This window comes from Glycine soja, chromosome 2 (assembly GCF_004193775.1).
Source record: "Glycine soja cultivar W05 chromosome 2, ASM419377v2, whole genome shotgun sequence".
NCBI classification, from domain to species: Eukaryota; Viridiplantae; Streptophyta; class Magnoliopsida; order Fabales; family Fabaceae; genus Glycine; species Glycine soja.
This window is the reverse complement of record NC_041003.1, coordinates 41,596,616-41,740,794: the sequence shown is the minus strand read 5'-3', so window position 1 is coordinate 41,740,794 and position 144,179 is coordinate 41,596,616. Positions and strand designations below refer to the sequence as shown.

The 144,179-nt window shown below is 31.2% G+C and overlaps 9 protein-coding genes, 3 long non-coding RNA genes and 1 other non-coding gene across 21 annotated transcripts; 5 read left to right on the top strand and 8 right to left on the bottom strand.

Annotated features, from left to right (window-relative positions):
• Nucleotides 1-3,701: 3,701 nt before the first annotated feature.
• On the bottom strand, nucleotides 3,702-10,644 carry LOC114395102 (protein DMR6-LIKE OXYGENASE 1-like). Its single transcript, XM_028356806.1, has 4 exons — nucleotides 10,308-10,644; nucleotides 9,909-10,144; nucleotides 4,877-5,204; nucleotides 3,702-4,161 (listed from the first exon to the last, which is right to left on the bottom strand). Exons 1-4 carry the CDS (start codon nucleotides 10,521-10,523, stop codon nucleotides 3,919-3,921), a joined length of 1,023 nt encoding a protein of 340 aa, XP_028212607.1. The 5' UTR covers nucleotides 10,524-10,644; the 3' UTR covers nucleotides 3,702-3,918.
• A 10,835-nt stretch (nucleotides 10,645-21,479) lies between these two features.
• LOC114395093 (RING-H2 finger protein ATL11-like) lies at nucleotides 21,480-23,380 on the bottom strand. The gene has a single exon (XM_028356797.1). It carries the CDS (start codon nucleotides 22,822-22,824, stop codon nucleotides 21,700-21,702), a length of 1,125 nt encoding a protein of 374 aa, XP_028212598.1. The 5' UTR covers nucleotides 22,825-23,380; the 3' UTR covers nucleotides 21,480-21,699.
• A 13,185-nt stretch (nucleotides 23,381-36,565) lies between these two features.
• LOC114395083 (RING-H2 finger protein ATL34-like) lies at nucleotides 36,566-38,335 on the bottom strand. The gene has a single exon (XM_028356784.1). The coding sequence runs from the start codon at nucleotides 37,988-37,990 to the stop codon at nucleotides 36,830-36,832; it is 1,161 nt and encodes a 386-aa protein (XP_028212585.1). The 5' UTR covers nucleotides 37,991-38,335; the 3' UTR covers nucleotides 36,566-36,829.
• A 20,376-nt stretch (nucleotides 38,336-58,711) lies between these two features.
• On the top strand, nucleotides 58,712-62,238 carry LOC114395072 (transcription factor bHLH94-like). Its single transcript, XM_028356776.1, has 3 exons — nucleotides 58,712-59,809; nucleotides 60,344-60,778; nucleotides 61,651-62,238. The coding sequence occupies exons 1-3, from the start codon at nucleotides 59,300-59,302 to the stop codon at nucleotides 61,744-61,746; spliced, it is 1,041 nt and encodes a 346-aa protein (XP_028212577.1). The 5' UTR covers nucleotides 58,712-59,299; the 3' UTR covers nucleotides 61,747-62,238.
• Nucleotides 62,239-70,906: 8,668 nt separating this feature from the next.
• On the bottom strand, nucleotides 70,907-72,519 carry LOC114395067 (RING-H2 finger protein ATL54-like). The gene has a single exon (XM_028356764.1). The coding sequence runs from the start codon at nucleotides 72,443-72,445 to the stop codon at nucleotides 71,300-71,302; it is 1,146 nt and encodes a 381-aa protein (XP_028212565.1). The 5' UTR covers nucleotides 72,446-72,519; the 3' UTR covers nucleotides 70,907-71,299.
• Nucleotides 72,520-77,516: 4,997 nt separating this feature from the next.
• Nucleotides 77,517-79,247, top strand: LOC114395058. The gene is made up of 5 exons (XM_028356751.1): nucleotides 77,517-77,763; nucleotides 77,881-77,952; nucleotides 78,070-78,152; nucleotides 78,261-78,460; nucleotides 78,963-79,247. Exons 1-5 carry the CDS (start codon nucleotides 77,576-77,578, stop codon nucleotides 79,062-79,064), a joined length of 645 nt encoding a protein of 214 aa, XP_028212552.1. The 5' UTR covers nucleotides 77,517-77,575; the 3' UTR covers nucleotides 79,065-79,247.
• A 6,112-nt stretch (nucleotides 79,248-85,359) lies between these two features.
• On the top strand, nucleotides 85,360-86,935 carry LOC114376366. The gene is made up of 4 exons (XM_028334462.1): nucleotides 85,360-85,686; nucleotides 85,796-85,864; nucleotides 86,536-86,627; nucleotides 86,718-86,935. Exons 1-4 carry the CDS (start codon nucleotides 85,463-85,465, stop codon nucleotides 86,933-86,935), a joined length of 603 nt encoding a protein of 200 aa, XP_028190263.1. The 5' UTR covers nucleotides 85,360-85,462.
• A 5,266-nt stretch (nucleotides 86,936-92,201) lies between these two features.
• LOC114395042 lies at nucleotides 92,202-101,273 on the top strand. Of its 2 annotated transcripts, XM_028356732.1 has the most exons (5): nucleotides 92,203-92,436; nucleotides 92,588-92,656; nucleotides 98,579-98,661; nucleotides 98,749-98,948; nucleotides 101,060-101,273. In XM_028356732.1, exons 1-5 carry the CDS (start codon nucleotides 92,222-92,224, stop codon nucleotides 101,162-101,164), a joined length of 672 nt encoding a protein of 223 aa, XP_028212533.1. In that variant the 5' UTR covers nucleotides 92,203-92,221; the 3' UTR covers nucleotides 101,165-101,273. The 2 variants fall into 2 exon arrangements, with proteins under 2 accessions (XP_028212540.1, XP_028212533.1); XM_028356739.1 differs by lacking the exon at nucleotides 92,588-92,656 and having other exon boundaries at nucleotides 92,202-92,436.
• Nucleotides 101,274-102,971: 1,698 nt separating this feature from the next.
• On the bottom strand, nucleotides 102,972-104,921 carry LOC114395031. Its single transcript, XR_003662930.1, has 4 exons — nucleotides 104,876-104,921; nucleotides 103,862-103,965; nucleotides 103,366-103,415; nucleotides 102,972-103,267 (listed from the first exon to the last, which is right to left on the bottom strand). It is a non-coding gene; the product is annotated as an uncharacterized LOC114395031 (long non-coding RNA).
• Nucleotides 104,922-105,193: 272 nt separating this feature from the next.
• LOC114395037 lies at nucleotides 105,194-105,922 on the bottom strand. Its single transcript, XR_003662940.1, has 3 exons — nucleotides 105,853-105,922; nucleotides 105,356-105,412; nucleotides 105,194-105,228 (listed from the first exon to the last, which is right to left on the bottom strand). It is a non-coding gene; the product is annotated as an uncharacterized LOC114395037 (long non-coding RNA).
• A 478-nt stretch (nucleotides 105,923-106,400) lies between these two features.
• Nucleotides 106,401-126,551, bottom strand: LOC114395007. Of its 7 annotated transcripts, XR_003662923.1 has the most exons (14): nucleotides 126,212-126,551; nucleotides 124,633-124,754; nucleotides 124,211-124,349; nucleotides 124,054-124,111; nucleotides 123,284-123,372; nucleotides 123,084-123,139; nucleotides 113,163-113,259; nucleotides 112,284-112,343; nucleotides 111,896-112,105; nucleotides 111,725-111,804; nucleotides 111,528-111,629; nucleotides 110,926-111,136; nucleotides 107,056-107,139; nucleotides 106,401-106,446 (listed from the first exon to the last, which is right to left on the bottom strand). It is a non-coding gene; the product is annotated as an uncharacterized LOC114395007 (long non-coding RNA). The 7 variants fall into 7 exon arrangements; XR_003662916.1 differs by having other exon boundaries at nucleotides 123,084-123,372; XR_003662919.1 differs by having other exon boundaries at nucleotides 110,926-111,022; nucleotides 123,084-123,372.
• Nucleotides 126,552-127,416: 865 nt separating this feature from the next.
• LOC114394994 lies at nucleotides 127,417-136,044 on the top strand. 2 transcript variants are annotated; one of them, XM_028356679.1, is made up of 6 exons: nucleotides 127,417-127,847; nucleotides 128,079-128,318; nucleotides 129,243-129,403; nucleotides 129,535-129,640; nucleotides 129,726-129,848; nucleotides 135,675-136,044. In XM_028356679.1, the coding sequence occupies exons 1-6, from the start codon at nucleotides 127,656-127,658 to the stop codon at nucleotides 135,804-135,806; spliced, it is 954 nt and encodes a 317-aa protein (XP_028212480.1). In that variant the 5' UTR covers nucleotides 127,417-127,655; the 3' UTR covers nucleotides 135,807-136,044. The 2 variants fall into 2 exon arrangements, with proteins under 2 accessions (XP_028212480.1, XP_028212488.1); XM_028356687.1 differs by having other exon boundaries at nucleotides 127,719-127,851.
• Nucleotides 136,045-136,323: 279 nt separating this feature from the next.
• TRNAK-UUU lies at nucleotides 136,324-136,395 on the bottom strand. The gene has a single exon. It is a non-coding gene; the product is annotated as a tRNA-Lys (tRNA).
• Between the last annotated feature and the right edge of the window lie 7,784 nt (nucleotides 136,396-144,179).

Sequence of the window (144,179 nt, the reverse complement as noted above, 5' to 3'; positions counted from 1 at the left end):
AACCAAAAATTGGTGATTGACAAAGAAAAATGAATGATGAGATGAATTCATTGAAGTGCATGCAAGATTAACAGTTAAAAAACCTTGAAGAGATCCAAAACTTCCTAGTGGAGATTAGAGATAGTTCAAAAATAGTCTAGAGGTAAATGTTTCACATACTTTGAAAATCCAGTTAAGGTATACAAAGAAGGAAAACAATTAAGAGGAGAAGAAAGTTACTTACCTTGAAGAACGCTGCACAGGCCTTGCCAAGTATTTGCACAACTTTGACATGAATTTGAGGGTTGTGTGAAGTGAGGAGGGACTAGAGAAATCCAAATAAGAAAGCAAAACTAGTCAAACACATCTTAACTTGAATGAATATGATCAATGTTCTAACCTAACAAAGGAATCTATTGTTAGTTCTCATTCAATACTCCTCGTAGAAAACAAGATTACAAAAAGGATTGATAAATAATTCAAGCATCTTGTCATTTTTATCCTTGAAAGTAGAGTTATTAATTATTATAAATTGACATTAAAAAATAAAAGCTATATATGATTGGTTGGTATAGGACTTACATACAACATTACTATTTTCTAATGGCTTTGTAGCCTAATTAATCCCAATCCTACTATTAGGATGTTGCCGAAGATTGATATAAACAATTGAAAAATTGCTTTAAGCCAGTGAACACAAAGACTTAAGTTTTTTTATTTTACATAGGAAAAAATACTAAAAAACTACATAATAAATTCATTCCAGTGATATAAACAAGCTCATTAGAGGATTAAACCTTTGCAAAATGGTAAAGGCTCTAAACAGAAGTTAATTAAGTACAATCAAATAAAATTGAAAAGTATTAAAGAAAAAATGAGAATATATATATATATATATATATATATATATATATATATATATATATATATATATATATATATATATATATATATTATATAACAACACTAGTTACTAATGAAAATTTGTTAATTATAAATACATTTTCTTAATTTTGTTAAATTGTAAGGATCAATTAAAATTTTCATAAAACTAGTATTATGATGACTCACTTGAGATTCATGACACACGTAAATTAATATATGTCTAAAAATATAATAGTAGTGAGGTTGAACAAAGCCAAAAAATAATGGATGTATCACATGATGTCAAATAATTCCAAAACAACAAAACTAACTAATGGAAAAGATTAACTATCAAATAGAAGCCACAGTCATGGCTTAACTACTTAGCATAAACAAAAACTATGTAAGGCTTAAATTAAGTAAGCATAAGCTAATTCAAGCTTAACTACTTGGTTAAAGCATACTCATCAAGAATGATTGGAAAGAGAAATCTTGAGCACTCGGCACTTGAGCAAACACAAACTATGTTTAATCATTTTGACAAAATAAAAAACCATAGCAAATAAGCTTAACCAAATTTGGAAAATGAGCACGCAGACATGTGTTAGAACCAACTTTGAACAAGTTAATTACCTAACTGAATCAACAATGATAGAGAAATCCAACAAATCTCTAATTTGAAAAGAAAAGGACACTTTCTAAAGCATATATGAGGCCCCCAAACACAAAACTGAAGCAACTAGCAAAACTTAATAATGACTTATTCTCTGTATTGAAATAACTTTGCCATTTTAGATATCATAATTGAAAAGGAAAGAAAGTACCATCAATTGGTAAACCTGTCCTGTGAAGAACAGGGTTAGTCTTCAAATATCCTGAGAAGACAACATTGATACTGCAAAATAAGTTGAACAATGTCTTTCGACTGCGTCCACAACAGCTTTTGCTCTTTTGCCTGTTATTTCAATTTATTATGTTGCATTATAGTTGTCGTCCCAACTAAGCATAAGGGATATTTTTTAATAAAAAATTGTTATGAAATGTGATGTACAAGAATTTCTTGATAGGTGCAGCCTCCATCAAGTTGTAGTATCAATTTATGGAAGCAGCGGCTTCAAAATTTGGATAAAACAATTTCCCGCATAACTTCTTTAGGTGCTGCATAGAAAGGAAACCACCAGGAATTAATGAGATCACTGGCTTTCCACCAAATTTAGATAGTCTTTTTTAGTTTTAAACCTATTTTTAAGTTATTCTATTTACTTAAGTTTAATGTTTTTTACTCTCAATTTTTTTATGTAAAGTTTGTATGTAATGTCTAAAAGATGATATTGTAATCCATCTAAATCAACTAAACTAGCTAAAACAATAGGTGCATAATATCCACAGGATCATAGGAATATCAGTTCACCTTTCTAAATATGAATATTGGGAGGTTTGTGGTGTAATCTTGTGCGCAGCAGCACGAAACGTGGGGGAGGGGGATGCACCAGAAAGATCAGTAGACCCATCTCTTGACTCTTGTACATTCGCTTGTATCTCTATTATGAGAACTACTTGACATAGCATGTGCCAAGGGGTTTATTTTTATTAATTGATTAAATTATACAGGTCCTTTATCTTATTTTCAAAATATATTTATCGGAAGAATCAAATTGATTTAAATTTAGGTTAAATTAATTCTTTATTCTAATTTATTATTTAGATTCAATTTGATTTTTTAATTTTTAAAATTGATTTAATTTGATCTTTTAATTTTTTTTTTGTGGTGGTTTAAAATCATTTAGCATGATTTTAAACTATTACAAAATATAATTTATTACAATTTAGACTCAATGATTAAATTAAATTAATTTAAAAAATTAAATAATTAAATTGAATCGATTTAAAAAATTAAAGAATCATATTGAAAAATTAAAGAACCAAATTGAATCTAAAAAAATTAGAGGATTAAAAACTAATTTAACTTAAATTGTAAAAAAATCTATAATATATGTCAATTATGATTTTACACCGTCAAATTTGATTTTTAACATGAAAAATTGAAAATACTTGAGATCATTAATTAAAATAAAATAATTTTGTACCAATTAATTTACATGTCCAATGAAATTTTTTATAGTTTTAATATATATATATATATATATATATATAAATTAATAATTAAATTAAAAATATCTTTTAAAACAAATGGTAAAACTTGACCTATTAGATTCATCTAATCCAAAATGAATAAAAGTCCCAAAAGTTACCAAAACCAAAGTGACTGAATCCAAAATTGTGGATTCAGTCAATTTTGATGCAACTTGAGGCAACTAAAAATTGAATAACAGTTGTAGCATAGCCGTCCACTGCAACTGACAACTGATTGCTAGAAGCTGCATTGTAAAATGCATGGTGCTCCACCAACATAATTGACACAAATTAAATGTAGACGAGGATGCATCAATGTGGATGTATAGAAACACATACAAATAACCACATTTTGGAAGCACGTTTTGACCTGCCATTATTCACGTCCTGGATGTGAAAATTGTAAAAGCTACAATTAATAGCGTTTAATTATATATATTCAATTAGTGGGATGCGAAAGCTTGCAAATCTATTTCCAAACACGCTATAAGATAAGAGTATAGATGGAGGTGCTTGCAAGATTGCAATTAATTTTTTTGATACATCGATATTGCCATTTTAAAAGTATGTAAAATAATTCCTTGTAAATCATGTATAGTTAATCGGAACAACTACTCTATTCAAACTTTAAATACTAGGAAAAAATTTATCGTTTATATTGATCTTACAAAGTCGAATAGAATTACTTCCCCTGTGTTCTTAAAAAAAAAACATTTTATTTTTTAAATTAACGTAAACTCCATGACCATTAATTTATTTTCATGAAGTTAATTATTAATTTTCCAAGGCAGATTTGTGCATGCATTTAAAAATTTTCAATTACACATGCGGAAATTACGTTCCAAGTACATCAATATTCAAGCTGAAATTAAATTACATATGAAACACAAGCATGGTTCAGAATTCAGATACAAGAAATGCATGGAGCTTAATTAATTTGATTCAAATGCGAATACGATCCAAGCACGACTTTCCGTCGAGTTCATGGTTTTGCTGAAGCTCGATGTAATCACTGTATTTGATGGCACGGTATGAAGCAGTATTATCATCGCCAACAAGCTCTGGTGCGGGCCCCACAATGGTGTCAAGCTTGGGTCCGTGTGCTGTACCAACGGAAATCCTAGTGGCTTTCGTGTTCGCTACAGCTCGATGAACAACACTCTTGTATTTCCCATTGGTCAGTATCTGAGATAAATATTACAGAATGAATATTCCGATTTGTCTACAAGAAATTTTTACAGCAGACATGACTTTTTAATCCCAAAAATAGTTTTATGATATTTTTTTTGGAAGGCATATATGAACTTGTGATTTATTTATTTACTTAATTACACCTTTAGTTTTGGAAATTTTATCAAAAATGTTAATATGACGATGTAAAAGAGTGTTACGTCAACGTGAATGTATTGACGTGATAATAAAATAGAATATCATTGTCACATTAACATTTTGTTCAATTTTATATTAAATGTTAAGTTAATAGATAAACAGAAATTAAAAGATGAAATTCGTTTGAAAAAAGTAGGAGGATTAAAAGTGTAATTAAATAACTATTGTTCTATATGTTTAAAGACTAGTAGCCATGTTTATATTTTCTGGATATTAATGTATGATTTATGTAGTATTAGTATTTTCTATTTTAAAATTTGGAATAGTTACACTCTAGATGATAAAATATAATTATATCTATCAACTAAAATATCAATAATTAAAAGAGAGTTATTATGGTACCCTTAGAAATCTAAAGATTTTGATACTAGGCCAATAGTTGAATTAGTTTGAGTAAACCAAAAGAGAGATAGTGACCCAGAGAGTTTCTCAGTGACATTACCAACTCTTAAATTTCTTAGGGTAGCATAATAGTAAATTGCATGCAATTCAAGAGTGATTTTTGTTTTACCTCCATGTGATCCCCAGTGTTGATGAGAAAGGAGTTGGGTAAGGGGTGGACAGGAATCCACTTGCCATTATGTTGAATTTGAAGCCCTCCAAGCTCGTTTTGCATTAGGAGGGTCAGAAGCCCATGGTCTGTGTGTGCAGGAAGGCCCATAACAAGCTCAGGGTTAGGACATGGTGGGTAACAGTTGATAACCAGCAACTGGGATCCCAAGTCTAGATTCATCCTTTTATGTATGAAGTTTTCTTCAAGCCCTAAGCTTAGAGATATTCCTTCTAGCAACTCTTCAACCAGTTCCCTGCCCTTGGTAATGTATTCCTCTAAAGTTTGGCTGCAAATTAAGAATAAACGAGTAAAACAATGAATAAAACGATAAATCTATTTTTCTTATGGTTTGGCGGTTAATTTTCATGTATGGCAAACACTAGGGTCTAGGGACAAGTTGTATGGTTTTCTTTTGATGAAGAATATTGCGAATTTGTTCAAAATTTGAAAAAGTTGATGTATTTAAATGAAGTTTTGTACCAAGGATTTTTTTTATGATCTTGAAATTTCTATAACGAATTTAAATAATAAAGTTCTACTAATAGTTTCTTCAATCATATTTTTAACCAAAGCATTTCAGGAATAATACGAAAAACTACTATTATATTTGAATAGATAAAAAGAGATAAAGATGAAATGAAATAAAATAAAATAGTATAAAATATAATGAAATAAAATTTACATTCTATTGTTTGGATAAGTTATGATGGAATAATTTTTTTTCCATCATACTCTTCTTGAATTAGATAAGAATGAAGACATAATAGAATAGGTTACACTATTAATTTTCATTATATTTTTCTCAGCTTATGAATCTAAACAATAGAACATAATATACCATTATTATATTTTATTTTCCCCTTTCATTTTTTTTTTGCCTTTTCCATAGGCATTATTCAAAGACAATCGGAAATTCAAACTTTAGTTCGTCATATTGCAAGAGATTATATGTAAATAATTATTTTAAAAAAAACTTAATCAAACAAACTTTAACACCTTTTTGAAAAACAATAAAATTTACATACTTATAATGAATGACATTGCTAAAAGAGTATAAATTCATATTTGTAAAAAGTTATTTATTTTGTCCAACTATTTTTTTATTTATTTTACCATGATATTAGTACAAATTTTCTCCTATCGAAAGTAGCGATCTTCGTCGGAAATTAGAAATTTGGTAGCCGATTCATTTTGATTTTTTTCTTTTTGTAAAAAATCTCAAGAAATTAAAAAGTAACTATCTTTTCTAAAATAAATTAATCTAAACATCCACTAGAGTGTTAATTTAAGTTTGAAAGGAGGTAATTTGTTCATAGAAAAAGATACCTAAGATCCATCTTATGATTTATAAGTTGTCTTGTAAGGGCCACTAGCTAATTAGAGATGGGTGAAGGATAGAATGATAAATATATAAGATGGCCATGGAGATCATTTGTAAGGATCAAACCTCAGTTTGTTGTTACATTAAACTCATACCAATTTTCTTGAATGTATAACTATACAAGAGTAAAGAGCCACTCAAAAAGGGTTTTTTTTTATTATAACTATTTATTTGTTTTTTTATTTTATTTTGCATAAATAGTTTTGCGGCTGCTTACAGATTGTTTTTTTTTCAACACTTAACAGTACGTAGGAATTTTAGTTTTTTAAATTAAGTCAATTAGTTAAGCGCTGAGGCATAAATTGTGATATATATAGATTTAATTTTTCACAGCAAGTACTATTGCTCTCTCTTCCTCCCATTGCAAGGTTACCATGAAGCTCCCTTAGAGAATTCAGATCTCTCTAGCAACATTCATCTCCATTCTTAACTATCCGTAATTTTTTTCCTCTCTTATTAATTGTGTAATAAAAAATTCAACAATTAGATGTTAGTAACTGGATGGAATCACGTATAATGAAACCCAAACATCTGATGCCATCATTAGTAGGGGAAAACCCTAGTGACCAAACAAAAGTAATAAATTAGAGTTCGTTTATTTCAATTAATATTTGGTACAAAAATACAGTTTTGTTTTGATTTTTTTATAAAATTTATTAAAAGCTACATTTTTTTAATTATTTTACAAAGTTATATTAATATTTGATTAATTTCCAAAGAAATTTATACTTGTAGCTTCCTTTTAAAAACAATCTTTTAATAATTTCAACTAAAAAAATTAACTTCATTAAAAAAATTTAACTACTAAATTATTTTTACACAATTTTAAAATTACCTTTTATAAAATCTTAAAGCATTAGATCTACCCCTGTACTACAAATTAGAGTACACGTACAATTTTAGGGAGTGAGACTCGCTCTTCTCACCTTCTCAAATAGATACTTATAATATTCTTTTTCTTATTTCTTTTGAGGTGCACTTCACATCCTTCACGACTAGTCAAAGTATTTCTCTTTCAACCATTTCAAATTACCCTCATTTAATCATTATCTGAAGAATATCTGATTTTCTTAATAACTTATCCTTATGAAGTTACCAACTTTGTTTTATATCTAAATTGCATTTCAATAGTATTTTAAAGAAATTATTGATAATTAAGATTCATACTAAATAAATATTTTATTGTTTCAAAAACATTATTTATTATAAACTTTATTTTATAAAAAATAAACATTTATCTTATCATCCGTGAAAATAGTAGTTTTCTTTTATCATAAGTTTTTTTTTAGAGGGCTCTTTTATCATAACATCAACCTATTAAAAAGGTAAACACAAACATTTTTACGCATGCATGAACTGTTAACTAAATCTAAAAATGCTATTAAACCATAAAAGAAGAAAGCAAAACTGTAATTTTTGGAAAACGCTAAAAAAATGTTAACCATATAATAATAATAATAATACCAATAATATTAATTTTTTTCATACTATCCTTAATAAAAAATTATTATATATGATAATTTTATTGACTTTTATAATAATCATTTTAAAAATAATATCAATGAATATTCCTATTGATTGACTGTGAAATTTTTTTCCTAATTTACTAAACTTTAAAATAATTGTATCTTAATGCAAAATATTAATAATAAATTATTCTAGTATTAATTATTATTAGAAGTTATCCAACAGTGAGTAAAATCTAAAACAATTTTTTGAAGAAAAAATACTTTAGATGAGATATTGTATATGTTGTACCTTTTTGCTAACATATATAATCATTTTATTAATATATGTGACTTTTTTACTTTATAAAAACTAATAATAAACATTTTTTATAGGTCTAAAACATTAGTTTTAGTTAGTTTATTCTTGATTCTGCTTGACTACTACACCCTCAGGAACATGGAAGCTGTTGCAGAGGATCTGAATCTCAATATTTTAAACTGCAAAAGACCTCAATCCAAAAATAGATTTTTTTTTCTTTAATAAACTCAAAAAATAGAAAAAGAATAGGGTGCCCTAATATAATATGAGTTGGCCCATCGCACACATCCTTGTCTCCCATTAAGGTTAAGGAATTCTCCTCCCCTAATAGTGCTGAACTAAGTGGTGCATGCCGGACATGTATTCGGGACCATTTCTTAAGGATTAGAGCTATCATCAGTGTTGTCTAAATTCCAATATATTTTCCATTGTTTAAATTAAAATTTAACTGCAGACAGCGACGCAACATGCCACAAAACTTTTAAAATGTCTTTTTTTGGAGTGTTGCCATTTCCACTAAAGCTGGTTCGCCAATGGAAAGTTGCTAGAGAGGAGGTGAGGTCATTATTATCATGTGGGTGCAGCTTCGTCATTTTCACTACCCAACAACAAGAGAGAGAAATATATGTTTGGTCATCATGTAGACCATGGAAAAATTTTAAGATTAGGATCATCATCTAGCGTGATGTGTAAAAGATGATGTATAAGTATACAAAAGTGAAATGTCGTCTCACCTGCTTCATAAATTCCTTATCGGGAGATGAGGGTATTTTTTCCCTTTTCTTTTCTGAATTTCAGATTAGAACAATGTGTAAAACTCAACTAAAGGTTGGTCCAATAACGAAAGATCAATATATAGAGTAATTTGCTAGAGATCTCAAGTTTTAATTATACACAAAAAAAATGCAAATTTAGCATAAAATAAACTGGAAAGAGAAGTGTTCTTTAACATATTTTTCTATTGATTAAAATTTATTCAAAAAACTATAAAATTAGGAGAAAGATTCATTAAATTTATGACAAGTGATATTTACCAAATTTTTCATTTTTAAAATAAATTTAAACTAACCGTAGAAAATGTATTTAAAAGAATGTAGTATATGTATAGTAAGGCAAGATAAATATTTATCCAGAGCCAAAGAGTGCAAGAAGCACTATGTTTTGGTAGGAAGATTAAGGTATAGGTCGTCGGAGAGTAGTCATGGTTCTTTCTTGCCGTCGACTATTTTTTTTGGGTCTGATTATACATTAAGGTAGAGCATATGTTGGGGTTTTTATTATACTAAAATTTCAACAACCCACCAAAGAAAAGAAAAGAAACCCCGTCTACATTAGATTAAAACAACAAAAAAGAAATAAAGTCGCCCAAAATACTAATAACATGTGAAACTCAAGGTTTTAAATTGTAAAACTGCAATTCTGCAAAGTTTCTCAATATTTTTTTTTTTACATTATATAGAATTGCAAACAAATATTTGCAAACACTATGTGATTAAAATCCTCAAAACTTTGATGTTATGATTGTAAATTGCAATTATAAAGTTTTGGACTATATAACTTATTAAAATCTTCTAAAAAAACTTATTAAAATCTAGGTGATACTCATATAAGCTAGCTCTCACTTATATATAAGTTAATTAAGCTTTATTTGGGACAACACCGGCCAGCTACACGGCTCAAAAGGTTGAAAAATAATAATGAATTATTATTGATATACACTCACTTTTTATTTTATTTAATTTTTATGGTACTTTTCTCTTTCTCTTTCTATTTTCCAAGAATGATATAGGACAAAGTATAAAAAAAAAAAAAAAAAAAAAGAGAGAGTGAGGTGAATGGTACCTAAAACCAGGAGGCTTGGAAGGAGCATTAAAGTGAGGGTGAACATGACATTTGAGATAATCTCTCCAGAAAAGGGTCTTGTCCACCGTGACATTGAAGCTTGTCCCATATCTTATTGGATCAAATAGGTTCCTTCCTGCGTGCTCCATTTTTTCTTTCTCAGTCAGATCAAAAAAGCCCTGGCTTGTCCTAATCACCTCATCCCTTAGTATCTCCGACACACCGTGATTGATTAGCTACATAAAGTATACTCCCAAATTAACGAGACAACAAAACTTACATACATGCATGAGGAAGGAATTAAACTCCAATATGCACCTGGAGATCGAAGTTGACGAAAGTATATAATAAAAAACAAAAATGCATAATATAAAGTTTGAGGTTAAATAATATTTATACCATAAAGAAACCCCAATCGCGGCAAGCATCTCCTAGTTGTTTGATTGCCTTGGAGCGTACACTGGGATTAGAAGAGGTGAGTTGGGAAAAATCAATGGTTGGAATATTATCTGTTTCATAATTCAATATAGAATCTTCGGGATTTTCAAGGCAAATGTAGTTGGAGGGAACAGAACTCAGACACTTAGATTCAACTAACTCCTTAACGCTAGACATCTTTGAATATTTTTCTCTGGAGGTGGTTCTATTCTTTCTGGGTTTGGGTGGCAGAACTGATCGAGCAAGTTGATTAAAACATATAACTTTGTATGTATATGCTATGCAGCCGATTTTAGTATGGTGCGCGGGGCCATATATAGACAAAGAAAAGGAGCTTTATTAATTAGTAATTATATATGAAATAGATTCACATTTATCTTATGGTGCCCGTGGCTGTATATGCTATGTAGTCAAAGAAAATGAACTTTAATACTAAGTTAATTAAATACATGTGGGGTAAATTAATTCGTAAGTGGGCATGGTCTATGTCAAATAAAATTTTCAAGGTATTGGGACCTTGTAAGTCGTAACGATTTCAAAGACTGAGACTTCTCACATAAAGAAGAATCTTCATGATAAAAAGACATGCACTGGTAGGATTTTTTAAGTGACCGGTGAGAAATATTTATTAATTTTATTGATGATTAACTTTTAAATTTGAGCTTAAACCCAATTTTGAAAATTAAATGGATGGATGCAAGATTGAATGATAAGGTAGCTATATAATTATGAAAGTTAAAAGTTTATTTAATAAATATAAAGAGTTATATATATATATATATATATATACTAACAATATGAAACAGTTAGTTATATCCTGACTATTTAAATTATTTAAGATGATTATTTTTAAAATTAACAAATTTAACATACATGATAAATTATAATTAGATGATTATATAAAAAAATGTACAATGTAAACGTATAATCATTTTCCTCATATATAAATATCATTTTTAAAATGATTCAAGAAGATATAATAGAAGATGTATTTATACAGTATATAATAGAAAATGTATTTACAAATGACAAATTAAACTTTTTTTTTAAAAAACCAGAGATTATAAATGTAAATCATTAATTTCCCATGTTACTGGGGACATAAATTAACTTATAATAAAGACTGGCGCGCATCTACTTTAACCATAATTTTTTACACACTAATTGAGTTTATTTTAGGGTTTTTATATTGAGTTGAATTTGTTTAGGTTATGAATAAATATAATAGAGTAAAGTATTATTCTATTGAACCAACTATTAGGGGTGCAAATGTGTTAAATCAAGTCGAACATTAACAATTTAGGTTTAATTTGAAAAAAAATTCATGGCTCAAGCTTCACTCATTTCACTAAATAATGAGTCCAACTAAAAGCTTGAGCTTTGCTTATTAAAAAAAAACTTGAGCTTAACTTGTTTAATTAGTCGATTTATAACTTTTTTAGTTTTTATTTTGTTAAGAACATTCTTAATGTTTTTAACCAATTTAGTATTTAACAAAACATTTAATAATATATAATAATCTACTAAAAATATGTATTAAACAAATAATATAATATTATATTTATATAAACGTGTTACTTATGAGCTATTAATGTCAAATTTCCAAAACTCCAACTTAACTTCTTTTCCAAAACCCAAACTTAACTTCTCTACCAATGGGCTATACCACCATGGATAGGTTTGGGAAACTAGCCTGTCATGGGTGGGAAATCAAGTTTCGGTCGAAGGTAGATGTCAAGGAGTCAGAGTAGAGATGGGGTGGCAAAATTTGCTCCACTCTTAGTCTTTTCCCATCTTGTTGTCAAGCCTACCTAAAAAGCTGATTGATGCATGTTTTTTTTCTATTATTGAACAAGCAACATATTAATCAATTTAGTTAGTATTACCTTTATTTAATATAAATAAATAAATTGTCAGTATAAACATTACAAATCTAATTCATTATTACATATGAACTTTAGTAATATTATTTTGTCTAACATTTAATAAAAATTTACTAAAGATTACATATATATGATAGTACGTACATAATATATATATATATATATATATATATATATATATATATATATATATTGTTAAATTTAGGGTTAACGTACAGGAGTTTGTATTATGATTAAAGATTTTTACTATGCCAATTAGTTAAAAAAAATTGTAGGCTGAATTTTTAAAGTAATTATCATATAAGTAAGTAAAAAATTATCATACATAATAATTATGTAATAAGATATAATAGTATAAATTTTTTTATAATATAAATACATTCTAATTAATATTGGTAATTCTATTTTGTATTTATATTATCTACATGAAAGACAATAATTAATAATGTTGAAAAATATTTTTTTTACATTATTAAATATGCCACTACATATAAAAGTACTACTATAATTTAATGATACATAATAAGCGGTGAAAAGTCACGCATATCTACCGACAAAGCACGTAACAATTTCAAACATAATGATATCTCATTGTGTGGTGCTCTATTATCCAATAATGGTACCTTAACGACGTATATGCTGCTAAAAAAATAGTCACACAAAGAATCACACTCATAAACACTTTAGAAATTAAAATATTGTTTCTAGATATGATTATTTTTTTAAAAAAATTAATTTTGCATTAATTTAATTGATATTTTTTGCCCTTTCGTTATGATTAATACTTTTTTTACTCAAACTTCATATCTCAATAATATAAATGTTACAATTAAATATTTTCAGCTTTATTTTGCAATAAATATTAAATTCTTAATTTTTATTCACATGAAAAAAATATAATTAGAAAAAAAAGCTCACTAAAGATGATTAATAAATTTTTTTATAAAGATAGTGATTATCAAAAAAACTAATAGATATTTACACTAATAACATGTTATATCAATAAAGAAAATATTTATTTTTTATTCACGTGATTAAGAATTTGGAGGAGATTTTTGAGATATTGAACGATTTGAAAGGTTCATAAATGTGAAATTTAAGAGCATTTTATAGAAAACGAACTGAAGTTAGAATATTTATTTTATCCGTAGAAATTATATATGGTACTAGGATATTTATAATACTTACACACTTTGTTTAACTAACCAAATTAAATTCATCGTTAATTGAAATTAGAAGAAGAAAGATTTTTTTTTTCTTTTAAATAAAATATAACGTTTTGATCGTTATGTTTGGAGTAAAAGATAGATTGGAATGCTTTAATTTTAAGAATTTGAGAGTGTTAAGAAAGGTAAAACATAGAAAACATGACTATAACCATTTAAAAAATCAAGTAATAAAAATTTGAGAAAAAAAAAAGGAATCAAAATATAAATTACTCACAACAGGAAAATTAAAAGCACATTTAAACTATTTTATCAAGAGAAATAATAAATGGCATTGTGTTAAAATAATAATAGAAGAAAATAAGGTTATATTCTTTCAGTTAAAAATTTAATAATTTATAATTTTTAAAAAAATCTCAAATAATAATTGTTTTGACTCATACAATAAACTATTTAAGATTTTAAAGTCATTGTGTAATGATCGTATAGGGTTAATAATATCAATAATGTATTGAACGGTAATTTAATTTAAAAATAAAAAGCATATATTTTATAAATTAACGATATATTAAATGATATGATAATATATAAAATTTCTAAATTATATATTATTGAGTATTTAAAATTTATAAAAAAATTACGGAGCATTAGTAACAGGTGGAAAAATAAACAGTATTCAAATATCAAAATCGATGCATTTTTGTACTATGCAACATCTATTGTGGCGAGAATACATGTATAGACACTTTACCTTCTTAATTTTTTTTTATTCATAAGAATTAAATATGGTATCAATTTTTTTTTTAATATTCACTTGCTCAATCAATTAAATTTATACTCCTTTAATATTTTATCCTCTTAATTACCATATAGTAATAGAGATGTTTTTTTTTTTTTTGGGATTCTTGTCCCAGTTTTTACAGCTGCCTTTTGTAAAGGATAGAATTGCTCTCCCTACTATATTTTTGATTCAGTTAGAGTGTGATCTTCTTGTTTTCATGGGTTTGGTTTATGTCCTCATGCTTTGCTAAGCTTTTTTTTCTCCTTTTTATTAATATTTTCAGGGTGTGTTGGTTTGAATAGTTGGTTGCTGAAGTGCCAACTTAGTTGGAATGTGAGTCCTTGGTGGTCCCTCTCTTTTGGCTTAAAAGAATAAATAATTAATTGAACTCTTATTTTTAATAAATATTCAATAACTTATTTTTTTATTAATAACATCTTAATCAATTAGTTTGGGTTTTAGTCACATTTTAAACTTTTCACTTCCCAAGTGTATTTTACTTGCTCCCACGAGTCCAAATCGATTGGGTACTCAATAACTCGTTTTAAATACTGATAGTCTGAAACATTATGAAAGTTAATAACACGTGTTTGTCATGCATTTGATTTAGATGTGTCTCCTTTTCTCACATACAAAAAAGGCTGTTGATTGATTATTGTAGGGGTGTTGTGTTGGGTTTATCCGACTGTTACCTTTGTAGTGATTTGTCCTGGACCTTTTTTGTTGTGTTTTTTTAGAGTATTTTAAAAGATTTGAATTTGGCATGTTTACCGGATGACATATTTAATATTTCAGATTTTCCTTTATCTTTATTTCGAAAATAAAATTTCTGGTTTATTTAAACAGACTAATTACCTCAATTAGTTTCTCTGTTTTATTCCAACTACTTCAATTAGTTTTTTTCTGTTTTTATTTAAAATGATCTAATTACCTCAATTATTTTGTTATAATTTTTATACTTTCCTTATTCTATAAACATCGCCCTCTGCCTTTTGTCCGTTTTTATTCCCTATTCATATTAAGGATTTGTTAAATATGGAGGATTTATGCTTTATGCGGATAAATTCTCAAGGACGTATATCTAACACATATCTCAGGCTAATGTCATTATACGTCACTCAGTCCTATGAATCAGAAATTGAGTTGAAATTTATGTTTATCAAACATTATATGTTGGTGAGATTGTGGTTGGTGATTGAGGCTTCTTAGAACAACATTTTTTTACCTCAAACAAAAAGGTCAACAATCAACTACCAAGTTTTCGGCTGTTTCTAAAATATTATGTGCCCATGGCCCATCAATTTTTTTTTTTTTTTGTTTCCATGCAAGCGATGTTAGAACAAATCTCTTTTAACCTGTGATATTACAAACTACAAAGAAACACAGGTTATTAATAAAATGCGGAAATTACATATCAAAACATACCTCCAGCCATTGCTATGAAGAGTTTCTTGTTTTGGTTCTTCCAAGCTCTCTCTCTTCCACTCTCTAGATGGTGTATAAGACTGAATTCGAAGGGATGAGCTTAGGGACCAAATTCATGTGCTTATATAGGCATTCTACCATCAAGAATGCATTTATCAGCCATTACCACTCATTATTGGCTGTTACAATTCTTTATTGGCCATTATCATCCATTAACAACCATTCAAAATGGCTTTCAAAACTGATGAGCGTTACAAAATTTCAAAATGTTATGACCATGAATTATTACAAGCGAAGGAAACAAAACCAAACATTTTTATTTTGAAGAGTTATAACAACATATTTTTAAAAGAGGTGTTAGAGAGTAAGCTATTAGTATTTTAAGTTTACTTTATTAATTTGATTTGAAAATTCAGATAGAATGAAAAGAAAATTAAGAGTAAGCTTGATAATAATTTTCGAACTAGTCTAGCCATCTACAGGCTAGGATTAGCCCATGGCTTTTTACGTAAAATTTCATTTATTTCTTAATAACATAAATGCTATATAATTCAACGTCCATATTCTTACAAAACTATAAAATTCAAATATTAGACAATTTAGAATACTTTAATTTCTCTTCTCTATAGAAATAACATAAATGTTATACATAACGTCCATGTTTTACGAAAGTACAAAATTTAAATAATAAAACTTTATTTGCTCTTCTCTTAAAATTATTAGTTTAAAAATTCTTTTATATGGATTAATTATTTTGTGTTGCTAGAATTTATATTTTGATGTATTCCATTTTAATGAGAGAGAATTGTATTAAAGAATGTAGATTTTTAACTCAAAAAATTTAAACTTGAATATATTTTGTTCATACAAATATAGCACAATTTTTGTTTTTATTTTGTATAATTTTGTTTTTGTTTTTGATGCTGCCATCAATCAACTATCTCACAGAAGTGCTACTACAAGACATCTTTTTTACATGAGTTATTGTTAAGGTCTTATTTTGATTATTGAACAAATGTAAATTCAATGTAGAGAGTGAGACTTTTCTACATCGAATTTAGGATTGGTGGAAGATATGTTTAAATTTTTTGTGGGAGTGTTTCAAAAATATGTTTGAGTGTAAAATTAATTTGGGATCATGTTTAGTTTTTTTTAATCCGTAAATGTTAGGCCATGCTTAATTACCCTCCAAAATAATGTTTAAATCTAAGTATTTTCTAGAAACTCAATTTTGGAGAAGTAAAACTTAAAGTATTTTTACAAACTTAATTTATAAACTTTATTCTAAATATGCAGGTATTTTCTAAATTAATGTTATAATCGATATAAAAACTCATTTTCTATATATTAATGCCTTAACCAATGTAAAAAGTAATCACTTTTTATATAGGTTAAAATCAAGAACTGATATCTTTTTGCATAGTCAAGTACGTAGTATGTTATTGTGGAAACAATGCTTTTCAAGTTTATTTTGATGATGTCAAAGACTTAAGTCAAGAATCAAGAGCTAAGCAAGTTTCAAGAATTAAAGAGTCGTTCAATCAAGAATCAAGATTCAAGTGAAGATTCAAGAGAAGACTCAAGATATGCAGGAACTTCAAGAAAAACATCAAGATAAGTATAAAAAGATTTTTTTTCAAAAGAAAAGATTGAATAACACAATTTGTCCAAAAGAATTTTTCAAAGAAAAATCTTTTTCCAAGAGTTTTATTCTCTGTTAATTGATTACCAGAAGACAGTAATCGATTACCAGAAGCCCAAACAGTTTTATAACTGTTTTACAAAGTAGTAATCGATTACCATGAGCATGTAATTGATTACCGATGTTTTTAAATGTTGGATTTCAAATTTCAAGAGTCACAACTTGTGATAAAACATTTTCAAACTTATGTAATTGATTACACAACATTTGTAATCGATTATCAATGTTTCTAAACGTTTTGATTTTTAAATTTAAACATGAAGAGTCACATCTGTTGATGTGTAATCGATTACCAGTGACTTATTTTAAAAATTAAATTATCAAAAGTCATAATTCTTAAAGTGACTAGTCTCTGAAGATTTTTTTAAAAGTCACAACTTTTAAAGTGACTAGTTTTCAAAAAGAGTCACAAATTTTAAAGTGACTAGTTTTCAAGAGAGTCACAACTTTTAAAATGACTAGTTTTGAAAAAATTGCCAAGAGTCACAACTTTTAACTTGTTTTTTCAAGAGCTATCAAATGACTATAAATATGTGACCATGACACAAATTTCAAGTGACTGATTTCATTCAATTATTCTCAACATCTTTCTAAGAGTTTTTGTTCAATACTTGCTTTGTCAAGAAAAATTCATTGGACAAAAACTTGTGCTTATTCTATCCTTCTGTTTTTCTCTTCTTCTTCATTCTTTTTCCCTTTTGCCAAAAGAATTCAAAGAACTAACCGTCTGAGAATTCTTTTGATTCTTTCCTTCTCCCTCCTGCCAAAAGAATTCAAAGAATTAACCGTCTGAGAATTATTTTGATTCCCCAAATAAAGAATTCAAAGAACTAACCATCTGAGAATTCTTTGCCCAAACACTGAATTCAAAGAACTAACTGTCTAAGAATTATGTGTAAGAAGCGGGTAGCTTCTTGGTTGTAATAGTGAACACAAGGAAGGGTACATCCTTTGTGGTTCGCTTCAAGTAGAGGGTACATATACTTGGTTGTTCAAAGAGAATAAGGGAGGGTACATCCCTTGTGGATCTTTGCTTGTAAAGGATTTTACAAGGTTATTGGAAATCTCAAGAACCGTGGGTTGTTTGGGGACTGGACGTAGACACGGGTTGTGGCCGAACCAATATAAATCTTGTATTTGTTTTCTTCTTCCATACACTCTTTACTTTTCTGTTGTGCACTTTTTATTTCTGCTTTACTTTTGTCTAAGTTATTGTTTCCATTCTTTACTTTCTCATAACTTAGTAGTAAAGTCTAATTGAATCTAGTAATATTAATAAGGATAAATTTTAATTAGTCAATACACATTAATAATTAATTTAACCCTCCCCTTCTTAATTATTCCGAGACCACTTGATCCAACAGTTACTGTACTTTAATGAATAGCTGACACTTGTTAGTAGGGGTGGAAATGAGCCGAGCAGCTTGTCGAGGGCTTTTGGCTCAGCCTATGTAAGGCTCGGCTCGGCTTGGCTTGTTTACTATAAAAGTCAAGCTCAAACTTTTTAAAAAGCCTTTTTAGATAAAAAGGCCAAGCTCAAACTATAAAAAAAGTTTATTAAGCTTGACAAGCCGGCTTGTTTAACTAATAATAATAATAATAATAATAATAATAACTTTATTTTATCAAATCTTATCTTATCCAAATTTTATTCTATCTAGATTTTATTTTATCCAGATTTTATTCCATCTAGATTTTATTTCGTTCAAATTTTATTTCATCCAATCTTATTTTATCTTGTCCAAATTTTATTTTATTTCGTTTATGAGCTTGGACTTAAATTAGATTTGTGAGCTTTGGGGCTGAGAACCTATATAACAGCACCAAGGTTTTAGTTTAGGGAGTTTTTTTTCGAATAGGAGAATAATTCTAGGATTTTAGAATTCTAGTTTTTATTACTGTTCATCCACACTATTCACGTAGAATAAAATTCGTTTTCTACAATTTCGTTTTGGCTTCAATCTACAGTTTCGTTTTTACTGATTAATGGAAGACTAAGTCTCCAACATTGTTTTCTCTTGAGGATCAAACACAGCTCTATTTGAGATTTTGTTATTACTATTGAATACTGATCAGTTTTTCCTCTTCACCAATTACTTTGTATTTGTAGTTATTAATCCATGCATGCTTAGTGCTTGATTAATTGTCTCTGCGCTTAATTTACGTTCATGCTTAATGACCAGTTTCATTCATGATTAATTGGTGTATGTGTTGTTTAATCACATAATGACAGCCTTATGTTAATTTTCGCTTAGTAATTTAATTTAGGGTTGGATTAAGTGGTTGAACTAATTAAGGATAAATTCTAGTAACCTAGGATAAGAGACTTGCTTGTGAATCAAGGGGAAACATGTTTTAATTCTGTTATTTTCTAATTCAAATTTGCTTGCTGTTTAATTTACAAAAACAAACAACCCCCGAATTCGTTACTGTTCTATTACTATCTGTTATGATCGTTGGGAGACGACCTAGGATCACTTCCTAGATACTGCATTTTTAATGTTTATTTGATTCGGGTACGGCCTCGATCAATAGTATATAAGATATGGCTTGAGTAGACTAAGATGAAATTATTGTAGATATATTTTTTTTAAAAATATTTAATATAATTATATATTCAAAAAATTGGATTAAAAATTGTTAATTTAACTAATAATAATTTTTGTTTGGCTATATTAGTGTAAATCATCTCTAATCCATACATTTTTTAATATTATGTTCTTTTTATTTTCTTTTGATATACTTTGTGCTTTAACGACTTGAATTCAATATGATTTTGTTTATAAATTATTTTTGGATTTATACATTACTTATACGAAATTTTATAAGTTTCTTTTTTTAGTTAGTATTTCACTAGGTTTTAAAATAATTAATTAATCAAAAATGTCTTTAAGTAAGCTTTTAAATAGGTTAGTGAGTCAAGCCAAACTTTTATGTAAGCGGAGCCGAGCCTTAAAAAAAAAGCCTATGACAGGTAATGAGCATCAAGCCGAACTCAAGCCTAGTAAAGTTTGGCTTGACTTGACTCATTTCCACCCCTACTTGTTAGCTGTGTTCACTAGTAAGGACCAATACTATTAAAATCCATCACTCGTATGTAGACCCAATATTATGTAAGGATCAAGAATTTCTTTATTTAATTTGTTAATTTTTTTATCAGTAAGAAATATTAAACCTGTCACTTTTTTCTTATTTTTTTTCTTTCTTTTAACCCTTTACCGACGCTTATGGCATTGATAAACATTGGATCTAATATGTCCTGTAATTCATTAACAAGAAACAATGAAGATTATAAGATTCACCACACCTCTCACATGTCATCATGTATGAAACACCACTATAATTTGAGTAAGAACTATAAATAGGCCACACACACCTTAGGTATGTTAACTAATTTCACACTCTTAACCTCCATTTGCAAATATTTACTTGAGCCTTAAAGTTTTTGCATGTACAACATCAAAGTTTAAATTGCGGGTACCCCATCGAAGTTTGACTCATGCATGCCATTGAAAATTTTGCTTGAATTTCTATCTCTTAGACTAATGCTAAACAAAACATACATTTTACAAATTACATGTTTTTTTTTTCATTAATCGAGAACAAAAACTTTAAAGAAAAATATGTTAATCTATAAATTATAGAAGGAAATATTTCCATCATAAGAGAGATAAAAAATAATTAGTGAAATATTGATATATAGATTATACGATGCACATTTACATTATAATTTTTTTAAAAATTTACTGATAAATAAATAAATTAAGACCCGATTTTGAAATTAAATATTTCAATCTACATAAATAACAATTTTTGTATAAACATTTTTTAACCTTAAAATTATAGCAATAAATATTTACATTACATAAAAAAAACTGTTCAAATAAACCATTTTTATCTACATTTTAAAAAAAATATTATTTTTATATACATATGATTGTAAGAAATATCTCCAATTGCTCGCTAGATTAATTTTCTTCCAAGAGATTTGAATTCACTTAATAGTCCCCTTTCAACTGTGTTTTCTCTATACATAAAAATCAAGATTTAAACTTCTAACTTATTACTTAAAGAACCGAAACTTATCATCGCCCGAATCAACCACATGTTTATTGCTATTACTTCTTTTCACCTTAGAATATATATATATATATATATAAAGTATCCATAAAAATTCCCATATTTTTAAAATTAAGCACTTAAAGTTTACCATGAGTGATTTTACATTGTCTTTTTCTATCATAGGACAAAATACCCATGTTATCAATTAACGAATACAGATTATATAAAATCCAAATCCAAAAATTAAACTGAAATACTATGAACATGGAGTTTGTATATATATAAAATGATAATAAGAAACCCAAATGATTTGTCCACATCAAACCTCGTATCCTCAATCCTTGGAAAACAAACGATCAGAGGAACGTTCTCCCACGTCAACTTCATCCTTCACCCTCGTAGGCTTAGGTGACTTCACCGAACCAGTCCTACCCCAAAACGGTGGGGTCCACATGAACCCCCACCGGTCCAACCGGCCCTCCCCACCGAACCGCTCGTACCGCCCCACACTCCTCGTCCGGTAACCCCTCCTCCCACTGCTCTGCCGCTGCCACGTCACCCCACAACTCTTCGTCCGGTTCAGCGTCGCCGATCTCACGAGCCGGTCCTTCACCTCCTCCGGTAACCGCAGTGTGAACCGCTCGCAATCATCACCCGGTCGAACCAGCGAGTGACCCGTCGAGAGAGATCGCGGAAACAGTCTCGCATTTCCAATCCCGGTCGATTTAGACCGAACCGGTCGAGCCCGGTTAAGATCATCTAAAACACGTGGCGGCTCCGTAACAATTCTGTTTTGTTCACCTTCATGCTCTTCTTCCACCCGGTTGATGTCATTGGGCCCAATGGGCCGGGCCGGATCTGGAACATGAATCTCAACAGAAGAAGGCGCGTCCTCGGGCTTTGGAGCGAGGTTGGCGCGGCAAACGGGACAAGTAGAGTGGTTCACCAGCCACGCGTCGATGCAATCGGGGTGGAACACGTGGCAGCACTTGGGAATCAAACGCAGCGTTTCGTCATCGAGGAACTCGTTGAGGCACACGGCGCATTCCAGCGTCGTCACCCTTCCGATCTTCAGCGCCTTAACCTCGGAGTACACGAAGGTCGGGAACGTGTCCACCACCGCCGCGTCGAGGCCGCGGGGCTGCCGGCGCTCCATCCCGGCGGCGATCTCCACGGCGAGGTCGAGCCTCCCTCTGATCCTCCGCTCCGCGCATTGGCGCGTGTATATAGAAACAAATCCCAATGCAAAAAAAACAACTACCAGGATGACCAAAACCGCAGCCATGGTCTTGTCGAACCTTAACCTCGTGAAAGGATCCGACGATGGCGGTGGCGGTGGCGGCGAGTTTTGTAACTGAGCCGTGATGGACGGCACGAGAAGAATAAGAAGAAGAAAACAAACATGATCATGATCCAAATTCATCAACAGTGGTGCACGGCAATCCGTGTGGATGCCCATAACCGATGGTTTTTTGTTTTTTTTTTGCTGCAAAAGCAAGTGAAGGGAAATGTTTAGCGCATGAGAAAACCTAATTAATACCCACCGTACGTGTCAGTGATTGCACCGTGTAAGATGGAAATTTGGGAATGTTAATGATTTTGTATTGGTAATAACAATAACAATAACATAACATAGAATTGTTGAGCACTTTTTGATGGGGATGTTTGGAAGGAGAGAGAGAGAGACACAAAAGAAGAGATAATGATAAGGGTGTTAGGGTTAAGGGTATTGGCTTTTGATGGAGTCGTGGAGTTTACTCTGTGTGAGAAGGCACGATAGGTAGGGTAAACTTTAAATGATTGGGTTTTGGGTTTTGACTTCTTGAATCTTTGATGGTCCCGCAAACGTTAATTTTACAAGTTTTCCAGCTACCTGTATGATAGCATCGATCAATTCTCTATAGTCTAAAGTCTAAAGTCTAGATCCCCATCTATGGTGCCACTGCAAGTGGAAACGGGGCTAGGAAGGGTTTAAATTGTTAATTGTTTGTGTTTTCGTGAGTTTAGTTGCAATATTCGCTGTAATGAATTGAACAATGACCTTGTTTTTCTCTTTTACGAAGATTGTATAATGACCTTATTTGTTGCGTACGATAATATACATTTGCGTCTCTATGAATCTTCGTCATTCTTTCTTGTTTCTCTCGTGATGGACTATTTCGTCGCCGATGCTTTGAGAAATCAGTATTTGGATTTTTTTAATTTGTTGAAGACTCATTTGTATGCTCATTTTACAACTTTTTTTTTATACGTGTAAAAACGGTAAGCTAACTATTTTTTATGAATATAAATAAGAGAACTTAGTTTTTCTCCATGATCAGTAGTATAATTTTCTTATACTATTATCCGTTTAACTAATCATAAATCATTTTAAATGTAATTTTTTAAATAATTATTATAAAAAATTGACAAACTTATTATACACAGTCACATTATATTATCATTGCATTTTAATTAAATTTTACATGGAAAATAAAAATATAAATACTTTAAATAATTTTAAATTGTTGAAAACTATAAAACATATAAAATTTAAAACGTATTTATGGGAAGAAATTATTGCCCACTACCTGATATCAATCCTAGAATTATATACAACCTTTGTACTTATAGAATAATATACGTAGCAGTATTATAATCTAGAGACAGAATTTTGCGGCTTATAATAAGGTTATCAAGTGATCAAGATTAGTTGAATGCCTAATTAATATAGTGTTAGGACAACGGTGATCCTAAGCATAAAATTAGAGAACTTAAGAATATGATTTCCTATAGTTAATTATATTATTATACAACTACAGATCTGCAACGGTGATATAATTTTAAATATGTCCATTAATATATACGTGTTTAATATTTATTTATTTATTAAAACTTAACCTTATACTACAATACGTTTCTTTTTTGGTTGAGATTTGTTGTAGCTTTTAGAAAACTCCAAAGGATTCTTTCCCTAAATATGTTAGAAGTTCAAAATCATGTCAAAATGCAGGTTTAAAAAATATTCTAACGAAAACAAACTAAAATTAATAGTTTTAACATATATAGAATTTATTTTTGGTGAACTCGGCTATACCACCAGAAGTTAGAAACTACTCTATCCTTAAACAAATTTAAGCCTTTAAGGGATTGATTTCTTCCCAAATTGATTGATTCATGTATTTTTCATTCATTTTAAATTTTCTTCCTTAATTATGATCTTCATTTTGTAATAGCTTCCTATAATTTTTTTTGGTAGAGTCAATAATTTGTTTTGCAAAATACAATCTTGCTTGAGTTGGACTAAAATTATGCAACCATGACTTCTTCAAATATTTAGTGTCCCGGCATACTAAAGACTTAAAGTTAATATCACTGATTAATTAAGTTAAAATAATTTATTGTCAGTTTATTTACCTATATGTTAGGTATAGGTTCCCATAGTTTTTTTAACATTAAAGCTTCATGCCTCGAATCCTAATATTAATTTAATAGGTTACGTAATATGTTAGTGGATAATATGGAGCATTTATTTTTAGCGGATACATAATTCTTTAAAAATGTGTGTGGGGATAAAAAAAATAGCGATAATTTAGAGGTCATTTTTTTAAGAATTTAGTAGTCATCTACTCATCCGGTTAATAACATCTTCTTACTTTTAAAATTAAAAATAAAAATCTGCCGACTGCAATTTTTATAATGTTGTTATGTGTTCTTATTATATGATTTGTGTGACCATATATAGAATGTCCAGCAAGGACCTTGAACCTTAAAAAATGGCACCTGCGTACATAACCAAAGCATATATATCGGTATATCCTATCACTAGCCCCCACCCCTAATTTCCTGGCTCAGATTATTATTACTTTATTTACTTCTAAATGATAAGCTAGCAAAGACAAAATAAAGAAAAAGTCAAAGCAAGCAATCATTATATCAATTTTAAACTACATAACTTGTATTAGGTCGAGGGTTAGTCTTCGTGTACCATAATTTTTAAATCGGTCACCTGTCATCGAATATTTTCTCTAAATAAAGAAAGGGTTTGGGATTCTAGCTAATAAAAGGGAGTAATACTTCAATAAGAAAATGTTAAAAGCTTTTGTTATTTGGTACGAAATAGTTTGTACCAAAGCTGTTATAAATGTCTCAAGTAATCAAGGTTTAATTAACGAGTAAATACATAAGGCCTAAAAAAAATACATAATTTCAATAAAAAAAATACATAACTAATAAATTATGAATTTTTTCCCCATAAGAAAACGCATCTGTATTATTTTTTTACAAATGCTAATTAAGGACACTCATTCTAATATTAGTTGTTAAACATTCTAATATTACATAATCTCAGTCTCAACCTAACTCAACCCAACAATAACCCAATCCATTTTTTAGCATGTTGAGAGCCGTGCGTTGTTGGGTTGACCCATTTTACTATCCTATTGCAAATAGATTGAGTATTTTTTTTTCTTAAAAAAAAAAACTCTTTATAAGAAGAGCAATTCCTATCAATCTTTAGTTTGCGTGGGATTTTTCAAGTTATTTGTGAGTAATTTATAGGAATCTTTTATGCAGTTTTCCCCTTTTAATTCATATGCTTCCATGCTTTAGAAAGTACGTATAAAAAACACACCAAGTGTTTTCTTTAACCAAGGGTTTGTTACTTTGGTCTTTTCAACTGAAACCCAGTAGTCTGCAATATTAGTGCCCAGTACTCAACAATCACATTGATTAATTATGCATGTAAGTATGATTCTATTGGGCTATAGTATTCTATTGGATCGATCTTATTTGAAATTTCTTATATATGCATAATGATCGAATGCTTTTAACTTCTGCTCAAAGTTTTTTCGACATGTTAAACTTATGACTTAAATTAGTTAATTTGACTAACTTAACCAAATTACCTATATATGCAAGGAATGATATATAAGGTTGATCTGGTGATTGGTGAACGATAAAAAAAAAAGGAAAAAAGATAAGTTTAAATCATTCAACTCATATTTTTAATAAAACTAACAAATTAATATTTATGAATAAAAAAAGAAAAAAAATTATGCAAGGGTTGGATTGGTTCATGCCGTCAAAGAATGTTAGCCTTTTTATTTAAAAAAAAATGTGGACAATATGATTTGTTCTAGTCTTAATTAACTCGTGAAAAGTGGGGTAAATTTCCCACTTAAAGGAATACTATGGAATAATCTGAAATAAGCACCACATTTTGGCGCAAGGAAACAGAGAAATTTAATTGCAATTTATTTCGAAAATTCCACATCTACATGATTGATTGGGCCATCACACGGGTCAGTTTATCCCTATTTATAGTTTTATAATACGATTAGCTCAATTAGAATGATGTTATGATGGAGATTAGGATAGAACATTAAGTAAGTTACTCAACACTCATCGTATAAATTAAGATAAAAATGATTGATTGGTATGCACATTGAAAACTTGAAATATATCTGTGGGCGATGGCATGAGACGAGGAGCACCTGTTCACCTAAACGTGGGTCGCATCTCATGTGTGTTCTGTCGATTTGTTTAATTTGTAATATAAAATTACAAATTTTTAAAACAATAAACTGTGAATCCTCGATCTGAATTGTGGTCGAATACCAATCTTTATCTTTGTAAGATGGATATTAAAAGATACATGTTTTGTTATTTTAGCACAGCTAAAGTATGATCAATTTACTTATGATTATGGATTTTTTTACTGCACTTTAAGATTACGGATTTAATTACCAGAAATATAAGATTGATATTGCATTAATTATAGTTGGTTAAATTTTGAATCTTACTTTTTTTTAATTTATTTTTTTATGTATAACTTATGTAATTTTTCACTTACATGTATAGATTTGATTATGTTACTGTTATCTTATTCAATATGAGGTTAATACAAAATTAAATTATATACAATAAAAGAATAAAAGTGCGCTTACAATATATCAAAATTAGCTCTTATCTTTATCATTATATAATTAAATGACAAAAGATCGATCAAAAGAAAATCTAAAATTTATAGGTATGTTTTAAGTGTTCTCATTGGCCATTCGGCATGTAGTATATAATATAGATTAAAAAAAATCTCATTAGAGGTTATAATCAGAGATTCAGAGGCGTGCTGAGTCTTTTAATTTTCGTGAGTCTTAAAATTATTTTTATCGTATAGTGATTAATTTTACTTAAACATTCTTAATCGACAATAAATCCAATCCATTTAAGTTATTCTCACTAGTTATGATTTTAATTTATTAATTTTTATTTTAAAAATACCCTATCTCTAAATTAATAATTATTTGACATTGCTAACATTATTTCAAAAGCAAAATATATGCGTTTGAAAAAGAATAAAGTTTTTTTTTGAAGAATAAAGTTTATGAAATTAATATATCAATTGATGTATTATTATTTTTTATTTATATAATCACTATTAGAAATTTTCATATTAGTAATGGTTAAAAGTAAATAAATTAAATAAGCTAGTATAAAACAAGGTAGAAATTTAACTAGTCAATAATATAATATAGATAAGGAAAGGTGGCAGAGCCTCCTAATTATATTATATTATATTATATTAGAAATAAAAAGACAATTAAAGAAATACACAGTTAAGATTAAGCGGTAAGTGAAAGGAAAGATCGATTTAGATGAATAGAGGAAAAAAAAATAATAATAATAGAAGAACCTTTTAAATTTTCTGGATATTAAGTCGACTACTAAAGATTACTAACAGTCCACACTCTTTGGGTCTTACGAAGATCTTATTTTCCTCTAAGTATCAGCCTAACTGTAAAGGACTTCCATCGTTTTCAAAAACAGATATCAAGAGCACATCTTGTAGGCATACAAATTCCAGGTTTTCTTAAAAAAAATAAGCAAAAATAAAGTAAATGTCTGGGTTCTAAATTATATTTTCATTTTTTAAATGAAGATAACTAAGGTCCCTTAAGGATGACTTCGAAAAATTTAGCCGATCATAGTAGTTAACATACTTACAGTTAGAAGGAAGAACAAATGGGGAAGAGGAAGGGGGGGGGGGGGGAGAGATCCGAAGAACATTGGATATTATTGCTCGCAACAAACTATTACAAACATTTTTCTTCTTTTTCTCTCACTATCTTTTTAGTGTCTGTGTGTGTTTACAATTGAGCTTCAAGGCTCCTTTTATAGAGAAAGATGAAGCAATCAAACAAAAGACCCCTTCAGTCAAGAATAGTAAAATTACTATTCCTTTACTTTGTCATAGGGCCTGGTGATTCTGTTTCATCAATCTTGAGACCTTTATAAGATTCAGGAAACAAAACTAATGATTTTGTTTCATCAATCTTGAAATTAATTTCTAAAGTATTTTTGAAGTTGATTTCTTTTTCATAAAAGTCATGTAAATCAATCTTCTCAAGTAAATCCTCAATACTATCAATATTTGAATTTTCTTTATCTATTGATGAGAATAATTTTTGTATGAAAATATATTCATCGTCTTCCTCAGTGTCATTTGGATCTGTTTCATTATTTATGAAACTTTGTCCTTGACACTTCTTGTCTTCTTCCCATTTTTAAATTACTTTAAGGAGTTTTTGGGAAAGGAAAGTTTTTCTTTTCTAAAAAAGAGTTTTTAGTTTCTTTGAGTTCCTCGTAGGGAATATATGATTCAAAATATGAGCAATGCCATAAATTCATCATAAACATGCTAGAGGGTTCCATCTCCTCTTCCGGAGGATTTTGTATGTCTTCATAATTAGTAAACCTTACTGAAAGACTATTTTTTCTATTTGTTATTATAGTTGATCCAGGAGTGGTTATTGCACTCCTAGAGGATCCAGCATCGATATGTGTTTGCCATTGATTATTCTGATTTCTGGAGGAATCAAAGATTTCGGGTGGCAAAAATTGAATTCCATCTGATGATAAGGCTGCCATTAGTGGATTAGTGTTTATCCTATATCTAGGGGATGCTTGATCACTTATTATGCTTATGAAGGTGATATCTAAGTGTAAGTTATGTCCCACAAAGTTTCTTCCAAAACCTATTTTCTAGACTTCTAAGTTTATGTTTTGTATGAAATAACTAAGATTCATTGTGTAATTAGGGGCAATATACATCAGGGAGACTGTTTGATTTAAATCTACTGTATTTCTATCATCCCTATTATGACCTAAGAATTGTTATCTCTCCCACAAAGGATCTTGTTAAGAAGTTGTACTAAGAAGTTGTTGTCTAGTTTGTCCAGTTTGTTCTGAGATTAGTCTGATAATCTCGTGTCTCCCATCAGGAAGATGAAAGTCATCAATTCTTTTATATCTGTATAAACTAGTTCTATAAGAACTTAGCCAATTTAGATTATATAATTGTCTAGGATTGAATGAGTCTATCATAGAATTTGACCCAATATCAATATTTGATTCTATGTCTACTATTTGTTCCAATTGTCTGGTTCGGGAGTTTCTTCTTCTGAAGAACCTATCCAGGATTCTAAGATGTTGGTTTATAGATTCGGTCACAGGATTGCGTCCTGAGATTGTTTGTGAGGTACATGTGAAGGGTATAGTTCTCATTTTCTTGGTTTTGCTTAAACATATTTATTTGAGGATTGGCTAGTGTTCTTTCTTAAAGATAGTTTAGAAAGTTGTGTTATGATTTTGTCGAGTTCGTTTGAAGAAAAACGAATTTGTTGGTCTTTGGATTTAAAAATTTCCAAAATATCGTTGACTTTGTTTTCTAAAGTTTGGACTTTGTTAAATAGCAAATTTTGTGTTTTTTTAGACTTTCTAATTGTTCAGATAAGTCTTTAAAGGATTTGGTTGAAGAATAAAGTTTATGAAATTAATATATCAATTGATGTAGTATTATTTTTTATTTATATAATCACTATTAGAAAATTTCATATTAGTAATGTCTAAAAGTTATCATTGATTATGTAAAGTCATCGTTAACATTTACTTTAAAGTTGATATAATGTGTTTGCATAGACTAAAAGTTATTGGCATTTGTTAGTGACAATGTAGTCAACACACAATAAAATTGTGAGAATTCCTATAGGATTAGTGTAGTATGTGGAAAATAATTTATTTAGTAAAAAATTTGTATTTGATATTTTTTGTATTTATAGAAATAGTTTTTAATTCAATGAGTTGAAAAACACTTGGGAATCATAATCTCGGATGATCATGATGAGGATAAGAAAAAGAAGATAAAAATGCGAGCACAAAACAAAAAGAACATCGTCAATTGTTTTGTATCTCTCTTTCCCCAAACCCACTCTACCACCCGTCCATTCTACTGTCACTATTAGACAATAAACTTTTCACATCAATTTTTTTTTACTTTTAATATCGATTTTTAACCAATGTTAACATCACTAATATTAACGAATTCAATAAAAACTAACATGCAATACACAATATCAATTTTTTTACAAAAATCGATGTCGTATAATAAGTAATAAACTAAAAAATGTAAAATATGCAAAAAAAAACATCGATTTTTTTAAAAAGTGATGTTATGGTGCATAAATAAACATCAATTTTTAGAAAAATTGATATTGTTGTATACCTGACAACATCAATTTTCCTAAAAACTAATGTTGTCATGTGCAACACAACATCAATTTTTAGAAAAATCAATGTTACGGTGCACTCACAACATCGGTTTTTAGGAAAATCGATGTTGTTAGGTGTATTACAACATCAGTTTTGCTAAAAACCGATGTTGTGAGTGCACCACAACATCGTTTTTTTAGAAAAACTGATGTTGTGTTGCACATGACAACATCGATTTTTGATAACTGCTAAATAATTGTATTTTGATAGTAGAAAATTAGTCAAATATTGGCCAGAAATTAATTATTTAGTAGTTATTTGTGATTAAAAGTTAGAAAATTAATTAAATTGAATTTTTGGGTACAAATATAAAAATTGGAGGTGTAACAAGCAAAAATGGCAGAAAAATTGAAGAAAAGAAGAAAATTTGAAGAAGGCCTAACCCAATAGGCGCGTTCAGCACGCGTCACAGGCTAAGTGGGCTAGGAAGTACACGCGCTAAGCCCGGGGTGTCGCGCTAAGCGCGCCTACGAAGGCCCAAAGTCCACTTCAACAGTTATAAATAGAGAGCCAGTCCAAGGGACAGAGAGATGACCACAGAACCCCCTCTCCTAGGGGTTTCATTTACTCCCTTTCTTTTTTTCACCCCCTTCTCATTGTAAAGCCCTCATGATCATGAGTGGCTAATCCCCTAGCTAGGGCTTGGCAGGCCTAAAAAGCCAATGATGTATGGAGCATTTCAAGAGTTATCAATAAAAAGGGAAATTCCCTCCAGGTTCTTTATTTATTTACCATTCTTTCTTTTTACATCCTGTATCTCTGAACTTGCTTTCTGTTAGGGTTTAGTCCACTCGGAAGAGGGTAAAGCCTAATTAGGGGTAAGGAATGAATACTTGAATCTGTTTTAAGGGTTAGACCACTCGGGAGAGGGTAACGCTTAAGAGAACACTAAAAGGAGGAAATTATCGGGTTATCTTTTAGAGGGTTTTTCTTCCAGTATCTTTTATCTGCTTTTCTTTCTTTCTTATTCTGCATCTCGGACTTTGTTTTCTATTAGTCTTTAGGCCACTCGGGAGAGGGTAAAGCCTAATTAGGGATAAGGAATGAATGCGTGAATCGGTTTTAAGGGTTAGACCACTCGGGAGAGGATAACGCTTAATAGAACAATTAAAGAAAGAAATCATTGGGTTAGCATGACTTAATGCCTCAATGCCCTTGCTTTAGCAAACATCTAGGATGTAATCTTAAAGCATCTTAGTTATTGAGTCTTCACAAAGGGCATTTGGAAGATAGGTAATTAAGGTAGGCTTGTCATCATGAGGCATCAGGGGCAAGTAGATGGATAGATGTGGGGCAGAATTAGTTCACTGGTATTGATAACAGATAAATCCAGAATCCATATATCTAGGTTAATTAGACTTGTCAGATTTTAGCGATTTTAATATATAGATTTTATTCCCTATTTTTATTGTTGGTCTTTCTTAGAAGCAGTTATTCCTTATTTTACTGTCGGGTTTTAGGAGTAAGCAATTAGATTTAGTAGATTTAGATTTTATTTATTTGAATTTCGTAGAAGTAGATATCTTTATCATATCGCAATTTAAATATTTTATCTTCTATTTTGATCTTTCAATCTTTTATCTTTTCTTTTATCTTTTAATTTTATCTTTAAATATCTTTTCTTTTCTTTTCTCTTCTAAGTTTATCTTTAAATATCTTATCTTACCTTTTCTTTATCTTCTGTCTTCCTTTATCTTTTATTTTAAATTCTTATCTCTTGCTTTTAAATTGGGTTTGCATTAATCTAAGTACAAACAAAGTCCATGTGGATTCGACACTCGGAGTTCCGAGAACTTTACTACTTGTGACCATTTGGTACACTTGCCAAAGAGCTAACAATTTTTCAAAAAATCGATGTTGTTTTTTGCATTTTTTTCTAATATCTTGTTTGTTTTTTTAATATTACCCAAACCTGAAAGTTTAAAAAAACCAATCCAGGCAGTTTCACAGTACAGTACAAATTTTTATATCACTATTCAATAATTACTATCAATTATAAGAAATAGTTAAAGAAAACAATAATGTTAATACATAAAATCATCTACCATAACCAAATCTAATTAAACATAACTATTTACAATCGTAAAATTTCTTAAACACCTAGTGTTTCATTTTTAACTTTGACATAAAATCTTTCCCACCGAATGTGAATTGACTTTAATATCTTTAGTTCCAATGGTGTTGGATTAGTAAAATACTACATGATATAATAAAATATAACTTAATCAATATAAATAATAACAAGTATAACAAATGAAATTGGTTTTGAAGTAAACAATTATCATTTCTCAATTATTCTTGAAACCTCCTAGGAGTATCGTTGACATCCAATGCATCACATAATAATCGGACTCAGTGCTTCCTCTTTGCTTATTATACTAAATTGAATAAGATATTCAAAGTTAACTGAAAATTAGAATACACAGTAATAAAATGTAATTTTAAGACATCAATTATTGTTTAAATGACTTACTTTAATTGCAATTTCTTTAGTAGTAGCCTTGGATTTTCCTTGAATGTCATTAAATCCCTTCAAAGTAATGGTTCAGAGAAACATGCATGCATATTGTGCAATTTTAGAATATTGATGTCAAATACTAATGATAAAGTAAATGTCTTACAAAATACAACTAACCTTTCAATAATTTCTTTCAAGTAGTTGGAAGCTTATTATGCAATGAATAGAACTAGACGAAAACACTGTCCTTGGGACATATAACGACCAGTTGTCAATGTGCACTGCATTGGAGAATATTGAGTTATTATAATGCATAAATTATTTAAATTGATTTGTTCAGTTTTACTTACCCATTCAAGTAGGCTCCTAGGTAAACATCTTTATGTGAATTTTGCATTCATTTCTTAATATAATCATCTGATTCAAATTGTGATTGTCTAGATCTTTGTATGGACTGTGGCTCGAGAAATCCAAACACAGAAGCATTCCCCGCTTGCATACTTATCCTAGTCATATGACCATTGTTGTTAAAATAAAGTAAATTATGCATCAATTTAAAACAATCAGTTAAGTAATGGACAATAATGTAAAATGACTTACAAAATCTATATTTGTATAACAGAGATCCTGAGACATTGACCATCGAGTGCTAATTCAAAAAGATCTTCATGCTTTATGTACAAGAGGAAGTTATCATTATACACCCCAACACAGTTGCATCCCACGACACTTGTAAAGGCTTGAGGAAAAGATGTGGGATCGTCAATGTCATCTGGTACAGTGGTTCATCATCAAGTTCTGGCCTATCTACAAGTTTCATCGGTCCCTCAGCTCCTTGATTTTCCTACACAGTTAATAAACATAAGTCAATGACAATCAACACTTTATTTGTAACAAATCTTTTTTTTAATAATAACAAACACTACAAAAGGCAATACATGTTTTGAAAAAAGCTGTACAAGATGTGTCAGCCAAGCAAGGAAGATGTTAAGGATCTACCCCACTAACTGAACCTCTTGAATGGGTATAGGGACACAAGCATCAACATCTTGAACTTCATCAACATCGACCTTCACTTGATCATTGGTCAAAGGGACATTGCGGATGATTGTCGACCCCTCATAAACTCTTCCAAGGGCAACCGGGCTAGAAGGATTTTCATCAACATACAACCCATATTTCATTGAGTCACCCGTGTTTGGGTCCTACCTCGAGGGATCGACATAGCTTCCCTTTATGCTGACACGGGAAGCAGAAGGATTAACCTCAGGCTTAGGAGGCAGTGCGAGTCCCTGTGATTGCATCTGGGACTAAATTTTACTGAAGGACAACATTAGTTGTCGAGTCACTTTTTCAATGACCGACTCCACTAGCTAGTCCTTGATTTTTTGTGTCAGTTGCTTCAGGTCTGCGGGGGTCATGGACGTAGAGGTGCAGAAGCTCTTTGGAGCCGGTCTAAAGTATTATTTGATTGTAACATCGGCTCTAGCAACACAAACATTTGCACAACAGAGATGCTGAGACATTGACCAATGTGTGTTATCTCAAAGAGATCTTCATGCTTTATGTACAAGGAGAAGTTATCATTATACACCCCAACACAATTGCATCCCACGACACTTGTAAAGGCCTAAGGAAAAGTTGCGGGATCATCAACGTCATCTAGTACAAGGGATCATCATCAAGTTCTGGCCTATCTACAAGTTTCGTCGATTCCTCAGCTCCTTGATTTTCCTACACAGTTAATAAAAATAAGTCAATGACAGTTAACACTTTATTTATAACAAATCTTTTTTTAATAGTAACAAACACAACAAAAGGCAATACATGTTTTGAAAAAGGTTGTACAAGATGTGTCAACCAAGCAAGGAAGATGTTAAGGATCTACCCCACTAATTGAACCTCTTGAATGGGTATAAGGACGCAAGCATCAACATCTTGAATTTCCTCAACATCGACCTTTACTTGATCATTGGGCAAAGGGACGTTGTGGATGATTGTCGACCCCTCATGAACTCTTCCAAGGGCAACCAGGCTAGAAGGATTGTCATCAATATACAACTCATATTTCTTTGAGTCACCTGTGTTTGGTTCCTACCTCGAGGGATCGACACAGCTTCCCTTTGTGCTGACACAGGAAGCAGAAGGATCAACCTTAGGCTTAGGAGGCAGTGCAAGTCTCTATGATTGCATCTGGGACTACATTTGACTGAAGGACAACATTAGTTGTTGAGTCACTTTTTCAATGACCGACTCCTCCAGTTGGTCCTTGATTTTTTGTGTCAGTTGCTTCAGGTCTTCGGGAGTCATGGACGTAGATGTGCAGGAGCTCTTTGGAGCCGGTTTAAAGTATTGTTTGATCGTGATACCGACTCTAGCAACACAGACATTTGTACAACAAAGATGTTGAGACATTGACCACTGTGTGCTATCTCAAAAAGAACTTCATGTTTTATGTACAAGGAGAAGTTATCATTATACACCCCAACACAGTTACATCCCACGACACCTACAAAGGCTTAAGGAAAAGCTGCGGGATCGTCATCAAGTTCTGACCTATCCTAAAGAAAAGCATCAATGGATAGCTCTCCTTTTATTAGTTATGAAATTCGAGCTTCAACACTTGTAATAAGTTGATCATTACTTTAATTTCCAAAAGCAGGCTTGCTTGACGCCAATATGAAGATAATAGGGTTAGGAATTTCGCTCAGTTGACGTTCTTAATTAATGGGTGGAAAGGGAATAAGCTCAAGACTCAAGAGAATACTATATAGTACCATCCATCAATGTCATCTCCAAAATTGTTGCTGGTGAAAACCCGAAAAACAAGGTTATATATTACCATATATATAGTAAAGAAAATAATTGGGTGGATATGGACTATTTCAGGGGCAAGTTGTTTGATATTAATTTGATCAATTAAAACAAACATTTTCTATTGTTGTAAAACTAATTAACAGAGTAATGATACACACAATAACAAATTCTTAACAGTTTCTAAAACTCATTTTTTTTCTTCATATATCTCTCTTCATTACATCACCTATTTTATCTCGTATTTTTCGCTTACTCTTTTATTATATGAGCTAGTGTAGAAAAAAACATAGGTAAGAGTAACATTATTCAAACTAATATATTTCTACTACACATGATATAAACATATATGATATATCTATTACACAAATAATAAAAACTACGGCTGATAATCTAGATATAAGTATACAGATAATAAACATAACAATTATTGCCTGGCTATTATTCTCTACTCATCAAACACATGCCGGAATAATCATCAAATTCTCCAACTTTTAAGTTTTTTGGGTATGAAACTAGGATTATCTTCAACACGAGATATTTTTGTTGTGGTCAAGTCGAATAAGACCAGCGGAAAAGAAGTGAGAGTATAATCACTTAGGAGCTACCCAAGAGGCAAGAATTCAGAGGATTTCTCATCAGCATTATTATTATCCAACACCAGACCCGAACGCTGTGATTTTCTCGTTGATCTATTATTATTCCAACCGTTCCTAATGAGACTCGGTGGAGTCAAAGTGAAACCCCACCGTTCATCATCACCACCACCAAATCTCTCGTACTGTACACACCCTCTCCCCGCGCTTCTCGTCGTCCTATACCCCCACGTGCCACTGCTCATCCTCGTAAAGCACACGCAGCTATTCGCACGCTGCAGCATCATCTGGCTCCGTACCTCCTCGGGTAACCTTAGCGTAAACCTCTCATAATTCTCTCCAGCGGCATTATGCGCCAATTGCATTTGCCCCAACGAGTTTGATCTCGAAAACAAAAGCGAAGACAAGAACCCCGTCGACCTCGACCTCGATGGACGGCTCTGATGATTCAACGAGCGAATCCTCCGAAGCAAATCCACCTTCGGTGATTCCACGTCATTACCTCTCTTATGTTCCTCACCAACAACAACAGTCTCGTATTCATATTCATGTTCGTGTTCATCGGGTATCTGAATTGACAGGATTGAAGGGATATTCGTGTTGATGTTTACGTCTTCTGGTTGTGGAACGAGGTTGGCGCGACACACCGGGCACGTGGAGTGAGAACCTAACCACTCATCAATGCAATAGCGGTGGTACACGTGGCAGCATTTGGGGATCATGCGGAGGGTCTCGTCGTCTTCGAACTCGTTCAAGCAAACCGCGCATGCAAGCGTGTCTTTTCCGATTTTCAGACCCTTCACGTCGCCGTAGAGGAAACTTGGGAACGTTTCTATTGTGGCTTGGTTGAGGCCATTGGATTCAGCTTGCGACGGGTTACCGGCTGCGCCGGTGGGGTCCGCGCGGTCGAGGATGCCACGTGTCGGGGCCTGCCGGTCGTAGCACTTGCGGGAGTAAATGGAGAGGAAGACTAAGATGAGAAACATGATGGCCAAAATGGCCATGATTGTGACCATGGATTTGTTGCTGTCGGGTTGCACCGGCGGGGTTACCGGTTGACCGGTTACTGCCGGTGAGACGTGAATGAGAAGGTGCAATAGAGCCAGCCATGCATGGCCTTGGTCGAAACTGTGGAGTTTGATAAGAGGACTCTCCTTATGCATGTTCATTTTTTATTTTTTTATATTTACGGGTCATATTCTTGCATGCATGTAATAACTAATTCCTTCAAGTTAAAAGATGAAAGTTGTGGCAACACCACCACCAAAGTGCTCGATTGTAACAAAGGGAGGGAATTAATTAAGCAGAGTTTGTGAGATATTATAATTGATTTATATTGCATGTGTTTTTGTTTTGATCTATTGAGCTCTTGGAGCATCAAGAAAGAAAGAAACAAAGAAGGAAGGGAAGAAATGTGTAGTAGAGTGTATGGATATTATAATTGTATTTGTGTATTTGATGGGTGGTTTTCGTAGAAAACTTGGGCTTTAGCCAAACGACTACTGGAAAGCGTGTAAATTTGGAATATGGAACTTATGTATTATTATTTTAGAAGTTAATTTTTCATGAGTTTGGGAAGCCAACGAGATTTGGCTCCTTTGTGTTGTGCATGGCCAAAGGATAATGATGTTACTTGTTTGTGTGGTGAAATATTAGTGGTACGTAGCTAACGCAAAGGGCAAGCATAGAACACGCCAAAACGATAATGCTAACGCAATAGATTTTGTTCTTTGTTTTTTTTTTTTTTCTGTCTGGTTTGTTGTTTGTTTTCTGTCTTTTTTGTTTTTTGTTTTTACATCAAGGATATATCACAATCGCCAATAGAAAAAAGAACATTTTTCAAGACGTAATCATTGTTGAAATAGGTTTATTTTTCTTTATAAAATCTTTTCCATGTATGAAAGCACACTTGAAAAGTCATTTATCTACCAAACGAGAAAGCTAATATTTGTCATGTATATGACCGGTTACCACGTATTTGCTCGAGGCATACTTATAGACTTTCATGGCAAGCTTTTAAGATTAATATTTGTCATGTTTTCTCTGAGACAAAAAGCCAATCTTCACTTAATTTATTTACCAAAAAAAAAAAAGCATCCTCACTTAATTTGATAATCGAGTTATTGTATTGTATCATTTTGCCGAGGAGAAAATCAGATAGGACGGGCCTTTTTAGGTCCAAATAGGATATTTTTAAGGATAGATAATTTTGATATTATCTTTTTAACATTAGTTTTATTTTATATATTTTTTAAATATTATATTATGTCACTTGTATGTTGATATTATTTGCAATTTCCTATTTAATAGAGCATGCTGTACAAGAAATTATCAAAATGAAGAAATCATAATTTTATCTTGTTTATCTTTTTATAGTTTTTTTTCTAGTCTTTTGTGGTGTTTTCTTAGGAATAGAATTAAGTAGTGTAGCTCAAGGTTGGGCGTTTCCTAAAAAACACCATAAAATACTAGAGAAAAGTTATAGAAATATAAACAAGATAAAATTATGTTTTCTTCATTTTGATAATTTTTTGCATGGTACATATCTTATTACATAGGAAATTATCAAGAATATCAACCATACAAATAACATAATCTAATATTTTACAAAATATAAAATAAAACTAAATATTAAAAGAATAATATCAAAATTATCTATTCTTAAAAACATGATATTTGAGTCTGGAAAGACCCATCCTATCATAATCCCTCCGCTTTAACTATCCTCCCCTTTGTTATCCACTCTTGCGTACTCTTTCTCAATTACGTACTCTCTCTTGGTAGTTTAGAAAAACATTACCAATGTATATAGATTTCAAGTTATATATATATATATAAGTTAGACATTGTTCTTAAAGAAGAACACGTTCATCGAAGATTCACAATGGTTATTTAATATTCGCATCTTGTAGTTTGCCAAATATGGTATAACCATTAGAGGGGTCACTGGTTTTAAGGAACATTTGTCATGCAATATTTAAATGGGTATCTCTTATACCCTTTTTGGTTATATAAAAATATTTTTGCAGACCAAAAAAAAAACAATGTTCAGTGCGATTCTAAGAGTCTAGTGAGTTCCAATAACATGCAACCTAATGTGTAAGAGTTGATGAATCCTATTTAACGAGTGTATATATCCTCCTTTGTTTAACCCTTCTAATTGTCTTTTTCGGGTTGGTGTGAATGGTGTCTTATAGGATTTAGAAACTGCTGCGTTGTTCTCAAGGATCAATGGGTTGATATATCAAATATTCCTCATGTTTTAACACCTCTCCCAGCCACTATTGTGCAGGCATTAATTTCATAATCATATGTCATGATATTGGCTCTGCAAATATGCAGACTAGCCTAAGGCCTCATTAAGAAGAAGTTAACTCCTTTTATAACCGAGAAGAGAAGAAAAAGTTTCTTGCAAAGGATCTATAGCCAATAGATACTAGAGAAAAAAATACTCAAGATTTTTTTTTCTTTATAGGTGATAGTTTATGCATGTTACCTTTCAGATAATTTTAAACAAAGGGGGGGGGGGGGAATAAGACACGAGAATGTAAAAGTACTATAAGACATTACATTGCCATGGTGAATAATGTATATGCTCTGAATTATGTCTGATCTGAATTGTTTGATAATCTAATTTATTTATACATGCTCTTATATGATGATCTGATAATGTAATAATTTGTTTTATCTATGTTTATTCTAACATGAGTACATGACCAAGTGTGGACACACATATAACCTAAAAAAATAGTAGTATATTTGTTCTTACCAGTTTTAATTGTCCGAGATACTCCTTGAATCCCTGGGTCAATACGGTACAATATTGTATATCTTTTAATTAATCATTATTTATATATATTTATATTTTAATTAAATTTATTATTTTTATTTAAAAATACAGTCAGATTAAAAATATAAAATATATATTTATCCACGATATAACTCCCGATAATTTTTTTTAGTCATTACCTCCTTTACTAATGATTTATTCAGAGCCATAGTTTGCTTTACACTTTTACTCATGGCATTGGTTGTCGGTAATAATTAATTTTCTTACAACAAAAATTAATCTTAGATATTAACTCATAAAATAACTTATAGAGTTGTTTTAAAATATATCTTACAAATGAATCTAATTTCCGTTTATGTTTGGATATGTATTTTGTTTTATGTAGTAAATGACATATTTGACTTTTAAAGAAGTGGGGGTAGTAGTACTACTAGTCATTAATAGCAAAAGTAGGAGAAACAATTGCCAAGGAGATATCCTTAATTAGTAGACAGTATGTTGGGGACTGCTAAATGCATTCAGCAGTTTTGTTGGTACACCCAGTGTAACAAGGAAAATTAAAGTAAGAATTGAGCATGTGACTTTTGCGTTGTTAACACAACATTCTAACCAACTGAGCTAATAGACCAATTGTATTATAAAATAATTAATGTTGTTATATATAATACTAAAATTTATAATATATATTAAATGCACATGTAAATTTACATAATAAATTTTGTTATAATTAATTTTTATCCAATAATTAATTTGTTTACATATATAAATTATAAATAAAAATCATAGGTTTAATAAAAATTTACATATGTCAAAAAATACCAAATTTAGTTAATTATGAATTGTTGTAATAAACATCTAAATACATCATTCAATTAAATATCATATTTGTTTAATTTTCAATCAATGTAATAAACATCCAAATATATCATTCAATTAAATATCAAATTTATTTAAGTATTAATTATTGTAATAAACATCTAAATACAACATCTAATTAAATATCAATTTTTTTAAATTTTGTAAATAAAATAATGTATAAAAAAATTATAATTTAAAAAAAATTCAAAATATTTGGATTGACAATCCGTATGGTTCATACATTGAAGTTTGGTAGTTTTTCATCGCCGGAGAAGAAGAAATGAGTATTAAAAAAAATTCAAAATATTTGGATTGCCAGTCCGTATGTTTTGAATTTTTTTTTAATTATAATTTTTTTATACATTATTTTATTTACAAAATTTGATATTTAAATGGATGTTTTTATTACAACAATTAATAGTTAAATAAATTTAATATTTAATTGAATGATGTATTTGGATGTTTACTACAGTGATTGAAAATTATGTAAAAAAATATCAAATTATGTAAATTTTTATTAAACCTATGATTTTTATTTACAATTTATATATGTAAACAAATTAATTATTAGATAAAAATTAATTATCACAAAATTTATTATATAAATTTACATGTATATTAAATATACATTAGAAATTTTAATATTATATATAACGATATTAATTTTTCTATAACATAATTGGTTTATTAGCTCAATTGATTAGAGTGTTATGCTAATAACGCGAAAGTTATAGGTTCAATTCCTGCTTGGATCATTAATTTAAAAATTATATTTTTGAAAAAAAAAATTCTATACAGATTGCTAATATGTAAGCCTCATACAAAAGGGCAAAACTGACATTTCCCTGTTATGCTGGGTGTACCACAAAATTGTTGGGTGCGTGTAGCAGTTCCCGAATATGTTACGAAACAAAGCTGCTAGGGCTGGCCCAGTTAATGTGGGCTAATATATTTTTGAGCTGGGTTGAGCTAGGCTAAATTAATTTTGGAGTTGAATAGAGATTTACTAACTTATCCTAGTCGTTCATATATATATATATATATATATATATATATATATAGGAAAACGTGTCAATTCTTAGGCTCACTTTTTTATATATATAAAAAAGAAATAAACTTTTTAGCTTTAATTCTATGGATAAAAAAAAGAATTACACATTCACACTTTCCATTTTTTTAAGTCTGAATTCAAGATTTTTACTCTCGTTTCATCCCAAACCCACTAGTCCAAATAAAAAAAAAATAAGTAACTTAAATGAAAAAAAAATCATTATAAAAATGAGGGGCCACAATTAGGCAAATTCAAATTTATGTCGGGTTAAGTCAATTAAATTGGATTAACATTTTAAACTCAATTCTAATTTATAATACGTTAAATCATGGCCAATTCATTTTGACAACCTCATTAATTCTACTTTAAAAACACAGTATAAAAAAAATAATACACTTGAATAATTTGACTCCTGATAATACAATAAGTCAATAAATTATAATGTCACTATCACATTATCAGTTAACTCCTTAATAATACTGTAACTCAATAAATTATCAATGTGATTATTACATTATCATTTTAATGTTGTTATTTGATAACATAGACTAAAACAAAAGTACATCTTAAAAGAACTAAAATTTTAAAATAAACTTTAAAAAGCTAAAATAAGAAATTTTCCTACCTTAGAGGGGGAAAATCTTTTATATATATATATATATATATATATAAAGAATAAAAAAAAATATTACTGTCAAAAAGAACATCAAACATGCGTAAATTTTTTATTATATATGCGGTATTCTAAAATTTATGTGGTGTATATCTTTTATATAATATGGGCAGGGTTACGTGGATTAAACTTTGATTGTAATGAGTTCTACATGTAAATTTTCTCACCATACACGGCTTATGACGGCTACACGCTATAAGTTTACAAAGCACCAGCTGGAACCTAGGGGTAAATTATTGAATTTCGTAGATTCAACTATATATAGCCATATGTGTAGATTTCTAGATTCTAATATAAACCCTAGACTCATATTCTTATTGTTTCCGGTTGCTTAACGACATCAACTACAACATAATTAAATACTACATATAGCATGATTATGAGTTAGGGTAATTAATGCAAGTTTGAAAATCGCATGTAGGCATAGCAGAGAAAGTGAGAGGAAATAGCTGTCGTCTGAGGGAAGGGCAGAGGGAATCATGCAGAAGCAAAAGACACGTCAGGGAAAACAAGAGATACCATTGAGTCAGGCTTTGAGCCAAAGTATATGAGAGATGAACTTACTACGTATCACTGGTAACATTTTTTTATGAAATTATTAGATTTAAAAAACATAACTAATGATGATAGAAGATTACTTTAAAATGTATATATTAGTCAATATTACAAGCATTTATTAATATTTACATTCTTATTCTTATTTTTAGTATGACTATATCAATAAATTATATCATTATGTATGGTAAGATATCTTCTCATTATAGCTTGTTAAGATAATATGTTAAAAAAATAAGAATAAGTAAATTATTAATATATATTATATTTATATAAGTGAAAATAATTTATTTAATAAAAGAATTTATATTTATGTAAAATTTCTTAAGTTAATACATCATAAATAAAATCATTTTATTAAATCAATAACAATCACATATCGCAAATCAAATTAGTCTTTTATCAAGAAAAATACGTTTCATCCGTATTCTTTAATATAGGAATATATATATATATATATCCGACCAGATGTGAAGCACCTGGAATCTCCTTTTTAAGTATGTGGCACTGCAAGGGGTTGGGTTATTAATCATATCGCTGAAATGGTAGTTTCGATATGATTTTTAGCCATGTGGCTAACACTTTGTTTCCGTGGCATTGTCGTGGAATGAGGTTGACTGCCAGAATAATAGGAACTCTGTGTGAGGAGTATTATTTTTCGACAATAGTAAATCAATTAATAACGCGCAATTTTTGAAAGAGACATTTTCATTTATAAACCTTTTTTTTTCCTTTTGTGGTAACCTCTTGTACAAGGTGACATGACATCGTGCTTGGAAACACTGATTTTTTGTTGATTTAAAATATTTAATTTCAGTCTTGAGAGAAAAGAAAAGGGAGTGAAGTGGTTGGAAAAGAATATATAATAAAATGTAGTATAACATTTACTAGTATATTTTACTTCTTACACATAAAAATTACTCATTTTATTTCTTATGAATAAAGTTGTACGTATATTACTTATAATATTTTCTATAAGTTCTATTATTAATATTTTAATTCAACTTAATTAAGTAATTATTATCTTTGACGAAATAGTTTTCAAAGTCCATTAAATAAATATAATTATTCATTTTTTCAACCAATTAGGTTTTATACGTCACTTCTCTTTTAATGATGCCAAGCCAATCTAAAATAAGTTAAACAACTAGCATTGAGAATCTTAAATTTTTATAGTTAAATGGATGTTGTATATGTACAAAAGGCTACTAGTATGCACGGTTGATAAGTTTAGAGAATTTCATTGATGATCATTCAAATATATAAATTATTCGCATAACAAAAGAAATATTCCTTTAATTTAATAAAAAAATCACTTTTTATTCAACATTGCTTAATTTTTGTTTTTAAAAGTGAGAAACTATCATTTTAAAAAAATATTACTTATAGTACCATTTCAAAAAACACTAAAAATTATTAAATAAAACTTATTTATCAAATAATTAAATAAATTTTTTAACTAATAAAAAAATAACTAAAATATATTATCAAACACACTTCTTCACTGTTATCCTCTTAAGAGGACAGATAAAGGAAAATATAAGTAGTAAAAAAAATTCAATGGGATTGTTCCGCTTTTAATTTCTGTTTCATTATGAATTCTCCTCGCACTTTTCATACCCTCATTCGATATTTTGGAGTAAGGTACTTCCCAAGTTTATTTCTGTCGTGAAAAGGAACTTATGGCTGCTCTTAAGTTCATACCCTTATATCTACTTCATTTTAATTTTAATTATTTGAACAAAATTAATAAAAACGAGAAACATGAATAAGCTATGGATGCTCTTAAGATTCTATATCTACTTCATTTTAATTATTTAAAAAAATTAATAAAAGACGAAAAACATGATTTATTGAATACTTTCTTTTTTATATGTACAGATCGAGAAGATCAAATGATGATATGAATATTCTCACAGATGAGGAAGGGGTTTTTATTCCCTCATCAGTACAAAGAAATTTTTATTCCCAACACTAATTTGTGGAATTATGGTTAGATACAAAATCCTCGTTAATAGCAACAGAACATCACTTTGTGACAAGTTTGAGACGGAATTATTCTGTCATAATGATAGATAAAATTTGCCGTCACTGATACTTAGCAACGCCTGGTGCAGTATTGATTTTTTTGTCCGTTACAAATTCCGTCGCTAATATATTTTGTGACAGATTTTAACATATTTAGCAAGAGACATCATCCCTCTCTATTATTTTTTAAGTAGTTTAAAGCCAAAGGAATTGCTTATTCCAATGCAATATTTAACATTTTTATTATTCAATCAATTTGTTTTTTTCTAGATCAGAAATATTCTTTATTAAAGATAATCATATTTAAATTAGATAAGATTATTATGAATGATAAAAAAATTTCTTTGAATATCTAATGCAATTATATACATAGAATTCAAACTTTCCATTCAATAGTTTTATATAGAATATACAAGTTTTATCAATTAGATTGTAAAATTATTTATGATGTTGATGTTTATTTGTGACAAATCTTGTTTATATTGAACAATAATAAGAATAGGTCTAATAATTTTTATTTCCTTATAGTTAAAAGATTATATCATGTTAGTCTGGATGTACATCAACAAAATAGAAATTGATTTTGAATTGATGCAAATTTATATATATATATATATATATATATATATATATATATATATATATATATATAACTGTATAATATAATGATTAAGAATTTTTAATTTAATTGTAAATTTTGTGATAAAATTATTAATTAAAACATTAATTAATAACGTTAGCAAAATTTTGACGTACACCCATATAAGGCTACATTTCTTTCTACTAAATTATTAGTAAAATTAATAATATTGGCTAAATTTCTTAATTTTTATAAATTAGTTAAAAGGATCGTGTATTCCTTTGTCCTAAGTTCCATGTATTAAACGAATTGAATTTGTCATTTCTGTAATTTTCATGTACCAAGCATAATTTACTAATGTGTCTATCTTTATTTTTGATACTTTACTAATATGTCTATCTTCTCCTAGCCATATGAGTCGGAGAATATCAATTATTGCTTCAGCCTTTATCTATACTATATACATAAAGATATGTCAATAATGGTGGACACACATGTTAAACGATTTGTGTTATTTAATCGAGTTGTTGAGAATTCGAATCTTAATTGAGTTTTATGTATAAAATAAATTTATTAGAAGAATAAAATTTATCTTATGTGTGTTTATGATTTTTAATAAAAATTAATCATGATATTCTGATGAGGTTATTTTTAACTAATACCGTGATGAGAAGAAAAATAATATATACACAGGACAAAAAATACTAGGAATAAATTTGGGATTATAAAATATTAAACTGAAAAAGGAGCTGGCAAAATGTCATGTAAGTGTAACCAACGTGACCTTTAAATAATTAATTAAAGTTTAATAACCAAGGCAGACAAAGCAACAGCTTGTGATAGCCAAACTTGAAACAATGGAAACAAAGTGGGATGGTGGCAATGGCTATGGTGTGCGGTGATATAGAAGAACCCTGAACCCTGTTCAGGCTTGATAATCTGTGCAGCAAACGCCAACGTATAAAACAATTCTCAGGTTCCCAGAATTTTATGAGGTCCCTTTCTTCTGAATTTTTCTTGAAGTCAATAAGTCTATGAGTTGAGATTGTAGCTAATTAATAAAACCAAATCTCTGACCAAATCAAGTTGCTTACAACATTATTGTCAAATGGCCGGTAATATTAATTATATGTGCCTTGTGCCCGGATGCCTCGGTTGGAGTTGATGGTAGCGTGTTTTGTGGTTGAAAACACATGCAGTTTTAGCGATTAAGAACATAATGACTTGTTAATTGCACAAAAATCTGGATTACTCGTGTTTTCATTGGGGACAGTCGTGTGTCTCAGAAAGGGACAAATATCTTAGATGTGATAGATTAGGAACGACGCGTCTACGCGTTTTATTTCTACATCAATAAGATGTTAAGTAATACTACAACTTGCTATACTAATTTCAAATGTGTCCCACATTAATATGACGATATAGACTAGAATATATGCATGATTAAGATATGAAAGCATAGTTTTATGCACGTAATGTGTGGTTTAGAGAAGAAAATGAGAAAGACAATAGAAAGATGATTTTTAGGCTTAACTATTTCCATTTTTTGGCAAATTTTATGCTAAAAAAATTAACTTGATGTAATTTATTTCTAAACTTTTTTAAAAATCTTGTAAATTTAAGTACACTATATTGATATAAAAATCTGTTGATATAGAATAATCATCCACATTGATTCTTTTTTTTAATCAATGCAAAATTTAATATCATATTTCAGTTCAAATAATAACTAATGTAGAATTGTTTTTACTCTTACAATTCCAAACTCTTTTCGGCTCTGGTTGTTAGAATTTGTGGTCTTATTTTCTTTGTCTCACATTCTTTGGTTTGTAAAAATTTGTGTCTCATTAGTGTTATATATAGAGACACCTTGTAAGCTTTTATATGCGTAAGTAATAAAAAGTTATCTTAGTGTAGCCGTGGACGTAGGCACATACATTGTGTGCTGAACCACGTTAAACTTTGTGTTTTCTCTCTTCTCCTTATTCTTTTCTCTTTTTATTGCTCTATACTAACAATTGGTATCAAGAGCTTTTGGTTACTCCACGGGATTTCCTTAGTTTAAAGGAATTAGTGGGAGTCTTTTCAGTTTAGGGGAGGCAGTGGGAGCAATGGCATTAGAAGAGGAGAAGGTGAAGATCGAGAAGTTTGATGGCAGAGATTTCATCTTTTGGAAGATGCAGATAGAGGATTATCTATATCAGAAGAAGCTTTATCAGCCCTTATCAGGGGTTAAGCCTGACGACATGAAGCAAGAAGAATGGAACTTGCTAGATCGACGGGCTCTTGGCATGATCAGATTGACATTAGTCAAGAACGTCGCGTTCAACATTGTAAACGAGAAGACTACTGTAGGCTTACTGAATGCATTATCAGATATGTATGAGAAGTCATCGGCAGCCAACAAAGTATACTTGATTCGTCAGTTGTTCAACCTCAAGATGGGAGAAGGTATCTCTGTAACTGATCATATTAATGAATTTAATACTATTCTTGCCTAGTTGGAATCAATGCAGATTAAATTTGAGGATGAGGTGACGACATTGATTCTATTGTCATCACTACCGGATAGTTGGACTGCAGCTGTTACTGTAGTTAGTAGTTCTATAAGGGAGAACACATTAAAGCTTAGTGACATCCGTGACTTGATCTTTAGCGAAGATGTTCGCAAGAGAGATTCAGGAGAATCTTCCATTCATGTTTCCAATTCAGCATTGAATATTGAAGGCAGGAGAAGGATTACCCAAAAGGGTCAGAATGGTCGAGGCAGATCAAAGTCTAGAGGAAAAGGTCATAAAAAATTTCAAAGTAACATTACTTGCTGGAATTGTGACAAGAGAGGTCACTTTAGCGATCAGTGCAAGGCACCAAAGAAGAACAAGTCTCACAAAAACAAGAAGCGCGATGATGATGAATCCGCTAATGCAGCAATTGATGAATTTGATGATGCATTAATTTGCAGTTTGGATAATCCTGTTGATTCATGGATCATGGACTCAGGTGCATCGTTCCACACCACTCCTTGTAAAAATTTATTGTCTAACTATATTTCTGGAAGATTTGGGAAAGTTTACCTTGCAGATGGAAAATCTCTTGACATTGTCAGAAAAGGTGATATCAACATCAAGACCTCTAGTGGATCCCTATGGACATTGCACAATGTCAGACATATTCCTGCCTTAAAGATAAATTTAATATCTATAGGGCAGTTGGATGATGAGGGGCATCACACCACTTTTGGAGATGGAGCTTGCAAGGTAACAAAAGGCAATCTCGTTGTGGCTTGTGGAAAGAAGCGATGATCTCTTTACATGATTACAGATGAGGATATGGTAGCTGAGGCTGTCAATAATTCAACCATGTGGCATCAAAGACTTGGACACATGAGTTGAAAAGGAATGAAGCTTATGGCGACAAAAGGTAAGCTATCAAGCTTAAAGCATGTTGATGTTGGTGTTTGTGAACATTGTATCTTTGGAAAGCAGAAAAAAGTTAGCCTCTCAAGGGCAGGGAAGACTCCTAAAGTTGAAAAGCAAGAATTGGTGCACACAGATGTTTGGGGGCCAGCCCCAGTGAAATCTATTGGAAACTCACGCTATTATGTCACTTTTATCGACGACTCTACCAGTAAGGTATGGGTTTATTTTCTTAAAAATAAATCGATGTGTTTTCTGTGTTTAAAAGGTAGAAAACAGAAGTTGAAAATCAGACAGGTCTAAAGGTTAAAAGTCTGAAATCTGACAATGACGGAGAGTATGATAGACAGGAGTCTAAAGACTTCTGTTCAGAACATGGGATCAGAATGATCAAGACAATACCAGGAACACCTGAGCAAAATGGTGTTGCAGAAAGGATGAATAGAACCTTGAACGGGAGAGCAAGGTGTATGCGGATCCAATTTGGCTTGCCTAGAGCATTTTGGGCAGAAGCAATAAACACAACAACATATCTCATCAATAGAGGACCATCAATTTTTTTGAATTATTAGTTGCCCGAAGAAGTATGGTCTGGAAACGAGGTAAAACTTTCACATTTGAAATTTTTTGGTTGTGTTTCATATATACTGACAGACTCTAATAGTAGAGATGAATTGGATTCGATGGCAAGGAAATGTTATTTTATTGGTTATGAATCTGACATGTATGGCTACAAGTTTTGGGATGACCAAACCAAGAAAGTTATCAAAAGCAAGAATGTTACTTTTAATGAGAACTTAATTTATAAAGACAAATTTTCTGCAGAATCTACATGTGCAGGTAAACTGTCAGAAATTTCTAAGAAAGCAATACTTGAAGAAATTTCAGAAACTGATGTAGCCAACAGAAACTAGAGTACAAGTGTAGAGGTTGAGTCAGAACCAAAACCAGAACCATCAACTCCTCCAAGAAAATCTAGCAGAATTTCAGTACCACCAAATAGGTATTCCCCTTCATTGCATTATTTGTTGTTAACTGATGCTGGTGAGCCAAAATGTTTCAGTGAGGCTACGCAGGGGAATGACTTTATTGAGTGGGAGCTAGCAATGAAAGATGAGATGACATCCCTTCAGAAGAATAAGACGTGGTCTCTAACTAAATTACCAAAAGGAAAGAAAGCGTTATAGAATAGGTGGGTCTATAGGCTAAAGGAAGAATCTAACGGTAGAAGAAGATACAAGGTGAGACTTGTGGTGAAAGGGTTTCAGCAGAAACAAGGAATTGATTTCACAGAGATCTTCTCTCCAGTTGTAAAGATGACTACCATTAGAGTTATTCTGAGTATTGTAGCTGCAGAGAATCTTCACTTGAAGCAGTTAGATGTTAAAACTGCATTCTTGCATGAGGATTTAGAGGAAGGCATCTATATGACCCAACTAGAAGGTTATGAAGTGTCAGGCAAGGAGAATCTTGTGTGCAAGCTTCATAAAAGTTTATATGGCTTGAAACAAGCACCGATGCAGTGGTACAAGAAGTTTAATGAGTTCATAAGCAACTCAGGATTCAACAGATGTGACATGGACCATTGTTGCTATGTTAAGAAATATACTAATAGTTATGTTATCCTTGTCGTGTATGTTGATGTTAATTGCAGGATCTAGTATGGCAGAAATTAATAGGTTGAAGCAACGGTTGGCAGAAAACTTTGAAATGAAGGATCTTGGTCTGGCTAAACAAATCCTTGGTATGAGAAATATATACACAAGTTGTTTGACAGGTTTTACCTTGAAGATTCTAAGACCAGGAATACCCCTTTGGGATCTCATTTGAAGTTTTCAAAGAAGCAATCTTTGCAGGCAGATGAAGAAAAATGTTACATGTCAAGAGTATCATATGCATCAGCAGTCGGGAGTTTGATGTATGCTATGGTGTGTACCAGACCTGACATAGCATATGTAGTGGGAGTTGTTAGTAGGTTCCTATCAAATCCAGCAAAGGAGAATTGGGAAGGCATAAAGTGAATACTCAGATATCTGAAGGGTACTTCAGAGATGTGTTTGTGCTTCAGAAAAAGCAATCTCACTTTATAGGGATTTTCAGATGCAGACTTGGGAGGAGATTTTGATACCAAGAAAAGCACCACAGGCTACATTTTTACTTTGGGAGGTACTGCTGTGAGTTGGAAGTCTAAACTTCAAAATCGAGTTGCTCTCTCAACCACGGAAGCCGAGTAGATAGCTATCTCAGAAGCAACTAAGGAGATGATTTGGCTAAAGAATTTTCTCAATGAATTAGGGAAAGAACAAGATAATGATTCAATGTTTAGTGACAGTCAAAGTGCTATAAGTCTTACTAAGAATCCAGTCTTCCATTCTAGATGCAAGCATATTCAATTAAGATACTATTTTATCAGGGAGTTGATAAATGATGGAGACTTATCTTTGTTGAAGATCTTAGGATCAGAGAATCTAGTAGATATGTTGACTAAACATGTTACAGTTGACAAGCTGAGGCTTTGCATTGCCTTAGTTGTCCTTTAAGGATAATTGAAGATGAAGGCGCTACCCTAGGTAAAGAGTCTATGAACTCATTGCTTACAAGGAGCTGCTAGAGTTTGGAACTTAGACTCTAAGTGGGAGAATTGTTAGAGTTTATGGTCTTTGTTCTTTTGTCCTACATCGCTTAGTTTGTAAAAACTTGTGTCTCATTAGTGTTATATATAGAGACACCTTGTAAGCTTTTATATGCGCAAGTAATAAAAAGTTCTCTTAGTGTAGTTGTGGACGTAAGCACATACATTATGTGCTGAATCACATTAAGCTTTGTCTTTTCTCTCTTCTCCTTATTCCTTTCTCTTCTTATTGCTCCATACTAACAACAGTCTCATTCCCTTTTGAACTCCACACCATTTTCCTTTCAAACTCTTCCATTCTTGCTCAAAATCTCAAAATCCTATCACGACACCACTTCCACCTACCCCTCACGCCATTACATCGTGCCACCACCACTACTACAACTACACTATTTTCCCTTCAAACTTTCTCTTGCTTTCGCTCATCAAACCCTTGAAATCCTATCTTTACGTCGCCACTACCATCACCATTATCATCACATCAAGCCACCTCCGCCACCAGAATTCCCTTTCAAACTGCCTCTCATTTGTCACACCTTTGAAACCATATTACAACACCATCGCCATCACATTGCATCTCACAAACCCCTGCCATTGAGTTTATCATTGCATGCACTATTTGTGCACTTCTTGTATGCTTTGTAAATTAGTTTGTTATTTTATTATTGTATGCACTAAGTGTGCTAGTCTTTTAGACTCTTTTTTGTATCATTTATTTACTATGGTGGGAATTTTTCTTTGATTTGGATGACTTGTGGTTTTTACTCTTGTTTTGAAGAGTTTTTGCTTAAAAATCCTTTTATATCTTATTAATATTGTAGTTTATAATTTGAATTATCATAATTTTGAATCTACACTAAGTGATTTTTATGAGCCTAAAACTGAAATCTTAGATAGGAATGTAAAACATGAACATTTGTAAGATAATAGGAAGAGATTAACTATAAATAGACACATTTTTTTAAAAAAAAGTAGTTTCTACGTGGGTTAGGAAAAAAATCAATGAAGTTATTTGCTGTTATTTTTGAACCAATGTAGAAAGTGACAAATTTATATTATCTATATCAGTTCTAGAAATCAATGTATAAAAAGCCTCCCATCATAGCATATGTATGTAGAAGGCTATTTATATAACAATGTAACTTCTTTCCCATGAATATTAAATTTAAATGATAATAATTATATATTTTTGTTGTAAAGACAACATGCCTTTTACTATAAATGATCCAGTTTGAACTAATAAGACTATTATAAGAGATAAAATCTTCAATATAAGTATTTAATGTAATTGTATTACTTAAGGCTCGAATTCAAGATGATTAAGTTAAAATAACACCAGTTAATATGATGAAAAAATAATTATTCAATGTTATAAAATTTATCTTAAATCTATATTTTACATGATCAAAGTCTCACTTAGAGAGAGATATTTTACATGAATCTGTGATGCTCATCCGCCGCCAGGAACCACTGACCATGCTACTCAGTCGTCGCTGCCATCAAGAATCAATGTTATAGCAACAACGACAACAACACCCACAAAATTGTGATGGGGGATGGCACTACACGAGGCGCCCCAGGTGTGGAGACGGCAGTGCATATCCAAACGACGTGCGAATGGCCTTGATATTGTCATTGAAACGCTTGAAAGCGGTGATCTCTTCGTCGATCTTTTCTTCGACGACGCACATCGTAATGATGTGTGGCCCTATCGGATCGTGCCAATCGTCGGAGCCACAACTACTTGTGAGCGGCGCCACGACGAATCCCGACAACGTCGTTGGTGTGGTGCAAATCTCTCACCCGAAACCTCTTCATTCCTGATTCATAGTTTCACACACACATTGCTTCTTTTTTTTTCTTTTTCTCTTTCTAACAAGCACCACTTACCCACTTGCTTGTTTTCCTCAAAGATTCAAACTTTGATACTTTGTTGTGATGGATAAAAAAACTTGTTTTCCTATGTTAAATAGAGCTTCCATTGACTGCAAAAAAAATTGCTTAAGGAACTTACTAAAGAAGATGAGATGCAGGCTTTTTAGGAAAAAAATTCATGTGCCGATCACATGACCCAAAAATTAAGCGGAGCTAACGTCCTTTTAGGTGTAGGGGGTGCTAGTATAGTGTAAAGGCAAATGTTAGCGGGTTTGCTGTAAGGGGTGCATGTATAATGTATTTAAAATCTCAGGAAATTTCTGTAATTTGCCCTAATTTTTTTATACTACACCTTAATTTAGTAATTAATTTATAATGACCATCTTAAAGCATCTTTAGAAGGAGATTTTGAGTTCAAGATCACAAGAGAGAAATCTAGGATCTCCAGCATGAAAGATGAGGTCTTTTACAAGATTTTTTTAAGATTCTTACCATTCTAAAAAAATAGTTTTTATTTTATTTTATTGTTTCCCTCCCTAACAAACAAATTATGGAGGAAAGCTACAGTAATGAAAAAGTAAGAGGAGAAGAAGATGAACTCAAAAAATCCAAATCAAACAATAAACAACAACAGATCGCCGGTGAAAAATAAGAAAATAAACAGAACTAATGAAAAAATAATAAACACAAGAATAAATAAAAAAATAAAAATGGAATCTTGTGAATGTTGAGGTTCATGGAGGGGCATTGTGGTGCGCCGGGTTACAGGACAAAAATTAGAAAAATGTCAATTTACAAAAATAAAAAAAAACACTAACTTACATAAAAAAATAAAAATGTTAATTAACATGATAAAAACATATTTAAACTAAAAATTAAATAATGAGAAGAAAATTAGAGACAATGGTATTTAAATATTAACTTAATATTATAATATTAAAAAAAATAAAAATTGAATGAAGATATATGATTCTGTGTATATGTGCAATTCTGTCTATTAATATCTAAGACCAGTTATTAAAATCGAATTAAAATAAAAATTATTGAAAAATACAACATTTGGTATATTAATCATTAAAAAAAGAAAAACTTTGGTCATTCGTACGTAGTAGTAGCTTCAGGATTTCCATATTAGCAAGTTGCCCTGATATATGTTAAGTTAAGCGGTCGTCGAATCTCATAATCTACAACTTTTTCTGATACATTCAAAGAAATGCCAGTTGGGTTTGGATTTTTGCGTATTAGATTAATCATTCTGTACTCGTAGATCAAAGATTGCAGTGATATTTTATTTGTCTTTGTAAGGTTATTATCTAAAAATCAAGTAATATAATATTTTTTTAATAAAATAATTATAAAATTTTCAATTTTTATTCTTTTTGTTTCACTCTACAGTAAATATATAAATAAATTAATTAAAGATTATGAGATTAATAAATATAATTGATAAAATTATAATTAATATGATTTTAAACTTTACAAAAGATAAGGATAAATTTTTTCTAAATATTAGACAATTAAAAAAACAAAATAAATAACGCTAATGGAATAACATAGTTTGATTAGAATGGTCATGATTAAACTAGTGTTATGGTGTTATTAATATTGGGAAGAAGGGAGACCCGATAAAAAGGGAAGAAACTTATAGAATGTCTTATCTAGATGTGGTCAAATGGTTAATTAGTAGTTTGTGTGAACCAAAACAAATGTGTCATTCAGCCATGCACGGGTAAAAGCAAGATATTTATGGGTCTTAGATTTTACATGAAAGAAGATAGGTAAAATTGTATTTTTGGTCAATAATTAAATATTGACCGTTAGTCATGTGTCATGTTCTGATTGGTCAATAAAAACAACAATTCTTTCCATCTTTGATGAAGTTGACATCCAATTAGAACATGACATGTGACAATTATCATCCAATAAAAATATGACACATAAAAGTCAACATCACTTGTTAACGGTCAACGTTCAATTATGGTGGTCTGGAAGACCAACATTACAATTTTAGAAAATAGAAGAATGAAATGAATTAAATTACTCAAGATCAATGAGAAATCAAATTTACAATTTTGGGAAGAAGATAAGTATAAGGTAATATTAATTGAGGATAGGGTATAAAGAACATAGAGAGAGAGATGCATCGTGTTCATTGTAGATTACATTACAGAGTGGCCCATGGTGTGGTCACATGGATTCCTCTGAAATCTGAACTTGTCCCGTTGCCTGAACTAAGTTGGTTTGACTGTTGCATGTTTTTCAATTTCCTTTTGCTCCCTCATTTCCTTTTGTATGGATCTACGACCTAAGAATCTCTGAGCTATTACCAGCTTTTTGTGACCTTTCTCTGTTCCATGTACAATTCTCGGACCACGTTATTACCAAATCAAAGCCCAGACAGACTTAATTAATAAAATAAAAGTTGTAAGACACACGCATATATAGAATTAAGTGTGGAACATTTTATGTTATTTGATATTTTTTAAAATTTCAATTTAACAATTATAATGGTTAAATCATATGATCCTACCTCCTGCCATTTTTATAAAAAAAAATAAGATTTAGTGTATTATTACACTAAAACTTGTTTCTTATAAAAAAAATCATAAGAAATATTATTTTCTTTTATTTTACAGGTGTAAAATATTATCACTTTTATTAATAATTATTTTAATGAATCTCTATTAAACTAAAAAGGACTGGTCCAATTAATTAAGAAAAATACATGAATTATTATAAATCTATTAATGTTTATTTTTTATTTCTATAAATAATAAAGAAAAATAAGTCTTCATCGAACAATTTGACATATTTCCTTTTTAATAAAACTTTTTTTATCCAAAAAAATTTGAGTCCAATTTACTTAGGTCAACAACACATTAATAAATTATAAGTTATTATTTATACAATTATTATACTTATCCGTGTTAAGTTTCAAATAAAATAAATATTTATAAATTAATAATGGAATATTAAGATATATTTTTATTGCAAGTAGATTTAATTTTTCTCATACACACAACATACTATTTAAAAACTAGACTGATGGGCGACATTAATTTACCATTTATTATTTTAACAGTGATTGCATTATAATTAATTTGATAATAGTTATATATTATAAGTAATGAAATAATGTATAATTGCAATAATGCGCTTGTGCACAGTAGAAGGACTACATTGACCTTTAGCTCGCCGTAGTTAACAGATATCGACAATGAATCGGAAGAAAGAAAAAAAATAATCCACAATAGAGATGAATGCCATCACAGTAAAGACCCTGCCCCTGTTGACGAAATATATATGGATCTGATACAGTTTATCTTCTATATAATTTTCTATATGCTTTTGTCCCCTTACCTACCAGCCGTTTGTTTCACACCTAAATTGTCATTGATATATGCACCTACAATCACATTATTTTCGGCTATAATTTGTAATTCTTCTAATTAGAGTTGATTGTGATGCATTTTGGGGGATAAGATCGATCAAGTTATTCTAGAAACAAAAGATTGAAGATTTATAATTTTATGCAACTTGTGCATTTAAATTGTTTTGTTTATACAAGAAAAATATTGTGCATAAATAACGAATATACGTAAAAAAAAGAAAAGGTGGTAACCATAACCAAGGTAGCATTTGAAAAATTAATCCAACGAAATAAACATATTGTTTTGTTATCAAAGGACTGTTGACAGAGAACTCTGGTGAGTATTCACTAGAATGAACTGTTGAATAGATCAAGGTTCAAAGTCTTCCTTTGTTTGAGAACTTTCTATCAAGGGCGTGATACTATGAGAAACGAATGAGCACCATGACATTCAATTTGATAGAGATTTCATTAGAGTGATAATATTTAATAAATGTTTATATGCTATAATAATGTTTATTTTATTTTAAAAAAAAATATTTTTAATCCTTATGTTTTTATAAAATTGTTTTTAGTCCTCATAGTTTTACATCATTCAATTTAGTATTTTATTTTATAAAAAAATTATTTTTAGTCCTCCTCACTTAGTGGTGTTAATCTTATTTCTTACATAATAAATAAATTATAATGTTAATTTATCATTCAAATTCATAGAAGTAACATTTAAGAAACAAATAAAATAAAAAAGAAAACACATAAATAAATCTACAATATCGGTTAAAGAATGACGGTGAAAATAAAGATAAAAATAAAACTCTTACAAAGTTACCGTTTTATAGGTTTGAAGGAGATATTAATAATGTTTTTTAAGAAACAAAACAATTTTTTATATATTTTAATCAACTTTAAGAAAAATACACTTATCATATCAGATAAAAGTTAACGCGTTTTGTGAAAATTACATGAAGAATAACTAAAAAAAGAATTTAGAACAGGGTTTTCAGAAATATTATATAAATAATTGATATTACTTGTGTATTATTAGTCCATGACATGGAGGTTGTGTGTGTGGCATCACAAGGGGTTGGGGAAATTCATTAGTCTATTGCTTGTACTAATATAAATGTGAGTAATTAACAAATTGCCCAAGAGAATCTTTCTGTGTGTTTGCCGGTGGTTAAGTTCGTGCGATCAGAACTGGTCTGCGACGAGAAAAACCTCACATGCATAGGGCTGTAGCTTTTTGTTTGTATGAACAAATCCACTTTTTGAGATTTGAAGGCAAAAGGGCATTGTTCTAATGTTCTTAAGGTGATAATGATAAGGGTTACTTTGTTTGCTCTATTAGCTACCCTTGCTTTGGCCTTTGCTAAAGTAAGTACCTCCCTTTCTTCTCCCAAAACTGTTTTTAGTATCTAATCATTAACCTTCATCTTCCGTGCTTTCCCAAAACTGTTCTTAGCATCATCTAATCATTAACCTTCATCTTATTCTAAAAATAAAAAAATTCTTATACATCCCCCCCTCTGTCTCTCCTCGTCTCTGCTTTCTCTCCTCTTGAACAAAGTGGTGTCTCCCTTGAGAGCTACACTTGCACTTTTCCACTTGAAAAAAAATTTCAACTTTTTCCAACAAGTGACAATAAAAACAATGGCCCTAGAGGCCGTGGTTTTCCCACAAGATCCATTCACTTACGGTTGCAACAACAAAGACTTCTTGTACTCGTTAGTAGGAGGTGATGGTGGTGGTGGAGGAGGAAGCCACGAGTACGGTTTCCAAGCATCATCAGAAGACAAACCCCATGTGGGAATCATTATCAACAACAACAACATAGACCACACCCTGCATGCAAATTGGGATTCATCTTCTCCTTCGGTGTTGCAAAGTGTCAAAGAACAATGGGATTCACACTCCTCCCCTGAAGCTTGCACTGTTGATCAATCCCTCCCCAGAGCCTTCCCTCTTCCTCCTTCTTCTTCATCCCCCGAAGCCGCCGCCACCGGCCGCCGCAAACGACGTCGTACCAAGAGCGCTAAGAACAAGGAGGAGATCGAGAACCAGAGGATGACCCACATTGCAGTTGAGCGCAATAGAAGGAAGCAGATGAACGAGTACCTTGCCGTGCTTAGATCCTTGATGCCTCCTTCTTATGTACAAAGGGTCAGTCTAAATAGTCTTCATTTCGTCATTTAATTACAAATTACAAATCTAAATTAAAAGAGTTTTAAATTGCAGTCACGGTTACAATTTCATCACAATCTTTGATATTATAAGAAATTCAGACAAATGCAATTGATACAACTTTGATTACTATTGTGATCACGTTGTTGTTGCAATGATCCCATAAACCTTGACAGTCAAAATTGTGCTCATGAATCGTTTTTTAAAACCTTACAGAACAAAAGTACATGACTTTGATTTTTTTTACAATTGTTTTAACCTTATGCCAATTATGGTCACAGTTTTTAGTAGTTGATATGTTGTAATTGCCAGCGGTCAAAATGACTCCAAAAATCTTTGATGGTCAAAATTATAGTGGTAGACCGTTTTTAGAACCTTAAACACAAGTACACGAGTTCGATTTGTTTTACAATTGTTTCAACCTTAACTTACATTAATTTCCGAAAATGTTAAAATACTAGCTAGCCAACTAACCGTGCCACATGTGCGGTTATTCAAAAAAAAAAAAAACAGGGTGATCAAGCCTCTATTATTGGTGGCACCATTAACTTCGTGAAGGAGCTGGAGCAGCTTCTGCAGTGCATGAAGGGCCAGAAGAAGAGAACAAAGGAGGGTAGTGGCTTCTCTGACTCATCACCCTTTTCTGAGTTCTTCATGTTCCCCCAGTACTCGACACGTGCCACACAGAGCAGCAGCAGCAGCAGCAGCAAAGGCTACCCTGGCACGTGCGAGGCCAATAACAACATGGCACGGAACCCTTCATCATGGGCCGTGGCGGACATAGAAGTGACCTTGGTGGATGGCCATGCCAACATGAAGATACTCTGCAAGAAACGACCAGGGATGCTTTTGAAGATGGTTGTTGGTCTTTTAAGTCTTGGTCTCAGCATTCTCCACCTTAATGTTACCACTGTTGACGATATGGTCCTTACCTCAGTTAGTGTTAAGGTTGGTTTGTCTTTCTAACTATTTCTGCTAGCTACCTAGCTAGGTTTCTTTATTTTTTTCTTCTTGCTTTTCTAATTTTGATGGAAAACATGTACTCTTTTTTTCTTTTCTCACTTCATTTCCTTTCTAGTTTCTTCTAGCTATCACCTCATTTATCATTTTCTCTCTTGATCCTTTCTTTTTAAAAATTGGGTGGTATCTTGATAAATTTAAGAGTTCTTGTACAATTAGCATTTAAACCAATAGTTACATGTATTCCTGTTTAACGAATTCGAAGTCATATCATTTGTTTTTGTAATTTTGTTGACTTTGTTAAACAAAAAATCATATAACTATTGGTCTAAAAACAAAATGTACCAAAATTCTTATACCGCAAAATTATTAAGTGGTTCAAAATTTTTCAATCAATTTTTATAAAACTTTTATTCAAATTTTTTAATTTTAAAAAAAATTAATAACTTTTATTTACCTGCCATGTAGAGATTAATAAAGATCACCTAATCTAACACCAATAATAATTTTCAATTAGTTTGAGGGATTGTAGCAACTTGTTTTCTTCTTATTTATGTCTTCTTTTTCATTCAGAATAGGAGAATGGGCCTTTAACAGTGACTTTGTAGTTGCATGAGATCTTAGCATTTTAATAAAGTTCATCAATATAATATATTTTATCATGAAGTAAAGATTGAAAATAATAAATAGTGACATCACGACAATTGATCATGTCAAATTATTTACACTAGAGAAAATGTATTCCTCCCAAATTCGGGTGAACGTTTAATATTGCTCAATTTTGATTTATTTATAAATATTTAAAAGCTTTTTTTTTCTTTTGTATTTTGTATTAATTTATTTACTTATTATTGGAATAGGTAGAGGAAGGGTGTCAGCTGAACACGGTGGATGAAATTGCAGCTGCTGTGCATCAATTATCACGCACGGTTCAGGAGGAAGCTGTGTTCAGCTGATCATTAAACTTTGAAATACTAAAAGGCTAGGTATTGCACCATCTTTTATCAATAATTGTGCAAAACAGCTTTGATACCCTTGTTGAAATGCGTTCAAGTTTGTAGGGTGTGGCCCGTGAAGGCATATAGAACAACAAGGGATAGGCATGTACATGCATCAGTGATCTCAAACGAGATATATAAATGTTCCATTTCAATAAGCTAGGAGATGCCAATTAAAGTATATAGGTTTACTCTTTTCTCATTTTATATTTTTTTTCCTCTTTTATGCTTTTCCTCAATTTATAACCCGAGAGGGAAAAAAGGTGTGTTGGAAGCGACAACCAATTTATGTTGTGGAGGCCCCCCCTTACTGAACTGTGTATCCACTTGTGAATTATTAGCGTTATTTTCCAAAGCATGGAGCTTTGTTAATTTCTTTGGAATGTCTGTGGACCTCTTACAATTATTTTCTCCTGTAGAAAGATTTCTATACATTAAACAATTTCATCATGCCTCTTATAACACGCATTTGAAGTGGGGTGAAATGATAAAGAATGTTATACCTATAAAAAGAAGGAATGGAATTTGATCTTAATACATTGCATGTATCTAATATTGAAAAATAAAAATAAAAACAAAAACTTCTCCGGCGGAAAAAATTGGCATCTAACATTATTATACGCGGTGGTGTATAATTGTACACCATTATATTCGTTGTCCTTTTTTCCACGAAACCCGATATAACATAACTACTAAAAATTGACCATTCTATGGCTTGTTTGATCACTCTACGGATTACAGAAGGCATAGTATTAGTGATATGTAAAGATCATGTTTTGGCTTATGATGATACGTATATAACTAGAACCGAAAATACTAAAGAGGTATGAGAGGTCAATTTTTTTTAGATCGATATATAAAAATCAAAGACAGATGCCGAAATATCATATTCAACCAATTAAGATTAATTTAATTATTTAATTCAAGGGATGTTATTTCTTCCAAGAAGATATTCTTGTTACTCATATTTGAGTTAATTAATTATTCCCATTGTTTTTTCTTTTTTCTTTTTTGACGTAATTTGTTCTGTAGTTAGTTGGTTAGCTTTTAACAGTTTTTGCCACAGTGGTCAATTTAATTAGGGCGGAGTTGTCAAAACTAATAGGTGATTAACTCAATTGAGATATTACATTAATAGATCAGTAGTTAAATTAGGGAGTCACTTATTAAATCAGTAAAGTCAGTATATATTACAAAATTTAAAAATATTTAATAAAGCTAAAAAAATTAACCAATACATACTTCAAATTTAAAATTATTGTCACGATCAAGTAAAGGGAAGCAGAACAAAACTTGAGTAAACTATTATTTAATTAAATATTTGTTATTTTAAATTATTTTATTGGGTATTATAATTAAATTACTAAAAAATGTTAAGTATAAAAGTTATTGAAGGACCATAAAAGAGTCTGATAAAGATGTATAACAAATATAAATATTAAATCTAATAAAGATATATAACAAACATAAATATTAAATTATATCAAAGATCAAGATAATAATTATTATTATTATATACTATTATGAAGATCAAAATAATATTATAAGAGTATATTGTTACAAATTATTCAATAATTAGCTATTAACATTTAATTTATTATTGGAACATATTATTATATACTATTATTCAACAATGACCCATTAACAATACAAAAAAAGATTTCACCTCTTTGTTTTATATATAAAAAGCTTCGTTGGAATACTATGTATACCAAACATTCAACATTTGAATTATCAAACTTCTTCCGCAGGTTTCAAATGGTACCATCAAATTTTTTTCAAATAGCTACATCGTTTAAGGAATTATAAAAAAAAATTCTCAATCCAAGTCAGATCAAATTGATTTGAGTTAATTGTATAATCAATCCGATAATCAATTTAAAACAATCTTATCATTGGTTCTCGGTCTGGCCGGTTAATCCAAAATAATTTTCACAACATTGATTTAAAGAAGATAATAAGGTGAAATCAAATACAAGTAGTAGTCTCATGTCACCTGTTTGTATTTGTCTAAATCTAAGTATTTATTTATAAATTTTATAGACTTAAATAAGATTTTAATCCCTATATAAAATATGGTATTTTTTTGTCATTTAAAGATTTTTTTTGTTTTAATCTTTAGTATGAAGTTACAGTATTAACTGATAACATAACAAGGATACTAATAATCTAACAAACAATCACATATAATTTTTTAGTAAAATATATTTTTAAATTTCTCATCAATTATTTTAAACAAATAAGAATTTAAGCCATCAACTTGCAGGACCAATTTAAATAGGCTAACTTGCAGAACCAATATAATATTTAAGCCATGATCCAGCTAATAATGCATGGCCACATTGACTCCCCAAAAAGTCTAATATTTTTGTAGAATTTAGATTTGCATGCAACTCAATCTAAAAAATTAGTTCACCGAGTGTGAGGGTTTATTCACAGAGTTGGTTTATCATGCAGTTTACGATAGGTAAAATTGCGCCATAAGACTCTTGCTTGGTTTATCATGCAGTCACATTTATTTGTATTATCCGCTTCAAGGTGTTTCTATCGTGCCTTCAACTATAAACGATGAAATGGATCGGAGCACACAGTCAGATTTAGGTCCATATTTAGCTTTAAATGTCTAAATTAATTCCCGGCACGATCATTATAGATATTCGATAACAACATGAACCATCTCTTATTGATTCATCAAAAGCATCGAATATATATACACACACCTTCCAAATTATCTTTGACGTGTGAATACTTTTGGTTTTGGCACTTTTCCTTTTGTCTGCTTCGCAGTAGCACAAATGACCCGGTTCGTAGTTTCAAAAATGGAGAGCAATATAAGTTTGACGACCACAAATTTTGAATTTGTATTTTTTGCCTCTAATCAGAGTGTACAAACTAGTTCGGTGAAAAAATTAAATTGAACTAATCTTAAACTGTTTTAATTGATTTAATTTTATATTTAAATAGTCAAACTGATATAAAATCTGTTTCAAAATCAAACTGATTTTAAAAATTTAACTCTGAATCGAATTAATTTTTAATCAGTTTAAAATTAAGTTTAAGAGCTGAGTTAGTTTTAAATTGATTTTTGAATTATTTTTTCAAATAAAAAATATTTAAATAAAAATTAATTCTGTTAACCGAATTAATTTTGTAAATACAATTTGATTAACTGAATTGATCTTAAAAAATAGGACACTTTTTTTTAAAACTAGTTCATAAAAAATCAAATTAATTTAAGTTCGATTAGAATTCGATTCAATCCGAATCAATTTTTTTACTCACCCCTACCTTTGATCTATGCCGTTAATATATCATATATGTGTCCATTATTACAAATTGTATGTCATAATTGACGAGTTGCAGAAAAAAATTAACGAGCAATTTACATTCAACATATGAAAATATGCCGTCAATATTCAACAAGATTTTATTTTTTATTTTTTATTAACTTAGTAGAATGGTAACTGCTTTTTGAACGTGTCATTGGTCCATATTTTCTTTTAAATTAAATTGGTCTATATTGGTATGTCTTGCTATGTGTAGAATATTTAATTTCTGTATATGCCATTTCAGCAAAGATTCAGGTTGTTTCGTTTTATTTTCAGTTTGAATACAATACAACGTGCTACCTGTATAAGCCCATAGATTTGGGTAAGCATAATACTTTATGTACGTACGTCATTGTTAAATTATTAATTAATTATACATGCAAAGAATAATCTCGATTACTGCTTTGGGCCATTTGAGGAATGTATATAATGAAGCTTGAATACGATCGTATATCCGCAACAAAAAACGGACTATATATATATATATTTTTTATAAAGAATAGGACCATGTGTATGTACAAAATTTATTGTAGTTATCAAGCCTTAGTTAAGCCAATATATGTTCTGTTTATATGCATGCTTCATCCCCCAAAAACCAAACAAGTTATTGTTTGTAAAACTATATAATAAACTTTCAAATCAATGGCATAAAATCCATTAGATTTTGTTGCTACTTTTGGGGGGAAAAGATAGAGCTATAAAGGTGTACCTAGCATGCTCTTAAGAAGTTTTCCAAGGGGCGTTCTTATCTAGGGTATTCATTTCATTCATTCGAAACATGTCCAATGGAGCTATATTTGCCAGCTGATTAGTGTTATAGTCCATTTCGTAATGCTTCTGTGGGTCCCATACATAACTTTAGTTTGTTGTTTTCTTGTCTTCCCTTCTGTGACCTCGAAATTTGGGCGTAAAATAAAATACACATTTTCATTTTAAAATGAGTAATATTATATATTTTCTTACAAATTCTTCCACTACTTATTAAAAAATATTAAATATAAAAGGAAATATATTTAATAGCTTTGAAATATAAAAATACATTCAATATTCATTATATAAAGGAAATAAGAAGATTAATAAGAATATGCTGTAGGATGATTTAAAATTATTCTCTTATAATCATATTTTTGTTCGTTTCAAAATAAGTGGTAAATGTACTTATTTAATAATATTAATTACTTTTTTCTGTTAATATTTCTAATAAGTATTATCTTAGTTTTTAATGTATATTAATACTAAAATTAATTTTACAAAATTATTATTCTCTTTTATCTATTTATTTGTTTTTCTTATTTTACTTAAACAATCTAAATGATATTTATTTTGAATCGAAAGGAGTAATTAATTAGATCAACAAGTAAAATCCTAACTATGAGTGGTGTTAGTAATTTAAAGTTGGATTGAGGTTGATGGGGATGTTTGTTAATATAGTTTAAAGCGTGATTAATTATTAAGTGTGATTGATTGTTATTTACTTCAACGATTGTAGTTAATTATAGGTTTAAGTAACACGAAGTATAACAATTGGCAAACAAAAATAAGACCGATTCAATAGTAAAATAACTATAAAATAAAAAGAGTCGTATATATTAATAAAAATTTCACATATCTTAATAAAAAAAACTATAGCATATAGAAAATAATTTTTTTAAAAAAAAATATTTTAGACTTGTTGTTTACTCACACTTGCAAAAGTGAAAATCCAAATCGTGAGGATTCGAAAAGGTTCTCCACTTCATTACGCTCCTGTGGCAAGTGATATGACCTAAAAGTAAAATTTTAGGAACAGAATGTTCTACCCATACTTTTCGTAATATAATATGACAATGATTTCGTTTCCAATACATAAAGGAAATCAGCTTTCACCCAGAAATAAATAATTTAATTAAAGTTGTAAACCGGCAAAGATTTACTCTGCATTCAGGATGCAATGCAGACAAAAATTAACAGACAGCAATTACATTAAAGTCTTGAGAGATAATTATTTAACTTGACAAAACTACAACATATGTCGCACGGATACATGTAATTAGGGCTATGCTTTGATTTGAATCAATTGTTTAGATATCATCTAATTCAATTCAATCGTAAAAATTAAACATAATTCCACTTGAATTGACTTGAATATAGTATAAAATATTAAACTCAATCTAGTTTAAGTTTTGCAACTAGCATATTAATTTATTCAGTTTTTAATCTGTTTAGAAACAACAAATTGTAAACATATTTAGACAAAGAAAAAGGAAAATGCCGTAAAAAAGGCTTACAAAATTTACAACATAAGAGTTGACTAACATATGGCAACATTAATATTTTTTTTTAATTTTTCTTTTAACAACATCATTAAACCATACACATTTAATACATGAATGACAATAGTCTATATATTGCCTAAGACTGGTAATTATAAAATAAAACCCCTAAATAAAAATAAAATTAGTTAAATGATATGTCAATTTTTTTTAGAACATACGTTCGAAACAGTCTTGCACCAAAAGAGACGTTCAAAATAATTGAGTCCACTTTTGAAGCCCGCATATGACGATGGATCCCTGGGAATTGCTTCCTGCACTGCTTTTTTGCTTCCTAGACCCCATAGGAAAAGTGAATGGACAAGTATTTCCTTAACCCAGGCATCCCCTTCCCTCTCCTTTGCGATTCAGCATTTTTTGGAGGTGAGGAATATTTTTGTCCGTTGGAGTCTCTATGGAGGTACAGGAAGCAAAACTGGGGGGATCCGGAAGTAAAAGCATAGAGCCCTCCATCTGAACTCTAAATACAAGAATGGGCCTTCTTGTCTGCTTCACCATGGTGCTTGTGAATAAGTTACTTGTGGGCAAAAAAATTAATTGGGGGCAATCACTTGTCTGACTTGTGGTAAAAATTATTCTCAGTTAAATTCATGAAGTATAGGATTGACCCAATATGTATCTAAGCGTGTAGCCAATTTGTACCCTCCTGAATTTTCTTCTTTCTTAAACTCTCAAATTCTCACTTTCTATCTAAATTCATGGATTTATGATGGATTTCTGATATGAAATAATTTTTAAAGTTTAGAAGTCACAAATTAGTTTAATTTTGATAAAACTTTGAAAGATTTTGTAAGGTGTGAGACGATTAGGGTTGTTTTTATACGGAAACAAACAAATAGCATTTTCTTAAACTCATAATGCTAGTCCATCTGCTTATCATATGAGATTATGGTTTGAAGAAAGGGAAATTTCAGATTATCGTAGCTAAAATTTAATGTTTTGGTTGATGAGATTTGAATAGAAGAGAACTTTAAAACAATTTAATTGATATAATCTATGAAAATTCTGAGTAATATGTGTGAATAACTGGAAACTCTTGATAATACTTTTGATTCTTATGGATAAAAATAAATAAAGATTTTTAGTGTAAATGGAAATGTGTGTGGTTTAATTTAAATGGAGAAAATGGAGAGGAACAAATTAACTAATTTTATAAATTAATGGGGGTGGCAAAAGTACACACATTAATGGGGGTTTAAATGGGCTCATTAATGTGAGAGACAAATTCTAAAATTTGCCCTGATTTCTTAAGGTAGAAACACTAAATTATTATGTTAATTGAACTCGATCATCTTTAAATATTAAAGTGAAATACACCCCAAGTTAATTCAATTAATTACACTTCTCATCATTCATTTAATTCGAAACTTGTGCTTAATGTAATCATTAATTGCACAATATGTACACATAATGTTATGCTAAAATAATATTTTTAAAAGATATAAAAACTCCCTTCACCAACAAGAGCGTAATAGAAGTTAAAAAAGATGCTGCTCTTTCACTTATCACATCTTGTTTGAGGATATCATCCTCTGTTGCTATCTGGAATCTTAGTAGTTAGTAACCACGTCTCCATAAAAAAAATCTTATTACCCACGTTGAAGACAAGGATCAATCACGTAAATCAGCAATCTTATTGACACGTTATCTATTCAATTAAACAATTAATGCATGATTTTTCTTTTTGTACAGTTAATACATGAATTTAACTCTTGAAGGATGTCACTTAATTTTATTAAATGAAATTCATATTTGTCTACTTATTTGTGTTGCTTGGTAGTTGATAGGTAGAATAGAAATGATTCTCCTATATAATGTGATTTTATTTCATTTCTCTTTCAGAGTAAAAAAGAAAAAACTATGGTCCTAATAAATTGCAGTAAATCTGTAACATTAAATATGGAATATTTCTTTGTCAAAAAATATATAGAATATTACAAAGTTATTCTCGTTACTCTTCTTTCTTCATTTCATTCTATATATTAGGAAAAAAATAGACACTCGGTGTCCAACTGTTCTTTATGTTTTTTAAAATAAATAAAAAATAATAAAAACTAGTGGGTGATTTGTAAAAGTAATTATAGGAATAAAATAACAGTTTTATCAAGAGTAGAAGGATTGTATAGGTACTGATGTTTGTTATTCTGTTCCCGGAACAAAAAAAAGTTGAAACACTAATGGGAAGAGGGGCAGTTATCCTTGTATTAATTTAATTGTGTCGTTTTTTCGTATTTTATCATTTAACTAATGCAGATATTACGGTTGAAGTTGAAAGAGTTGGAGGATCAAATATAATTCAAGGATAAAAACGTTTAAATAAATGTGTATATAAAAAAGAGAATATTTTTTTTATATAATTATAGATATTAAAATTTTTAGGATGAATATAAAATTTTGCATAGGGTATTTTTGTCAAATAAAAATATTATTTTATCAAAAGATCATGTGCATGACATGATGTAATGAATTCTGTTAATTTTTTTTTTGAAAAAATGAGCTGGATTGTATTATTGAAAAATAAAATAATTTACATTAAATCAATTATGTTAAAATCAGATGAAAAATGAAAAGTGCAATCAATGCGTAAATATGAAAAATACCACTAAAATAATAACTTAAGGAGATGATTTATTTTGTCTATTGATACAAAATAACCAAGATTATGATTCAATTCTTGAATTATATGTTTAAGAGAAATAAATTATTATCATTTATATTAATCATTGTTGGATAATTTAACCAAGATTATGATTCAATTATTGAATTATATGATTAAGAGACATAAATCACTATCATTTATATTAATAATTGTTGGACAATTTAAGAAGAGTATAAAATACTTCCTTGTTATTATAAAATTCAGATATGTTTTTAAATTTAAAATTACAATTGCAAAACACATTGGATCCAATCAGTTGGTGTTTGGTTGTACGTTACACAAGCGTGTCTGTCCATTTTTTTCCACGTCCAATCGTGTTTTACACATAAGCTACTACTATATGTAGCGTTAAGCGGATCCGAAATGACGTGACTTAAAACCAAATATATTATTATCTGGCTTCAACTCTCAAGAAAGGCAGTAATGCAAGTATGCAACTACCATATAGAATTTCATGGTCTAAGACTACTATAATCTTAATTAATCTCTTCCTAACACATGATTAATTGTTAGTAACTTTTATTATAATTGAAAAATTCCACTACATATCATCATGTAAAAATCGGTTAGAATCATAGACATACCATAATTCAAAACTACCTAATAATTTCTCACTATCACAGTTACAATCTAAAACATTAGTTGCTTCATATGATCTGCACATATACAAGAATCACAGATCAAGGATAACATTATCAATACAAATTTGTTTTCATCCACTTCAGTTACAGATTGAGCTGGTTGTGTTGTAGCATATCCAGTTTGTTATGGAGGAGCATGATAGTTTATCAGAACACAATATCATTGTGAGGGAGGAATTGAAACTTGAAAGTAAAGAATCGAAAATCTCGTATTCAAGTTATGAGCCCCCCAATAAAGGAAAACTAAACTTACACCAATACACAATTTGGAAGCAAAAAATAGTGCACTTAATGTACCTCATTCCATTTTGTGGGAGCAAACCTGTTCTGCAGTGCCACTGGACATTGTGATTTTGTGATACAAAAATACAAGAGTTATTTTCACATGCCCCAGCACTTGATAAAACTTCAATTACAATTTACATTTTATTCTTCAATAAAATTGATCTCTTTTCTCTTTCACAATTTTCTGTTTAAACCATTGCCAAATGTTCAAACTCCAACCTAAGGGTGCCCTCAAAATCTGAGAGTAAAATGGACATCACACCATCATGTTACTCATCAATATGTTCATCTTTCATAAAATGAAAACTCTAATAGGGATGAATTGAGTTTAGAGTTTAGACTCATATAAACTCTCGAAGTTAGAATCCTTCCATTGCAGGAGGAGAACGACCTTTTCATAGATACCGGGTTTAAATGCAAACACTCTTCAATAGATGAACGACGCATTGCTTTACACGTTTTTGAGCAGTAGTACTCACCATCTTGCTCTTGCTTCCGTTGATCAACCGTGTTCAACATTGTGTCATCATGTTGTTTGTGATCATCAACAACACGATGGCTTTCACTTTCAGATTCTGTAGTTGAAACAGATCCCGTCTCTGTTAGAATCTCGATATTCAGAACCACATCGTTCTGAGTTTGATCATTTACCCTATCCTTAGAATTTGATTCATCAAGTGCTTCACTTGATTCCCCTGCAACCATGTTGCTGCTTAAATCACATTCATTATTCCTTGAATTCTCCAAAAGGGTATCTTGATTCCTCTCCAAATTTGCATTTTCTTGCTCCGAATTCGACACAGGTGCTTGTGCTTCAGAGTTGACACTACTAGAAACAATACCAGCCCGACAAAGAGGACAATTTGTGTGTGATCTCAACCAAGTGTCAATACAAGGAACATGAAAAGCATGGTTGCACTTTGGCAAGAGTCTTAAAGTCTCTTCTTCCTGAAACTCGTTCAAACACACCGAACACTCGGTTCCTTCAACCAACCTTTCATTCTTCTTGTACTTGCAAACCGTGATGGAGTTGATGATCGATTGTTGCAACCCCACAGTGGCAATGAGCCACACGGGGTGATCAACTTGGTTCTCATTGAGAAACTCCTCAGCAGTGTCTGATTGAGAGGGAACGGAACCGTTGTTGAATCTCCACCCGCACCATGCAGCATAGCACTTCACTTTGATCACGTAGAAACCAACCACAACAAAAATGACCGTGAATAGAGTAACAAGAATGATCAAGTAGGAGGATATGTGATTAACTTGGCTTGAATGTGAAATAGAAGGTGGTGGTGGAGAGAAGAAGTAATCAGGGTTATTGTAACAATTGTAAGGGCATGCAGGGTCACAAAAGCCATAGCAATCTTGGGTTTGGTTTGTGGTTGTTGTTGTTTCATCAGGGAAGAGTTTTCTGTGTTTGCTAGCCATTGGAGTGTGTAATTTTATGAAGAAACTTTTACGGACACAAGTGGACAGACATAGGAAATGAAAAAAAAAATGGGGTTAAGCGTGATGTGGAATTTGTTTAGATTAAAACATAATGAATATTTTTTCTTTTGTTATGATGTCACTTTCCAAGGTGTAGGAGACTATTGATGTGTTTGTTGGGTTTGGTAATCTGTAATGGGATTGAAAGAACCTCCTTATCTTGTTTGGTTTGTTTATTAGACAAGTAACAAAATTAGAGTAGTAGTTCAGGTTTATTAAACAAGTAACATATTAGAATGGTTCAGGTCTCACCAAAATGAATTTTCAAATAGTTCAGGTATCATAATTTGTCCCTATCCAACTTTGTTCAAATCCCTTGGCAATTTCTTCTAGTAAAAAAAGGGTTTTATTCATTTCATGCAGTGCAACCCCTGTGGCTATTTCTGAAGAATGATGCTTTCTACCTACTCACTCTACAAATGGCAAAATATGAACCTGAATTTTCTTCTAAAATGAAGAAAATTGTAAAATACTACTAAAAAAGTAAGTATATTTAATATTTATCCTTAATTTGAAGAAAGTTAAGTTAACAAGCTATTTCAATTTAAACAATTTACCTTATTATATACTTCCCCAAGCTAAATCCCAACACATTCATTTATATTTAAGCAATAGAAAAGTAGTTCCTATAGAAGATGTTGCACAAATACATTTCTAAGTCAGAGTTACTCTGTTGTCCACTTTTTTCAGCATCAAAATATATTACTGGCTACTATATGTTTTACATATAATTTTAAACATTTGTTACAAAATTAGCTTTTGATAAATATCTGATAATCACTCTATCCATCAAGTTAAGTTGGTAATTCTCTTTTGAAAATTTAAAATTATGTAAGAAAAAGTACTTTTTTTTAGAACTTTCTAATAAAAGGATTAATAGTATTTTTAAGGAAATACCTCGTCGATTAAGCTTTAAAATAAAATCATGAAGGATCGCTATCAATTTTAGAATAATGTTACCTTGGAAAAGTATACACCAACTGTTGTGTGGCTTTATTATTATTATTATTATTATTATTATTATTATTATTATTATTATTATTATTATTATTTAAGATTAAATAAAGTCATCATTACATTTTTAAAAGTCTGAATAATTTATCATTACTTGGAAAGTTATTGGTGTAAAGTCCTTATCAAGAAGATGTGACCATATCCCACCTTAAAGTTTGGTGAATTCAGAAATTGTCTTCAAAGCTCAAATCAAATTAAATTCAACGAAGTGATGCTGAATAGCTTGAGATAGCAATTTGCATCCTTAAGCACAACACAACTTTGTCCTCTCTTTCCGTGTGTGTAATTTCTCAACATCATTTGTAACTCACGTGCTTTCGCATGAGTTTAATTTTGTTATACTAAGATCTTGTTTTTTTTTTAGTGATATTAAGATCTTTGGTATGTGGACACAAGATAAGCAAGGATGAAAATATAAAAATTAGATAAAATATGACCTAGTAAACTTTTATCCCATTTTGTGTCTGAAATGGACAAAATAATGACATCGAATAATATAAATCAATTTAAAAAAACAATATTACTCTTTTGAGAGAATTACTATATATTTTTTTTAAAAAATAAGTTTAACATATTTTCTATTTACATATAGTATTTTAAATTATAAAAAAAATACATATATAAAAAATGTAATAAATTACTGAACTCTATACATATATAATTTAAATAAAATGTACTAAATTTCAAATTTATACTCTTATAAGACTGTGTATTGAATTAACAATTTTAAGTTATAAAAAAAATAGAAATAACAAGAGAGTTGTAACCTCTGTGTGTGAGTATCCAAGTTGGATTAGGCTCCTCTAAAGTGAAGAGATACACTTTAGAGGCGATAAAGTGCAATTACAATTGTTGATTATAAAATTAATAGTTAAAAATTGAGTTAAAATCATATATATATATATATATATATATATATATATATAAAATTAATTCTAATCTCAATTGTTGAATTTTAAATTAGTGGGTTATTGGTGTATTTTATCCTCTAAAATACATTTATTCCCTCACTTTAATGTTATGTTTGGTTGGGGAAGGAGAGGAATATAAAAAAATGATAATGTGATACCACATGCTACATTTCCTATACTCTACTTAATTAATTCTTTTTTTTTTCTTTTCATTTCTCTATATTTGCATACTATCAACCAAACACAGCATAACGATGATGAGAGGGAAAGTACAATGCTATGATAATCATATTGCAAGCTGCCAACAAAGAGCAAGGGATGTGATGGTAACCTTAATCATAACATAACATGATGCATGTAAGTATCCAATTTGTATGGCACCAACAGGAAGCACTGAATCCTAGATGTGCCATTAAGCCTTTGATCCAACTCTAAGCATTGATCCATGGGGTTAGTGAAGTTAGAAAAAGGAAGGGGTGGGAGGAGGGGAAGAGGTTAGGGTAGGAGGAATAAGTTTTAAAAGTGGGGGTGTATTTAGTAAAAAAGGATGTGTTTAACAATACCCAACGTGGAAAGTTGTGCACAAAAAAGGACTAATTTTTACATTCTAGAATGATAATCCAAAATGTAAATTAGATTTCGGAATGAGGTGCAAGAAGTAAATCCAAAGGTGCAAGAAGCAATTATCGAAAAGTAAAGCACTTTAACACCTTTCATAATTCTACAAGAAACTAATTAAGCATAAGGATAGTTGAAAATCAAGGCCCAAATATTTCACCTTTGGCATCATCTTTGCCTCCATCCTGTGCCACAAATAGGGGTGGGAATATAGGTCATGCTTTAAAAGACTTGAGTCTAGCCTACGATGAATTTTTTAGGTTTGAGCGTGGCCTATAGCCTATCAAAGGCTTTTATTTTGATTCGGTTTGACCTTTTTAAAAACTTAGCCTGACCTGATAATTTTTTAAAAACCTTCTTCACATTAAACCTTTAATATTCCTTTTATATTTGTTTTTACCAAAAAAAATAACACACCTTCTATAATAGGCTAAACAGGGCCTTAATATATAATTTGACTTAATTTTTAATAACACACCTTCTATTTGTTCACTAATTTCCAAGGGAGAAGACATATGCTAAACATAGTAAAAATATGAATTAAAACACGACATAACATAGGACAACAACAAGAGGAATCATTAAAATTGATGTCCCAAAACTACATTACCTCTGTAATGAAAAAGCTATCTAAATATAATAGTTATAATGACATGCAAAAAAGTATTGATAGAAATCATATATCACCAAGTAACAAAAAACCAACCTGAACATGCCTAAATCAAGACTCATAATAATGAAACTTGTTAAAGGAATAAGAAGATGAGAGAAAAAATGGCAAGATTTTGAAGTTTTACCTCTATAAAAGCTTGAAGTGAAAAGGATACGATTTTTGTTTCCTCTGCAATTTTTGTTAGTTGTGTTCTCTATTTTACTTCAGCAAAGAGAGAAAACCTAATAGAAAAAAGGAAAAGGAAACGTTAAAAGGAATAGGAAAATAAGCTAATAAAAATAACTAGGAATATAAAGGGAATGAACTGAATATCTTACAACTAGTAAAAAGAATGAAACGGCAATCAACACATGACTCACACCACTTAAATTGTAATTAAAGTCTTACTTAATTATAGGAATGAAAGTTATGGAGCAATCGTGTGTAATCAAAGTCTGCTAGTTTCAAAAAAAATATTAATTATACCGTGTGTTCTGTTCAATGCAATGACACATATATATTGGTACCCAAAAAAATAATATATATATATATATATATATATATATATAGAGAGAGAGAGAGAGAGAGAGAGAGAGAGAGAGAGAGAGAGAGAGAGAGAGAGAGAGAGAGAGAGAGAGAGAGAGAGACCTATCAGGCTTATAAGATTTGTTAATAAGACTAAGTCTGGTCTATTTAATAGACTTTTAAAAGCGTCCGAACCTAACCTTTTTATTAAATAGATCATGCTTTATGCAGGTTATGTCTTAGGTCCCTATAGACCGGCCTGACTTATTCCACCCCTAGCCACAAATACATCGTCTTGCAAAGTTCTCATAGCCCAACAACAATCTTTGCAATAATAATTATCCACCAGACTCCCACCATGCGAGAGACTGAAACTAAATCAATTCAATTTTACCCAGATTGATTTTTATTTTTAAATTCAAATCAAACTATTTTAATTAAATGTGATTAATTTGAATTTAATTTCATCTTAAATCTGAACTAATTCTGCTCATGAATACTCCTAAATTTTTACCTAAACACAGTGGCATTTGCTATCCGTTTCAATACTTTTTGTGTGTTACCAATATGTGTTAGTCTTAAAGTGGATAGAACATATGCTCAATTTAAACAATTATTCTATTATGTTAGAGTCTTGAATCGGATACAACATGTGCTTCAATTCTCAAACTTTTCCACAAAATCTCACAATCCCTACTGTCTTTGACTATTCGTCTATTCCTACCTGATTTTGTTATAATGCATGCCTTTAGATGGAGTAATGATTTGGTTATGGTTTACCTATCAACTATTGCAATTTTTTCTAGAGTCTTGTTTTTAAACACATCTTGTGCTGAAGTCAAACCCCTTTTAATAATAATATTTGACCAATGAAAAACATTTTTTTCTTAAAAAACATGTGTTTCGACCAAATGGAAAGGAAACTAAGAAAGAGAATATTCTATATTGTACGTAAGCACTTCTGCATAGATATGGCAAAACAATCTTAGTCACGGCTTGTGTGACAGGAAAAAAGAACTCATAATAATAATACTGATTTTTTTTTATGAGAATAATATTATCTTTTTATTTATTATTTTAATGTATGTTGACTTTTTGATACCCTTCTCCTTCCTGGACTCTTCGTTTTCATAAAACGTTACTCACAAAATATGGCTTATTTTAAAACAAGTTCATATAATTAAAAGTCATACATACTAATCCTTTTTACGTGTTGTCTACTTGTCCACTTGAACGCGCCCTATACATAAACAATTCAATCCTCATACATTGCCTCAGCGTCTTCATTTGAAAATTGTTCCGATATATTTATTATATATAGTTACGGATCCGAAATATTAGATTCATATAATGATGGCAAATACAATCTTTACTCAAACGATTACTTGCTTAGCCGTAGGGAAATATCCAGCTTCAAATGTTGATCATCCCAATATTCATCCCCTTCGATTCAACTCCAAACTCAAAGAAAATAATCGCTTTTCAGTTCCTGAAAAGAACCTAGCCTTGAGATTTCAAAATGGTTCCACAAGAAAGATGTATGTATACCCCTTATTTAGTTTTTTATTACATTTTTTTGTTGTTGCTAGAATTGCTTCATGAAGAGCTATTTTCTAAGTTCGTTCTTAATTAAGATTAAACTCTAATTCATCCAGGAATATGGCTGTCTACGCTAGCATAATACCAGGAGACCCTATTGATCCTTCTCCTGGTTCTCCTGGTTCTTGGTAATTTATTTCCTCACCAATCTCTCATCATATATGTGACATTATTTACTTGTGTTTTTTTATATAGTTTAATTTGACTTGGAAATAGACAAACTTAAAAAATGTATTCTCTCCCAGGAAAATTTGGATTATTGGCACAATATTCACGATACTTGTATCCTTTACGAGGGGCAAATGGGGACCCTTGCTACAATTGAAAGGTAAGAGATCAACCATGTTAACTGTTAGCAAAATTGAATTATTTATTGGCAATTAATTAATATTAATTAGACCTGAAATTTTCACTTGTGTGATGGGCGATGTCGCAGAGAAAGTTGAAACAACAATAGACGAAGCACAACGAGTAGTAGACATTATAGAGGACGTGGCTGAGGGGGTAGATAAGGTGGCAGAAGAGGCTGTGAAGCATCTTCCCGATGGAAAATTTCGTGATGCTGTTGAATTTGTTGAAAAAGTAGCTGAAGATATAGATAAGGGTGCAGAACGTGCAGAAGATGCATTAGAAAAGGTTTAAAATTAATCTCTATCTGGATGACATATAGACAAATTATCTCTATTTGGATGACATATAAACAAATTGTGGCGGGATAGTTAGATATGAATTGAATTATGTGATTGGTTTTTATGATTTGACTTAGTCTCTTAATGTCAATGTTAGAAGTTTTCTATTAATATTGGATAAATTCTCTTAGACAATAAATTAGACTTTAATAAATAACGAAATTACTTGTTTAATCTTCAACACGCAAGTTGGCTGATTCAGTTTTCGGTCCAATTGCGTTGTTCAGAATTTCCTACCTAGCTAGAGCCAATAAGAATAAGTATATAACTTGTTAATCGCTGTTATTGCTTATTGCAGAATTATATATATAACTTTAGTTATCTTTTGAAGGACAATTGTACAAGTTTATACTTAATTTGAAAAGTTTTGGTCTTATAGATTTGAATAAGACATTATGAACAAGATTTGAGTAATTAAGACATGATGACCAATTTGGATTAACGTGTAGGTGGAGAACATGGAAAAGGAGTTTGAGTCCTTCATTGAATCAACCACTCATCATCAGGAAAATTCCGTCACAACGACCGCAGAAGCAAAGGAACATAAGTAGAAAAAGACACCGTTGCTGACCATGGCGACAATTCATGTACTAAAAAAATTCAACACGACATTTCAATATTTTTTTTAAACATACTTGTACAAATTTCCCCTCCTAAGATATAATTCTTTTCTCGCGCATAACATTATGAACAATTGATTCCGTGTTGAAAGATGCATGCTTATTTGTTATATATATATAGATATAGATATAGATATAGAACACAATAGAATCAAATAATATAAACTAGTAAATATGACATACTACATGCACAAGCAGTGTTAGCAATTTGTAACATACGCAATCCATTTTATTGTTGAATAGATTTTAACGTAAATCTCACCAAATTAATAAATTAACTCATACTCTATTTATAGCGTGACTCATCACTAGTAATTATTTAAACTAGATATAAACCCCGCATCTTGTGCGGATTCCTAATATTCTTTTAAATATATATATATATATATATATATATATTATTTTTATTAAGGTGAATCTTTTAAATAATTAGCTAATCAATACATAATTAATTTTTTATTCGTAAAAATTGAATAAGATACCTGAGAAAATTTACAATAATCACACGTCATGTTTAACTAAGTAACTTAAACACCTTAGTAATCAGTACATAATCATAAAGATGTGAATATTATAGCATTCAATATATTTGAAACCAATAAAAAAAGTATTTAACAAATCTATTTGTTAAAAAAATGAAATAACATAAATAATATTTCAAAATCAAAGGATTATTCATGCCTTACTCTCTCTAATATTTCTATAACATCCAGGTTAATAGTATTTTTTCACGTCGATCTTCGTTATCATGCATGTTTGCTTCAAGATTCAACATATCAACAATTAATATCTATAATAGCTAGGCATATTAAAGAATCATGATCTCTTCCAAGTTCCAATTAATTCTGATACTTCTTATAATATAAAAAGACAAATGATAAGAAACCATTTGAAATATTGATAGCATGAACCTCCAGATAGTTTAAATAATTTCGAATTTGGGTTCCTTCGAGTCAGTTAATTTGGAATAATTTGCACTCGTTAAGTATAATTTTTAAGGAGAGAGAAAAAGAACAATATATCCTCATCCTCATAAATAAAATACAAACATTATATAATATGATGATAAAAAAAATTATATCATATGAAATAAAAACACATACAACTCCAATATTTAGAGGCCATTTAGCTTTTCCAAATTGACCTTAGCATTAAGCTCCAAAACAAAACAGAGCTTTACATCTAGTTAGCTCAATTGCATGGTATATTGGTTTTGTTTCATAGAAGTTAAAACTGCAATAAGAGCGACGGAATTTGATTCTCTATTAATTAATATGTGTCACCCATTGTCATTCATTTCAACACTTTCTAACAAATAACAATATCAAGTAACTTTTTAGAAAATAAAAATAAGTTATAATGAAATTTTCGCATCACAAAAACAAAACAAGAAAAATAATGTAACAATAGGTAGAGTAAACAACTTGAGCCCATTTAAATCCAAAGGAGCTTAAACAACATTTTTATTTTTTACTTCCTATGTGATATAAACAAAATTATATAATCAACTGAAATTGTTTTGGATTGATAATATAAAAATGAAAATAAAAGTTGTATTATATATATATATCATAAAACAATCAATTAAGAAATCATAATTTTTTAACTAAAAATAAAATATATATTTTTAAAATATAAATAAGTTAAAGATTTTTTCATTAACGATATTTAATTACAAAAAAATTTAAAATATCTAATATATATATATATATATATATAAATATATATTATAATTTAACAAATTATTATAATTTATATATGTTCAACATAAAAAGAAAATCACATGATATGCACGAGTATAGTGAGAGATGCCGTGCTATAGCGACCCATAGAAAACATATTAAGTAATTTAAATAGATTTTCCGGAGACAATTATTATGTTTATTTGTGGAGCAAATTAGTTTCTCTTTGTAATAAAATCCTATCAAACACGTAAGCTTGCTCATAATAACATTGCAGTTGACTATATATTAGAAGTAGCAAATTCATATAAAAGTGGTACCATGCATTTCTGATACATCCACGCTATCTATATATACTTTCCACCGCGCGTAGTAAAGCTTTATAAAGGGATGAAAGTTAGTTATTTCAGTTAGAGATTAGTTAGCAATTAGTTAGAATGAAGTTAGTTACTAACTCTGTTAAGCTGGATACAAACACCATGTATATAATCTTATATCTCTTCATTACCAATAATGAGAATTTGGAGATTTCTTTGCCGCACACAACTCTCTATTAATATGGTATCAGCAGAGATATATTTCTTCCGCTTTCTCTTATTTCCTTCTAGCTTTTCTTTTCTTTTTTTGGTTCCATGAGTGCCATGGATGATTCCAATCCTTTTTTCATACAAACCAGTGATAATCTTGGTTTGAGCCTCGTAACTCATCCTTTATCTGGCGAGAATTATAATTCTTGAAAGAAAGCCATCAAGATGACACTTCTTGGCAAGAATAAGTTTGGTTTTGTGGATGGTTTCATTCTTGAACCTCCATTAGAGCACTCCAGTCATGCTTTATGGCAGCGAAATGACAGCATCGTTGCATCTTGGCTTCTCAATTCTCTTACAAAGGAGATACAAATAAGCAGTTTTCATTGTTCAACTACTCAAGCCATTTGGAATAATCTTAAAGAAAGATTTGAACAGAGAAATGGTCCCTTGATTTTCCAGCTGAAACATGAACTAGCAAATTTGCAGTAGGGTTCTATGTCTGTCTCATCATATTATTCCAAGCCGCGAGCAAAACAGTGAATCAAGTCTCAACATCCAATACTGAGAGCAAAATAGTGAATCAAGTCTCAGCATCCAATTTTGTTCCTGACTTTCATCTCACTGCCCAACAATATAGCCAACTCATGAGTTTGCTTCAAGCACACACTTCAAGTGTTGTTACTCCCGATATTGAGTCTTCTAACACTGGTATGGTCTTATCTGCTTCTTTAACTAAGTTTCCTCAAAATTGTTGGATTTTTTATTCGGGTGCAAGCACTCACATTGTTTGTTCCATTTATCTCCTTCTTTAACTCTGCATAATGTGTCTTTTTATTCCCAACTTTATCTTTAATCTCCTTTTAGTTAGTGCACTCCTCACCAATTCAGCTTACTCTGTTTGTTTCTCTTCAAACCAATTTGTCATATAGGAAATGTCTCATTGCAAGAAGATTGGTAGAGGGGATCTCCTTCATGGACTTTATGTCTTGAACCTCAAGGATACTCATTCCACTTGCAATATTTCTATTAATAATTTCTGTATAAATGTTGTTTCCAAAACTTGTACTCAAGCTATTAATTGGCATAATCACTTTGGCCATGTATCAGACAGTGTTTTAAAAATATTGAGTAATAAAATTCTTTTTTCCATACCTAATGAGTTCTCCACCAAAAGTTGTTATGTGTGTCCTATTGCTAAGTTTCGTAGATTATCTTTCCTTTTTGTTAATAATATTTCTGATCAGCCCTTTGACTTGATTCATTGTGATATTTTGGGACCTTATAAGCATTCAACTTATGCTAACAATCGATACTTCCTAACAATTATGGAAGATTGTTCACGATTTACATGGATTTTTTTGCTCAAAAATAAATCTAAAGCATCAACTGTGATCTTGAGATTTTTTGCAATGGTAAAGACTCAATTTGCAGCTTCAATCAAATGTCTAAGATCAGATAATGCTCAGGAGTTAGCTCTTACAGACTTCCTAGCATCTCAAGGCACCTTACATCAATTCTCATGTGTTGAAAGACCTTAACAAAATTCTGTTGTTGAGAGGAAACATCAGCATTTACTTAATGTTGCTAGAGCATTATTTTTCCAGTCCAAGGTGCGTATTACTTTTTGGGGAGAATGTGTGGTTACTGCTGCTTTCCTTATCAACAGATTGCCTTCACCATTGCTGAAACAAAATACTCCATATCAAGTTCTTTATGGTTCTGCACCTGATTATTCCATTTTGAGATCTTTTGGTTACCTTGCCTTTGCAACTACTTTGAATTCTGAGAGGAACAAATTCTCTCCAAGAACAGTTCCTTCTGTGTTTGTTGGTTATCCACAAGGCGTCAAGGGATACAGGTTGTATAACTTGCATACTAGGAAATTTTATGTTTCAAGGGATCTAGTCTTTCATGAGAGCATTTTCCTTTTTCAAACTTTACCAAATTCATCTCAAGAGCCTGATTTCCTTAGTGAATTAGCTATTTCCTTACCTATTCCTGAATCTATATCCTCAACCATTCCACCTAGAGCCATTGAAACCAATATTTCTGAACCCAATATTTCTCCTCACACAAATAATCTGCCTATTCAATTATCTGATTCTGCAGTTGATACTACCATTAATGCCTCATCTACATTCCCTTCTCCTCCTTTAAGAAGATCCATTAGAACATCAAACCCTCCACCTTATCTTCTTGATTACATTAGACTGCAACCTAGATAAAGATCTCATCCTATCCAGGACAATTGCTCTCTAGTCCATCTCAACCCCCCTTATAAGGACTTCATTGCTCAAGTTTCCACAATTTATGAGCCATAATTCTATCATCAAGCTGTCCCTTTTCCAAAATGGCGCCAAGCCATGACAGCTGAGATCAAAGCTTTGGAATCCAATAACACATGGACCTTGGTTCCCCTTCTAGTTGGAAAACAATGCATTGGCTGCAGGTGGGTGTATAAGGCGAAATTCAAACCTGATGGCATTGTGGATCGCCACAAAGCTAGATTGGTAGTTAAGGGCTACACACAACAAGCTGGCATTGATTTTTCTGATACTTTTTCTCCAATTGCTAAACTTACATCAGTTAGAGTTCTTTTTGGCTGTTGTAGTTGCTAAAAACTGGTCAATCTTACAACTTGATATGGATAATGCTTTCCTTAATGACGATCTATTTGAGGAAGTTAATATGGAGCTTCCAAAAGGGTATAATTCAGTTGATAAAAATCTTGTTTGCAAACTCAAAAAATCCATTTATGGCCTTAGACAAGCTTCTAGACAATGGTTTTGTAAATTTTCAACAACATTAATTGCTAATGGTTTCTCTCAGTCAAAGAATGATTATTCTCTCTTTACCATTGGCAAAGGTGCTTCCTTGGTTCTCTTGTTGGTCTATGTAGATGATATTCTACTTGCTAGCCTAAGTGTTGCATGTGTTCATTCTATTCAGGTCAAACTTCAAGCTCTGTTCAAACTGAAGATCCTTGGTTCCTTGAAATATTTTCTGGGTTTGGAAGTTGCAAAATCCAGCAAGGGCATTGTCCTAACTTAGCGAAAATATGCTCTTTCTCTGTTAGAAGATACTGGCTTCCTTGGCTGCAAACCATCTTCTCTTCCAATGTATCCAAATTTAAAGCTCAACATGCTCAATGGTGATTACTGCCTGATCCCTCAATGTACAGGCGTTTAGTTGGTCGCCTAATGTATCTAACTATTTCAAGGTCGGATATTACATTTGCTGTTAACAAACTAAGCCAGTACATGTAGAATCCAAGGAAACCTCATCTAGATGTTGTGCACCATCTCCTCCAATACATCAAAGGTACTCCGTGTCAGGGTCTTCATTTTCCAACAAGTAATTCCTTCAACGTCTGCCTATGCAGATGCTGATTGGGGAGGATGTTTGGACACACGTAGATCCACATCTGGTTCCTGTGTGTTTCTAGGAGATGCTTTAATATCATGGAAGTCAAAAAAATAACCCACTGTGTCTAAATCTTCAATAGAGGCAGAATATCGGACACTCTCCTCAGTCTCCAGTGAAGTCATTTGGCTGAGATGACTTTTACTGCACTTTGAGATTACCATCCCATCTGCCATGCTTTTCTGTGATAGCAAATTTGCCATTGATCTAGCATCCAATCCAGCTCACCATGAACGATCCAAACACATTGATATTGATTATCACTTCATTCGTGAGTTAGTGCAGTCCAACATACTCAAGCTTGTTCATGTGAAATCTCAACACCAAGTTGTCAATGTCTTCACAAAGCCTTTACTGCATCTAGCTTTCTCATCCTTTATCCGCAAGTTGGGTCTCATTAACATTTACTTTTCAACTTGAGGGGGGTATTAAAACTGTATAAAGGGATGGAAGTTAGTTTTTTCAGTTAGAGGTTGGTTAGATTAGTTGGCAATTAGTTAGAATAAAGTTAGTTACTGATTCTGTTAAGCTGGATACAAACACCATGTATATAACTTTGTATCTCTTCATTACCAATAATGAGAATTTGGAGATTTCTTTGCTGCAGACAGCTCTCTCTTAATAGCGTGTCCTATACATATCTAATTCAATACTCTTGTAAAACTCCAGCATATATACTCGTTGAGAAATTGTAATGATCAATTTTCCAACGAATATTGGATTCATTTCGATGGCAAACACAACCTTTACTCAAAAGTCTACTTCCTTGGCCGTGGAGACATTATTATGTCAAGCTTCAAAGGTCGATCATCGCCCTAGTAATAATTTTCGATTCAACTCCAAAGTCAAATACAATTGCTTCTCAGTTCCAGAACAGAACTTGGGCTTGAGGTTTCAAAAGGACGCCACAAAAAAGATGTACGTATAATTTTAATTTTATGTGGTTAATTTTATTGTGAGTGCTTTCTTAAGAGTCAAGTTCTGGGAAATCAAAGCCTTAGTAAGATTGTACGACCCATCATTTCAGGAAAATGGTTGTCTATGCCAGCATACCACCAGGAAATTCACCCCCTGTTGATTCTTCTCTTGGTCACTGGTAATTCATTACCCCCTCCACCAATCTTTGATGTGTGATTGAGATCGAATTGAACTATACAAAAGTTGATAGCATGAAACTTTATACAAAAGAAATCTGAATAATTATTAACTTTATTTATTTATTGCTGTTTTCTGTCAAATACCTTTGAAAATATTGATATTCTTGACACGTTCGTCCCCGTTTTTTATTTTTATTTTTGATATATATATATATATATATATAGACATTAAGATAATTATTTTATTTTGGGTTTAATAATGACATTTTTTCTTATTTTTATATAATAATTTGTTCTCCTTTTATATAGTATTTATTATGAACTCAATATTTTTTTTATCTTTTTAGATAAATATTCTATTTTTTTATATTTTTTTTGGAAATAATTATATTATTTTCTCGTTTTAATTAATTAGTTAACATTATTTGAATATCACTTTTTTTCTTTTTGATTCTGAAAGTGTCTATATAATCCCAACTAATATTGATGTGACATTAATAACAATTTTATATATTTCTGCTGACAAAAGAAAACCATTTGATTTATATATTCTTCGATATTATTGTATGATCTGGAATTACTACATGTTTGTAGTTCCAACCAACAAGAAGTTAAGATTAGTGCCGAATTTGCAATTGACGAAGAGTTTAAAAACGATATTCTCTGGTAGGAAAACTTGGATCGTTGGAACAGTAATCATTTTACTTATGTCCATTACGAGGAACAAATGGGGACCTTTGCTAAAACTATTATTAATGAAAGGTAATCAAATAAAGAACCTTGTTAATCAACCTTAAAAAGAAATTATGCATTATTATTTGCGTTAATTATTGTCTCCTTTAATTTGTATAGGGAAAATTGGGACAACAATAGATAAAGCAGAACGTGTGGTTGAGAAGGTTGCGGAAGTGGCTGTGAAGAATCTTCCAATAGGAAAACTTCAGGATGCTGCTGAATTTGTTGAAAATGTAGCTGAAAATGTAGACAAGCAGACCCAAAATGCAGAAGATGTATTAGAAAAGGTTCTAACCTGTGTCCGAACTCTTTTTTTAATCACAATTATACATTAATTTATACCTTCTATTTTTATTTTTTTTACAGAATCACAATTTAATGCCTTGTTTTATATTCTTCTACTTCAGTTAAAATAAAACCTGTCAAGTCATTCATGCATCATTCATCAACCCTGTTGGCTCTTAACCAAACAATTGCGCGCTTATGAAGAAATTATCAGAGTGCAAGGTGCACTTCATCATCATGACAACTCATCATAGACAAATAAGAATTATGTGGCTCACAAGTCTAAAAATATTACTATGTCCTGATAAATAGCATAATGTGCCAAAAAATAGGTGTACTATATATATGGACAGTTACAAAGAAAAGCAAAGAAAAAATGATCAGCTATTTCTAGATCTTCTCAACCGGCTTTGAAAAGTTAAATTAAGATAGGTTTAGATAAACCCTAAGATATGTATTATCTAATATAGGTTTCTAGCTAGCTTGTTGGTATATGAATTTATGATAATAGCTTAAAGTTTATTTTTATAAATTATTTGGAGTAGTTTATGAAAAAAAAGTTAACTTATAAATTATTAGTTTTTTCTCTTAATTTTATCTTTACTAATTTATTTGAAATTTATTTTATATTTTTATTTAATTTAAGATTTTTTTATTTTTTTGAATATTTTTAATTTATTATGCGAAAATAGACACTAGATGACATTTTTTTGTTATTATGAAAGTTGGAATTTTACTCTTTTTTTTATTTTATTTAATGTCAAATTATTTATTTTAATGAATTATTACATTTTTTGTTTAAAAATAATACTATTAATAAATATATAGATATTAAAAGTTATTTTTAAAAATATAATTTAATTTAATTATATTTTTTTCAAAAAAAGGAAAAATGATTTAAATTAATATTATTAATTTATTAAAAAAACTATTTTAAACAATATGAGTAAAATCAATAAACTTTTACCATTATTTTATAATAATTTTTTTAAAAAAAAATATTGTCCTACTTTATAAAATGATAAATTATTAAAAATAAATTCAAATATTATGAATAATTCTTTTAAGTCATTTAATATTTATCAGATGATTTTATTAAAAATTTCTAATTAAATCAATTAACTTATAAACTTTTGATTTTTCAGTGCTTATAAGCTGAATAGTTAGTTTTGCCAAACAAAATAATGTCTTGGATGGCTAGTCACAATATTAAAACTTTCCCATATGTTTTTTTTAGAAAACTTTCCTATATGTTAATATTTCTGAATAGCATTCTTTATCAAAAGAAAATTTTACGCGTTAATTAATTTGCTAGAATTAGAAACCACGTACGTGTTTATATGTTCGTGTTTAACACGCAAAATGTGGCAAACTCATTTTTCAATCAAGATAACTTGTTCAGGTTTCCTTCTTCAAGCCAACTTGCAACATGCTATAATTTACTTCTTGTTATCCCAACATGTGAAATCCTCTTTTAAGGTGGTATTTGAAAAAGATCATATACGCTCATTTTTATTTTTTATTTCGTTTGTGTCTCAATTTATTCTTTATAGCATTACTTATTACCACATCTATCAACTTTTTAATTTTTTTTCTCCTATTTGTGTCTTCTTTTCTTATTAAAATTGGGTGAAATTTTTTTCTCACGTACTCGATCTTTAAAAAAATGTATTATTTAATTATTAAATATTGAGATTAAACTTCTCTAAAGTCATGGGTGCACTGTAGAAATCCAATATGGATCGTCGTCCTTTTTTTGACTGAAAAAAATCGTCTTACTTACCTTGCTAAAATGAAATAATCTTTTTAAGGTTAATATGGAGAAATATCAGACCGTAAATGTGAAATTTTTACTCTATGATCACTGCAGATAGAAGACAAGGAAGAGGAGGTGGGTTCCTTCTTTGAATCAAACGTTCGCCAAAAAAAAAGTAATGTCGGGACTACAGATTCAAAAGATAAAAAATAGAGGAAATCACAGTTGCAAATATCCTTGTAACCTTATAATTGTGTATTTTTTATGTCATGTGTTTTATTTTATTTTTCTTTTTATCCTCCTCAATTCAACTGTACGTACAGAGAAAATTCTTCTCCTCAAATGGTTCTTTTAATGGATAATATTTATATTGATTGGTTATAATAACAAATAATAACAAACCATTATCTCAAATTTTATTACATCATAATAAAATCATGTGTAAATGATTATTTTCAAAGATGTAATGTTTAATTTAATAAGCATGAGATTAGGAATTGTATTCTTGATATCTTCAACACAAATTTCAATGAATAAATAGTTTTAAATATATAAATTATATTGATTATAATTAAAATTATTAATAAATAAATAATTTTAAACACATAAATTATATTTTATATTTATGATAAATAATTTATATTGTGAAGCAAAGTTGTTTTTAGTCATTGAAAATTTTTCAAAAAAATTTAAACTTAATTATAAAATAACGATAAAAATAATAAAATTATAAGAAATAAGAGATAGAGAATGTATCATTATAATTTTTGGGCTAATGAATTTTTGATGTAGGAGTGCATGTTAATATTAGACATGACAGGACGAGAAAGTGTATGCACTTTCCCATCTCAGACTGCTTTTTCAAAAGGTCAAAACTATCTCGCTTTTGTATTCATCCTTGATGGGAATGTAATTTTTTCTTCTCATTCTCATTGCTGTTGAGGATCACGTATATCTGTCCCCACTCGATAATTAATCTTTTTTAAAAATATTTTTGCAAACAAAAAACATAAAAAATTAATTTTTTTACAAAAAATTGAACAAAACTACATATATCATTTAGTAAAGGAGTCAAGTTTAGACCATCAATTTGACACAACCAAATATAAAATCATATACCAATATTTTTTTTTTGTTGTAAAAATCATATTTTAATCACCTAAAAACTATTCCAAGACTTAATACTTGAGAAAGAACATAATCCCTTATGACATATTTACCTTTACCGTTTTAGTTTCAGTCATCAAAAGAATATAAACAATAAATAATTAAGGAATAGTAAATATGAAAATCTAATAAAAATAATTAAATAATATTGATGTATATATATATATATATAATAGTAATATAAAGTGAGGATAATTTAATAAATATATGTGTGGGGGTACAAGAACATGTACAGAAATGAAGGCGAATAGCTACATATTCATAACGGTTTCTGTTTAATTTTTTTTTTAAAAAAAAAATAGTATCCATACTCATACATGTTTCCCATTATAGCGGGGATTGGTGTCAAGGTTAGAGCAAATGCGAGACGGTACCCACAGGTACTAATAGGTTTGTCATGTCTGTCTAGTTAATATGAATATTGATTGCTTTATCTGTCAATTGTTGCTTGATTAATATATTTTTGTTAATAAGAAAATGACTTAAATAAGTACTATATAATAATAGGAGTAATTAATGATTATTGATTAGCGAAATAGAAAGTGTTTTGTAACTTAGTTAATTTTAAGAAATGTATTGAAAACAAAGTGATTGCTATTTAAATTTTTATATTTAACAAATTAAAATTTAATTTAATGAAAAATGCTATAATGATATTTTGTCGCGTGTATTTTTTTAACCTTTATTCATATTTTTACTTTCTCTTTAAAATTTAAATAAAACTAAAACACATATTGAAATGTTTGTAATTATATTATGTGTTTAACATTTCTGGGCCTTTTTGTACTCAATACCTTCATTTTAAAATAATGAAAATATATAATTTATTTTGTTGGTAATGAAAATAGATTATAACATCATAATATATATTTAAATTTTTATATTTGACAAGCTAAAATTTTATTTAATGAAAAAGCATTTTATGATATTTTGTCACGTGTATTTCTTTTACCTTCATTTATTTTTTACTTTCTCTTTAAATTTTAAATAAAACTAAAACATATATTGAAAAGTTTGTAATTGTATTATATGTCCAAGTGTTTACTTTTTCTGGGGCTTTTGTACTTAATTAATATCGCTAGAATGCATTGTTCTTTTATCATTTTCATATTTGCAGAAGAATACTTCATAAAAGGTTTGATAATGCTTTTATAATGTATTTTCATAACATATACAATTTGATCTATCCTACAAAATCATTGTCAAATCATTAAAAAAAAATCTTACAGGAAACATATTCCAAACACATTTTTAAAATGCTGAGATAAGTGAAAGATAATGTGAAACATATTGTATGTCTGATTTTATAAGTTTAATTCCGACAAAACTCTAACATTTGGGTGGAGGAAAGTGGGGAAGGGAGAAGAGGGGAAGGGAGGAGTTTTTTTAAAACCTTTTTTTTGTTTGGTTCACTTTTAAAAAGGGGAGGGGAAAAGAATAGAGGAAAGCAAATTAAATCTCTCATCCAATTTTTGTTCCACTCTAATATTGAGGGATTCATAGGGACAGAAAGAAGATTTAAAACATTTTAAAGTGTATTGACTTAACTTTTAAAATCTTGAATTATAAAGGGTATAAAAATAAATTAGTTTTTAAAGGTCATTCTCTCTTCTTAAAAGAAAAGAGTTACTTTTCCTACCCTTCATTAAAATCTCTCTTTCACCCTCCTCTCAACCAAATAAGATATCTAATCAAAATTTCTTTCCTTCTTTTCTTTTTTCTTTCCTCTTTTAAACCAAACAGTCCATAATTGAAAAGTGAATTTGATCGGTGTTGAAATTGTCTAAATAAAATGAATTTGATGAAAAATAATATTCATGTACTAAACAATTAATAAGTGTTTTTCATTTTGAATTCAAAGGGGCCGGAACAAAAAAAATATTTTTTATTTTTTACTTCCTATATGTTATAATATAAAATTATATAATCAATAAAACACATGTGTTTTGTGTTGAACAGTCATATAGTACTACCCACAAGTTTTTAAAATAATCCCATGCAATACACGGGAGTAGTGAGAGATAGCGTGCTATACTGACCCATAGAAATTTCCGAAGATAATTATTATGTTTATTTGTGGAGTAATTTATATTTGAGTTAATATTGAATTAAATATGTTCTGATATCATAGGATCAATAATATAAGAGGTTTAACTTCCAAAAATTAATTAAAGAAATTTACTTTTTATTTATATATTTTAATTTAACTTTATTTTTAGATGGCTTGGGATTTGATTATTTTTTTAATATATTAGAACAAATTCATATAAAAGTGTACAATTTCTGAACCACGCTGTCCTTATAAACTTTTCCACCGTTCAATATATCTAATTCAATACTTTTGTAAAATTCTAGCACATATATATATATATATATATATATATATATATATATGTAGTCATCATCTTTGAGAATGAATATTGGATTCATTTACATACCGATGGCAAACACAACCTTTATTCAAAAGTCTACTTGCTTAGCCATGGAGACATTATGTCAAGCTTCAAAGGTCGATCATGATCGCCCTATTACAAAATTTCGACTTAACTCCATAGTCAAATACAATTGCTTCTCTCTTCCAGAACAAAACTTGGGCTTGAGGTTTCAAAAAGACGCCACAAAAAAGATGTACGTATAATTTTATTATTATATAGTTTTATTTTATTGTGAATGCTTTCTTAAGAGTCAAGTTCTGGGAAATTGATCCAAAAAAAAGAAAGTTCTGGAAAACCAATGCCTTAGTAAGATAATATTGTGCGATATGAACCATCATTTTCAGGAGCATGGTTGTCTACGCCAGCATACCTCCAGGAAATTTACCCTCTGCTGATTCTTTTCCTGGTAGCTGGTAATGCATTACCCCTCCATTGTTTTCTTTGATGTGTGATTGAGATCTCATTGGTGAACTATACAAAAGTTGATAGCATGAAACTATATACAAATTAAATCTGCTGAATTAACTATAAAACTTAATTATTGCTTGCTTTCTTCCAAATACCTTTGGAAAAAAAATATTCTTTACACGCTCGTCCAATTAGTGAAAGACAAATATTTCATTATCCCTTTATAGTCTTTTATTATGAAGATAATAATATTCTTTTATCTTTTACGATAAATATTCTATTTTTCTTTTATAGATTTTTTATAGAGATAATTGTATTTTTTTTCTTTTTACTCAAAATATTTAAATATCACTTTTTTTTTATTTTATCATCCATGATGATTGATATTTTAAATCCTATAAATAATTATATTTATAAATTTTACTAGTCTATTTTTATATTGATTTTATTATACATAAATGGTTTGAGAATTAAAATTATTTATTAAATTTTATCAATCAAATAAACTTTTTTTGTTTAAGGGTTCAATCAAATAAACTTAATTACTAATATATGGACTTGATAGTTTAAAGTTTAAGACACACCAATAAATTTTTTCTTTTTTGGATCAATTCTTTGTGTATTTAGTTTTGTTTTTTTTTTGTCCTGATATCTCTATTTTTACTTTTTTTTTAGTATTGTTTATGAAAAAACTAACATATTTCTAGCCTTAGTGCATAGATCCAAATACCTTAATTTTGATGCATCGACCACCCCTAACATCCATGTCTGGTCTTTGGTTAATTTTGAGGGATTATATGACAGTTTTGTGTCTCTCTCCTCTCCCGCACAAAATGATGGTGGTTATATAACATTTGTAGCCTTAACTAATCTTTGTTAGAACTTGTTGTTCTTGCTCACACACACGAGGTAACTTGAGGAAGGATAAAAGTGAGAGAGGTTCAGAGAGAAGCAAAATTAACAGAATAAGGAGAATGAAAGAATCTGAAAATTATTATTGAAAGAACAATGAAACAGTATTTATACAAGAGGGACAAGGACTGAATTGTATTTTGCATTTTGGTCCCTCACTAACAACTTGATTACATCATTATTAATTAACCAAATAACTTCCTATATTAGAAAGGCTTAACAAACAAAGTCAGAATTACTATCATTTCTAACACTCCCCCATAATTCTGACTCTCATTCAATCATGATCATCATCTTGTTTCTCAAGTCTTCAAATTTGTTCTTCTTCAAAGGTTTGGTCAGTAAGTCTGCAAGATTGTCTTCTGACTTGCAGTATAGCAGTTTTACCTTCCCTTTGCTCACCTTGTCCCGAATAAAATGGTACCTTGTTTCTATGTGTTTACTTCCACCATGATCAATTGGATTTTTAGCAAGGCTAATTGTAGATTTGTTGTCCACCAGTATGTTTATAGCTTCAATCTTCTGGATCTTCATTTCTTTCAACAGTTTTCTTAGCCATAGGCCTTGACACGAGCACATTGATGCTGCTATGTATTCAGCTTCACAAGTTGATAAGACAACCGAATCTTGCTTCTTTGAACTCCACGACACCAGTGCATCTCTAAGTAGAAAAATATATTCAGCAGTGCTCTTTCTATCATCATTATCTCTTCTCCAGTCTGAGTCAGTATAGCCAACCAGTTCCATGTTTGAACTCGTGATGGTATTTGGCAGTAGAATACCATAGTTAATTGTACCTCTAATATACCTTAGAATTCTCTTTGCTGCCATCATGTGAGGAGTTTTTGGAGCTTGCATAAACCTACTGATTAGTCCAACACTGAATGCCAAATCAGGTCTTGTATTGCACAAGTACCTTAATGAACCCACAATCTGTCTGTACTGAGTTTCATCAACAGGTTCTCCTTTATCTCTCAAACTCAATGTCAATCCTGTTTCAGCTGGGGTGGCTGCTGCATTATAGTTAGTCATTCGAAACTTCTTCAACAGGTCTGTAGCATATTTTCTTTGATGCATTACAATTCCAGCTTCAGTTTCCTTGAACTCAATTCCAAGGAAGTATGAGAGAGATCCTAAGTCAGTTATTTCAAACTGATTCTTCAGCAGTTGCTTAATCTTGTCAATCTTTATCTTGTTGTTTCCTGTGATGAGTAAATCATCAATATAGAGGCACAATATTTCTAAGTCTGACTCATATTCTTCTTTTACATATACTCCATGTTCAGATATGCACTTGCTAAAGCCAATCTGAATTAGGACACTGTCAATCTTCTTGTTCCAAGCTCTTGGAGCTTGCTTTTGGTCATATAATGCTTTCTTCAGTTTGTATACCTTTCCTTCATGTCCAACAACTTCAAATCCAGGTGGTTGCTTGACAAACACTTCTTCTTCAAGGGGACCATTCAGAAATGCAGATTTCACATCAAGCTAATACATTGACCAGCCTTTCATGCTTGCTATTGCAACTACAAGTCTCACTATTTCAATCCTTGCCACAGGGGCAAAGATCTCACCATAGTCTACACCTTCTTTTTGTAGGAATCCTTTTGCCACCAATCTGGCTTTGTGTTTAACTACTTCACCAGCAGGATTTCTCTTAACTTTAAAAACCCATTTTACAGCAATAGGTCTTTTAAGTTTAGGTAACTCCATTAGCTGCTAGGTATGATTCATCTCAATTGATTTCAGCTCCTCTTTCATAGAATTGACCCACTTGTCATTCTTCAAGGCTTCTTTGAAACTCACAGGTTCAGCATCTGCATATAGGGCAAAGTGTACAATATCACCTTCATCTGTGATTTGGCTGTCTTTCATGACTTCATAATCTTTCAACATTTGTGAAGGTTGCAAAACCCTTTGAGACCTCCTAGTTCCTCCTTCAGTGTTCCTTGTAGGAAGTTCATCAGTTGTGTCACTCAATTCTTCTGGAATGATTGAATCTACCAGAACCTTGGTTGTATTGTTTATAGGGTCCTCCTTCCACTCATATTCCTTTAGTTCATCAAATATCACATCTCTGCTCATAGAAACCTACTTTGACCTTGGATCAAGTAGCTCGTAACCTCTAGTTGCATGATAGCCAGTCCAGGCTTCTTTAGGTGTCACTCCTTTCAGTCTCTTGGTAAGGCATTTGTTGAGTATATAGACTGTTGTTGCAGCTGCTTCACTCCATAGGAAATAAGGTAGCTTTTTAGTCTTCTACATGCTTCTCACCATATTCAGGATAATCCTGTTTCTTTTTTCAGCAGCACCATTGTGTTGTGGTGTATAAGGTGGAGTGAACTCATGAGTGATACCTGCCTCATCACAAAACTCAGCAAATTCCTTGAAGGTGTATTCACCACCTCCGTCAGTTCTTAATGTTTTTATACAGTGGCCACTACATTTTTCTACTGAGGCTTTATATTTTTTGAAAATTCTAAGCACCTCATTTTTCTTCTTGATTATATAAATCCAAGTCATTCTAGTCAAGTCATCTATGAATGTTACAAAGTACCTGTTTCCACCTAGGGATTCAACCTGAAAAGGACCACAGACATCTGAATAGATCACCTCCAATTTCTGTAATGACTTTACTGGTACAAATTTCTGAAATGCATTCCTTGGTTGCTTTTCAGCTGAGGTATTCCTTGAGCCATTCTGTGCAGTTGACTCAAATCCTTGAAATTCAAGTGTCCAGATCTGTAGTGCCACAACCATTCCTCTCTACATGTCTCAGCCTGCAAGCAATTGTGTTTCATGACTTGAATACCAACCTTAAAAGTTCTATTCCTGTTCAATGGAGCTTTGATGATCAACCTTCTGTCCTTGTCATAGATCTTCATTTCTTTGTCCTCCATCACCATTCTGTATTTCTTTTCAAGTAGTTGGCCAAGACTCAGAAGATTGCATCTCATGTTTGGAACATAGAGCACATCCTCAATGTATGACACTGTACCATCCCTTCTTTTAATCACAACTTTGCCATGACCTTCAACTCTTATAGTGTTGTCATCTGCAAATCTGACCTCGTGATTTACTGACTCATCAATGCTAACAAACCAGTCCTTGTGACCAGTCATATGTGTTGAACATCCTGTGTCCAAGTACCATTTATTTTCTGCATCAGCTCTAGTCTTTGTTGTGATCATCAACAGCACTGGTTCAGTGTCAGAAACAGCTCTTGTGGCTAATTGTGCTTCATCATCAGCATTTTTCTCCTTATACCAACATTCTTCTGCATAGTGACCTCTTTTTCCACAATTGAAGCATTCAACATTTCTTTTATCCCATTTCTTTTTGCCTCCTCTTCCATGAGTACCAAAACCACCACTTCTTTTACTGCAGCTATCTCCACTTCTTTGATCAGGTTGATGTTTACCTTTATCTTTGGAGTAACCTCCTCTACCTCTCATGTTCTGGAATCTCCCTCTTCCTTTCTTGCCTTTGTGATTATCAAAACCACCATTTCTTGACTGATGGTGTGCTTGCAGGGCTTGTTCTGTAGCCTTATCATTTGCTCTTTCTTGCAATATTTGTTCATGTGCCTCAAGTGATCCTTGTAATTCATCAACATATAATGATTCCAAGTCCTTTGATTCCTCAATTGCAACCACAATGTGATCGAATCTTGGATTCAAGGTCCTCAGAACTTTCTCAACTAACGTCAGATTAGTAATTGTATCACCACAACTAGTGATTGAATTTGCAAGAACCTGCAATCTTCCAAAGTAATCTCCAATAATGCTCTCAGTCTCTTCCATCTGCAGCAATTCAAATTGGCTTCGAAGAGTCTGAAGTCTCACCTTCTTGATCTTATCAACTCCTGCATAAGCCTTGTTCAGAATGTCCCATGCTTCCTTTGCGGATTTAGCATTTGCGGTTTTCTCAAAGTGAGAATCATCGACACATTGATGCAAGATCACCAAGGCTTTGGAGTCTTAATTTCTTCTTCAGATCCTTGAATTCAGTCTTCTATGAATCTGAGGCTTCTTCTTTTGGAATTTCTATTCCATTCTCAATCACATCGGTCAAATCTTGAAATCCAAGCAAGGCTTTCATTTGCACACTCCATCTGTTGAAGTTCTTGCCGGTTAGAATTGGAAGATTTGAGGGAAAAAGATCATTGGAAGCCATGATTGGAGAATTGGTCCCTTTTTCGAACCTAGCTATGAAATACCACTGTTAGAACTTATTGTGCTTGCTCACACACACAATCAAAGAGATAACTTGAGGAAGGATAAAAGTGAGAGAAGTTTAGAGAAAAGCAAAACTAACTTTTGCATTTTGGTACCTCACTAACAACTTGATTACATCATTATTAACTAACCAACTAATTTCTTATATTAGAAAGACTTAACAAACAAAGTCAGAATTATTATCATTTCTAACAATCTTCACATGACATGACACTAATGATTTTATATATTCCTTACTGATTATTGTATAGTATAAAATTACATGTTTATACTTCGAACTAATCTTCAAGTGTCACGGAAATCAAAATTTCAATTTATGAAGGAATAAGTTAAGATTAGACAAGGGATCTTGCTAACCGTCAGTGCCCTAGTACGAAGAGACTGCACATATTATTGCTAATGGGATCACGGATCAACTTGCTCATTGGATATTTTTGCTTTGTTATATGGGACCAAGCCTTTTAAGATCCGTATTTATAGTAGCAGTGGTTATGTTTTATTATGCTTTTCTTTTTTGTATTTTGTTGTGCTGAGTTATTCTTGAAAAATTATCAGTTATGGGTTATCTTTCATTGTGAGAACCGGCAAGAACGTACACTTTTTGCTCATGTATTAAAAATCATATGAGAGAGCATTTTAAAATTATAAGAGAGCGTATATATATCTTAATTAGTGTCCTTAAAAAATTAGTTGGCATATGCCTAGACAAAATCATAAACACGTGCCCCACTCCCAGGAAAATAACTGATGAACAGTTTAAAAACGACAATCTTGCAGGAAAGCTTGGATGATTGGAACAGTAGTCGCTGCACTTCTTTCCTTCACGACGAACAAATGGGGACCTTTGCTACTATTGAAAGGTAATCAAATAATTAAAGAACATAGTTAATCAACCTTAAAAAGATTTACTTATGCGTTAATTATATTATCTCCTTAATTTTGTATAGAGAAAATTGAGACAACGATAGAGCAAGCAGAACGTGTGGCAGATATAGTAGAAGAAGTGGCCGAGAGGGTTGATAAAATTGCGGAAGGGGCTGCCAAGAATCTTCCCGAAGGAAAACTTCAGGATGTTGCTGAATTTGTTGAAAACGTAGCTGAAAATGTAGACAAGCTCGCCGAAGAAGCAGGGGATCTATTGGAAAAGGTTTTAACCTGTGTCCCAAAAATCACTCTAAACTTCCTCATTTTTATTTTTCAATCACAATTACACCTAATGCCTTGTTTTATATACTTTACTTAAAACCTATCAAGTCGTCATTCATTGACCATGTTGACAGAGATATGTTTCATAAAACTAACTTATAAAATTGTTAAAAACTTATAAATTAATTAAAAGTTTATAAGTTATAAGTTAAAATGACAAAAACTTATAAGTTACTTGAATTTTTTTTTTTTGGTGGATTAAAGCCAGCTGATTTAATAACCAGACAATTGAAACATATGAAGTAATCAACCCAGTTCTCTCTTTGTTTAATTTACACAAATCATATAAATATAATTAATGCCCCATGTTAGTAGCATTGATCATTCCCGACTCTTAATAAATAGATTTTCAGTATTTTGAGGGATCATATAAAATGTGTTATGGTTCAACCCTAAAATTTTACAACTATAAATATATATATATATATAAAATACTTTTACTGTTATTTTCTAATCAAAATTGAAGTTCTACTTAAAAAATCTATAAGAGACTCAAATTTTAATTATTGAGATAAAATTCTGATTTTAATTAAAAATAATACTAATGATAAGTTTAAAAGAATGAAAAAGGGTGTAAAAATGAATTGAAATTGGTGAAATATTTGAATGCCTTAAATATAATTTTAGTCCATCTTATCTTATTTGAGAAATTATTTTTTTAGTCCTTCAAATATATAGCACTATTATTAATGCAATGAAATAGATGGACTAAAAGTAAGTTTTAAAAAATTTGAGAGACTAATAATTTTTTTAAGGATTAAAAAAATAATTATTCAAAGACTAAAAATATATTTAAATCTATTTGAATTAAATAGAGTATAAAAATGTGAAATATATACCAATTTTTAAACTTTTCATGTCAAATATATTTAAGTATAATTAAATCAAACACTACCAAAAGTATTTGTAAAGCTGAATGTAATTTTTTTCAAAAATATTACTATTTTTTTTACAAGCAAAATTTAATATTCGGAGCCATTGATTATCAGAGTACAAGGTGTACTCATGACAACCTATCATAGACAACTACAAGAATTATGTGGCTCACAAGTCTCAAAAAATTAATATTTCTCGATAAATGTCATAATGTGCCAAAAATAGGTGTATTAGACACTGAAAAAGAAAAGGAAAAAAAGCATCAGCTATATTTCTTCTCAGCCGGCGACTTTGAAAAACCAAATTATGGTAGGTTAGATAAACCTAATTAATCTTAGAGATTAGTGTATGTTTGATTGAGGAAATAAAATGAAATAAAAATAAATTAAGATAAAAGTTTTAAAATAAAATTAAATATAAAAATATGAATTTCACTTTATTTTACTATTTATTTTACTTTTTATAGTTCTCTTTTACATGTTTCAAATGGAGGGTTAGTCACAAATATTAAAACTTTCCTATATGTTAATATTGCAGAATATTCTTTATCAAAAGACAACTTTACACGTTAATTAATATTAATTTGCTAGAATTAGAAACCACTTGTTTATATGTTCAAGTTTAACACGCTAAATGTTGCAAACTCATTTTTCAGTCAAGATACCTTGTTCAGGTTTCCTTCTTCAAACCAACTTCCTATAATTTACTCTTGTTTATCCCAACAGCTGACATTATATTTTATGGTGGTATTTGAAAAAGAAAATTATAAATATATACTCTCTCTCTCTCTCATTTGTATCTCAACTTCTTATTTTTCTCTTTCATTTGTATCTCAACATCTTATTTTTCTCTTTCTTTTCTATATATAACATCACTTATCACATTTATCAAATTTTTAACTTTCCCCCATTTCTCTCCTTTTTTTCTTATTAAAATTGGGTGAACATTTATCATCGCATACTCTTTGGTAAAAAAATGTATGATTTAATTATTAAATATTGGGATTTTTTACTCCTCCAAAGTGAGGGGTTCATTTTAGAATATAAAGTACATTCACAAAATCCAATAGCTAGGGATCCTATTACTTGCATGTTGCTAAAATGAAATAATGTTTTGAAGGCTAGTGGGGAAATATCAGACCATAAATGTGAAATTTTTACTCTATGCTCATTGCAGGTAGAAGACAAGCAAGAGGAAGTGGTTTCATTCTTTGAATCAACCGTTCGTCAACAAAAAAGTAATGACGGGACTACGGCTACAGATTCAAAAGATAAAAAATAGAGGAAATCACGGTTTCAAATCCATGTAACATTTTAGCACATTACTCTTATAATGAGATAATCCCTTTGTATATTATCTTTCTCTTATAATTGGGTTTTATTTTATGTCACGTGTTTTATTTTAATCTTCTTTTTATCCTCACCAATTCACCTTCTACATAGAGATAAAATTCTTCTCCTCAAAAGATTCTCACAATGCAAAATATTTATATTGATTGGTTATCATAACAAATAATAACGAACCATTTTCTCAAATTTTATTACATTATTCAATTATAAAATCATATTTAAGTGTCACTATTTTCAAAGATATGATGTCATTCCTAATTTAATGGGCATGAGATTAGGAATATTCTTTAATTGTATTCTTGATCACTTCAACACAAATTTCATAGTATTCTTTTAAAAGGAATTGAAATTAATTAGAAAAATGAAAATTAAATATTTGACTTAAATTATCGATTTCCTACAAATCAATCATCTTGTTGACAACGTTTATAAGATATTATAAAAGTCAATAAACTTAAACTTATTAAACATGACAATTAGTGTTTTAGTCTTTGTAATATACATGATAATTATTTATTTTATATAACTAAAAATTATAATAAATAAATAATTTTGAATATATAAATTATATTGTAGCTAAAATTAGTAATAAATAGATACTTTTAAACATATGATAAATAATTTATATTATGATGCAAATTTATTTTTAATTAAATTTTCAAAAAAATTCAAATTTAATTTAAAAATGATGATGAAAGTAATAAATTAAAAAATGAAGAGGCAGAAAATGCAACAACCCAATTTATGGGCCTATGTGTTTCTGTTGTATTTTTTTTATTTTTTTATTTGGATGAGGGAATGTTTCTGTTGTATGAGTGTATATTAATATATTGTTTGTTAATAAGAAAAAATGACTTATATAGTACAAGATAATAATAGTTGCAATTAATGATTCTTGGTTAATGAAATAAAAATTGTTTTGGAATTTGGTTAATTTTAAGAAGTGTATTTTAAAATGAAAGTGATTTTACAATCATTAATTAATATGCCTATGAGAAGGGCTAAACATTTTAGAGCTTGCTCATAACAAAAGTAGTTACTTACAAAAAAAAAAAAAAGTTGTGTTCCCAAAGCTCTCTAAAATTTGTCAAATACCCATCATGATATTATTTTAATTTGTTCAATCTCATTAATCCTTTAAAATTATTTATATTTTTAAATCTTAATATTTGAAATTCCAAATTATTAACATTGTTGCTATAAATTAATCCTTGATACTTTGATTGCGTAAATTCTTACTCATGCAATTAATTTATGTGACACATATACCCATTTAAGTTTCATTGTTGCTCTCTAATGTCTCACCAAACTTCATGTCACCCTTAAGTCACTACTAGGAAATAAGGTTTTTACATTGGTTATTTAAGACTTTTAACATCGATTATTAATCGATGTTGAAAGTTCCGATATTGAAAGTAATATCGTTAATATTGATTTTTCAAAACCGATGTTAACTAATAAATACAACATTGATTATTTAAATAGCCGATGTTATATGATAAGAATTTTGAAAAAAGAAAGTTATAAATTTACATATCAACATCGGTTATTTAAAAAACCGATGTTGTTAGTGCCAGTTAACATAAATTTTTTAAATAAATGATGTTGATATGTAAATTTATAATGAGCATCTTCAGCTGCATTATATGTTTGTTTGTTACAATATAATGCATTCAATTTAAAGAGTCATCAGACTTGTAGCTAAGCATTAACATTTAAAACTAAAGCATAAAAGAATATAAACTTGAAGGGCAATCAAAGATCTCATTATTCAAATCACTAGGGTCGACCAAACAGTGGAAGTTATAGTAGTTTGCATGGAATCTTAAGTGCAAGCCCCATTACCACCATTATACACCCAAAAAAAAATCTCATATGCATGCAGATAGTCAAATAAACTAGCATTCTATCCAACATGACACTGAGCTTACAAACACATTCATAACAAAATTTTAGTGAACTTACAGTCTCTCTTTCACTTGTTCATCCTGGTGGCTAAATATCTTGTATCCATTCAACCTCTGCAACACGATACCTGCATAAAACATTTAAAGAATAAAATCATATTTCCATGAAAGAAAAATAGTCAGATCAACAGCTAGAGAATTCATGAAACACCCAGAGACAACTCACCCATCTTGATCCCAGGAACGGATGATACGAAATCTCCTACGACTTTCAACCTGCATGTAGCAACACTTTCTTAAACATTGAAAAAATTTAAAATAAAATTAAAGAAAAACCAAGTCTATTTTAATAGAATCTAGGTTAAAATAGAAAATTCGTAGGAGCCTCCAAAGTATCCTAGGACCACTAACACTAGCCCAACAGTGACAAAATAAAATGAGAAACAAACACCATTACAACTAACTCTTAGAGTAGACTTGTACAAGTTGTCAATTGTCCACAATATTCTCAAGTCCTTCTGGCAAGCATGAGACATTGTCTCTATCATGTAAATTAAATGATAAATGTAGGAATAGATTTAACAAATGATATGATAAAAATGGAAAAAAAAAAGATGAAAAAAAAAAAGATAAGATGAAAGTGAAATGAAAGAGAAAGATAAAATGAGTATAAGTTATTTTGGGTGAAAAAATCTGTGTGCCTTGAGTAAAGAAACCCTGACCTTTTGTAGCAAGGTTGACTTTTTATGCAAAATCATCATAGTCACCCACGGAATGCTCCCAGATAATATTCTCATCACTATAACAACCCACGATTGCACAAGCCCTGCACGTTATAGTCACATCCCTCACATTAATTGTCAACATAAACTGCATCCACACATGCTCATCAATGAATGGATTTAATCATTTTCATTATTTGTAATACTTTTTTTTATATAAAATTAAGAGTTTAGTTTACAAAATTAATTGCAATCAGGTGGCTGATGCACTTGTTAAATTTGGCCTCACTATGGAAAGGGAGGGCAGGATTTTTAGTTTTATGCCGAATTTTAATTTTTTAATTGTCTTACCTGGTGTAGCTTCTATTTTATTCCTTCGTAGTTTTTAATATTATTATTTTTCTGGGACTACACGCTATCATGTGATCTTGCCAATGAAGTTAAACTCTGGTATACTAATTCTAAAACATTTCATAATACTACTTAATCCAAAGAAGATTTATTCAATATATAACCTATGAGATTGCAAATTGAAAAAAAAAAGTATTATTTAATCCAAAAATATATATTTTTCTTTTCAAATTAAACATTAATGCTAAGAGTAACTTGTATTTTATCTCATTGCATAGTCATATAAAATGTGATCATTAGTTAAGAACCAAAGACAATTCTCTCTATATATTTATATATACCTACTCCTGGGATGATGCATACAAGTCCAGTTAAATTAGTCCAATTGCACCTCTATTTTACAAGGAAAACTGTGAGCTTAATATGCTAAATAGGACTCAAATAGCTAATAATAAAAAATAAGGCTCCAATAAAAAAATAATATCCACCTAATAATTTCTATAAGAAACAAATAGAATAAGTAGTTACAATGAGTCTATATATGATGAATTTCTCAATTTCTCATAATAGGGAAAATGGAATTAGTCATATAGGTACTTCACCATTACAGAACAATTAAATTAAATATCAATTAAAGCAAAAAAGTTCAATCACAAATAAAACCTTTGCATAGCTGTCTTTAACCTTCCCCAATTTTGTTTGCTTCTACCTAAAAGAAAAAAAAATAGAAAACAAGAGTAATCTTAAAGAGCAAATGAATGGCAAATTTGAACTCTACAATCGCATTAGAGATAAGGTATTAAAGCAGCTCAAAAGTGAGTTTACTTACATTGAGTACCGGATGACATCAATAGCAACGCTTGCAGGTAAAAAATCATTAACTGCTACCTCCTTGTGCTCATTCTTTTTGTCTTAGAATGAATTTTGTCAATTGGATCATTGTCTTCACACAGTGTGCGAGGGATAAAACCATAGTTATGTGGATAAACAACTGATGAATACAAAACCCGATCAACCTGTGAATTATTCGAAAATCGTAAGCATAAAGATAGATGGGTATGAGGAAAAAAATCATCTGGGAAATCTATTTCAAGCTACAATAGTAAGGGCTTCCATTCCAGTAACCAAGCAATTGGTTTGTACCTTAATCAATCCAGTCTTTTTGTCAAGTTCATACTTAACCTTGCTTCCTTTAGTGATCTCCACAACCTGCAACCATTGAACAAGCAGAAACACCCCTTTAGCATAAAACTAATTGCAAATCAAGAATGGAATTATACAGGTGTGGTGTCATCATGCAATTGATGTATGACGATTGAGAAGTTAAGTTATTGGAGACTGAAGTTACAAAAAGATTCAATAGCACCTAGTACAATATTGCACTAGTGGAATGACTGCTTGCAGAACAGATACTCTGTAAAATAAATGTTGAAAATAATATATAGCTTCATCTTTAACGTATAAATAGTAATAGATGGCACAATGAGGCAACAAGTATTCTTCCAAAGCATAAGATGAGAACTTACACAATTGAAAATCTGAGGAGCCTCAGGTCCTGCATATGAAAATTATGTAGTTTTGAAATATGATTTAAATCTTAACTATACTATATGAACAAGCAATAATATCAGCAAAGTTACCAATTTCTAGATCATGCCAAGGATGGGCAGCTACTGATCTCCTTGACAATGATGAAAGAATCCTTTCATTCAAACGGGGAACTAGACGATTTTCTCCAGCTTCTTCACCATTGTCACTCATCTTTAAAAATATGGCATAGAAATAGAAAAAAGCAAATATGGGATGAAAAAATGATGCCAAACTTGATGCATGAAAAAGCATGAAATATGCTACGAAGTAAAGAAGTGGCTAATCACATTAGAGATAAGGTATTAAAGCACAATTTCATCACAAATAATCCAAAACTCTTCATGAAATAAAAAAATACAACTAAAAATAAACTATTGAAATTGCTTTGCACCTAAGCATACCACCAAGTAAAGAAGCATATACTCGAATATATAGATTAATATAATATTTAACTAGTCTTATTTAAGATTTTATGGTACTAAATATTTATAAACAATAGTACAAAAAACAAAGCAATTATCTTTCATCTTACAATTATTTCTAGAGACCACTGCTTGCCTCTCCACAAAAGAGCCTCTTGAATCAAGAACATAACTCTCACACTGAGGACCACCCAAACCAGAAGGCTCTTCTCTATTGAGTTCCTACAATCAGAAAGCAATTTCTTAACAAAAAGCTATATTAATGCTCAAGGTTAATCCAAAGGTTGCATATACACATAACAAATTAAATTTTAAATATTCTTGACAAGATTAAGAAAATGAACAACCATAGATTTCAATGGAGTGATAACTTGGAAATGCCATGCTTTTAAGATCATATAGTTTATCCATCCTATTTCTTGAGACATAGATATACAAGTTATTCACATAATATATCAGGGCATAGTAACCACCAATATTGTGCCTGGCATATAATTGTGCATCAGACAATGTCAAAAATTACAAAATATGAACTCACATATGATACAAGAAGGACCATTGGGAACTTAATTAGTTGCAATCATATAAATATTAATTATTAAGATTTAAGACCAATCGTTTTAATTTTTAAACAACTTAATCATTGTAAGCCATGAAACAGGGCACATCATGTCACAACCACAATATGAAGGAACATCTAGTAAACTATTTGATAATAACTTGCCTCTCCTTATGCTTTCAGAATTAGGCCTCTCAACAAAACACTAAACAATTACATTGGAAAATGTCAAAAGAACTTAATAAAGAGAGTAAAGAAAGCAAAAAATGTACCCGTGAACATATCATTGATGATACTTGAATGATAGGAACCAGAAAAAAGCATTCACAACTGAAAAAGCTACAGTTCCTAAGTAACTGCACAAAATGAAGAAAGTAGATGAAGCAGAAGCATCAGTTTTTGATATGTGGTGGTGGCCTAAACTAAAGTCGGAAAGAAAGCATATTTGCATGGACAAGTGAAGCAGGAAAGTGAAGAATGATTTACTAGTCAATAAATGTAGAAACAGATGCTATGAAGGATATAATAATTTATTGAAAAATTGGCTTCTTATAGATCCACCACGGCGTGGGAGAAGATGAAGGCGAGGTAATTGTTGAAGTCAGGGAGATGCGAGTAGCGCTGAAGGTGCTGCCAAATCTGAGCCTTATCGACGGAAGAAGAATGCGAAATCTGCTGCTCAAGTAGGCCGCAGATCTCCTCGAACCCTTGCTCCTGAGGCTGCCACAATGGAGTCGCCACCGCTGCCGCCACCATCGTCACCGGATTCTGTCCACGCGAACTGGGTTTCTGTGGTGCTTGTGAGATGGAGGGGGTTTTGGAATATTTGTGGGCGCAACACATAAGAGAAGAGAAGAGAGAGAGAGAGAGAGAGAAACGACACCGCTTTTAAATGAAATGCAACAGGTTCAATCAAGGTTCCGCTCTTGAACACATTCGCAAGCAAAACAATAAAAATAAGGAAACAACCCTCGCCTCACTCACTCACTCTTCACAAACATCAATTATCTATCAAAACATTGTTCGCCGCTTGCATTGCATTTATTAATTTAAGTATATAATAATTTATAGAGCCAACAATTTAGGGTTTTGATATTATTAATTTTTTAATCAATTGAATTAAATGTTTTTTTTATATTTTTTAAACGAAATTATGTTTCAGTTAAAAACGTACAAGTATACATAAATTAATAAACATTAATATATTTCTATATTATAATTAAAATATTATAATACTCGTTGATTTTCATATCAATAAAAAAATATAATCATAATATAAAAGGATGATAAAGTTTTCAAATTATTTATTTTCTCAATTAAACATTTTTAGTATTTTTCTGATCTTTTCTCTATATATACATTTCATACATTATATCTATAAATAACAAAAATCTTTCTCTCACTCATCTAAAATGGTGTTTATTTTATTATTTTTATTTGTATGTTTTATCTCTTGAATCATTTATTCCTTTTTTTTATATTTAAATTGAATTTTAATTTTTTTATAAGTTATCAATAAATAAAAATTTATGTTATAATTTTAATTGTTAACCTTCTTTTATTTATTTATATATATATATATATATATATATATATATATATATATAAGTGAGCGATGCAAAGGGAAAGCATCACTTAGAAAAGTATAGTTTATTTTTGTCCTATTTATTTATTTTTCATAAGTTACGGTAGCAAGAATAGATTAATAAGAAAGTACTGATCCCTAGTCCAAATTTAATTAAGACTAATTATAGTCACACTAGCTTAATTTTTCAGGCACTCTACAAATTGTTATATTTAAATAAAATTATAAAGTATTTTTTATTTTTCATTTTATGTAATGTATTGAGATTTATAAATTAAAAGGAATAAATAATTAAATTTAATTTAAAATGTTTGAAAGAAAATTAAATTCATATATTAATTCCAAAGTCGAGAACGCAGAAAAACCAAAGAAACTAAAAGTATTGAAAACTATGACCTTTTTAAGAAGAAAATAACTATTTTTTTTTATTTTTATAATAATTAAATAAAATATATCAATAATAAAATTTAATTTTTTTACGATATAATTTTTTTTACCAACATTCTATAAAAATCCTATAAAAGTTAAACTCTATTATTAAAAATATTTTTTTTTTATTTTCAAATGAGCTAATATGCAATAATTTATATAAATGTGTGGTATATTTAAATGATAATCATTAAATAATAATATTAAAATAATAGAATTTATTTTAAAAATTTAATTTAATTTTTAAATGCTTACCTTTTGAATTTGTTATTTTTTATTAATTATTATATTTTTTAAAACTAAAATATAATTAATAACTCAATATTTGATTTTTAAAAAAATATATAAATAATTAAAGAAAAAGAGTTTATATTAATATTGGTTATTTGAAAACCGATGTCGTTAAGCACTTACAACATCGAGTTTCAAATAACCGATGTTAAAACTGAATTATTTTAACATCGATTTTCAAACCGATGTCCTTAAGCACTTACAAAATCAGTTTTCAAATAATCAATGTTTAAATTGCACTAAATTCAGTTTTAGCATCGGTTATTTGAAAATCGATATTGTAAGTACTTAACGATATCAATTTTCGAATAACCGATGTTAAAACTCATTTTTTTAGTAGTGCATACGCACGATTCCAAAAGCCCAACTTCTTCCTTCTTTTATGTGAAATCCTAATCTTTAGTAAGTTGTAAACTAAGTTCTATATAACTTTCCATTATAGTTATATACATATGTATTCATTTATATAAAGATACTTTCATATTGATTATTATATTTTAAACTTCATATTTATACTTCTATAAAGTATCTTCTTGTTTTCCTTCTAAAGTGAAGATCAACTACTCATTTTGATCCAAGTTTAGATAATCGTTGAAGGTGAGGAAAAAAAGGGGGTAAAGAAGAAAAAAAGAACATACTTATGCATTAGCTAGAAGGACAAAAATTAATCACTTAGGTAGTACTATGTGTATGATGAGTATTAGTCATGCATAAGGGAGCACTCTATGTGCACCAAAAAGCATTCAATATGCATGAGGAACCACCTTAGGTTCATGATTAAAATTGGATCCAATATAAATGCATCTGCTTGTGATCCAGCATAAATGCATTTGTTTGTGAATTAATACATGCTTATGGCTATCTATACCTATATGTACTTTATTTGTGTTTATTTGAATGCTTATTCTCTCATGCATTTTCATACTTTACCACAAAGCTCACTCATCTTTCTTTGTTACTTTTTAATCTAATCTTGAGCAGCGAATGTACAGGAAACAAAGATTGTAGGAAGGCCTGACACATGGATGCTAGACACAACCACTAAGGGTTGTTTGTGGTTTTAGTTGTTGTGTTGTTTTCTGTATTTATTTGTTTGTGTTTATTATCAATAGCCAAGAGATAGATGATGAAGACCTAGTCCTTTAAACTTACCTTAAATATAATTTTGTCTATGGCTAATATACCAACACCTTCAACTTTTTATGTTTTGAATCTATTGCACTTATGAAAAGTACAATGTTATATATTTGTTTTTTTTTTTTTACCTTTTCTCCTTTTTATATACATCATAATTGTTATAAACTGTCAATTACTTGAGGACTATGTATATTGTAGATTTTTTTACACATTTATACTTTTTCATTTTTTTTATACACCAAAGTCTCTCTCACAATTATATACACAATTATCCTTCTTTATTGTAAATTCGAGAATGGGGAATCCGAATTCACACTTGTTCACTAATGCAAAAATGACATACAACGAAGATTGTAAAGCACATTCAAAGACGGTTTAAAATCGTCTTTGAAGCCAACAATATTTTCGATGACGGTTTCATAAAAAATTGTCTTAGAAAAGGATACTCTTCTAAGATGGTTCTTATCTAAGAACCGTCTTAAAATATATTTTTTAAAAAAAAGTTAAAATAATGAAAATATTATTATTAAAAAATTATATAGATATTATTTTTTATATTTTTTTAAACCAAAAAATGTCATATTTCATGTACAACAACGTAATATACAACTTTCTATAAAATAATGATGCAAACAGGGCAAGAACAAAAATGTCAGCAAACTTTACAAGAGCTATATACTACAAAGTATGGGATACTTACTCATGTTGACAATACTGTGTTGCATCAACGGCGGAGGCCAAAACATGTCTTTCTCTTGTTAAAGGTATCCTTTGGTAGACAATATCATATCCATCATCTTTGAGAGCACAATAAGTATCATGCCATTTTATTTAGAGAATTAAAGCCAAGTTTAAATTTGGCTGCCTTAAAGAATCTGTCTTCAAGCTACATGAGAAGCTTTTTTACTTACCTAAGCATCACCATAATTCAAAACCATAGATAATAACTGTCAGAAATTAATGCCAACCTAGTGTCCTAGTTAAGCACATAAATAAACCGTGTTGTAAACTATAGATAATTGATTAAATAAACCCAAGGATTTCTTTCACCAATACCAAGGTACAAGAGCAATCAGGACCTCAAACCATATAAGTGAAGATCATACTTAAAAATAGAAGCAAGTTAAGTTCAACAACATTTATGAATATAAACTTTTCTTTTCTAGATATACTTGGCCCAAAATGATTCACCAGCTAAAATCAATTTGGCTCAATAAATATGGGTGATAATCTGATAGCAATACAAAAAAACCATAGGCAAAAAAAGCAAGACCACAAAGGAAGAGTAAGGCCCCAGCTTACCTCAAAGATTTCCTATAATCGTTTCTGCTGAGCTGGCTATCAGGGAGGCAACTCCTTGATCTTGTCTGCCATTAGGAATATTTTCCCTCTTTCCATTAGGACCTTGTCACCACAGAATTCCAAATTCTATTATTACATTTTCATTATAAATATTCATCAATTGTAATAAGACAGGAGGAAAGAATACAATACTTTACCTTTATATTTCTCTCTTCTCGGGAGGTTTTGGACCTCAAAATCTAGTAGTGATTACTAGAGCCTAACATAATCCATGGACCTAATAAAGAGAAATTAATAAGACTTAAAAAACAAAGACTTCACACACTTATTAAACTTTTAACCTATGAATAATGTTGTAGAGTTCCGACCTTGCTCTCATCTAGTCAACAAAACTACAATGATTAGCAGTATTAGAATGGAGTGCAGCCCTTTCTGAATGAATGTACACAGCAAAACATATTAAAAAGTAGTATCTCTCCCGGTACTCCACAAAAAAAGATAGTGATGCCTCCCTTTTCATCTCATCAGGCTGTCAACAAAATGCTATTGTGATAGGTGGCAATTGCTTCACGCAGATTCTAAAATTCAAGCAAGATAGGGATTGAATGAGGCATGTATGGAGAAGATATGAAATTTCAAAACACAAGATACAAGGAAAAAATTCATAACATAGAAGAAGCAGTACAAACAATCAACTTAAAATTTATCTTTGAATAACACAATATTAGAATCATTAGAGAATAGAAATAGATATACCTGCATTGAAGCACATTTGTCAACGACTTTATCCACTTGTCTTTTCCCCTCAACACCACCCTGAAACATATCTGATAATTAGGACAACAAGAACATATTTTAATTTTACAAAAGAAATATTAAATTATAATTTTAAAGCCAATAGTCTTGGGGTGGTGCTTGTTTAGTTGTCAGGTTAGGCCCATTTCCATTAATTATTATTGTTAAACTTGTCCTTCTCCTATAGTCTTACAACTTTTTTTTTTGCTGAATAGTTGCAGCTTCTTCTTTTACAAATCATCTTTAAAAAATTAAAAAAAAATCCCAATTTAATTGATGAAATGGAAAAGCGCCATTTATCCCTTTTTTAATACAGTAAACACAAGTTGCTTTAGCCTTATTGGAGACCTAAATAACTTAGGCAAAATCACCAAATAGGGTCCCTTTTACAAATTTATTACCAGAATGGGTCTGTTTCATAATTATTTAGCAAGGGGGTCTCTTTTTTTATTACAAAGTGTTACTCCTGAAGGCGTTTCCCGCGAAACACTGACACGTGGCACTGCAAGATTGGAAGCACTGTGCACGAGGGCGCCTTGGTCCGCGCCTTGGGTCCTGGCGCCTTGGCTAGCGCCCCTGCTGCAGGCGCGACTGCTAGCGCAGGGCAGTCAGGCGCCTGCCCCCCACACCCTCCCCCCAGCCTCTTCTCAGACCCCCCCCAGCCTATTTAAGTATCATTTTTGTATTCTAATATGCACGTGATATAAAAATAGCAGACTAGCTAATTGGTTTTGTGTTATCTCATGTATTCCAAGTTTACTTGATGCTTTTGAAATAAATAGGTTTACGTTAAAACAAGATGTATTATGAGGCCAAAAAAATATCAATGAAGAAACTTACCTGATATGAAGAAGCAACTCATACTTTGAGTTGAACAGGAATACAGAAAAAGCTCTTTACAGTAAATTCTCAGCTTCAATCTTTTCCATCAAGTGACCTAATAAAATTTTGAAGCACAAAATAATAAATTAACCAAGTCTGTAGCAAGAGAGGAAGAGCACAATAACAACAGAAAAAGAAAACTTGATATAATGATATCTAAAGAAAAAAATATTGCATAGCCAGTAATTCGATCAATCCAAACCCATCCAAACCCTTATTTAATAAGGCATAATCATTAAAAACCAATCTACATAGTATAAACATAAGGTTTAGATTTTACTCCTTTTAATCACACAAAGACATTTTAATAAATTTTAAATATGAGTTATTTTTTATAATGAAAATAACCTTAAAAATATTTATTTAGCAGTTATTTATATATAATTGTTAAGAATTGATGTTCTTCTTATATATGGATTGCAGATATGAAAATAAGGGATTAAAAGTCAAAAAGATGTAAAAAAATAACAAAAATATGAATAAAGGAAAATTTTGGCATCAACTGTCCGCTCAGCGAGGAAGGCCTAGCCCAAGGAAATTGGCTTCTTTGCTGTCCTTTTCTCAGTTGTCCCTGTGTTGTCCACTTAGTTTGTGATAATATTTAATTTTATTAATATTTAATTTTGTGATTCAATTTAAATCTGTGTGATTTTCAAGGGGCAGCACAGGGACAGCTGGGAAAGGGGCAGCAAAGAAGCCAGATCCTAGCCCAAGACGTGTTCAACGAAAATAGGCACCCGCGCTAAGTGAGCAGCGTAGGCTTAGCGCGAGTACGCAGGTCCAAGTCCACTCTAGCAACTATAAAAAGAGAGTCAAGAGAAAAGACACATCGAGTCTCATATCACTCTAATACACACCTAAAGTCTAAGAACTCTCCCTTAGGAAATTCTTTCTTCTCTTCCATTATTTTATATTCCACTTTTCCATCCTTTCTCCTCTATCAGTTCACTATACCCCCTTCAAGTGTAAGACCCCTTATGACTATGAGAGGCTAAACCTTTAGTTAGGGTCTGACAAGCCTAAGAAGTCAAAAGATGTATTGTATGTTTCATATCTATCAATGCAAACATGCATTTTCTTTCCTATTATACTTTCTCATTTTAATTTCATGTATCATTCATCCTTGTTTCATCTTTAAGGGTTAAGTACTCGACAGAGGATAATTCTTAATAGAAATACAAGAAAGGTCTTACACGCATTAGTTTTAGAGATTAGTCGCTCGACAAAGGGTAATTTCTAATAAAAATAAAAGGAAGAAGTATTTTAATAAAATCATTGCTAGACATAGAATGATTGCATTATGTCCATGCATCAAAGCAAACATCTAGAATTAGAACTTCATGCATTTTATCTATTGAGTCTTTGCAAAGACATTTGGGAGATAGATAGGTTTGTCATTGTTAGACATCAGGGGCAAGTATTCTAATAGATGTGTATAGGAAAAATTCACCTAATTGATAAGAAAAATCTAAAATAATACATCTTATGCAAATAAGGCAAGCTAGGTCCTAACATTCACATCTCATTGAATATCCTATTATTTCCTTTGTCTTCTATTAATAGCTATTATTTTATATCTTGTTCTTTTAAACTCATCTTTTATACCTTATCTCATCTTCTATGTTTATAAATTAAAAATTATCCAACACAAGTACAAAACAAAATTCCTGTGGAAATCAACACTCGGACTTCCGAGTCTTTACTACTTGGACATTTTGGTACACTTGCCAAATGGTCAACAAGTTTTTGGCATCATTGTCGAGGATTTTGTTCTTTGTACTTGGTTGCCATACATTTTCAATTTGTAAAAATTAATTCTTTTATTCTTTACTTTTTTATTCCATAATTTTAATTCTATTCATTATTTTTCTTCTATAATTTGCACGGTAGTGCTTGCTTTTGTGTATGTGAGGTAGAACTACAACTGAAGATTTAGCTCTACTAAATCTGAAAGTTGAAGTCACTTGCAGAAGGAATAATGCTATAAGAAGAAGAAGAGAACAAGAAATACAAGGAAGCAGTCAACTCTCACCTCCACCCTCTCCACAGAGCTACTATCAAATGGTAGAGGAGCATGCACGACGAGTGAAACTAGAGGACTTCTCTAGAACAACTACCCCATAATTCTTCACTAGTATTGCAAGGCCGGAGATTCAAGCGTCCAACATAACCTATCCTCACTCTCTCATACAACGGATACAAGAAAACCTCTTCCACGGTCTACCAAATGAGGATCCTTACGCTCATCTTGCCACCTACATAGAAATTTGTAACACGGTAAAGATAGCTAGTGTTCTCGAGAATGCCATACACCTTAATCTTTTCTCTTTTTCTTTGGCAAGGGAAGAAAAAAGGTGGCTACACTCCTTTAAAGGCAATAACTTATGGACCTAGGAAGAAGTTGTAGAAAAAATCTTAAAGAAATACTTTCCAGAGTCAAAGACTACCGAGGGGAAGGTGGAAATATCCACATTCCATCAATTTCTTGATGAATCACTCAGCGAGACGCTAGACCATTTTCACGGACTACTTAGAAAGATGCCTACACATGGGTACAACGAGCCAGTGCAATTAAACATCTTCATAAATGGCATGCGACCACAGTCAGAGCAACTCCTTGACGCATTCGCAGGGGAAAAATCAAGATGAAGACACCAGCGGAGGTAATGGAGCTGATAGAGAACATGGCGGCCAGTGATCACGCCATCCTTCATGATCAAGCATACACACCAACAAAATGGCTGAAAGACCCACTAGCAACTTTGGAGCCAACACAGAGAAGAACCCGAAGGAGGAATGTAAGGCAGTGTTGACTAGAAGCCAGAGGAGAGCGCAAGAAGAAGAGAAAGCTGAAAGAGACTAGTCTAAGGAAGAAAAGGCGGACAAAAAGGGGAGAAAGATGAAGAAGAGAAGAAGGAAGAAGAAAAAGAAGGTCTTAACCTCTAAGACCAAAAGTCAGCTAGCCCAAGAGGCTAGGAAAGAAGAGCCACTAGCCCCTCTAAAGGAGCCTTCATATCCTTTAATGCCATCAAAGAAGAATAAGGAGTGCTACTTCAAGCGTTTCTTAGAGATATTCAAGGAGCTGGAGATAACCATGCCATTTGGGGAAGCCTTGCAGCAAATTTCGCTCTACACCAAATTCATGAAAGACATCCTCACTAAGAAGGAGAAGTACATTGGCAACGAAAGCATTATGGTGGGAGGAAACTACAATGCAATGATACAGAGGAAATTTCCCGACAAAATCAAAGACCCTGGGAGCGTGACAATCCATTGCACCATAGGGAATGAGTCAATAAAGAAGGCTTTCATTGTCTTAGGGGCAAACATCAACTGGATGCCCTTGTCAATGTGTAGAAGAATTGGAAATCTAAAGACAGACCCTACCAAGATGATGCTCTAGCTTGCAAACTGATCAATCACAAGATCGTACGGGGTAATGGAAGATGTCTTGGTCAAAGTCCACCACTTTACTTTCCCGGTGAATTTTGTCATCATGGACATAGAATACGATGCGAAGATTCCTCTTATCCTAGGTAGACCCTTCATGATGACTGCCAATTGCATGGTAGATATGAGAAATGGTAATCTAGAAATGAGCGTCGACGACCAAAAGGTAACCTTCAACCTTTTCGAAGCGATTAAATACCCAGGGGAAGATAGGATGTACTTCAAGGTGGAGGAGGTCGATAAAGAAGACATCGATGCTCTCTCAACCACACAAACTTTACTGGAGAAAGATTTTATCAATGTTGTGAATTGTCTAACCAGTGAAGAGGATAAGGATCTAAGGGCTTGCTTGGAAGACTTATATCATGAAGAAAACATTACTACATAAGGACCAGTTTTGAAGAATTGAAAAGCAGGAATCCATCCGAGAAGACCAAGGTAGAGCTAAAAATCCTACCCAACCATCTGAAGTATGTGTTCTTAGAGGAGAACGAGACCAAACCTGTGATGATCAGCAGTGAGCTAACAGTAGAGAAAGAGAACAGGTTGGTAGAGGTCCTCAAGAGACATAGGGAAGCAATTGGGTGACATATACCAGATCTTGAAGGAATTAGTCCTGCCTACTGTATGCACAAGATAATGATGGAAGAAGACTATAGACCAGTCAGACAACCCTAGAGAAGGCTTAACCCCTCAATGAAGAAAGAGGTGAGGAAAAAGGTGCTCAAGCTTCTAGAGGTTGGGCTTATCTACCCCATTTTCGACAGTGCTTGGGTAAGCCCAGTCCAGGTGGTACCAAAGAAAGAGGGCATGACAGTCATTCGGAATGAAAAGAATGACCAAATCCCAACAAAGACTGTCACTGGCTGGAGAATGTCCATTGATTACCGTAAACTCAATGAAGCCACAAGGAAAAATCATATTCCTTTGCCTTTCATGGACCAGATGTTAGAGAGGCTTGCGGGACATGCTTATTACTACTTCTTAGATGGATACTTTAGGTAGAATCAGATTGCTATGGACCCCAAGGATCAAGAAAAGACGGTCTTCACATGCCCTTTTGGTGTCTTTGCCTATAGACGAATGTCATTTAGGTTATGTAATGCATCTGCCACATTTCAGAGGTGCATGTTGGCCATTTTTGCAAATATGGTGGAAAAAAATATCGAGGTATTCATGGATGACTTCTCAGTATTTGAGCCCTTTTTTGAATGTTTCTTGAAGAACTTGAAGATGGTGTTATAAAGATGCGTGGAAACAAACCTAGTTCTAAACTAGGCCCTCTTTTGATGTCTTGGGCCATAAAATTTCAGCCCGAGGGATTGAGGTAGACCGAGCCAAGATTGATGTCATTGAGAAGTTGTCACCACCATCAAATGTTAAAGGCATCAGGAGCTTTCTAGGACATACAGGGTTCTACAGGAGATTTTTCAAAGATTTCTCCAAAATCACAAGACCATTGAGCAATCTGCTGAACAAAGATGTTGTTTTTAAATTTGATTAAGAATGTTCAGCAACCTTCCAGACCCTAAAAGACAAGCTCATGACCACCCCGGTGATGATCGCACCTGATTGGAGTAAAGAGTTTAAATTAATGTGCGATGCCAGTGATTATTCAGTGGGCGCAGTCCTAGGACTGAGGCAAGACAAGAAATTTCATGCCATTTATTACGTTAGCAAAGTTCTTAATGAAGCACAAATGAATTATGCCACTACGGAAAAAGAGATGCTAGCCATTGTCTTTGCCTTAAAAAAATTCAGGCCATACTTGGTGGGGTCAAAGGTAGTGATTTTCACTTATCATGCCGCCATCAAGCACCTTCTCACCAAGCCAAATTCAAAACCAAGGCATCGGATCCTGCTCAGACAAGAGTTTGATATAGTTATCAAGGACAAGAAGGGATTTGAGAATGTGGTGGCTGACCAGCTCTCCCGGTTGAAGAATGCAGAAGTGACCAAAGAAGAACCGGAGGTAAGGTGAGAATTCCCAGATGAGTTCCTCTTATAAGCCACCACAAGACCTTCATTTGCTGATGTGGCCAACTACAAAGCCACAGGAATCATTCCTGAAGAACTTAACAGGAGTCAACGGAAGAAATTTGTACATGATGTCTGCTTCTATGTGTGGGATGATCCATATCTATTCAAGTTAGGAGCAGACAATTTGTTGAGGAGGTGTGTTACGATGGAGAAAGCACAGAGCATCCTTTGGCACTGTCATAGTTCACCATATGATGGTCACCACAACGGAGTAGGACAACAACAAAGGTGCTACAAGCAGGTTTCTTTTGGCCCTTAATCTTCAAAGACGTTCATGACTATGAGCGTCACTGTGAAAAATGCCAGAGAACATAGGGAATTTCTAGAAGGAACGAGATGCCTCTGCAAAACATAATTGAGGTAGAAATCTTTGATTGTTGAGGCATTGACTTTGTGGGACCTCTCCCATCTTCATACAAGAATATCTATATCCTGGTAATGGGGAACACACTTCTGCAATGCGCAACTAAAGAAGGTTCTGGAGCATTACAATGTCAGACATAAGGTGGCACACCTTATTTTCCTTAGACAAATGGCAAAGCAGAAGTTTCAAATAAAGAGCTAAAACGAATCCTTGAGAAAACTATCGCATAATCAAGAAAGGATTGGGCTTTGAAGCTAGATGATGCTCTCTGGGCTTACAGGACTGCATTCAAGACTCCTATAGGCCTGTAACCATTTCAGTTGGTCTATGGGAAAGCATGTCACCTACTGGTGAAGTTGGAGCATAAAGCCTACTAGGCCCTCAAACTGTTGAACTTTGATAAAGTTGCAGTTGGGGAGAAGAGGAAGTTACAATTGTTGGAGTTAGAAGAAATGAGGATAAACGCCTATGAATCATCCAAGATTTATAAGCATAAGATAAAGGCATATCATGACAAAAAGCTACAGAGACAGAACTTCCAACCAGGACAACAAGTCTTGCTCTTCAATTTAAGACTTAGACTATTCCCAGGAAAGCTGAAGTCAAAGTGGTCAGGATCGTTCGTGATCAAAGAAGTAAGACCCAATGGAGTTGTGGAATTGGTGAACCTTATGGCAGGCACATCGGAGAAAAGATTGATCGTCAACGGACAATGCTTAAAAATTTACAATAGAGGCCAGTTAGAAAGATTAACAAGTGTTGTCTACCTGAACGATCCATAAAATGAAGTACAATGTCTAGCTATAGACAATAAATTAAGCGCTTACTGGGAGGTAACCCAACATTTTTATTGTAAAAATAAAAAAGTTGTATACATTGATTTTAGGGGTGCAATAAGCAAAAAGGATGTTGGGCTCGCAATGTTATCGCGCTAAGCGCCCAGCTGGCGACACACACGCTAAGCAAGACATCCTTGCTAAGCGCACAAATAATTCAAATTCTAGAGGGAATACCAAGGGACATCGCCCTTGGTGCGCTTAGGGAGCACTACTCGTTGAATCGCCAGCCACCATCCACCTCATCCCTGATAGACTCACATATGCAGATGCTCTAGTCCATCCACCAGGGCCACCAGACCCACCACTAATGACCCTAGAGGCCTTCATCCAGCAGATTGTTTGGCCAAGAGTCTAGATTTCTACTAATGGGGGGTGAGCCCTCTAAGGTCAGAGATACCACTAAAGGCAGAGCTGGGGATGACATCATTGTAGATCTAGCAGCTGATTGGGACCCATGGCGAGACTTAGATTGAAGAAAGCAAGATTTTTTTTTTCTTTTCTCTCAAATAATTGCATGATATTTATGAAGTCACTATTGGTAAGGCTTTTTCTGAAGGACTCAAACACTTGAAATGTTGCATACCAATTTTGTGAAAATGCTGGTTCTATGAAGGTAGGTGTTAGTTCAAGTAATGGAGTATGAATCACAACAAAGAGAGGAAAGGTTAGTCTGTCTGAAAGAAATCATGGTATGGTAAGCCAACAACTTTGTTTTGTCCCAGTGAGTTGTGTGAAACTTACTTGTGAGAGAATGTCTGTTTTTAATTTCCTGATTCTATATCATTCTTAGATTGTTAGATTAATTACATGAGGTAGAAATGATCAAGACCCTATTTCTTTTTATTTTCAGCCACTTAGCCAAAAAGCCAACCTTAAGAATTTATATTTTCACCTTGTTTGAGAAAAAAAAATGATAATTATGTTTTTCTAAAAACCCCTAAGCCTATTTTTCATATATTTCTTACCTTGTTTTAAGGTTTAAGAGAGCATAAGGGTTTTATTCATGTTATTCCCCTAATTTGGAGGAGGGTTAAGGCAAATATTGTCTTAGGAAGGTAAATAGACAACACACAATGAGGCACCCTCAAAAAGTTTGTAAACCCAAAGTTTCTTTCCAAAAAAAAAAGTAGAATGATAAGGGCAGAAAATAAATAGGTGTTATAAGTGTTGTTAGAACAATAAAAGGTTGAAAAACAAATAAGCCTAGGTTGAATAAGTATAAGTTTTTCTAGGATAAATGCTCTCTTATAACCTTATTTTTTGAAATCCCAAAAAAATCATAATTTCTTTGATTAGCCAGGCCACATTACAAGTCAATAAAAGTCCTTAGTGATCCACCAAGTGTAAGCAGGATACCTTTAACTGAGATTAAATGCAAAATTGGGAATAGTGATTGCAGGTTGTGGAATTTTAAACACCCATCCAAGACACTTGTGCACAGAGAGAAACACTAAAGCCTTGTGAGAAAAAGTGAGGCAAGCCAACCTGATTGATTTCTGCTGCTAACCAATTTTATCTCAATGATTGTTTATGCTTCCATTGCAAGATCATGGCAAATGCAAGAAGGTCCAACTAATGGGATTTGAAAAAAATGCAGCTATTGAAAGTGTTGGAGCATTTAGAGTCTACTCTTATTTTTATTTTTTGCTTGAGGACAAGCAAAATCTTTAATTTGGACGATTTTTTTATAACTGTTGAATATGATTTGTTTTTTATGATGAAAATATAATGAAAATAACCTTAAAAATATTTATTTAGTAGTTATTTATGTTTAATTGTTAAGAATTGATGTTCTTCTTATTTATGGCTTGGAGATATGAAAATGAGGGATTAAAAATAAAAAAGATTCAGAAAATAGCAAAAATACGAAACAAGGAAAATTTTGGTATCAACTGTTCGCTCAGCGAGGAAGGCCCAGCCCAAGACGCGTTCAGCGCGAAAACAGGCCCCCACACTAAGTGAGCAGCGCAAGCTTAGCACGAATACATGCACCCGCGTTAAGTGAGCAGCGCAGGCTTAGCGCGAGTATGTAGGCCCAAGTCCACTCCAGCAACTATAAAATGACGGTCAAGCCAAGGAGGAAAGACATACCAAGTCTCAAAGCACCCTATTACACACATAAAACCTGAGAACTCTCCCTTGAGGAATTCTTTCTTTTCTTATATTATTTTCTATTCCCTTTTTTAATCTCTTCTCCTCCATTAGTTCACTATATCCCCTTCAAGTGTAAGACCCCTTATGGTTATGAGAGACTAAATCCTTAGTTAGGGTCTGACAGGCCTAGAAAGTCAAAAGATGTATTGTATGCTTCATATCTATCAATGCAAACAAATGTTTTTTTTCCTATTATCCTTTCTTATTTTAATTTCATGTATCATTCATCATTGCATCATTTTTAGGGGTTAAGTGCTTGACAGAGGATAATTCTTAATAGAAATACAAGGAAGGCCTTACATGCATCAATTTTAGAGATTAGTTGCTCGATAGAGGAAAATTTCTAATAGAACTAAAAGAAATGTGTATCTTAATAAAATCATTGCTAGACATAAGATGATTGCATTATGCCCATGCATCAAAGAAAACATCTAGAATTAGAACTTCATGCATTTTAGTTATTGAGTCTTTGAAAAGTCATTTGGGAGATAGATAGTTTAAGAAAAATCTAAAATAATACATCTTAAGCAAATAAGGCATGTTAGGTCCTAACATTTCCATTTCATTGAATTCCTTATTATTTCCTTTGTCTTCTATTAATAGTTATTATTTTATATCCTGTTCTTTTAAACTCATCTTTTATACCTCATCTCATCTTCTATTTTTATAAATTGAAAAATATCCAACACAAGTACAAAACAAAGTCCCTATGGAAATCGACACTTGAATTTTTGAGTCTTTATTACTTGGACATTTTGGTAAACTTGCCAAACAGTCAACATGATTCCAAACATGGACATTACAAGATTGCAGATGAACAACAATGTTAGTATATTTTTTTTCTCAAATCAGAAAATTTAATGATAATAAATCCTAGTTATATTGTAACATTAACTTTTAAAAACAGCTAAATCAGAAAAGCATACATTAAAATAAAATAAAAAAACACAATTCACAAGTTATTTTAACACAAAACAATGTGAGACCTTGTAATTGCAAACTAAAAATTTCAAAATGTAGAAGTCCACTTACAATTGTATTTCGAATCATGACCAACCATACTGTCATTCTCATCCACCAACATGCATCTGCAAAAGTTCCAAAACCAAAACAGTTCCAATTCCAGGCAAGACAAAAAAAATACAGTACAAACACACTCACTTTAAAGAAAGGATATGTTCAAACACACTCATTGTAAAAGGCACAAACAGTTAACCAAGATCAATTTCAACCCTTTCTGGATTTTCCCTTTCAGTCTGATTAGCAACAAGTTCAATTCCTAGTTGTCCTTTGTCTCCAGCACCAAATGCATAAAGCTTCCCTGATTCAGTAAGGGCAAAGGTATAAGCACTCCAGTATATGGAATTGGTCAGACTAATCTGTACCACTCTTTCATTGATCTGTTTCAGTGAAGTGACAAACTTTGGACTTAACACATTTGCATGCCTGTTGCCCTATAGTTAATACTTGTTGTATAGAGATTAATTTATAATTGAGTATGATAAAGTCGCTAATATCAACATCTCATATAGGTTTTGTGGTATTTGTCCTCTGGCTTATAAGGGTTAGCTAATGCTTATGTCCATCATTTAGATTTGAATATGAAAAGATCATTACCACATAAAAATGTACAAGTGGAACTTCTACAACTTTTAATTTATTGTAAGAGAAATGCTGACAACACTCTCTGACACAAACTTTTGAACACAATCTGTACTATTGATATGTTTTCAAGAGCACCTAACAAGGGATGAGGTTTCTCATCACTTTGATCAGTGCGATGACCAAGTTTTCCATCACTGCCCCAAGAAAATGTATAAACCCTGCCTTCTATTGATAACGCAGCTGTGAAAAAGTTACCAATTGCAGCTTGGACAACAAATATATTTTTCAAAGACTCCACTATCTGTGGAGCTGCAACAGTTTTAGAACCTTGGACTCCATACTCAGTTTCCCTAAATGAGCCTTTCCCAAATGCATAAACCTGACTAGAATCACTTACCAACATTGTCCTCCCAGCCCCAACGGCAGCTTGTATAATTTGAATGCCTTGCAAAGTTCTGAAACACAATGCAGATCCATTAATTAATTGTTTAAAATCAACTAGTTCACTTTGCAGTTAGCTAGCCTTAAGTTGCAGTAGGAACAGAACAGCTTACACCAGGGGGGCCAATAATAGTCCAGTCCAGGATTGCATGTAGATATCATCAGCATCATCCATTCCATAGCTAATAGTTCCATCTCCAATTCCCTTCTCACCTCTCTCAAACTCTTCAAATAATTTGAAGTTCCTAGGAACTGCATACATAGACAAAAAAAGTTTAATTGGGTGCAAATTACAAATTTTTAAAAAAGTTACAATAAAATATGAGCACAATCAATGATAAGTTACATTTACAAGTAAATTGAAAAAAAAAGGAGCATATGCAAAAACATTAAATTGCATCATAAGTTGAGTATTTGGTCACAATTGACCTATATAATCAATAAACAATCATTACCATCTCATTAGCTGCCTCATGGAATCATTGTAAACACAGTTCTATCACACAAGAAAATGAGTGTCATATAACCTACTTACCATCTCTCCAGATTTTGGTAGAAGACCTTGCCATTTTGGAATTGCATGTGCACACTCTACATAAGCTGCATTTGTCCATTCTCTCACACTAATTTGGAGCCATGATTGAGTTAAGATATGTTCTGTAAGAAACAGAAATATGGCTGAGAAAGCAGATTTTAGTATGAAATAAAAGTTCGGTTGACAAGAGACATGTCCAATAAGTTATGAGCAGACTAGTCAGTAGGAACTATGTCAAGGAGACACCCACTTTCAATGACAACATAAATTTCATATATTTGAGGGTTAATATTTTCCATATTTTTCCTGGATATATATATATCAAGATACATTAACAAAATTGACTTGTATACCCGAAATTTTTTACTGAAATAAATATGTTTAACTTTGATCATTTGGTTAACAAAAGCTTCAAACACTCACGATAATCATATGTGGCCACAGTTCTACATTATTTAAGTTCTGACTAGAAATCCTGGTATCCCTAAAATACATCATTCTTTACACCTGTCATCAACATTTTCTTAAAAGTGAATAACCTAAGTATCACATGGAAAATATCCAATTATAACTCATCACATAATTCAGCTTTTATTATTTTTCCACTTAAGTTGGTTTGATTAACAGTCTCGGTATATGTTGCTTAGTCATTTCAACAACTAATAGAAGTGGCCTCCCATAATTGTAGCAGGTAATTTTTAGAAGTGAAGCCCAAAAAACTAAAAACAAATTCAAACCTTCTATTTTTTAGGATCCCATAGATCAAATATCACAATAGAAGTTGAGATCATCTGAGGCACTGTAAAAAGTTTAACTCACCTGTGACCCTGCAGGAGAAATCTTTCCCCCTTCGGAACTCTTTTAACATAAAGAAGTTTGAAATGAATAATAATAATATTTAAGACCTAAGTATAAGTAGTCAATCCCAGATAGCAGCATGGAGCAGCCACCTTCAAAAATGCTTAAGTGGGATAACAAATAGCGAGACGACCGCTATTGCGAAGTCTAGAAAAAAAGAAAAAAAAAATAATAAAAAAAAAAAAAATATATATATATATATATATATATATATATATATATATATATATTTGAGAGAGCCACATGCAAGTTTACCATAATCTGTAACCTGGGTTGTACAGAGTTAAAATAAGGAATGCATGAAAAGACAAAAGAAATAAGAGATACCAGTTGTGACGGCAAAAGTCAGCCAGTATACCCTCAAGTTTGAGAAACATAAAGCATCAAACTCAATTATAGTAGTTATATCCACTATAAAACCAGGACTATCATTTGGTATTGTGAGACACTTTTATCACAATTAAATTGTTACTTCTTACTATCCAATCTTGAGCAAATAAGTAGAACCGATTATAGACAATAAGAAGCTAGTTTGCAAAGTAACAAACAGTAGGAATACTTTTTCAGTTTTCAGAATTTCCAAGAAATTCTAACTAAAAAGAAAAAAACTAGAGGATGCAAAACAACAACAATGGGCATCCATCATACTTATAAAAGTGCCACTGAAGATAAATCTGATTCAAAATCAAAAGCTATCCAGGAGAGAGTATTAAACCTATACCTCATTCATTCTTTTTCTTTCAAATCACTCCTTAGGAATCCCACTGCAAACTTTCCCGTCCTCCACAAGTTGATTAATCGCAGTCTTAAGCCTCTCATAATCATCAACAGTATTATAAACCTGATGAGAGATCCTTACATAACTAGTTATAAACCGATCCTTGTCCCTAGGATACCTATCACCATTCCTCAAAGCCTGGTAATACACAGGAACTTCAACTGCATGATAAAACCTAAGGTACGACCTTAACCTCAATGCATCATCATCACTCATCACACACAACCTAGAAGGCCAGCGATGACTCATCTTTGTGGGAGACCATAATGGCACACAAAGTTAATATTTCTCTCTCAACATGATTTATAAAAGATAATTTGAAAAGTCTTATAAAGGGATCAATACTAAATTTGGTTTTATTAATGTTTTACTCCTTAAATTTTGGGGATGTGTTTTCTTTTAATCCTTAAAATTTAAAAATATTTTTTTAGTCCATAACTTATGACAAAATATTTTGTTAGTTAATGACACAATAGATTGACACTTTATAGCGGTTTTTAGTACTTTGGACTGATTTTTTAGTCCTTTGTGACAATTTTAAAATGCAAATTCAAAATAAATCAACATTATAATTTAATTTGGAAAATTAATCCATTTTTTTGTCATCAACAACTTTTACAATAAATATAAAAATTAGTTTTTGGTATCAAAACTAATTTTAAATAATGATTAATTATTATTTTAGTCTTTGAATTTGGGATATGTCCATGTTTTAGTTTCTAAAATTTAAAATTATTTTTTTCTTGAATTTTCACAAATTATTCTTTTTTAATATGTGACATAATAAATTGATAATTTATTGATGTTTTTAGTTGCCATAGATTAATTTATGTTTTTTACCGTTTGAATTTGTATTTTAAAACTATTACAAAGTATTAAAAATTATCATAAATTGTTAATTTATTATGTGAGAGATTTAAAAAAACAAAATGTTAAAAATCAACTACTAAAAAAACTATTTTTAAACTTCAGGATTATACCCCACAAATTTAATGATTAAAGCAGTAATTAAACTAATAAATTTTAAATATTTAGGGACGGAAGTAAGTAGTTGTAAAAATATTTAATTCAGGGAGACTAAAGAGAATCATCATGTTATAAGTTGTGTATAGGAGTAAATCACAATCATAAATATACAATCCCGTCACAATTATTATAGTGGAGCAAGCAAAACGAAACATCAACATCTGGTCTTAACTCCCAACGGCTATCAATATTTCAATTTGAATCACCCAACGGCTATCAATCAATATATTTCAATTAAACCCTTTCGTTTTCACAGTCCACCATTCTCACCGATTAGGGTTTTGCCGCTATCACTTTCTCCTTTAATCGCAACCACCACCGATCCCGAACCCGTACCTTTGACTTTGTTCGAGCAACAATAATGGATCTTCCTCCAGAAATCGACGGTTACATCAAGGAATCCATCGATCACAGCGTGGGCCTTCCCGTATCCTCGCAAACCCTCCTCTTCAAGCTTCACGCTTCCCTAGAATCGCAGCGCCAACTCCGCGACCAGCACCTCTTCCTCCTCGCGAAATTGAAGGAGAAAGACGCTCTCATCGAACGCGCTAGAGTTTGTAATCCTTTTCTTTTGCTTCCATAACAATTATTAACGGTTCAATTATTCATTTGATCCTTATACCTCTACAATTACTTAGAAACTACTTGTTTTAGTCCTTACACATACGCACTAGTTTCTAAGTGTAAGAATTGTACATGTTTAAGGATCAAATGAGTAATTAAATCATGATTCATTAGTGTATTTTTTTTTATGTTATGTTTATGGGGTTTTGTTCTTGAGTAGTGTGAGGCGAACATGAACGCCCAAGCGGTGAAGAGGTTCGTTGAGGAGAATCAGAAGTTGGCGGCGGAGTGTGAGAGTCTGGTGGAGCAGCGCGTGAAATTGGAGCGGGAATGCGCGCTCTACGACCATGACAGGGAAGCGTTGATGGAGTTTGGGAACGAGGCTGATGAACGCGCACAGGAGGCTCATGAGCGTGCACTCGAGTTGGAACGAGATTTGTGCTTGTTGGAGCAGGAATTGGTCAAACACAAGCAGCAGTTGTTTTTCCTTTTGCTTTTCTTGTTTGATTCCTAATCTGTGATGTGGAATAATTAGGGGACGGTTATTTAATTAATTATCCGATATGAAATATATGATTTAGGGAACAACTGAGTTTTATTCAACTTGGGTAGTGTGTAAAGGTTTATGGTTAAACTAATAAACTCTAAGCCCGTCTCTGTGTTTGTGTCGGGGTTGATTAGTTGGAAACTTGGAATTTCATTTTCTGATTTAAATGTGCCACTTTTTAGTTGGAAATCATCCCTGGCTTCTTGCTTAGGTTTTGTTAGTTTTTTTATGCAAAAGCCAATGTGAACTGTTGGAGAGCATGATTGAATGATTTTTTATGGGAAGGGGATTGAATCTTGGAATTTGATGTGAGATCTGATAGGATGGACTTTGGAACTTATTTCACTCTCATTGTTATGCAATTGTCAATTTCTTTAAATTCTTATAAATAGATAGATATGCTTACCCAGGTTTGAAATTTGAATTTGGTGGTGTTCTACTCTCTCTTGGCTATTAAGCTATAGGAAAGAGGCCTGGAATGTATTGCATCTACTATCTACTACTCTATTATCTAATTTACATTTCCATTGATATCATGGAAATTGAAATAGTTTGGCATGGCTGCTGCGTGTAGTCACAATGTACCCTGTTAAAATAATTTGGCACGCTCACTTGGTGTTGCTACAATTTACTGTGGATACACTGGTGCTGCTAACTGCTAAGTTGAAAACATATTATTGAATTTTAATCACTACTAATACAGAAATTTCCTTGTTTATAGTTCTTCTTTCCCCTCATTTTCTTAATTGTCAAATGGTAAAGGCTTTCAGTCTTTTACAAGTTGCAGTCCTTTGGTCATGAATGTTAACTACTGGTATTTACTTTTCATTATTGAAGGTAGATTCGTCTTCTGGAAGTACACTTGATGAAGAGAATTTGCTTGACTCCCTTTTGGCTACAGTTACTACTACTACTATAGATGAGTCTACTACATATGCATTTTTGAATGCAAACAGTGAAAATGAGCACTGTGAGAAGTTGCTGACAATGTGGAACTGGTGAGCCTTCTACCTCTTTAATTGTGATTTCATATACCCGACAATTAATATATCCGTGGCTTAAACTATCAATATCTGCTCTTATTATCAATTCATATTTAGAATCCTGATTTTCATTATGGATTTGGTAGCTTGAAGCCATCAACACGGAGAGTTTTGTGTCTTGTTGCTGAAGTCAAATCTCTAGAGAATGATAAAGAAAATCTAAGGGTTAACCTTCACAGAGCTGAAGAGGAGGTTAGGACTTTTGTGGACCTTTCATGTTTTTGGATTATTTATTAGTAATGAAAAATAATTACTAACTTGACTTGGTATACCATAGGTCAAATTATTGTATGATGAAAATAGCGTGTTGGATGAGGAGAACAAAAGATTAGCGAAGCGATGCAAGGGAAGGTACCACAGCAGTTCTGGTGGGAAACTTACCGGAAGTGCATCTGCGAAGGTGACATACTGACATAATATTGTCTTATCATGTTTGCAAGAGAACCCTGTCTATTACAGTTTTGTTTTTATAAAAAGATAATTCTTTTAACAAATTAATCACTGTTGGAAAAAAAAATTCATGCATTTGTTTTAGATTCTCAACATCAGCAGCAGCTGAAAAGAATACAAAAAATCTTGTTAAAACCAAAAGTTATTTTGAATAGTTTTTCATAAAAAAATTGTTAAATTTCAATAGTAGTAATATAAATCCTATCCAAGCCTTATTAGAGAAAGGGATAATTCTGTCTATACTGATATAAGTAGGGGGAATAATTGTAATTTCACAATAGGAGAGTTTGCTATGAGATAAATACTGTATAATTTCAGTTTTCACAAGATATGGAATTCCGTTATTCTGTTTTTTCCCTCCATCTCTTTCTTGCTCATCTTTTGCACTTTTCTTGGTGAGTTTGTGTGTGTGATTCAAGTTTTCATTGCTTGATTTGTGCTAGATTAATGTTCTAGATCCAACATTTTGGTATCAGAGCCTAATCGAGCCTGGGATCGGAAAACACGAGTGAAATCGGTGAGGTTTCAATTTGCAATTTGGGAAACACGAGTGTGAGTGAGTGTTCTTCATCGATTTAGTGAATTGAACACAAATTGAGTGAAAATGAAGTTGAGCACGAACGGAGGAAACGTCCCTGCACAATTGCTGGTTCTTGACAGAAAGGTCGTGAAGAATGGCGTAGCAGCGGAACCAGCAGAACACGCAACTGAGGCGGTGAGGAATGCATACAAGGATAGCAAGAAGAAGGATGCGAAGACAATATTCTTCCTGCATCAGAGTGTAAATGATGTGAATTTCAATCTGATTTCGAAGGCGACTTCAGCGAAGCAGGCCTGGGATAAACTTGAGAAATGTTATGCTGGTAGAGATCGAATCAAGAAGGTGAAACTTTAAGTGTTGCAGCGACAGTTTGACTCGATGACGATGGAAGAGAATGAGAAGATTGTTGACTTCTTTGCACAAGTAAAGGTAGTCACCAATCAGATGGGTACACAAGGTGAGATTCTAATTGATGGAAAAATTTGTGAGAAAATTACTCGATCTCTACTGGAAAAATATGATTATATAGTATGCAATTGAGGAATCCAAGGAAGTAAGTGAAATGAGTTTAGAAGAATTGCAAAGTTCACTCGAAGCTAGAGAACTTAGATTGCTAGAGAGAAATAAGCAAAAAATTGCTGAACAAGCCTTATTGGCTCAATCTAGTAACAAGAATTTTGGTGGCAGTAACAGAGGAAGAAGTGGTTTTAGAGGAAGAGGTCGTGGTAGGAACAATAGAGAAAGAAGTGGCTATGTTTCTAGTAGTGGAAGAGGCCAGAATAATGTTGAAAATAAACCTGATCAGGGGCAGAGGCTACTATCGAGGTGGTAGAAAAAGGTTTGATAAACAGAACATCCAATGTTATAACTGTGATAGGTGGGGACACTTTGCAGATGAGTGTTATGCGAAGAAGGATTCCCAAGTTGATGAGGCAAATCTTGCCAAAGGTGATGATGAGGAAAATGAGCTAGTGATGCTCATGGTGACTACTGCAGATGAAACGTGCACCATTGATGAATGGTATCTTGACACAAGATGTTCTACACATATGACTAGTCATAAAGAATGACTTGTCAACTTTGATTCAAGCAAGAAAAATAGAATCAAGTTTGCTGATGGTAAAGCTATGCTGGCAGAAGGAGTTGGAAATCTGATGATCAAGATGTCAGGTGTATTTTATGTACCTGGACTGGAGAACAATTTGTTCAGTCTAGACAATTAGTGGAGAAAGGCCATAAGGTGATTATGGAAGATAAAAAAACTTAAACTGTTTGATTCAGGTGGCAAAAATAGTTTGATATGTGATGTTTCTATGTCTAGAAACAGGACATTTAGAGCCAATCTTGAAGCACTTTGTCATAAATGCCTAATTGCAGTAGTGAGTGAAGATGATTGGGTGTGGCATCACATTTAGAGATTCGCATGACTTGAATACTCACAACATGGTTAGGGGCTGCCATTGATAAATGTACCAAAAGAATTATGTAAAAATTGTGTTGAGTCTAAACATCACAGAGAGCCTTTTATGTACCTGGACTGGAGAACAATTTGTTCAGTCTAGGACAATTAGTGGAGAAAGGCCATAAGGTGATTATGGAAGATAAAAAAACTTAAACTGTTTGATTCAGGTGGCAAAAATAGTTTGATATGTGATGTTTCTATGTCTAGAAATAGGACATTTAGAGCCAATCTTGAAGCACTTTGCCATAAATGCCTAATTGCAGTAGTGAGTGAAGATGATTGGGTGTGGCATCACATTTAGAGACTCGCATGACTTGAATACTCACAACATGGTTAGGGGCTACCATTGATAAATGTACCAAAAGAATTATGTAAAAATTGTGTTGAGTCTAAACATCACAGAGAGCCTTTTATGTACCTGGACTGGAGAACAATTTGTTCAGTCTAGGACAATTAGTGGAGAAAGGCCATAAGGTGATTATGGAAGATAAAAAAACTTAAACTGTTTGATTCAGGTGGCAAAAATAGTTTGATATGTGATGTTTCTATGTCTAGAAACAGGACATTTAGAGCCAATCTTGAAGCACTTTGCCATAAATGCCTAATTGCAGTAGTGAGTGAAGATGATTAGGTGTGGCATCACATTTAGAGACTCGCGTGACTTGAATACTCACAACATGGTTAGGGGCTGCCATTGATAAATGTACCAAAAGAATTATGTAAAAATTGTGTTGAGTCTAAACATCACAGAGAACCTTTTAAGAAATTTGTTGAAACTAAGGCAAGAGAAAAGCTTGAAGTGATATACTCTGATGTGTGTGGCCCAATGCAGTGTGAATCTCTTGGTGAGAGTAGATACTTTGTATCATTCCTAGATGATTTCACTAGGAAGATGTGGGTGTATATCTTGAAGAGAAAGAGTGAAGTGCTAGGAGTATTCAAGAAGTTCAAGAGAATGGTTGAGAGACAAACTGGTTTCTTGATAAAAACTATAATCACTGATGGAAGAGGAGAGTATACTAGCAATGAATTTGATGAATTCTATGAACTGGAAGGTATTGTGCATGATGTGGCACCTCCCTACACTCCCCAACATAACGGTGCAGCAGAAAGAAGAAATCGAACAATGGTGAATATGGTCAGATGCATGCTTAATGGAAAGAAGCTACCAAAATTTCTTTGGGCAAAGGCTATCTCCACTGCAGTGTATGTGCTAAACCGAAGCCCAACAAAAAGTCTCAATAAAACCACACCTGAAAAAGCATGGTCTGGACGCAAACCAGTGGTTAGTCATTTTAAATTTTTTTGCTCTATTTGTTATGAACATGTGCCTGATCAGTTGAGAAAGAAGTTAGATAGCAAAAGTGAGATAATGATACTGCTGGGTTATCATGCCACTGGTGGTTACAAATTGTTTAATCCAGTAACCAAAGAAGTGCTCGTGAGTAGAGATGTGGTAGTTGATGAATCCAAGGATTGGAATTGGGATAAAGAGATGGTAGAGGAGCCTACAAAAGTTGTGATTGAAGCTCCTATTGATGAGCCAAGTGATTCTTCTGCTGTAGTAATTGATGACAGTGACCAAGGAGGAGTAAGGAAATCACAGAGAGCTAGACAAGTTTCTAGCAAGTTACAGGATTATGAATTGATACATGATTCAGCAATAGGGGAGGAAGGTGAGCTAGTACACTTAGCTCTATTTGCTGAATCTGAATTAGTGAGCTTGGAGGAAGCAATGAATGACACAAAGTGGATTGATGCTATGAAAGAAGAGCTGAAAGCTATTTGAAAAGAATAATACATGGCAACTTGTGCCTCTGTCTGTTAAGAAAAAACCTATTGCAGTAAAATGGGTTTATAAGGTAAAAAAGAATCCGAAAGGAGAGATTTCCAAGTATAAGGCCAGGCTAGTGGCAAAGGGATTCTTGCAAAAGGCTGGCACTGATTTTAATGAGGTGTTTGCACCTATTGCAAGAATGGAGACAATGAGAATTATTACTGCTATAGCAAGTCAAAAAGGGTGGTATATGCACCATATGGATGTGAAATCAGCCTTCTTGAATGGTCCTCTAGAGGAGATTTATGTGAGTCAACCACCTGGGTTTGAAATAAAAGGAAGTGAAGAGAAGGTGTACAAATTGAACAAGGCTTTGTATGACTTAAAGCAGGCGCCTAGAGCCTGGAACAGGCGCATTGATGGCTTTCTAATGAAGCTTGGATTCCTCAAATGCACAACTGAGCCATGGTGTTTATATAAAGGGTAGCAATACTACTAATTTGACTGTAGTGTGCTTGTATGTAGATGACTTGCTTGTGACAGGAAATAATGAGACTGAGATTGCTAACTTTAAAGGAGAGATGATGAGAGAGTTCGAAATCACTGATTTGGACCTTATTTCTTATTTTCTTGGAATTGAATTCAAGAGAACTGATGAGGGATTGATTATGCATCAAGGGAGGTATGCAAGAGATGTGAAGAAGTTCAAAATGGTTGACTGCAATTTTGTAGACACACCCACTACCACTGGTGTGAACTTGGTGAAAGATCCTAATGAAAAAGAAGTAGATGTAACATTGTATAGACAAATGGTGGGCTCACTGAGGTACCTTTGTTGTACTAGACTTGACTTATTGTATGTTGTTGGCTTAATTAGTAGATATATGGAGAATCCTAAACTTTCTCACTTTTGTGCTGCCAAGAGAATAATGAGGTATGTGAAAGGTACTCTCGATTATGGTATTCTGGGATATAGTGATTCTGATTGGTGTGGAGATAAGAGTGATAGGAAGAGCACAACAGGTTATGTGTTCTTCTATGGTGATGCTTCAATCTTGTGGAGCTCAAAGAAGGAACAAGTGGTAGCTCTCTCCTCATGTGAGGCAGAATACATTGCCGCTGCAATGGCAGCGTGTCAAGCTTAGTGGCTTGACAATATTTTTGGTGAACTGGAGATGAAGGAAAAGGGTGTTATTACACTGATGGTGGACAACAAATCTGCCATCAATCTAGCTAAACACTCAGTTGCTCATGGGAGGAGCAAACACATCGAAACACGATTTCATTTCCTTAGAGAGCAAGTGACAAAAGGCAAGCTAAGTGTTGAGTATTGTCCAACTACTGTGCAAGTAGCAAACATATTCACCAAACCATTGAAAATTGATCAGTTCAAAGAGTTAAGGAGCAGATTGGGAGTGATTGAAGTGCAGCGAAGATCTCTGTTAAGTGTTGTAAGGGTGTTGTAGCACCAGAATAAGTGCTATAGCACCATATCTGTGATTTGTTGTTTTTCTTTTACTGTTATTGTAACGTTGAGTTTAAGTGATAGATACAGAATTAAAGGAAAGTATTAGAGAAAGGGGTAATTTTGTCTATATTGATATAAGTAGGGGGAATAATTGTAATTTCACAATAGGAGAGTTTGTTATGAGATAAATACTGTGTGTAATTTCAGTTTTTCACAAGATATGCAATTCCGATATTCTATTTTTTTCCTTCATCTCTTTCTTGTTCATCTTCTATACTTTTCTTGGTGAATTTGTGTGTGTGATTCAAGTTTCCATTGCTTGATTTGTGCTAGATTAATGTTCTAGATCCAACAAGTCTCTTCTCGTGTCACTTTAGTGCAAAGCATGTTAGGTCACAAACATAAATTAGTTTGTGTTTTAAAATTCTTAAAATTTAATCACTAGATCATGTTATATCATAGACACTTTTTTGAATATGTAACCAATGGACCCTTATTTATTTATTTGAATTATTTTGGTTTTTGCAGTCAAACAAGAGAAAGTCTAGTCCCAAGACATGTAGCCCAACAGCGAGGAAGATTGATTTTGAAGATGTAGATTCAGCAAGAACACCCTTGTCACCTTTGGGAAATAAACTCTCCTGGTTGCCGCATGTATAAGAAATAAAAGGGACTAATGTTTCATTAACAGGGCTGATCATTTCTTTTAATACAAAGTTATGATAGGGTTTCCGATTAGTATTCTGTATTCGCTAGTAAGAATTGCATGCTATGGGGATCACATTCTTACTTGGGAATGGAGGCAGTATTTTTCTGTTGAACTCATAACATGTAATTTTCTCAACTCAACTCTTTGCTATTCAATTTTTTAATTCTCATTTTATGAGAACTTGCTGAACACCCTATACTGGTGGGAAAACAAATATAGTAATTAGTAATAAATAGAAGTATATACAACCAAATATATTTCTCTCATTTGGTTTATAGCACAGCATGTACAACCAAATGCAGGGCCAATTGTCTTTCCAAAGAACAACATGCTTAGTGATCTAAATCTCAATGGAAACCAATAATAGTTACATGTTTTACATGTTGGCAACAATCACATTGAAGATCCACGACCACGTGGGGATATTGATTGCACTGATTTCATATATTTTTGGCGTTAGGATAAAAACGCCGTCTGTGGGGATCGAACCCACGACCACGTGGTTAAAAGCCACGCGCTCTACCACTGAGCTAAGACGGCATTTGAAAATTTGTTTGAAATGTCATCTATTAGACTTCTATTAATGTGGACCAACTTTCTTTCGATCCTGGACCCATTCCTTTATTTGAGAGTTGTTTTAAGTGAGCTATAAAAAAAAAAAAAAAAGGCGAAGCAAAAGAAAGAGGGCCAATTTTTTCAAAATTATTAAATGAGAGTAAATTTTACCTTAATATCTAGAAAGGGATAAGTAGCAAATTATCCAAGGATTTTTAATTAAAAGTTGTAAATTATATTACAATTTTTTTCAATACCACTTTAAAATTGTAAGAGTTTTTTTTCATTAAAATCCTAAAAAAAATTAGTATTTTAATTTTTAATTTTTTTAAGTTGTAAATTATTTATAACTTTAAAGTTGTAAATAGTTTTTTATTTTAATTATTTAATGTTTTCTTTTTTAGTTTTATTTAATATTTTTGGTAAATTTTTTATTTAATATATTTTCTATATTTAATATTTTCTATATTTTTTTTACTAATGTTAACGATTATTTTTTTTGTAAATTAAAAAAATAACTAAAAGACTTAAATTTAAATAAAAATATTAATAGTAGGATGATGTCTCACAATGAATTTTCTTGGATTTGTGTCAAGATTTTTTTCTCTCTTGTTGCACTTAATTTATTGTGGTAGTCGACCATCGAGTTCTTATTATCGTCCATCAAGTTCTTGTTATCGTCTATCATTACCTACTCATATGTATGATATGAACCACAAGGATGAGGAGAAAAATGATGATAACAACAATATAATGATGGTCATTGTGATGATGATGTTCCTCAACAAAAACAAATAATTACACATCATCATCCAAGAACAAGAGCCGGAGGTCATAGAATAAGAGGATAACAACTACCATCAAATCAAGTGCAACAAGATGAAAGACCTTGACGCACATATCCAGGAAAACTCATTGTGGACATCATCCCATTATTAATATTTTTGTTAAACAAACATGTGTAGTACATTTTAATATTTTAATTTAAATTTAAGTCTTTTGAATTTCTTTAATTTACAAAACAAATAATAATCCTTAAATTAGTAAAAAATATAGAAAACATTGAATATAGAAAATACATTAAATAAAACAATACACAAAAAATATAGAAAAATATTAAATAAAACTAAAAAAAGAAAACATACATTAATTCATTAAATAATTAAAATAAAAAATTATTTACAACTTTAAAGTCATAAATAATTTACGAATTAAAAAATAAAATTTAAAATCGTAAAGTTTTCTATGACTTCAATGGAAAAAGAAAAAAAAAATACTCTCTTATGACTTTAAAGTCATAATACCACTTTCAATTCAATTCAGAAGTCTATATTAATTTAAATTTTATCCCATTTGATAATTTTGAAAAAAAAAAACCATTTTCCATCGTTCGCAGGGGTTGTTATGTGACAGGTCTATAAGTGAGTATTAAATCATGCCTATTTCTAAAATAATAGAAGCAACAAAAGAGAAATACACGGAAAAAAATAATAAATTATTATAAAGTGAACAAGAAGTAAACATCGTGCTCAGGTAATGAAAAGTTAAGAAATTCAGAACTTATAATAGTGAAAAAATGTTCACATAACATAAAATCAAAGTTGAAAACAATTAATGTAAAAACTCTACCTGCACGTTAGATTTAATAATATAAGTATAGTGAAATCAAAGAAATATAAAAAAAATATGTTGTATATTCAATCAAAAAAATAGGCGGTTGTATTAAAAAAAGGTAGACATAGTTAAAAAAAAAAAATCGAAACCAAAGGGAACTCTCAAAGTAATAAAAATTAGGACGGAGGAACTTTTTCATCTAAAATAGGTCCATCCCACACATTAAAAACAGAAATGAAAATTAAAACTAATTAATATGAGCGAAATAAAATTCTTCCTTTACATAATGTTATTTTAATTTTTGGGTATATTGGATTAAGATTTTAAAAGATTTTTTTTAATAAAATTCTCGTGGTATTCAATCAGGATGTTTAAATGATATAAATAAGTCTTGTGATATTTAATTTAGACTTTTAAGAATTTTTATTGAGGACAACAAAACCTGGTGGCATTCAATTAGAATTTTTTATAACATAAAAAGTATTTTGATATTAAAAAATATACAAATTTCGATAAATTGTTTTTAAAAAAGATTTCGATAAATTTCGTCAGACTTATTAGTATAAAATATCTATCAAACAATCACACTCAAACCCTTGAGATTTTATTAAACTATTTTCTTTCTTTTTTTATTGGTTGCCAAATTTTATTTTTTCTCATCACACATATTCTTGTCTCTTTAATATTTTTCAAGATTTGTGTGTCATTATGTTTTTCCTATTCTTTTTTAATAAAAAAATATCAAATATATTTCTCCCCTCTCCATTTTTCCCTTTTGTTTTCTAAATCAATGTTTTTATTATGTACTAAGGTTAATCATGTTTTTCTTATACTAATTATGTTTATGATCTACTCAATGTAATATTTTCGTGACTATCACCTTTAATTTTGTCATTCATAATTCAGTAGCCTTCCTATAAACTAATGTTGGTCTTAAGTGTTAAGACTAATCATATTTTTCTTATATTATGTTCATCACCAATATTTTTGTAATTATTACCTTTAATTTTGTTATCCACATAATTTTGTATCCTCCTATAAATTTTTCACCCTCACCACTTTCTTCTACCCCATTTAAACATGTCATTGGGTTTATCATGGAATAATTGTAGTAATTAAAAAAAATGAAAAACAAACATGTAATTTTAAATCTATTGTTCAAATCCAAAAAGTGAGAATGAGAAAATACTATTACAAGAGGAGTTAGAATAAGAGAACAAAAAGTTATAATCAATTTAGATATTAAAAGATTAAAAAATTATATCCATCTTACTTTTTTATTTAAATCTCATCATTTCTTATTGTTTTTTCACTAATTCTTGTAATTTTGAATGTGTTTTTAAAAATTCATAAAATCCTTTCAAATTTTATAAAACATTTTAAATCTTATAAATCTATAAAATCCTTTTAAATTCTTTGAATTCTTATGATATAAAATTCAAATTATCATAAAAGTCTTGTAAAGAAATCTAACAAGTCATAATATTCTTACATAATTTTTAAGACTTTTTTATGCTAAAATAGTCTTTTAAAATCCTAATTTAATACATTCCCTTAAGTAAAATTGAAATTATATCTACAATTCTAACATGTTACATTATGATATTCTAATTTAAGAAAATTTTTAAAAATGATCCAAAAGAAAAATATACAAAATTATATGGAAAATATGAATAATATATTGCATAAAAAAGTAATATATATATATATATATATATATATAACTAGTTTATATTAGGAAATCGAGTAAATTTCTTAAAAATTGAAAAAAATAACTTATAATAGAATAAGTGATATTTGAATCATATATACATACACAAGTATTTTTACTTTAGAGGTATTTTTTTCAAGAACAATAATATAAGGACATCCTTTAATTTTAAACATTTTATCAATATCTTTTATTTTATCTTTTTTTGTCACATCATATCATTTATTATGTCTATATTTTTTTTCTTTTTTTTTCTCATTTTTCTCTCTCACATTAGGTGTAGAATAGGAATTTGAATGCCCATATATATATATATATATATATATATATATATATATATTTGCAGAATTTGAATGCCCAAATATATATATTTTTCTCATCAGATGGGGAGAAGAGAATACAATTTTTTGATTTTGGTGTATTGGGGATCACAACCTTACTTTAGGTTTTAACCTGTTAGAGTTCTCATTATTTCTTAACGGGCCAAACTGGTTTTCGCTTATCAAGTACATATTAATTTATGATGATAGTCCAATAGACTCACCAAATTAGATCACTTTTATTGAGCCCATAAATATAAATAACTAATATAAATGATAAATATAATATGTAGCACACACTAATTAATTAATTAGGAATTATAAAATTCCTAACAATCTCCCACTTGAGCTTCATATTAACATTAATCATTTATATTGCAAAAGTCTTTAGGCGCGCAACCATATGTTATTTACTTTTAGTCTTTCCTTAAACAATCTAGTCCATCTTATATAGTAATACAGAACCATTGCAGTTTTCCTCACAATCCAACCTGATTGAGCTACAATGATAACCAATGTCATATATACTTGATGACATTGATCAAATATGGATAAGCGGCATGAAAATAACATGCAACGTGATCTCATTCATGTTCATTTACAACTAATCTAAACTTTATTCTTTATAGAGATCAATCCAAACACAATATAAATATTGCAAACAAAACAAGCTCAAAATGAAATGATAACCTTCAACTTTATTTTATAGAAAATCAATCAATACAAATATATGAAAAACATGTGGCATATATAGAACATAAATGGGACTTCCACTAAACTAAGGTACTATAAGGAGTCACTCCCATATGAGTAGTGTGCTCATGAAAAACTTTAGGTATCAAACCTTTCATAAGTGGGTCAGCTAGCATATCATTAATCCTTAAATGTTCTATGGAAATCTGTCTATTCTGAACTCTTTCTTTAACAATCAAAAACTTGATGTCAATAAACTTTGATTTGGTTGCACTCCTATTGTTGTTGGAGTAAAGAATTGCTGAGTTATTGTCACAATAAATCTTTAATGATCTTTCAATGCCGTCAACCACACGTAAACCAGTGACAAAATTTCTTAATGATATCCCATGGTTGGATGCCTCAAAACAAGCAATAAACTCTGCGACCATGGTCGAAAAAGCTATGAGAGTCTGTTTAGCAAACTTCCAAGAGATAGTTCCTCCAGCCAACATAAATATGTATCCAGATGTGGAGCGTTTGCTATCTTGATATCCAGCAAAATCAGAGTTTGAGTACCCAATAATCTCCAAATTCTCATACTTCTGATAAGTGAGCATGTATCCTTTTGTTCTCTTTAGGTAACACATCACACGTTTTGTTGCTTTCCAATGATGCATTCCAGAATTACTCAAATATCTTCCCAGAACTCCTACTACAAATGCTATATCGGGACGAGTACAAACTTGAGCGTACATTAGACTTCCTACTGCTGATGCATAAGGAATCTTTTGCATCTCTATTCTTTCAAGGTCATTATTGGGACATTGTTTGAGACTAAATTTGTCTCATTTAGCTATCGGGGTATCTCCTGGTTTACTATCTTTCATGCCGAATCTATCTAGGACCTTATCGATATAACTCTCTTGTGACAACCTTATGATACCTTGAGAGTGATCTCTTAGTATCTTAATTCCTAATACAAAAGAGGTTTCCCCAAGATCTTTCATCTTAAAATTTTTCATCAGAAATTTCTTAGTCTCTTGTAAGAAGCTTATATCGTTGCTAGTAAGCAGTATATCATTGACATATAACACCAAGAATGAGTATTTACTCCCACTAAACTTGTGGTATACACAATCATCAACTGCATTTGCCTCAAAACCATATGAGGTAATGACTTGATGGAACTTGTAATACCATTGATGGGAAGCTTGTTTCAAACCATAGATGGATTTATTTAGTTTGCAAACCATAGACTTTGAGTCACCTGATACAAAGTTTTCTAGTTGCATCATATAAATTGTTTCTTCAATGTCACCATTTAGAAACACAGTCTTAACATTCATCTGATGTAGCTCTAAATCATAATGAGCTACCAATGCCATTATTGTTCAAAAAGAATCCTTTGAAGATATTGGAAAAAAGGTTTCTTTATAGTCAATGCCTTCCTTTTGGGTAAAGACTTATAGTCAATGGTATATCATTGACATATAACACCAAGAATGAGTATTTACTCCCACTAAACTTGTGGTATACACAATCATCAACTGCATTTGCCTCAAAACCATATGAGGTAATGACTTGATGGAACTTGTAATACCATTGATGGGAAGCTTGTTTCAAACCATAGATGGATTTATTTAGTTTGCAAACCATAGACTTTGAGTCACCTGATACAAAGTTTTCTAGTTGCATCATATAAATTGTTTCTTCAATGTCACCATTTAGAAACACAGTCTTAACATTCATCTGATGTAGCTCTAAATCATAATGAGCTACCAATGCCATTATTGTTCAAAAAGAATCCTTTGAAGATATTGGAAAAAAGGTTTCTTTATAGTCAATGCCTTCCTTTTGGGTAAAGACTTATAGTCAATGGTATATCATTGACATATAACACCAAGAATGAGTATTTACTCCCACTAAACTTGTGGTATACACAATCATCAACTGCATTTGCCTCAAAACCATATGAGGTAATGACTTGATGGAACTTGTAATACCATTGATGGGAAGCTTGTTTCAAACCATAGATGGATTTATTTAGTTTGCAAACCATAGACTTTGAGTCACCTGATACAAAGTTTTCTAGTTGCATCATATAAATTGTTTCTTCAATGTCACCATTTAGAAACACAGTCTTAACATTCATCTGATGTAGCTCTAAATCATAATGAGCTACCAATGCCATTATTGTTCAAAAAGAATCCTTTGAAGATATTGGAAAAAAGGTTTCTTTATAGTCAATGCCTTCCTTTTGGGTAAATCCTTTAGCGACTAGACGAGCAACATTGCCCTTTGAATCCCTTTTGGTTTTAAATATCCATTTGCAACCAATAGGTTTCACACTTTTAGGCAATTCGACGAGATCTCAAACGTCATTGTCTTGCATAGATTTCATCTCATCCTTCATGGCATTCATCCAATTTTGAGAGTTAGAACTACACATGGCTTGACAAAAGTTAATCGGATCATCCTCTGTTAAACCAATGTCATCCTCATGTTCTTGGAGAAAGATAATATAATCATCAGGGATTGCACTTCTCTTTTCTTTATCATATCTCCTTAATGACACTTCTTGAGATTGTTGAGGTTCATGTATAGGTATTTGAAGAAAAACCTCATCATTGTCTTGTTCTTGAACAATGTCATCAAAAATAGTTTGAACATGCTTTTTTATTACTGGAGTTGTTTCTTGAACAACAATAGGTATGAGGAGTTAAGCATTGTCAATAACAGGTTATTCCTCAACGATAACTTTCCTTATGTTCTCTCCCTTCCCAAACTCAACTTCCTCAAGAAATCTTGCATTTCCCGTTTCAAATATTGATCTTAAAGTGAAATCATAAAACTTATAGCCCCGAGAGCATTTAGCATAGCCAAGAAAATAACAGCTAATTGTTCTTGAATCCAGCTTTCTTTCATAAGGCTTATAAGGCCACACCTTAGCCGGACAACCCCAAATATGTAAATGCTTAATGCTTGGCTTTTTGCCTGTCCAAAGTTCATAAGGGTTTTTATTAACTGCTTTACTTGGCACCCTATTAAGGATGTAAGTTGTGGTCTTTAAGACTTCTCCCCAAAGTGACTCTGGTAAGGAAGAATGACTAACCATACTTCTCACCATATCCTTAAGAGTTCGGTTTCGTCATTCTGCAACACCATTCATGCTAGGTTTGTCTGGCATAGTGTATTACAGAACAATTCCACACTCTTTGAGAAAAAGCGCAAAAGGTCACGGACGTTGTTCTCCTGATCCATCATATCTACCATAGTACTCACTATCACGGTCAGATTTGACAGTCTTAATTTTCTTTCCAAGTTGAAGTTCAACTTCAGCCTTGAAATTCTTAAAAATGTCTAGGGATTGTGACTTCTCATGTATCAAATAAAGGTAACTGTATCTAGAGTAGTCATTTATGAACGAGATAAAGTATTGTTTCCCATTC

Bases quoted from the DNA above. Each gene is read 5' to 3' on its own strand.
- LOC114395102 (XM_028356806.1), bottom strand. From the start codon at position 10,523: ATGTCTAGCGTTAAGGAGTTAGTTGAATCTAAGTGTCTGAGTTCTGTT. The intron at 10,145-10,307 runs GTATAAATATTA...TACTTTATGTAG, and splicing joins GCGATTGGGGTTTCTTTATG to CTAATCAATCACGGTGTGTC. The intron at 5,205-9,908 runs GTACCATTCACC...CTTAATTTGCAG, and splicing joins TCCAAGCCTCCTGGTTTTAG to CCAAACTTTAGAGGAATACA.
- LOC114395093 (XM_028356797.1), bottom strand. From the start codon at position 22,824: ATGGGCATCCACACGGATTGCCGTGCACCACTGTTGATGAATTTGGAT.
- LOC114395083 (XM_028356784.1), bottom strand. From the start codon at position 37,990: ATGAACATGCATAAGGAGAGTCCTCTTATCAAACTCCACAGTTTCGAC.
- LOC114395072 (XM_028356776.1), top strand. From the start codon at position 59,300: ATGGCCCTAGAGGCCGTGGTTTTCCCACAAGATCCATTCACTTACGGT. The intron at 59,810-60,343 runs GTCAGTCTAAAT...AAAAAAAAACAG, and splicing joins CTCCTTCTTATGTACAAAGG to GGTGATCAAGCCTCTATTAT. The intron at 60,779-61,650 runs GTTGGTTTGTCT...TTATTGGAATAG, and splicing joins TTACCTCAGTTAGTGTTAAG to GTAGAGGAAGGGTGTCAGCT.
- LOC114395067 (XM_028356764.1), bottom strand. From the start codon at position 72,445: ATGGCTAGCAAACACAGAAAACTCTTCCCTGATGAAACAACAACAACC.
- LOC114395058 (XM_028356751.1), top strand. From the start codon at position 77,576: ATGATGGCAAATACAATCTTTACTCAAACGATTACTTGCTTAGCCGTA. The intron at 77,764-77,880 runs GTATGTATACCC...TAATTCATCCAG, and splicing joins AATGGTTCCACAAGAAAGAT to GAATATGGCTGTCTACGCTA. The intron at 78,461-78,962 runs GTTTAAAATTAA...ATTAACGTGTAG, and splicing joins CAGAAGATGCATTAGAAAAG to GTGGAGAACATGGAAAAGGA.
- LOC114376366 (XM_028334462.1), top strand. From the start codon at position 85,463: ATGATCAATTTTCCAACGAATATTGGATTCATTTCGATGGCAAACACA. The intron at 85,687-85,795 runs GTACGTATAATT...CCATCATTTCAG, and splicing joins AAGGACGCCACAAAAAAGAT to GAAAATGGTTGTCTATGCCA. The intron at 85,865-86,535 runs GTAATTCATTAC...ATTCTCTGGTAG, and splicing joins GATTCTTCTCTTGGTCACTG to GAAAACTTGGATCGTTGGAA.
- LOC114395042 (XM_028356732.1), top strand. From the start codon at position 92,222: ATGAATATTGGATTCATTTACATACCGATGGCAAACACAACCTTTATT. The intron at 92,437-92,587 runs GTACGTATAATT...CATCATTTTCAG, and splicing joins AAAGACGCCACAAAAAAGAT to GAGCATGGTTGTCTACGCCA. The intron at 98,949-101,059 runs GTTTTAACCTGT...TGCTCATTGCAG, and splicing joins CAGGGGATCTATTGGAAAAG to GTAGAAGACAAGCAAGAGGA.
- LOC114394994 (XM_028356679.1), top strand. From the start codon at position 127,656: ATGGATCTTCCTCCAGAAATCGACGGTTACATCAAGGAATCCATCGAT. The intron at 128,319-129,242 runs GTCAAACACAAG...TCATTATTGAAG, and splicing joins GCTTGTTGGAGCAGGAATTG to GTAGATTCGTCTTCTGGAAG. The intron at 129,849-135,674 runs GTGACATACTGA...TGGTTTTTGCAG, and splicing joins CCGGAAGTGCATCTGCGAAG to TCAAACAAGAGAAAGTCTAG.